We start from the raw sequence: 102,138 nt of genomic DNA on the forward strand, positions 1-102,138 counted from the left end.
TGACACTGCAGCTGGTGTCTTTACCTGCTATGCCACAGGGCTGGCCCCTTTTTTTTTTTTTTTTTTTTTTTTGACAGGCAGAGTGGACAGTGAGAGAGAGAGACAGAGAGAAAGGTCTTCCTTTGTCGTTGGTTCACCCTCCAATGGGCCGCCGCGGCCGGCGCACTGCGGCCGGCGCACCGCACTGATCCGATGGCAGGAGCCAGGTGCTTTTCCTGGTCTCCCATGGGGTGCAGGGCCCAAGCACCTGGGCCATCCTCCACTGCACTCCCTGGCCACAGCAGAGAGCTGGCCTGGAAGAGGGGCAACCGGGACAGAATCCGGCGCCCCAACCGGGACTAGAACCCGGTGTGCTGGCGCCGCAAGGTGGAGGATTAGCCTAGTGAGCCGCGGCGCCGGCCCCCTTGTTGTTTTAGGACAATATCACTCGCGTGTTGTCTGCCCAGCATTGAGATCAGTATTGGTGTCCGTGGAGGGGCAGTGCCTTACTAGACACTCTTCTGCAAAGAAACGTCTCTAGTCATTTCCTTGAAGTTCCTTGCTTCCTGTCCACACTCCTGTCTCCTGCCACCTGTGACGTCATCCAGAGCAGCACTTCTCAAGCACGAGTATCAGGATTCTCCAGAGAAAAAGAACAGGAGTCCACGGCAAGTGTGTATTAGGGAGAAATACGTGTGATTTCCAAATGTTTTCACCAAAATACACTTACCTTTTCATTCCATTTTCCCATAAGCTTAAAAACATTTTAATTCGAGAGACAAAAGCTCCCATTTGCTAGTTTACTCCCTAAATGCTCACCGTGGCTGGGGCCAGATCCACTGAATCCAAGAGCCAGAAACTCCGTCCAGCTCTCCCATGTGGATAGCAGGAACCCAGCTACTTGAGCCATCACCCATTGCCTCCCAGGGTCTGCATTTACAGGAAGCTGGAATCAAGGATCAAACCCAGACGCACTGATGTGGGACATCAGCATCTAAGTTCAAGGCCAGACACACCCCACCCCGCCTGAGCTGCTCGCAGCACAGAGCAGTTTATTATACAGAATTGACTTGGCGCCAGCATTGCACAGCAGGTGGAGACACTGCTTGCGAGCCAGCGTCCCACACTGGAGCGCTCATGAGTCCCAGCTTCTCCACTTCTGATCCAGCTCCCCGCCAATGTGCCTGGGAAAGCAGTAAAATAAATAAAATAATGGCCTAAGTACTTGGGCCTTTATGGCCCACGTGGGAGACCCAGATGGAGTTCCAGGCTGTTGACATTAGTCTGGCCTAGCTCTGGCTGTTAGCCTTTTGGGGAGTGAACCTATGGATGGAGTGTTTCTCTGTCTATGTCACTTTGCCTTTCAGATACATAAAATAAATTTTTTTTTTGACAGAGTGGACAGTGAGAGAGAGAGAGAGACAGAGAGAAAGGTCTTCCTTTTGCCGTTGGTTCACCCTCCAATGGCCGCCGCGGCCGGCGCACCGTGCTGATCCGATGGCAGGAGCCAGGTACTTATCCTGGTCTCCCATGGGGTGCAGGGCCCAAGCACTTGGGCCATCCTCCACTGCACTCCCTGGCCACAGCAGAGAGCTGGCCTGGAAGAGGGGCAACCGGGACAGAATCCGGCGCCCTGACTGGGACTAGAACCCGGTGTGCCGGCACCGCTAGGCGGAGGATTAGCCTAGTGAGCCGCGGCGCCGGCCTATAAAATAAATGTTTCTTAATTAGCTCATACAATTACGGAGGCTGAGAAGTCCCAAGCTCTGTAGTTGGTAAGCTGAGAACCAGGAGTGCTGACAGCCTAAAGTTCCAGTCCCAAAGCTGGCACACTGGAGACCCAGAGAGCGCATGTTTGGGTCTGAGTCCGGTCGGGCAGGAGGAGGTCTCCTTTTCATTCTGTTCAGGCCTTCAGCTGGTTGAGTGAGGGTCACCCACTTCAGGAAGGGGGTTCTGCTATACACTCGTCTGCAGAGTGCAATGTCAATCTTATCCAGACACACCTTCACAGATGCCCCCAAGGAAATGTTTGATTAAATCCCTGGGTGATTTATGGATCAAATCGACACATAAAATTAGCCGTCTCACAGGACTGTCCCCTCACCATGGAGCCGTGTGCAACGCGGGGAGGGATAGCGGCTGGAGGTGCAGCCCGCTGTGGACTATGTGGAGGACAGCCCACGACCAGCAGCGGTCCCGGCTGCCATGCTCTGAAAGCCTAAATAAACAAGACCAAGAGACAATTTGGGGATTTTTTTTAATCCTGGTCATTTTGGGGTGTATATTCTGATAAGGTGATGGAAATATATTAGTTCAGAAGTAAGGTCTATCTTTTACCAAGTTCCTAAAAGAAAAAAAATATTAAAAATCAGTGATAGTTGAGTCAGCAACAACGTTTAAAATTTATTTGTATAATATCCAAATAATCTTGGAATTAAGATTATTATTTAAGTGGAAATGTGAGTGTAGGGTATGATTTGTGTATGTTCTAAGTATGGCCATAAGGTGGCGCCAATGCTCATTTAAAAAAATACATCCTACTCAAATTCGGCATTACTACCTCATTCACTGGTAATGAACTACTTTTGGATATTGCTTCATAGCCAAGGCCAACGGGAAATCTCCCTAAAACTCCATAATGTGTTAGGTATTTAGTTATCTTGACACCCCTCTTTATTCAAGATGCTTCCAAATTACATGTCAGTATATCAGAAAACATGTCCCCCTTACTGTGTTTGTTGCATTGAGCATGTCTGGGGATTTGTGCAAGGCATTAACAGTAAGCCTTTGGGATTTCAGTGCAATCACACTGGCTCTTCTATCTGGCATTAAACAGTCTTGTTTTACTTATTTCAGAGACAGAGATCTCCCATGCCCTGGTTCACTCTGCCAAAGTCAGGGCCAGGCCAGGCCAAAGCTGGGAGATAGGAGCTCAACCCAGTCTCCCACACGGGTAGCAGAGATCCGACCACTTGAGCCATCCCTGCTGACTCCCGTCTACAGGAGCTGGAGACGGGGGCTGGAGCTGGGGCTTGAATGTGGGCATTTTGATGTGGGATATGAGCATCCTAACTGGTGTCTTAACTGCAAGGCTAAATGCCTGCCCCTGAACTTGGTTTTAATTTTTTCTTTTTTAAAGATTTATTTACTGGGGCCAGTGTTGTGACATAGTGGTTAAAGCCACCGCCAACAACATCGGCATCACATATTGGCACTACTTGGAGTCTTGGCTGCTTCACTTCCAATCCAGCTGCTTGCTAATGGCTTGGGAAAGCAGTGGAAGACGGCCCAAATCCTGAGGGCCCTGCACCTGCGTGGAAGACCTGGAGGAAGCTCCTGGCTCCTGGCTTCAGATCAGCGCAGCTCCAGCCATTGCAGCCATCTGGGGAGTGAATAAACGGATGGAAGATCTCTCTCTCTCTCTCTGTCTCTCTCTCTCTCTCTCATTCTCTCTCTGTAATTCTACCTTTCAAATAATAAATTATTTTTTAAAACCAGATTTATTTATGTATGAATTTGGAAGTCAGAGTTACAGAGAGGAGAGACAGATCTTCCATCCACTGTTCACTCCTCCATGGCTGCAGCTGCAGGGCTGAGGCAGGCTGAAGCTGAGAACCAGAAACGTCACCGGGTATGTCTCCCGCTGGGTGGAAGGGCCCAGACACGCGGCCATCTTCCAGTGCTCATCCAGGCCATTACCAGGAAGCTGCATCAGAAGTGGAGCAGCCGGGACTCAAACCAGTGTTGGTGTTGCCGGCAGTGGATTAACCCACTGCGTCACAACGCTGGCCCCAGTGTCAACTTTTGTGTTTCATTTTTTTTTATTCTTTTAGGTGAGAAAGTGAGTATTTACTTTGAATGAGAAAATAATAACAAAACATAAACTTTAGGGGGTGGCGCTGTGGCATAGCGGGTAAAGCCGCCGCCTACAATGCCAGCATCCCATATGGGTGCCGGTTCGAGTCCTGGCGGCTCCACTTTTGATCCAGTTCTTTGCTATGGCCTGGAAAAGCAGTAGAAGGCCCAAGTCCTTGGGCCCCTGCACCCATGTGGGAGACGAGGCAACTCCTGGCTCCTGGCTTCATATCGGCGCAGCTCTGGCCGTTGCAGCCATTTGGGGAGTGAACCAGTGGGTGGAAGACCTCTCTCACTCTCTCTCTCTCTCTGCCTCTCTGTAACTCTGCCTTTCAAATCAATAAATATTTTTATATATAACATTTATTTATTTATTTATAGTATTTATTATATATAATTTTATATATTATATATTATATAATATATAATATTTATATATTATATATAATTATATATATTATACATAAATTATATTATATAAATAAACTTTAAAAAGCTGACATATCCACACACATCATGAATCTATAAATTATAAATCTATAAAACACAGTTTTTGGATTCATTGCCTGAAATGCCTCTATATTTTCTCCTGCTTTTTTTTAAGATCTTATTTTTATTATTTATTTGAAAGGCAGAGTTAGAGAGAGATGGGGGGAGTTAATGAGAGAGAGGTCTTCCATCTGCTGGTTCACTCCCCAAATGGCTGCATCAACCAGGGTTGGGCCAGGCTGAAGCCAGGAGCCAAGAGCTTCTTTGGGGTCTCCCACGTGGGTGCAGGGGCCCAAGTACTTGGGGCATCTTCTGCTGCTTTCCCAACCACATTAGCAGGGAGCTGGATTGGAAATGGAGCAGCCAGGACTTGAACTAGTGCCCATATGGGATGCTGGCACTGCAGGTGCCGGCTTTGCCCACTGCACCACAATGTTGCCCCCCAACTCCTTTTTTTTTTTTTTTTTTTTTTTTTTTTGGACAGGCAGAGTGGAGAGAGAGACAGAGAGAAAGGTCTTCCTTTTCCATTGGTTCACCCCACAATGGCCGCTATGGCCGGCGCACTGCGCCAATCTGAAGCCAGGAGCCAGGTGCCTCTCCTGGTCTCCCATGGGGTGCAGGGCCCAAGCACTTGGGCCATCCTCCACTGCACACCCGGGCCACAGCAGAGAGCTGGCCTGGAAGAGGGGCAACCGGGACAGAATCCGGCGCCCAGACCGGGACTAGAACCCAGGGTGCCGGCACCACAGGCGGAGGATTGACCCAGTGAGCCCTGGTGCCGGCCTGTAACTCCATTTTTAACATTAAATTGAAAGATAGTTGAGTGGCCGGCCCCGCGGCTCACTAGGCTAATCCTCCACCTGCGGCGCTGGCACACTGGGTTCTAGTCCCGGTCGGGGCGCCGGATTCTGTCCCGGTTGCCTCTCTTCCAGGCCAGCCCTCTGCTATGGCCCGGGAGTGCAGTGGAGGATGGCCCAGGTGCTTGGGCCCTGCACCCCATGGGAGACCAGGAGAAGCACCTGGCTCCTGCCATCGGATCAGCGCGGTGCGCCGGCCGCAGCGCACTGGCCGTGGCGGCCATTGGAGGGTGAACCAACGGCAAAAGGAAGACCTTTCTCTCTGTCTCTTTCTCTCACTGTCCACTCTGCCTGAAAGAAAGAAGGAAAGAAGGAAAGAAGGAAAGAAAGAAAGAAAGAGAAAGAAAGACAGTTGAGTAAACACTCCCGTGCTTGCTTCTTGCCTCACTTCATTCTCCACAGCTACAGCCCGTGGAGCTGGCCAGTGGTATTTTCTGCAGTCCACTGGTTTTCACTGTGGTTCAGCAACCTCCTACGATCGTGTTCGTTTTCCCTTTCTCCCCTCACGTCCTTCCCTCCAGTTCCATTCTCTTGGGTTGCTGAGAGTGCTTTTCTTTTTATTTCTTCGTTTTTAAAAAAATTATTTTATTTGAAGAGCAGAGAGAGAAGGATTTCCACTTTACTGGTTCACTACCCCAAGGCCCACAACAGCCGGGACTGGGCCAGGATGAACTCGGGAGCCAGGAGCTCCATCCATGTCTCCCATGAGTGGCAGGAACCCAAGTACTGGAGCCATCATCTGCTGCCTTATCAGGATGCAAATAGCAGGAAGCTGGGGCAGCAGTAGCTGAGACTCAGCTCTCAGATACAGGATTTGGACATCCCAAGCCTTGGCTTAGCCCACTGTTAACCCGCAGCCATATGACTGCCCCCTCCAGACGTTTTATTTGAAAGAGCTATGGGGGGGGGGGGCGGGCAGACGTATCCCCCATCAGCTGGTTCACTCCCACAATGCAAGAGGCATGAAGCTCCATCTGGGACTCCCATGTGGCTAGTGCCTTCCTCTGTTGCTTTCCCAGGTGCATTAACAGGGAGCTGGATCAGAAGTGGAGCAGCCGTACCTGAACCAGCACCCATACAGGATGCCGGCACCACAGGTGGAGGCTTAGCCTACTACACCACAGCACCGACTCTGATCTTATGAATGTATCCCTGCCTCATTTTTCTGTAGTAGAAGCCATGTACTTCTTAGTCCCAGTCATACATAGCTTTTATAAATGTGGGGGGGGGGTCAAGGGAGGGGCCCAACATTCACTCACTATAGCTGCCTTGTAGGGAGGGAAGGCCCTGTGATGTTGGGGAGAAAACACAGGTTACTTTGCCAAGGAGAAAATGAAAGGCAGACCAAAGATTCTCAGGGTGGGAGGCAGGGCCCAAAATATTTTTTGCTGGACCAGTTCCTGGCTCCCACACGGCTGTTTTTTCACACATGTGCAAAGCCTGGAGCTGTGAGCCCAGCAGGCCTGTCCCCTCTCTCCATCACCAGACTTTAACTGTCAGAGAATGGCCTCTGCGCAACGCCTCACTAGGGGGCGCTGCTTCCCCGAGTGTCGGGCTGGACCCAGACAGCTCAGCTTTTCCTTAGCCTGGTTGAAACACCAAGATTAATTAATATTAATCAATCAACACTGATTGATTAATGTTAACCTGCTAGTTAGTTCGTCTTAAATCCCTGGAAGAAGTAAAAATTTTCACTGACAAAGTTCTCATGTGGTGTAGATATCAGAATAAGGCTTTCAATTTCGGGGCCGGCATTGTGGGGTAGCAGGTTAAGTGGCTGTTTGCTACAACAGGTTCTGTTCAAGTCTCGGCTGCTCCACTTCCAAAACAGATCCCTACTAATGCGCCTGGGAAAGCAGCGGAAGATGGCCCAAGGCCATGGGCCCCTGCACTCACACGGGTGACCCAGAAGAAGCTCCTGGCTCCTGGTTCAGCCTGGACCAGTGCCAGCCATTGCGGCCATTTGGGGAGTGAACCAGGAAGATCTCTCTCTCTCTCTCTGTCTCTTCTATCTCTTTCTCTAACTCTGCCTTTCAAATACTTAAAAAATATATGTTTACCCCCCCCCCCAAAGAAATAAGACTCAATTCTACCAGGTGAACCATGTTTGTCAAATTTTGCAGAACCCTGCACTAAAATGGGTGTATTTTACTGTTTGGAAATTACATCCTACAAAGGAAAAAAGACTAGTTCCACCCAGATAAATACAGATAGGTCTTTTTTTTAAAAGATATATTTTATTTATTTGAAATAGGGTTAGAGAGATCTTCCATCTCCTATTTCACTCCCCAAATGGCTGCAATGACCGGGGCTGTGCCAGGCCAAAGCCAGGAGCCAGAAGCTTCCTCCAGGTCTCCCACGTGGGTGCAGGGGCCCAAGGACTTGTGCCATCTTCTACTGCTTTCCCAGGCCATTAGCTGGGCATTGGATGGGAAGTGGAGCAGCTGGGACTCAAACCAGTGCCTACATGGGAAACTGACTCTGACCCCCAGAGAAGTCTTAATGACTGTCTATACATTAGCAATGCTTCAGGAAAGCAATCGGCCAGACATTGGAAATCGGAGATAATTAAGGAAATTCACTCTGAAATCAGGGAACTTACTGGTTAGGCATTTGTAGCACGTTTGTATAAAAGATCAGAAACCCAGTTTGACTCCTTTCAGCTGAACGGAGTCGTGTCCACACAGCAGCCTGACAGTGCACAGGGCCACCCACTCTTGGCCTTTCGGGAGGATGAGGCACTGTTTCTGGCTGCCCTGCCGGAGGAGAAGTGGAATTCTGACCAAAGCTCCTGGGCTGCGAATGGGCCACTGCACGGGGGAGCTCTGCCCTGGACCTGACAGATGAGGCTCACTGAGTGACTGGCACAGGCATGCTGCAGCGGCGTCATTTCCAGCAGGGACGGACCAGAGTCGAGGTCTAGAGACCTACTGATGGCCACACCGGGCATCAGAGTCTGAGAACCGGCAGTTAGGTTTGGTGTTGTTCTGTGCGCTGCATCTCCCAGGAGCGTAAAAGCAGAAGGCTTGGCTTGGTTCTAACTTTTACCTGAGACACAGCGAGCTCTCACCCCGGGTGCACTCACCAAATGCCCACAGAGGACAGGGACAGCCGAAGCCAGGAGCTGGGAACCCCGTCCAGCTCTCCCACTTGGGTGGCAGGGACCCAAAGGCTGCTTCCTCCCACGGTCTGTATTAGCAGGAAGCTGGAGTCAGGAGCTGGAGCTGGGCATTGGACCGAGGTGCTCTGATGCAGGACACAGGCGTTTTACCTTGTGTCCTAACCACTAGGCTAAATGCCCACCCTGAAGGCCTGCACTTTATGGCCATAGAAAAGAAAAAAAAGTTATTCACAAAGGAACCAGGGACTCCAGATTTCAGTATTAAATTCAGCTCTAAGAGGGATCAGCAGAATCACCTATGAAGACAAGCTCTAGAAGGGGTGGTGTATCTTTCTTATTAGACATAAGTGATTTAGGGGCTGGCGCCATGGCTCACTTGGCTAATCCTCCACCTGCAGTGCCGGCACCCCATATGGGCGCAGAGTTCTAGTCTTGGCTGCTCCTCTTCCAGTCCAGCTCTCTGCTGTGACCCAGGAGGGCAGTGGAGGATGGCCCAGGTGATTGGGCCCTGCACCTGCATAGGAGACCAGGAAGAAGCACCTGGCTCCGGATTGGTGGCCATTTGCGGGGGGGACCCAACGGAAGACCTTTCTTTCTCTCTAACTCTACCTGTCAAATTAAAAAAAAAAAAGGAAAAAGGAAGGGAGGGAGGGAGGGAGGGAGGAAGGAAGGAAATAAGTGATTTAATACAACTTTTAAACATTCTGCAAAACATGAGACATTACACACCTGTGATGCTTGTAGATGAGGAAGACATTTTGCTTTGGAACTAGATTTAGCTTTAGGACTTCCTAGATAATACCAACTTTTAAATCTGTTCCAACACTTAAAAACTACGCTTGACTGGGGCTGGCACTGTGGTGTAGCAGGTAAAGCCACTACATGCAATGCCGGCATCCCATATGGGCGCCAGTTCAGGTCCTGGCTGCTCCACTTCCCATCCAGCTCTCTGCTATGGCCTGGGAGAGCAGTAAAGATGGCCCAAGTCCTTGGGCCCCTACACCCACGTGGGAAACCCAGAAGGGATGCCTGGCTTCTGGCTTCAGGTCAGCCCAGCTCCAGCCATTGCGGCCAACTGGGGAGTGAACCAGCAGATGACATAGACCCCCCCACCCCCACCTGCCTGCCTGCCTCTGCCTCTCTCTAACACTCCCTTGCAAATAAATAAAGAAATCTTGAAAGAAAGAAAGAAAGGAAGGAAGGAAGGAAGGAAGGAAGAAAGGAAGGAAGGAAGGAAGGGAAACTACACTTGTCTCTCAGTGTCAGTGGGGTATTAGTTATATGGCCCCATACACAGCAAAATCCACAGATGCTGAAGTCCCTTATATAAAATGGCATAGCATTTGCACATAATATGCATGTCTTCCTGCAAACTTTAAGTCATCTCTAGATAACTTATCATTCTAATACAAATCCCATATATATAGCTGCTAAATCGTATTGCTTAGGGAATAATGACAAGGCAAAGTCTGTACAGTACAGAGGTACAAAGGTAACTTTTTCCTCCAAACATTTCCTCTGTGGTTGGTGCAGCCCATGCACCCATAGGGCTGACAGCGCAGTCTCCTGTGGGGTCCCATTCTCCACACTGGTTGCATGCAAGAAAAAACAGGGTTATTGTACAGGGTGGGCATCGTGGCACAGTGGGTTAAGCTGCCACTTGCAACACTTGTATCCTGTATCAGCGTTCCTGGGATCAAGTCCTGCCTTTGCTTCTGGTCCAGCTTCCTGCTAACGTACACCTGGAAGGCAGCAGATGAGGATCCAAATTCTTGGGTCCCTGCCATCCACGTCGGAGACCAGGATGGAATTTCTGCCTCCTCGCTTCAACCTGGCCCAGTCCTGGCTGTTGCCGGCATTTGGGAGTGAACCAGCGGATGGAAGACCTCTGTCCGCCTGCTTTCCAAATAAGTAAACTTAAAAAACAAAACCAAAAAACGAGATTGTTAACCTTAGCAGAATGCAGTCAGTGCCTCCGTGCACACAGAAAGTTTGGAACACCCAGCTTTAGCAGGTACCATCTGAATGAGCATTTTCGTATCAAGACAGCGGAGTTGTTTGGAAAATGTAAAGATTCTTAGCACTTACAGGCTGGCATAAAGCAGAAAGGACACCTAGTGAGGACAGCGAGCGAGGATCAAACCCGTTCTGTCAAATCCGCAGACGGCAATGGGTCCAGAGGCACCGGGTCGCCTGAATGAGGTCCAAGTTGCAGTGTTCACACGGCCCTGGCGGGAGGTTGCCCCTCGGGTTGCTGACAGCCTGCGGAACTTCTGGCAGTGTTCTCAGGAACCCATCAGTGTTCAGTGTGATCTTTCCAGCCTGGGAACTGAACGTCACCCCCCCGCACTGGAGAGGTCTGGCCAAACAACTTAGCGTTTATTCTTAGCGTTTATCATCAGCACACAGAGAATTCACCTTGAAACCTTTTTTCCACAGAATCTTCTTTCTTTAATAATAGCATCTGAGCCACAGTCATATAATACTAATTCTAATGAGAAATACAAAATGGAATTTTACTTCCATAAGAGCTCATCCACTTAACATTTTTACAGACAAAGGACTACTATAAATATGTAACATTATGCAGGCTTCTTCCTGCACCTAGTCACAAATCAGAGTGAATACACTGTGTAACCGCTCAGGCACTGAGAGCTTGCAGACTGCTGTATTCACACCACACCTGCCCCACGCCAGAACAATCAGCAGCGCTTTCTACTCCCCTACATGGCACTTGAGCGGCAGAATCGTCCAGGGCTCTCAACCTTCACCTCTGCCCTAGTTCCTCTCATCACTGCTCCCTACTGAGCCCTTGGAGGCCAGCAAACCTGTCCCATCATTAAACAGCTTCTGGCTTGTGTTATGCCTAACACATGTGTTAAATCAGATGGAATTTAATCACGACACCCAAGTTTACATCACTTCTTCCTAAAATTTCTTGGTAACTGAATAAGGATTATAAAAAAAATGTTTTTCAAAAAGGTACTAGGATCGAAATTTGGAATTCTGTACAAGAAATTTCGTATTACACAATAAAATATCATAGAAATTTGAACCTAAAGAACTCTCAACCTTGAAGATATTAAAAATGCAGATTGGCAGACAGAAAAGTCAAACTTTGATGTGTAGCTTATCAGAGGAAATTAGAAAGTACACTTCACATCTCAGTAAAGTTGACATTAAAAGGGGAATTCCAAAGTCTAACAATATTTTTTTTAATTCTGCTGTAAACCCCTAAAAAATTCTTAACTGTAAAAAATAAGGCAACTTGAAGTTAGAAATATACACATGAAATTAACCGGATTGCTTGGAGCCAGATGTGGCTGGTCTCTGGTGATTCTGAGCCCAATTTCTGCGAGACGCCCATCCGCATATACTGGTGAAACGACAGCCTCTCTCCGGAGTAAATCAAAGCGTCTCTAAGGCCCTACTAAACAGCAGAACAATTGAGATCTCGCAATCTCATGCTGTCAGGTGCATTACCCTGGAAGATAATCATGCAGACAGCTTCTCTGAAGAACTCCAGTTGTGCCACCTGCTTATTATTCTTTGAGGTGGAGGAGGTGGCAGGGAACATAATTCTGTTTGAAAGCTCTTTTGTTTTCTGCTACTTTTACTTCAATGTTACCAGGAACTATTTTTGTATCCTATAAGGTGGTTTGAAAAAAAATGGCAAGTGCACAGTGCTACGTACAATAAGGGAGACTTTTCATAATCTCTGGGTTGTAAGAAGCAAACTTCTCTTAAAAGAGGGAACACAGAGGCCAGCACCACGGCCTAGCGGGTAAAGCCACTGCCTGCAGTGCCGGCATTCCATATGGGCACCGGTTTGAGTCCGGCTGCTCCATTTCTGATCCAGCTCTCTACTACAACCTCGGAAAGAAGCAGAAGATGGCCCAAGTCCTTGTGCCCCTGCACCCATATGGGAGACCTGGGGGAAGCTCCTGGATCCTGGCTTCAGATTGGCCCAGCTCTGGCCACTGCAGCCATTTAGGGAATAAACCAGAGGAAGGAAGACCTCCATCTTTCTCTCTGCCTCTCTGTAATTCTGCCTCTCAAATAAATAAACCTTAAAAAAATGAGAGGGGATAGAATATGCTGAAAAAAATGAACAAATACTTAATTAGCTCCCCCAATCCTGTAAAATTCCAAGTTCAAAGAGAAACTGAATCCTAGCTAATAAATAAAAGCACTAAAAGCAGCATTTAGATGAAAATTAATGTGGTGTTCTTAAGTTTAAACCTTTTAAATGAACATTTTTATGTTGTCAAACGGATGCATCAGAACCTATTTACACTCAGTGAATGCTTTGCATTTAAGGTCAAATTACTTAAAATAAATACCATTATAATAAAAATATTTTTGAGACTTGTGAGCCATCTGATTCCTGATTATTTCTATGACAATTAAGTTGGGTCACTCTAGAATTCACTGTAAAATGATCTGGCCACATAGCAGACAGAATGAGACTGAGACCAATTAATTTCCAGATTCCTTTTCCAAAGAGATACTCTCAACAGAAAAGACTGAGGGAAAATTGCTTAGGGATGGATGCAGTGAACACACATCTCATCATAAAGACAATAATATATTCTACCCAAAAATATCTATAAGAGCACAGTGAAAAAAAAAACACCTACAACTACTTAAAAAGTTACTTTCTTAACCAAAAAGACCTTGTAACTGCTTTTAAAAATCCCAAATGTCTAAACCTTCCAAAAATATTTTTAATAACTCATAAGTGCTATGATCATTCTTAAGCAATTAGTAAAAGCTTCCAACACAGATATGTTGGCTTGGAGCCATCCTTGTAGAAAATGAAGACCAGAGTCTTCAAACAGGGCTAAATGTACTCATCTTCATCGGGTTTGCCCACTGTTCACTTTTTAATGTGATAGGAGTTTTGCTGGTAGCTGTTCAAGTCCGTTAGCACCACATATAGTGAACTGAAAAGAGTCTTTTCAGAATGACTTAGCGGTTTTTTTCCTTCATGCTTAAGAACTGTAGAATTTAAAGAAATTTATTTCCTGGGTCATGTATGTAGAAAGACCCACTTTCCATCTTGCTGAGCTGAAGGATTTCTCCCAAAGGTTACAAGCATGAAGGGAGGAAAATGTGAAGATACTTTTGCACGTCAACAAATTCAGCAATCACTGATGAGATCAGAAGCTACCCTTTAAATAACTGAGTAAACTGCAAATAAGCCCTTTTCCTCTTGGTAAAGTATTAACTGGACTGAAAAATCACAATGAAAAACTTGATTTTCAATATCCATGAAAAAAGCTTTTTGCTGGTCTCTCAATACCTAGAGACAATGAAAGAATACTGGCAATTAAAATAAAATGTGCTGTAGCAATAACTTTGCTCTTTCTAGTCAACCATGCCAGTGGCTCATTCTTGGCCATGAATCAGTGACGTTTTCACTAAATTACTGTGGCCTCCTAGGACCTTAACTTCCAAGCCTGGATCTGACTTCCTTTACTCTCCCCTCTGGGAAGAGAGGCTGACTAACCAGCTTCTCAGAAGTGATTTTGCAAGGTCAGTGTTATGGTGAGCCGTGGCCATTTGCTACTTGGGAAGTCCACCTCCTTCCTTCTATTGGACAAAAAGTAACCTTCTCTTTGTCTTGCTTTTGTTGTTTTTTTCTTTAGCAGATCAGCCTCTGTAGAAATAGATGTATCCAGGCCTACTGGGGCAGGAGGAAGATGGGGAGGAACGATGCACTCTTTCCACACTTTTGTACGTGCCTGGCTGAAGGAACCAGTGAGTGGCATTTGCAAGGAACAGTGCTCAAGACTAGAAACCACTCACGTTTAATTCCAACATGCGTGTTCTGCACACTCACTGCTGAAACTGACAAAATACATTTCTTGAGGTGAGAGGACTTGCTTTATGAGTGTAATAACTAAAAACCACATGTCACTAAAAGAGCTCACCCTAGTCATCATCTTAAACAAGATAAAAACGCACCGTCAGGAAAAGTTTTTGAAAAAAAATGTTTCAACCGGACTCTATGACATCAGAGGACATGAAAGAGCCTGGGGCATACGGTAAGTGCTCGATAAATACATCCTTTCTCCCCAAAGCTCTCCATTCTCCACACCCCATCTTAGTCACACCCAGCGCTTCACTCGGCATTCCAAGTCTGCACAGACTTCCTCCAATCCGGAAGTGACTGCATCTCAGCGGACTGGAGAGTTTTGTAGGAGTTCTCATTTGGCACTGAATAACAAATAAATAAATGCCATAAATGTGGAAAATAATTCACCAGGAGCTTTCGGCCCTCTCCCAGGATTCAGAAATGAAGTCACTGCAGGGGGCTGTTTATTCTGTTGTCATCAGCGGCCATTTCATTGACCAGCTGTTCTATAGACAACTGGATGGCATTCTTGACGAGCGAAGACGCTGTTTCTATCAAGAGCGTCTCATACTGTTCTGAAGTTCTCCCCTCCACACCACCATCATTGTCCACTGAAACTAAGAACGGCTTGGGGACATTTTTCGACCTCTTCACATCGAATTCACTGATTTCGGTGTCTGTGATAATAATGGCAATGGGCTCCATCCTTTTGCTCTCCTCTGCTTGGGGTTTCTCTGCAGGGACGCCATTTTCTTTCCAGTCTGATTCCTGGCGCAATCCAGAGTCTTCGCATTCGGTCTCCGCCACGGCCACCTCTCTCTCCGAGTCTTTCCGATCCGGCCGGCTCTCGGGGACGCTGTCCTCGGCTTCTGCCTCACTGCGAGGCTCTGCACCTGCAGCCTCGAGCGCACCGGCTGGCTGGGCTTGAACTCCCGGTTCCTCCTCCTCCTCCTGCGCCGTGTCGCTGTCTTTCCCAAGGACGAGCGCTCCTGTCTGCACAGCAGGCCGCCCGCCATCGGAACCCAGCTCCACGGCGATCACTTGCTCCCCGGAGGGCCCACGGCCGCGGCCAGGGGCCTCAGAGGCCTCTGGGGGCGCCGGGGCCGGCGCGGCCTTGGCTGCCCGCTCGGCCGACGGGGTCCGGGCCCGGGTAGTCGACCCTTCCGCCTCTCCCTGGACTCTGCCGCTGCAGTCGGAGTCCTCGAGAATCTGGGAACGCGCGCCCTTCTTGCCCCCTCTTGAGAATTTCACGCAAGGAATCTTCAGTCTGGATCTTGGCCTCTTCTTGGGCAGGGCGGCGTCCTCGGCTCGGACGTCGGACCGCGCTTCCGCCTCCTCACGCCTCTGCGCCTGCGCGGAATCCGCCCGCTTCCGGCGCGTCACGAGGCGCTGGAGGGAGGCCCAGGCGCCTGCGCGCCGCGGGGGCTGATGGGAAGCTCCAGCGCCCGCAGGGCCAGGGCTGGGCCTGGCGGCGGCCGGGCCCTCAGAACCCGCCGCGGGCTTCGGCTTTTGCTTCGGCGCCGGGGCTGCTTTCTTCCTTCGCTTGAAGCACAGCGTGGCCGCCTTGTCCCCCGGCCTCTCACCCTGAGGGCTGGCTTCCGCCGAGCGCCCCTCCTCCTTGTTCTCGACCTGAATTTCGGAGACCGAGGTCTCCATCTTCACGCTGCTCGCCCTCGTTCCTCCACGGAACGCTCTCGCTCAGCAGCCTTCGTGGCCCAGAGGTGGGCAGAACGCACACGGCCCGCGCTCCCTCCAGGTGGGTGCTCTCGGTTGCCCTTACGCCATGCGGTCGCTGCAGGCGGCTGTGGGCACACGGGGCCCGCAGGCTCTACGGCTTGCAGCGTCTCTCTCGGATGTCTTCATGGAAGGTCTTCACTCGATCCATTTTTGCTTTATTTAAAGATGAACCTGGGGAGAGAAGAGACAGCGGTGTTTCATTTCTCCACGAGCCTTTCTAGAGACTGTTGTAGTCGACTGCAGCTGTTACTGCACGTGCTTGCCATACGGTAGCTCTCTGAAGTGACTGGACAACAAAAACTGGGGTTTACTTCTGGCCTATCAAGAAGCTTTCAATGCGAATCTATTTCGTGCTTTTCCCTTCCTTAAAAACTTCGGGGGGGGGGGGTACGGCGCTGTGGCATAGCGGGTCAAACTGCTGCCTGCAGTCCTGACATCCCATATGGGCTCCGGTTCGAGTCCCGGCTCTCCCACTTCCGATCCAGCTCTCTGCTATGGCCTGGGAAAGCAGTGGAAGATGGCCCAAGTCCTTTGGCTTCTGCACCCGCGTGGGAAACCTGGAAGAAGCTCCTGGCTGCGGATCGGCGCAGCTCTGGCCATTGCAGCCAACTGGGGAGTGAACCAGTGGATGGAGGACCTCTCTCTCTCTCTGCTTCTCCTTCTCTGTGTAACTGACTTTCAAATAAATAAATCTTTAAAAAAAAAAAAAAAAACTTCATTACGTCTGCTAGCAGTTCTTTAGTTGTGCTGTCCTTATGAACTGTCCGTGACCCTCCGTTGCAAGTTTAGCAAAGAACAAAGACCAACCACACTGAAGGGCAGGGTGACAAGCAAGCTAATGCCATTTGGATCACGTGTAATAAAGAATTTCCCAACTGCCAAGGACTTTAGAGATTGAGAAGCCACATGTCCAGCCAGATGAGCTAGAAAGGGGGCAGCTGGCTTGCTGAGAGCCAGAGTTAGCACAAGTGCCTGACTCCCGGTGTTCTTTCCATTCTACCAGACGGTTTCTGTTCTAAAAATGTGTTGCATCACGGAGGTGCTACTTCTCAAACATACTCTTTGGAAAATTTAACATCACTGTCATTCGCCACTTTTAAATCAGCTGTATAATTCTGGCATTTTCACTGGAGTGTCTGCTGTTCAAACTTCTCTACCATAATGTACACAGTGGAGAGTCAGTCATTGAGCGACTTTTTTTTTTTTTTTTTTTTTTTTGAAGATTGATTGGTTTACTTGAGAGGCAGAGTTACAGAGAGAACGGTAGAAACAGATCTGCCATCCACTGGGACCAGGCTGAAGCCAGGAGCCAGGAGCTTCCTCCAGATCTCCCATGTGGATGCAGGGGCCCAAGCACTCGGGCCATCTTCCTCCTTCTTAGGCACATCAGCAGGGAGCAGGATCAGAAGTGGAACAGCAGGGACTCAAGCCAGCGCCTGCAGGGGATGCCAGTGTCGTAGTCGGCAGCTTAACCTGCTATGCCACAGTGCCAGCCTTGTAATTGAGCAACTTTTGCATCTTAGGCTGTGCTAAGCATCATAGTTACTTCTCTAATCTCTACTATAATGTAAGAGGGCTTCAAATCAAAAGATTGGTTTAGGAGCTGGGGCTTGGCCTAGTGGTTAGGACACCATTCGGGATAACCATGTGGGCTGGAAGACCAGCTTCGTGGCTCCTGTCTCCAGCTTCCTGCTCATGTGCACCCTGGGAAGCTGCAGTGGTGGTTCAAGTGTTTGCCACCCACACAGGAGACCTGGATTGCATTCCCAAATCTCAGCTTCAATGGACCCAGTCCTGGCCGTTGCAGACTTTTTGGAAGTGAGCCAACAGATGGAAGTTCATGCCTTCTTTCTCTGTGTCTCTGCTTCATAAATCATTTTTTAAAAAAGATAAGTTTGGGGCTGGCGTTGTGGTGCAGTGGATTAAACCTCTGGCTGCAATGCTGGCATTCCATGTGGGTACCAGTTCCAGCCCTGGCTGCTCCACTTCCAATCCAGTTCCCTGCTCATGCACCTGGGAAAGCAGTGGAGAATAACTCAACTCCTTGGGCCTCTGCCACCCACATGGGAGACCCGGAAGCTCCTGGCTCCTGGCTTCAACCTGGCCCAGCCCAGCCATTGCAGTCATTTAGGAAATGAATCAGCAGATGGAAAAAAATCTCTCTCACTCTGCAACTCTGCATTTCAAACACATAACATTTTAAAGAAATAAGTAAAAAATTAAAAGTTTGGTGCAAAAAATTGAAATCCACAAATATAGAAGAGATCTTCACAAACTTCATGGAAATGAAAATGACAAAATGATGCATGAATTTCAAGGTTTTTTTTTTTTTTTTGGTGTACAAATAAACATCTTTTCATTGCATTTTCCATAGTTTCTGAAGTCTCCTCGTACTACAGAGTGGATGGCGTTCTCACCATGCACAGATGAAGCAGTGGCCCCACACTTCCCAGCACAGTGGTAACAGAGCTCAGATTCAGTCCAGATCTGCCTGCTCCTGAAGCCTGGTGCTCTGAGGTGGTGCTCTGTGAGTTTCACCAGAAAACCAACTGTCTGGAGTGGCTAATCTGCAACAGAACCATTCATGTAGATTCTTGAACAGTGTTTAACGGCCATTTTATTAACCGTAACGCAGCCCATCAGCTCAGCCTCGAACCAAGGCTAGACCGAATTCTTGCTATTCTGAAGCCAAACTTTTGAAATCCTTTATATTTTACTGTCTTGGTCAACTAAGTAAAAAAAAAAAAAAAAAAAAAAAAAGCCTAAGATAAACGGACAAGCTATGCAATCAGCAAATAGATTAGTTTCATGTACACATAAAGGTGCATTTGAAAAGGAACCCACAGAATGCTACCCAGGCACCCAAGAAAGAAGGAGTGAGGCCTTGAAAAAAAGTCATATGACCTAAAATAAGCTAAGAGACTCTTTCCTCAGACTGTTTTTATGCAAATCCCTCACGTGTGTCTCATTTAGGAAGCCCTTAATTCTATGAACTTGAGAAAGAACTGGAACGCTGAACATCCGTTTACAACCTAAGCAAATATTCCCTTAGGTTGCATCCTTCATACCTCTAACAGAAAGAATCCTTCTAGAACCACGATGGAATTCAAATCTAAACGTCTCCCGGTGCCCCTCTCACCTAATGCCGCGGTAAGCGCTGGACTCTGAGCTGGTTAGAACTCTAAGCCGTCTCACCTCTGGCGGGTTCTCAGCCCCTGGGCCTTTTTATTAAGGAGACGGTGTTATTCCTGATCGAAATACTGAAGTCAGATCATGTTCAGGAATGTGTCATCTGCAACTAACCTGGATTTCTCAAAGACAATTTCTTCGAGACGCTCGGGTGAATGCATATCACACTGCAGAAATAAAACAGCCACACACACACACTCTGACGGGGTGGGGGGTGGTGGGTGGGGGGGCTCAATCTGCAGACAGGAGACCTCTGCAGGTGACTCGCCCTGGAGCCTCCGGAGACCCTGCTGTCGTCGCCGCAGAAAGCAGAGCACCCACGACCCCGCAGCAGCCAGGGCCCTCGACGCTTCCTCCTGCAGGGAGTCAATCTCTCCTCTGGCACGATACAGAGAGCCCAGGATAAAGTCCTCAAAAAAGGAAAATGCCGGGGGCGTGAACAGAGAACCCAGCTTCGAGCTCGCTGCAAAACGGTAATGGCCAGGAACCCATCACCACATTTTACCTCCCCCCGCCCCACCAAAAAAAAAAAAAAAAAAAAAAAGACGGTAAGGAAGGAAAAAGCTACCGGGCAGCCCCGGCTTCCAGGTCGCGCTGCAACGCCAAGCGGGAGGGTGGGCAGCGTGGGCAGGGGCGGCCCTGGCTGCAGATTCCTGCTGACCAACGAGCGCCCGCCACCTCGGGGCGCTCCGCAGCCCGCGCCCGCCGCCCACCTCCCGCCCACCCCGCCGGCCAGCCCGGCCACCCTCCCGGACACTGCCCCGGAGCCTCCTCCCCGCCCTGCCTCCACTTACCCCGAGCGCAGCGGTCCCCGGCCAGCCTCGTTCCCGGGGTCGGGGGCGCGCCCCGGCAGTCGGCGAGCTACAGTCGCACCCGCAGCCAGCAGCCCTCTGCAGCGCAGGGACCGCGGCCCCGCAGCGCCCCCTCCCCAGCAGCGCGGGGACAGGCAGGCAGCGGCGCCAACGCGCTCGGAGCGGGCGGGGGGCGGCGCCGGGGCGGGGCTCGGGGCCCCGCCTGCGAGCCGTGGGCCCCGCCACGTGCGCCGGCCGCGCAGCGGTCCCCCGCAGCGGGTCCCCCCATTGGACCCCCGCAGCGGATCCCCGCGGGGCGAAGGCGGGAGAACATAGGGGAGAGCGAGCGAGCCCGAAGATGCGGGGGAGACGGGGCAAGCAGCAGTCAAACCCGGTCTTAAAAATTGCTCTTCCCACATTGCAACCCCCCTCCGCCCCAAGCTTGAACGTGAAGGGCAGCTATCACATTTCCAGAAGCAGAACTGAAAACCCTGCGCAGAGCAGTGAGGTGTCTGCTGGAGAGAAAATGACAGTTCCCAGGCCGCTGCGAGAAGTTCGTGGAGGGGCGGCGGTTGTGCCCCTTGGGTTAAGCTGCCCTGGGCCTCGCTGTTGGAATCTGGGCTCCTCCGCTTGCCATGCAGCTTCCCGCCAACGCACACCTGGGAGGCGGCAGGTAATGGCCCAGGGGCTTGGGGCCCTGCCACCCAGGTGGGAGACCCCATGGCGTTCTGGGGTCCTGGCTTGGGCCCTGGCTGTTGTGGGTAGCTGGGGAATGAACAGGTGCATGGAATATCGCCCCCACACCCGCCCCGTCATTCTACTTCCCAAGTAGGTGAAAAATAAACATTAAAAAAAAGTAACGGGAAAAATGGAACTGAAAGAGAAGTGTATTTTGGTGCAAACGCTTTCAAGCCACGCATAATTTTCTCATAACATACGTTTTCCATGAACTCGCTGAAGACCCCCTTGTATGTGTGCGGTTTTTGAAGATTTTGGCACCAAAATAAACATCGTTAAATTCCTTTTGCCTGTGAAGATTCTGAAGCGCCTTCCTATGAAGGGAAACTGGCGTGGGTTTGGGAGGAAGGAGGTTAGCGCGGTCCCTTGCCGAATGGGCGCTCAGACCTCTGCTTCCTGTTTGGAAGCCTGCCGAGGGAGCAGGGAGCACGGTCCGGGTCTCGCGCGGGCGGCAGGGACTCAGGCACTGAGCCGTCCTCTGGGGCCTCACAGGGTGTGCTGTGTCAGAGCGGGAGTCGGAGCAGAGAGCAGAGCGCAGTGCTCCCGTGCGGACACGGACAACTCGACCAGGGGGCGCAGAGGCTGCTCCCTATCTTTTATACATTGCTTATTCCCCCAAATCAGCTGAGATGCTTACACGTTACCCACGTCGCCCTTCACACACCCCTAGATCCTGCTTAACCTTGCCCCTCTGGATCGACAGAGGGTGGGCAACAGGAGAGGACATTGTACAGCACCAGTCCTCATCACGGCCAAGTGCACGGCCGTGCCCTGCAGGTGCTACCGTTGGCATGGGCTAGGCTCTACATTTGCATGGGGTTCCTGAACCTTTAAGCAATGCACTAGTCTGAATGAGAAGTACCCCGAAGATGTATCTGTACACATAAAGCATTTGTGTGGGTGGTGTAGGGAGTTGCACCAGCTGCAACACTAGCATCCCACAGAGATGCCGGTTCGAGTCCTGGCTGATCCACTTCCATTTCAGCTCCCTGCTGATGCACCTGGGAATGTGGTCCAAGTGCTTGGGGCCCTGCACCCATGTGGAGGACCTGGAAGAAGCTCCTGGCTCTTGGATTTCACCTGGCTCAGCTCTGGCCTTATGGCCATCTGGGGAGTGAACCTGCAGGTGGAAGCTCTCTGTCTCTTTCGCCCTCACTCTATAACTAAAGCATTGCTGCATCCACAGTGAAAGGTGTTTCGAGAGCCTGGGACTTGCTTTGGGTCTCACAGGGCCTTGGGGGGCATTCCTGGAAGCGCCAGCTGTGAGGTCCCTAAGTTTTCCAGCGCTCCCTTCAAGAGAATCATGGTCTTTGGGAGGGTAGCTCTCACAGAGCGATTTTTAGATGTGTTTCCGGGAATACTTTCAGATCTTAAACTTATAGATGAAAATGTTAGTGACAAGAAGGGTCAGACAGGACAATCCATAAGCACCACTTCCATTGGGATTAAGAACTGAATTTTGGGGGTCAGCGCTGTGGTGCACGAAGCTGCTGCCTGTGGTGTCAGCATCCCATATGGGCGCTGGTTCTAGTCCTGGCTGTTCCACTTCGATCCAGCTCTCTGCTATGGCCTGGGAAAGCAGTAGATCATGGCCCAAGTTCTTGGGCCCCTGCACCCATGTGGGAGACCTGGAGGGGGCTCTAGGCTCCTGGCTTCAGATCAGCACAGCTCTGGCTGTTGCGGCCAACTGGGGAGTGGACCAGTGGATGGAAGACCTTTCTCTCTCTCTCTCTACCTCTCTTTCTCTCTTTGTAACCGACTTTCAAATAAATAAATAAATCTTAAAAAAAAAAAAAAAAGGAACTGAATTTTGGTTTTGTTCGCTCAGCAAGCACAGGTGTCTGAAAATACCCTGTATGCCCCCATCTGGGTGGCGAACCCTGCACACTGCCAGCTTTGCACTGTGAGCCACAAGGAATCCATGCCACCCATAAGCAATGGAGATGCTATTACTGAGAGCCAATGTTTCTCAAACCTAGCAGATCCAGGAGTTTGCAAGTTTCAGACAAAAAAAAAAAAAAAAAAAAAATGAAGAGGTGCTTGCCTGAAAGAGCGCAGGGTGGGAGAGCTGTCTGGGAAAGCAGTGGGAGGGTGGGCGCTGCGGCATAGCAGGGTGGGCGCCTGCGTAGATCCTGCACCCCACACTGAGTGTCTTCGACGGAGTCTGCCTCCGCCTCTGCTTCCCATGCAGCTTCCCGCTAATGTGCCTGGGGGCGGGGCGGGGTACAGCAGCCCCAAGTACTGGGCCTGCCACCCACATGGGAGATCCAGATGAAGCTCCTGGCTCCTGGCTTTGGCCTGGCCCTGTATATGTGTATGTATGTGTGTGCATGTGTGTGTGTGTGTGACTTTTTTTTTTTTTTAACAAATAGAATAATAAAAACATGGAAAAAACAGAGCCAAGGGAAATGAAGCAAGGTATAATTAAAATAATAAAGGCCACTTTAATGACGTGTAAGTCTTATTCCACTTGCCTCTTTAAAAAAAATTAGTAAGGGACTGGCTAACCTTCCACCTGCAGCACCAGCATCCCATATGGGCGCTGGTTCTAGTCTTGGCTGCTCCACTTCTGATCCAGCTCTCTGCTGTGGCCTAGGAAAGCAGTAGAAGATGGCCCAAGTGCTTGGGTCCCTGTACCCACATGAGAGACCCAGAAGCTCCTGGCTTTGGATTGGCCCAGCTCTAGCCATTGCACCATTTGGGGAGTGAACCAGTGGATAAAGCCCTCTCTCTCTCTCTCTGTAACTCTACCTCTCAACTAAACAAAACCTTTAAAAAATAAAAAAATTTTAAAAAAAGTGAAAGAACTAAAGGGAGGTCGAGGTAGATTCATCTGGGTTTTGAAGGGCAAACTAAGATTATTTCTTTAACATGTACTACAAATAACCCATCCTGACCTCCACTACAGTCACCCACTCACTGAGCACAGCACTATAAATAAAATCCGGCACTGTGGCTTTTCTTCAGGCTGTGACTAGAGCCGCATGCCATGTCTGTTTTAAAAAGAGGTCTCCAGCATCCCATGCGTGAGATCCTGTCATCACCGAACTCACCTATGTGAAGACTTTTTAAGCGATTACCCCTATCATTGTCTACTACTGCATTAGCTTTTCATTATATAATAGGAAACTGGCTATAAATACATCTCCCCAATGTGAGGAGAAAGGATCCTACCTACATCCTGTGTTACATCACCAGCTGCAGCGTGCCAACATAACAGCTCACATACTTATCTCAAGAATGCTCTTCTGATCATACCATTGCTCCCCTCCTGGTCCTTATCACCACAGCCTGGGCCTGTGTCAACCAAACATGGTTTATAACCCCGTGTTCATAATTACTGCATTTCAGAGAGCTTCCAGGAGGCCGCCCTCCAACTCCCTTTCCCCAGCACCCTGGTAAGTGGATGTGTGGCGCCCGCCCTCTGCTGGTTTGAGCTCCCGGGGACACCAGGAGGGTCACACAGAGCCAGCAGTAATTTTTTTTAAATTTATTTGAAAGTCAGAGTTACACAGAGAGAGGAGAGGCAGAGAGCGAGAGAGAGAGGTCTTCCATCTGCTGGTTCACTCCTCAATTGGCTGCAATGGTCGGAGCTGGGCCAATCTGAAGCCAAAAGCCAGGAGCTCTTCCCACATGGGTACAGGGGCCCAAGGACTTGGGCCATCTTCCACTGCTTTCCCAGGCCACAGCAGAGAGCTGGATCAGAAGAGCAGCAGCCGGGTCTTGAACCGGCGCCCATAAGGGATGCCGGCGCTTCAGGCCAGGGCGTTAACCTGCTGAGCCACAGCGCTGGCCCCAACAGTAATTCTGATGGAATCAGCTCTAGACAGCAGCACACACACGCTGCTGTCTCTTGGTGACGGGACTGGCGATGCAACAGTTCCACAGAACCCATCCCCCCAGGCCTGCGCAGCAGCATCCGTGACCTCCCACCGGGTCCTGCGCCTTCCTCACCCCTCCTTCTGGAGTCGAATGGGCAAAGCTTCCTCCGCCTCTCAGCCTCGCAGGAGCTGCTCTGAAGCGTGGGGAGCCTGCAATGGTACGAGGGCCTTCAAAACGTTCACAGAAAAACTGAGTTAGTAACAGGGTTCCTGCCACCTGTGGGGGAGACCTGGACTGAGTTCTTGGCCACAGGGGGGTCCAGGAGACCAACCACTGCAGGCATTTGGGGAGCAAACCAGATGAGAGATCGCTTGCTCTCTCTGCCTCTCAAATAAATAAAAGTGGCCGGCGCCGCAGCTCACGAGGCTAATCCTCCGCCTTGTGGCGCCGGCACACCGGGTTCTAGTCCCGGTCGGGGCGCCGGATTCTGTCCCGGTTGCCCCTCTTCCAGGCCAGCTCTCTGCTGTGGCCCGGGAGTGCAGTGGAGGATGGCCCAAGTGCTTGGGCCCTGCACCCCATGGGAGACCAGGAAAAGCACCTGGCTCCTGCCATCAGATGAGCGCGGTGCGCGGGCCGCAGCGCGCCGGCTGCGGCGGCCATTGGAGGGTGAACCAACGGCAAAGGAAGACCTCTCTCTGTCTCTCTCGCTGTCCACTCTGCCTGTCAAAAAAAAAAAAAAAAAAAAAAAAAAAAAGTCTCTTTGAATGCAAAAAAAAAAAATTCCATGCGTAATTTTTCCATGTTACGCATTCCCCACACACTCTCTGAAGTGTCCTTTGCAAAGGGCAGCTCCCAGTGCGAAGCTAGAGGTCTCCGTTTAAGCAGTACCACTGCTAGGCGCATATACTAAAGATGCTTCCTGGGGCTGGCGCTGTGGCGCAGCAGGCTAAGGCCCTGGCCTGCAGTGCTGGCATCCCATATGGGCACCAGTTTGACCCCTGGCTGCTCCACTTCCGATCCAGCTCTCTGCTATGGCCTGGGAAAGCAGTGGAAAATGGCCCAAGTCCTTGGGCCCCTGCACCCATGTGGGAGACCTGGAAGAAGCTCCTGGCTTCCGATCGACCCAGCTCTGGCCATTGTGACCATTTGGGGAATGAACCAGCAGATGGAAGACCTCTCTTTCTCTGGCTCTGCCTCTCTCTGTAACTCCTTCAAACAAATAAAATAAATCTTAAAAAGAAAAAGAAAAAAAAAAAGACGCTTCCACACACGTTGCAAAGATACATCTGAGATCTGCATATTCTCTGCTATCCACTGCTGCATTAACTGTTACAGCAAAAACCCTGGAAACAGTTGTGAAGTGTCCACCACAGGACATGGCACACGGCCATGGATGGCATCCTGCTGGCTGTAATACGATTTCCAAGATACACTGCTGCAGGTTGCACCCTTTACGCTTTTACTAGACACATGTCTTGCTACTAACTTAGGAAGATCCTTTTTTGTTTTGTTTTGTTTATTTAAAGATTTATTTATTTGAAAGTCAGAGTTACACAGAGAGAGGAGAGGCAGAGATGTCTTCCATCCGCTGGTCCACTCCCCAGATGGCCACAACGGCCAGAGCTGCGCCGATCTGAAGCCAAGAGCCAGACGCTCCTTCTGGGTCTCCCACATGGGTGCAGGGGCCCAAGGACCTGGGCCATCTTCTGCTGCTCTCCCAGGCCACAGCAGAGAGCTGGATTGGAAGTGGAGCAGCCGGGACTAGAACCGGCACCCGTATGGGATGCCGGCACTGCAGGCGGCAGCTTTACCTGCTCTGCCACAGCGCTTGGCCCCAGGAAGATCCTTGTGTCCATGATGGTCTCCTGGGCTATTAATTGCATCGGGGCCTTGTTGATGTGCTTCGGCCAACAAGCCTCTAGCTACTCTCTCCCCACAGCTGTGTTCTCCAAGCCTACCGGTGCTGAGGCTTTAAACCCGCGAGACTACTGGCAATGAGAGGAAGCCTAATCCTTTCAGATCTTAAGTCCCCAGGTCTGACAAGACTGCTTCATTCCCTTGTCTACAAACCAAGTATGTGGCAAGGCACTTTCTGATGAGATTTCACAGGGCATTAAAAATCTCTACCAGAAGCAATGAACTGTGCAACCAGGGCCTGAGAGATCCTACGGAGCAGGAACTGGCGCCGTGGCTGAGTGCCCACAGTGTGCCAGGGACTGCAGAGAGCATGGTAGATGTCCTCTGCTCACCTTCCCCAGCAGGTTCACTGACAGCTCCCGTGTCTCCACGGGTGGGCCAGGACGCAGAGGTAGGGCTGTGCACCCATGACCTCTTGGCCATGTGTCTCCCACTGCACTGCCGTCACTCCCTCGGACTGTAAAACTGTCCTGCAGCACCAATGTGAACCCGGGGAATTCAACAACACCAAAACCAAGGGCACCAGGAGAAACACGGCTCTGCCAGCGAACCCCGGCAGTGGTGGCCAGCACTTCCTCAGGATACAAAGAAAGCAAATCCACAGTACAGGAAGGCACAAGGGAAAGGGGCAAAGAGCTGCTTCACAGCCTACTCCCACCCTAGTAGTGAGTCCTCCCAGAAACACAAGAGCACCAAGTCCCGCCCCCACGCACCAGGAGAGTAAGGCGCAGAGGCTGTGAACACTGAGATAGCAAAATGATTTCCTTTTATTCTGTGAGCGTCACCACCGTAGAGACGTGTGCATGATTTATGTAATTTATACATGAGGACGGGAGCTAAGGCTCAAGGAAGGCGTCCAGGGAAACTGGCGCCGTTTATTCCAGATCTCCGGGGCAGGCAGGGCTGACTTCTCTCCACTTCTCTGCACTGCTGAACTCTCGCGGGCCTGCAGGGCACCGGCCAAACCCTCCCAGCTACGTCTTGCGGCCAGATGTTCTAGAAAGAGAAGCAAACAAGAAATGAATGTCTTGTCGCGGCGCTGAAACGCCTCCTGTTGCCCTGCACACCGCACTGTCGCTGGCTTAACTGCGAAAGCCGTTAACATTTCAAACCCTTTCCACACACAGCCTGTCTGCAAAACGAACTTGAGAACACTGCCCAGCATTTACACGAAAGCAAAACCACAAAGGCAGACCAAGGCTGCACTTGCAGCAGACAAGGCAAGCCCGCCCCGCAGCCAGCTTCTCGCCGTCGTCCCTGCGGCTCGCGTGATCGCTACAGCCCTTCCTCTCTTCTTGGTTTAACTCCTCACTTTCCAGGAGTACGCTGCTAACTACAGTCCTGGGAAGTGTGTGTGTGTGTGTGTGTGTGCGCGCGTGCAGGGGCGGCGGTGTACAACCTTCCCATGTCTGAAAGCTCAGGGTGGATGAGCCGGGGCGTGAACACAGGTGCAAGGTCAGCTTTGCCCATGACCTTGGAGGTCACTCCTCTCGTTTCTAAAAGCCTCCCACTGTGATGAGACAGCTGTCCAAGCTTACTCTCATTTTTTTTTCTTTTTTCATAGCTAAGTCATTTTTTCTTCTTGAGAAAAGCATGTTTAGGATTTTCAGGTTTGATACGTCTCAGATTTCAATAGGATGTGTCCAGGGATGGCTCAGTCATGTGCAGGAGACTCGGGACCCTTTCACCTAAGGCCCCCAAGAACTCCAGAATCCACCCCGCTTCCTCCTCCTCTCTGCTTTCTGGGACAGTCATGCAAGTCTTGCCTTCTACCTGTCCAGAATAAACAGACCTTCCGCGATCCTGAGCCCTCCGCCCTCCAGGGACCCAGCAGAGGGAGCCCAATCCTCTGCAGCCCTCCCCTACATCGTCCACCGGGGACCAGCCGAGCTCTCCTTCCAAAAACCTGCTGAAATACAAACATCCCACTCGCTCCAGTCCTCTCTCTCCTCCGTGCAGTCTGCATTAGGACTGCACGTGTCCTAGCTCTAGTTTGAGCCTTATAAGTCTTAAGGACAAAAGCAAAGCTCTCACCGGGCAGCAACCTACCTGTTTAGAACAGCCCATTCACCTGCTCCGTCTCAGGGTCCAGATCAATGTCGTAAAAACAGGGCCGGGTGGGGAGCCCAGGCATTGTGCTCATCTAGGGTAAAAACAGCAGCAAAAATAAGCTTGCAGGGATCTGTCCTCCTACCTTCCCCTGGGGGAGAAGGCCCCAGGCACAAAGAGAACATCAGCTTGTGGCTCTCAACAAGGCAGGCACCTTCTTATTCTATAGATACTAAAAGTCACACTGCCTTACACATTAAGCGCCAAGTCACCGATCCTGTTACGAACGTGAAGGGACACCCCCACGCTCTCCTGGAAGAGACCGAGCTTCGCCGTGGTCTTCTACACTGAGATGAGACGCAGCAGGGAGGAGCTCCCACCGGCGCCGGCGACGGCAGGGGCTGGGGGGCCGAGGAGTCGCCACTCACCGCTGACGCCTGTACCTCACAAGACAACAGGAGGCGCAGGGCCTGCCCGCACTTAAAGTTAGTTTCAGCAAGGCTTGTTTTAGTGAGGCTACAGCTTCAGTGGCATGTCAGAAATCGGAATCCTTTAACCTGGGCCTCGACTTTCTATAAGCCAGATGGCGTTACCATCACCATTCTTACTGGTCCGACGTGCCTCTCTAAAACTCAGCTGGACTGCGTGTAAGTCTCTTTTCTAGAGACTCGGTTTTGACAAGTATTTGCTTAGAGACAGATTTGCAATGCTTGTTAAGTAAAAATGTAGTGTATTTTTATCTGTTAACAATGTCCTGTATAATGAACGCATACAAGCTCCAAATCAGATTCAGACAGGAAAACGGCTTAGACTGAACTTCTAAAATGTGACTATGAAAAAAAAAGGATGAGTCATCTTCTATAACATGAAACAAGCACCCTTTAGAAAACCGAACTCTGACATCTGAGTGCCAATCAACACTCCCTAAAATAACCCACAGGGATCTGACAACTGGTTTCTTCCTTATTCCGTAAGAGACAAGGAAGTGAGGGGTCTGGGAACAAGAAGTGGGAAGGAAGGGATTGGTTTCTCATGGAGCAGAAACCCTGCAGATGATGTTGTCAAGTGCACGTGCCCATGGGCGCGGGCGCGGACACGGCAGCCGCGAGCGCACGGCAGGAGACACTTGGGCGATTTCTGACACAGCAAGGTTTTGGCACTTTTTCCCAAAGAGAATTTTTCCCCTTCAACATTGGTCAGTGCTGATCAGGAAAGAGAGAGACAGACAGATACCCACGTGTACAAACAAATATGAGGCCTACATATAAAACTCCAAAGCCACCACACTTTGAATTAACGTATAAAATACTCAAATGCCCTGAGCTCCACTGAGCAACCACAGACATCAAAATAGCGGTTAAGCCATCTCGTGACGGGCAGAGACATTTTGGCCCAAGTAGAAGTCCAAGACCTCTGACACACACATTGCATTAGATGATAAAGTCTTCCACCGGGCGGGCTGTGTGTGTCTCTCTGAGCTGCAGACAAAGTTACTGGTCTTTGGCCTGACCACTTCCAGCTCTGTTTTTGTTGCTATAGTTACCCCTCTGCCTGCAAACAGCAAAAGTGACGACACGGAGAGCAGCAACGGCTCTCTCAGTCGGTGGCTGCTGGTAATTTCCCCAGAAGGAACACCGTATTTCTGCAGTACTCAGGGTGCTGGGTAAATGGTTTAACATTCCCACCAAAAGGGAGTGTCTGCAAATCCTGGAGGCTAAGCCTCCCGAGTGGCCAAGAAACCTGGGCACGGGATCAATGCCACCCTTGGGACAAGGCTATCTAGCTATGAGCACGCTCTTGAGTACTCCTCTACTTTTCTTTCAAATAAACAAATCTTAAAAAAAAAAAAAGAAATCCCTGAATTTCAGGCACAAGCTCTAGAGCTGTCAGCAAGACAGACAGCGTGTGTCCCTACCACATAGCACTACTGGTAGAACTGAGCGTAAGCCATCAATAAACTTTAGTTGAGATCATATAAGAGGGCCTCAAAAGGTTTGTAGAAAAATGGAATTAAACATGTTTTATTTTGATGCAAAAATTTTGAAACTGATGCATAGGTTTTTCAATAGATGCATTTTCCCATGAACTCTTCCCAGACCCCTTCTGTATGGTATCATGACCAAAGCCCCTCAACAAGGCCCTTCCTGGATTCAGCCAAGGGTACACTGCCCTGGGAAATCTCTTATTTAGTAGAACAGTCATGGCATCGTACTTGAACTGACACCAAGACGGTGCACAGCAAGAGATGAATCCAGCTTTCTCCTTGGCAGTGAACTCTGCTGGTTTGGCCCCTGCTTGACGGCTGCAGCAGAACTTTAGGACGGGACAGACAGACGGGCTCCTCTCTCACGCCCTCACTTACCGTTCCCACTAAGGGGTACAGAAAGCCAGCCCCGACGCTGGCGCGGATGTCGCGAATGGGCAGAACGAAGCCAGTGGGCACACCTTTCTGCTCTGGGTTGTGAGACAAGGACAAGTGTGTTTTGGCCATGCAGATGGGTAGACTCCCAAAGCCCTGGGGAAAGCAGGGAATAGAGGCAGAAGTGACAAGGTGACCACACAACCAAGAACATCCGGGCATCGTGATTATATGGACTCTTAGTTTCATCTGAAACATCGAACTCTTTACATCTGTCTCTACATCTCTGCCTCACTGTCATCTTTAGTTATTTTAGACAAAAAAGAATCTCTGTTGAGTGACAGAAGTAAGTACTTTCAATCATAATGTACAAGTGACTATTTTAGTTCCATCTATATAATCAATTAAAGATAGCAGTTTAAAGCAAACATGAGAATAAAATTGTAGAGTCTCTAAATATCGTCATAAGACATTCCACATTTCCTCATGAGTCTCCCATACACTCATGGAGCACTGACGGGCAAATGATGAACTCAGGACTGGATCACATAGTCCAAACCCGGAGTTTCAGAGAGAAGGAGAACCCAGGGATTCTGACTTCCAGGGCTGATTCACGAAGAGTTGAAAGAGCAAGCCAACCAAACAGCTACCTGCTTTGTGTAGACTTCAGCTTTGTGCTGGGCTTCTGGGAGCAACTCAACGTCATCGGCCCCGTAGATCTTCCGTGCAATGATCCTGATCTTTTCCTCAATGGGAAGCTAAGGCACAAGAAAGGGACGGGGAGAGCACACTGGATGGACGTGAGGATGCTTAGCCGGCACGCGGCCCCATCCCAGGGCAGTGTCCCCTGAGGGGCCACAAGACATTGTTTATGTACATATATAGACAAGCAAATAGTTTGAGGTTTGCTGGGGTAGAAACACTTTAACACTGAGTCCTAGATTTGATTAGTGGAAACTGTCCCACAGAGGTAAAATGATTATAGCTTTGTGAGCAGGCTTCAAAAAGCTTGTGGCAGGGCGGGGCCTGGCCCAGGGAGTAGACACCTGCATTCCACACTGGAGCGTCTGACTTTGATTTCCAACTCTAGTGTCCTGCTAAGGCGGACCCTGGGAGGCCGCAGGTAATAGCTCCAGTAGTTGGGTTCCTGTCACCCATGTGGAAGACCTGAACTGAGTTCCTGGCTCCCAGGACCTCGGTTCAGCACAGTCCCAGCCACTGCAGGTATCTGGAGAGTAAAAAAGCAGACGGGAGCACTCTGTCTCTCAAATAAAAGCTTATGGAAAATGCTCATTATGAAAAGACTATCCATGGATTTCAAAATTCTTCTGTACTAAAATAAACTTACCTTTTAATTCCATTTTCCATGAACTTAAATTTTTTTTAAACTTATTTGCAAAGAAGAACAAGAAAAAGAGAGGAAAAGAGAGAAAGCTATCTTCTAGCTACCGGTTTGGGTCCCACATGTCCACAACAGGCAGAAGTGGCCAGACTGAAGCCAGGAGCCAGGAGTCCATCTGTGTCTCCCACACGGGCGGCAGGGACCCAAGCACTTGAGCCACCACCTGTGGCTCCTCAGGATGCTGGGCTGGAAGCAGAGGCAAGACCTGACCCCAAGCACTCCAATCTGCGGCGCGGGCATCCCAAGCAGTGGCTGAGTCCACTGTACCACACGCCTGCCCCTCCCACACACTTTCTGAAGTAGCCTATATGTGCAGCTGTATACACACACAGATTATATATACATATACATACATACATATACATGTATATGTGTGTGTGTATATATATATATATAAAGATACTGTACTAAAATTAGGCAATATATCTGACTCTACGTCCTAGCACTAGAGCAGAAGGAACGTTTGGGGCAAGTCTTGTTTTTTGAAAGGAGTGGTAATCTAGCTATAGAAATAAGAATTCCTGGGGTGTGTTGTGGCTCAGTGGGTTAAGCCGCTGCCTGGGATGGTTGTAGCCCATTTTGAAGTGCCTGACTAAGGTTCTGACTACTCCATGCTTCTGATGCAGCTTCCTCTCAATGCGCCTGGGAGACAGCAGACAGTGGTCCAGTCCTTGGGTCCCTGCCACCCCCACGGGAGACCCGGGGGAGCTCCTGGCTTCAGCGTGGCCCATCACTGACTGCTGCGCCCATTTGGGGAGTGAACCAAAAGATGGGAGGTAATTCTGTTGCTCTGCCTTTCAAAGAAAGAAATAAATCTTAAAAAAATTTAAAAATTCCCACTCCCCTTGGAACTAAACACCGATCATTCATGAAGGGGCTTTGCATAACGGACATGAAGAGACTGATGACCAGCTTTGTAAGTACACAACGCATGCGTCACACGCGTCTCGTACCGGAGCCCCACTAGTGCCAGGGCGTGCTGAGATTCCCGGCAGCACCAGCGCTTGGGGGAGGGGTGATTTTAGAGATGGAGTGGCAGCCCGCTGTTCGCCGGAACAGAGAAGAGCTCTGAATAGAAACGGGTTCCACGTTCCTCGAGTCTCCTGAAGGCCTTCCAGCCTGCAGCCCGGATTCAGGCACTACGGATGGGGGCTTGGAAAGGGACCCATATCTGTTCTACACTTGCGTGCAAATTTGTGTTTGGGGCACTTTAGTTTGTTTAGAGATTTATTTATTTATTTATTTATTTATTTGAAAGGCAGAATGACACAGAGAGAGAGAGAGAGCTCCCATCTGCTGATTTACTCCCCAGATGACCATGACAGCCAGGGCTAGTCTGGGCTGAAGCCAGGAGCCAGAAATTCTATTGGGTCTCCTACATGGGTGGCAGGCACTCAAGTACTCGAGCCATCATCTGCTGCTTCCCCAGGTGCATCAGCAGGGAGCTGGAACAGAAGTGGAGCAGCCAGGACTCAAATCAGCATCCATATGGGATGTGGGCCTCCTAAGTGGTAGCAGCACTGTTCCTGACATTTTCTAAAAAGATAACTGGTTGCACAGATTTTCAAACCAGTCCATAACATCAACCCTCAGGAGAAGAATGGCAGTGTCAAGAGGTGAATGTTAATTAATGTTAATTAATTGCCAGCATTTTATCTGCAAGGGACACAGAGGAACCACCCACGTTAAAAGCTAAAACTCAAGGGTTTCCTCCTTTCATATTTTTCAGGTTATTTTTCAAAGTGTATGATTAAAATCTAAGCCAACAAGCATCCTAGGGAATTCAAGCAGAATGAACTACCACATACACCTTGTGTTCCTAGCGCAGCTTCCAGTTGTTGGAGACATACTGCATCATGGCCTATCACATCCTGACATACATGGGACAGGGAAAGGCACCTCCATAGTAGTCACCTTTCTCTGAACTGACTCTGTTGTGTCACAGGAGAAGCAGAGCTCCTGCTGGGGGACATGATGGAAACAGTGACGAAGCTCGCTGGGGGGGCTTTGGTTTTGCACCCGAGGGCGTCTCTATTTGAGGCAGCGCTGTACCAGGAAGTGAGCTTGGGAGCCTGCTTCTTTGCCTCACGGCTAAGAGGTGAGAACATTTTCTCAAGCTTGACGGAGACCCTTGCCAATCTGCTACGCGATGGTTGGTGCCTCGAGTTTAAGGCCATCACGCGTCTTAGAGCAAAAGGACCCGTGTGAGGAGCCGTGTCGAAGGGAGGACGTCAAGTCCACCTCCGTGCTGTCTGAGCCCGGGCGCCTGCTCCGTAAGCAAGCAGCACCGCTAATGAGACAGCTGCCTCCCGCTGAGTCGGGCTGTGGCCGTGTGACTCACCAACGTGGGAGCCCAACCACAAGGCTGAAGCTGCCGAACGTGGGCTCTACAGAGGCGGCCACCCAGAAACCTCCGTCACTTTGTTTGGGGTTTGTTTGGTTGTGTCTTTTTGTACACGACAAGTAACCCACCTTGAGGTCGTAAAGGAGCTGGAAGCTGCTGGGCGCCTGAGCCGCTCTCTGCACGGCCTGCGCCAGCGCCAAGGCGCCCTTGCCCCCTTCCGCCCAGTGAGTGCATTTCACGGCGTCAAAAGCTCCGTGCTCTCTGGCGAGGCGGCCCACGAGGTCCAGCTCGGCCTCTGTATCTGTCCTGGAAAAGCAGTGCTCCGTGTGAAGGCAGGGAAGGCGGCGGGGACAGCATGGGCTCTGCCCTCTTTTGGCCATGAAAACCCCTCTGAGTTACACAGACGGGCTAACACGGCCTGGGTCTCAGTTTCAGCCGCGTGAATGTCCCAGTGGAGGACTCACTAGGTACTCCCTCTCCATGTGCCTGGATCTCCACGTGGGTAAAAGGGGATGAATGATCACAGCACTGACTTTACTGGGACGCTCTGAGGTTTCGAGGGTTAAATACACATAAAGCACTCAGAACATTCTCAGCACGCCACAGGCAATCAACAAATATTAGCTTCCAAGAACAAAAACAAAAATGTCCTCCACTCCACTGTGCTGAAGCCATTATGACAAACCCCACCACCTCAACAACCCACACAAGCTCCTGCAAGAGCTTTCGCTCAATACGCTCACAGCTTCCCACCCGAGGCGGGAACAGCGACGGCAGGCTGCAGGCCCGTGACCTCTGCCAGCACAAAACGCCTCCCAGGATCCAAAAGGAAGACTCCACCAATGGGAGGAGCGACCTCTAGGTGCCCCGTGGGGGAGGTGACGCCTTCTGTCACATCACAGCCCAACCCACAGGCCATCCCCAGGGGCAGTAACAGGAACAAAACGACAAGAGGCGCCTTCTGGCCACTGTCCAGTCTCCCCTTGTCTCTCTCACTGGAAGTCACCTACTTGAATGCATTTATGGCCACCACCACTGGAACCCCAAACATTCTGGCATTTTCTATTTGTTTCCTCAGGTTACAGAAGCCGTCTTCCACCAGCTGCAGGTTCTGGAAAAGCAACAGGGAAAGGGAGACCTGTGAGGTCAGAGGAACTGCCGCCTCCTGCCAGGGGACACTGTGCAGGCCAGGGGCGCCTCCTGCCTGCGGCACGAGCGCAGCTGTGCGTGGTTCCCAGCCATCTTGCAAGCACCAGGGGGGCCTGTTTGCTGCCACTCTGCTGACTGAGGGGATGAGCTGCCCCTACCTATGTTACATTGAGACCCTGTGTGCTGACGTCCGGTGCCACAACACACCATCTCTACAAGTAGCAGGGCACAGAACCCTTCCACCAAGAGACAGAGCCAAGCATGGTGCCTGGCACCAAAGAGCCACGAACACTGTCAGGCAAACAGGAAGCAAACAGCGAGACTGGGGCTGCTTTTGGTGAACCCAACCAGGAGTCTTTGCTGTGACCAAGCGCGGAGACAGATGCGCACACGTTTTTAGGAGCCGCCTGCTGTGAAATCCGAAAGGGAAGTGAATCAAAAACACCTTGAGAGGATCAGGGCCCCGCTGCCCCGCAGCACGGGGACACTGCCGACAGCACAGCCCCTCCTCCAGAGGGAAGTGAATTACTCCATGAATGACGGCATGGACACGCACCGAGTAGTCATTACGCACGTGTTAGGAAAACTGAGGCCGACCTGTGCTAACGTGGACCTGTCCAGAATGTACTGAAGTTACCAAACTCTGGAGAGCTTAATGAATTCCATTTTTGGACAAACACTTGCATAACTCATGAATCTGTTTTACATGTTGAGAACAAGACACCCATTGTCAAGGGGGCTTAAATCATATGGACTGTGTTCTTGTGAGGTTTACCCCCCCCTCAAAGGTATGTCACAATTATAAACTTAAAATATATTAACTACTTGAAGGAATAAAAATGTCTTTGTCTTCTCTGAGGGGACTTCAAAAAGTTCATGGAAACACGGAATCAGAAGATGAGTTTATTTCCGGGCATAAAATGTGGGAAGTCCAGAGGTGCACGGCTCCCACGAACTTCCTGAGGACCCTACACCTAAATGCACACCCAGCAGTAACAGTGCTTGGTTTGTGGACCCCCCCAAAAACAGCAGGAGAAGTGGATCAAGTTAAAGGGTAACCACAAAGATCACTATTAACATGATTCATGCTTTTTTTTTCCGCTTTAATAACTGGAAACTGAGGTCAGGATTTATTGGATGTTCTAAAGAGCACTCCTCATTCTTTAGCTCGAGTCACACGAAAACCAATTAATCTGCAGAGCTGATGGGGAACAGTTTTAACGGAGCAGAATTTCTTAAATGCAGGCACCAGCTGGGCCAGTTTGGGGCAGTCACTGTAATTAGATACAGGAAAGGCGGGGGGTGGGGGAGGGGTGGGCAGGAGGGCCAGAACTGTGAATTCCCCTCCCACGCCTGAATCAGGCAGATGACCATAAAAGGCAAGTCACCACTCAGCAGGCAGGCAGACTGGAAGCACCGGCACATTTTCTGCCCCTGGCTGATTCTGAAATACTTCATTGGGGGCCTGAAGAGTGACGCTGTATGGCTCGATCACTTAAAAGCCCGTCCCCAAAAGGTAGCAAAAACTGAATTAGCAGCGACAGCCGCTGACCCTGCCACCTGACCCCAGGGTCTGCAGCCTTGCGCGCAACCACCCTTAGCTGGCTCTCTGGATTATTATTTTTTTTTTATGATGTGACTACGGAATGGTCTGAGCTCCGTTCTTTGGGCTCCTGACTGTATTTCTACCCCTTCATATGGATTTACACCTGCAGAGGAAAGTGCGTCTCAAGAAAAGACCTCTTCGTTCACTGTCTCTAGAGGCTGCCCACGTCCCCGAGACCCAGCCGCTGGAGGGAGGCACACTTTCCCTGCACACCCACTTAACACAGTCTGTAGCACACACAGCCTTTCTGCATCCTGCACCCCCAGGAGCCAACCCCACCCCACTCAGTTCCCCCAGGGGCCAGGCTGATTCCTGAAAACTGCTGGATTGCGGGTGTTACGGTTTCTACAAGCGATAAGAAATCATCCAAGTTACCTCCTCTGTGTAGTCCTTGGGAAGGGGCAGTCCTGCAGTGACCTGGATGGAGGAAGCAAAGTCAGAGAATGCCCTAAATACAGGGAGACTGCAGCTCAGACTGGGGGACTTGGTGCGTGGTGAAGGCAAGGGGCCACACGCCCGGGGGAATGCGCAGTAGGGTAACGGGCAGAGGACAGATCACTCCACGCAGAACAAGGCTGCTCTGGGCCAGTGTCTGGGTTTGATTCTCAGTTCCAGTTCCCAATTCCAGCTGTCTGCTCGCATGGGCCTAGGGGGCAGGAGGTGATGGCTCAAGTGACTGGGTCCCTGCCACCCATGTGAGAGACCCGATTTGAGTTCTAACTCATGGCTCCAGCCCTGGCCACTGTGGGCATTTGGGGCGTGAACCAGCAGACAGGAACATTCTTGCTCTCTCTCTCCATTGTCTGCTTGCCTCTCTGCCTCTCAAATAAAAATTAAAAACAAAAAAACAAAAAACAGGCTAAAAAGTGCAATTTCTGGGGTGGGTGTTTGGCCTGGCAGTTAGGGTGCCAACATCCCACATCACAGTGCTGGGTTCAATCCCCAGCTGTGGTTCCCAAACCCAGTTTCCTGCTTGCACAGACCCAGACGACAGTGGAGATGGCGCAGGTGACTGGGTCCCTGGCTCCTACACGGAACACCTAGATTGACTTCCTGGCACCTGGCTTTGGCCCTGGCCAAGCCCCAGCCACTACAGACATCTGGGGAGGGAACGAGTCCACAGGAGCTCTCGCTGTCTTTTTTTTTTTTGGACAGGCAGAGTGGACAGTGAGAGAGAGGACAGAGACAAAGGTCTTCCTTTGCCGTTGGTTCACCCTCCAATGGCCGCCGCGGCCGGCGCACCGCGCTGATCCGATGGCAGGAGCCAGGAGCCAGGTGCTTTTCCTGGTCTCCCATGGGCTGCAGGGCCCAAGCACCTGGGCCATCCTCCACTGCACTCCCTGGCCACAGCAGAGAGCTGGCCTGGAAGAGGGGCAACCGGGACAGAATCCGGCGCCCCGACCGGGACTAGAACCCGGTGTGCCGGCGCCGCTAGGCGGAGGATTAGCCTAGTGAGCCACGGCGCCGGCCCTCTCGCTGTCTTTATTCCCTGCCCCCCCCCCCCCCCCCCCAGGAAGAAACACAAGTTCATAAGGCGTGTAAACATGCAGGCAGTAGGACTTCAGGAAAATACAATATTCAGGCTGGAGCTGCAGCTCAGCTGGTCCCCACTGGGCTGGCTGCCAGGGCCTCCATTCAGAGGGAAGAAGTGCAGTGAGCACACAGAGGTTTACGTGTAGGGTCGGGCCTGTGTCCCGGGCGGTGTAGGTACTGTCAGATGTTTTGCTCAGAAAGGTGGACCCGGGAGCTCACTGTAGCCACATCAAAGTGCCAAGGGCAGACGGTGCCTGTGTGTGGCAGGGCAGTTGGCACCAGGGCTGCCCGACCACCCTCGCTTCCGGTACCCTATTAATCATGAGGCTAAGAGGAGCTTAATGCAGCGACAGGGGTAAGGCAGCCAGCTTCCCGTGAGCCTTCAGAACATTCCAGATAATCAGGCTCTTCCACCCTGGACCCTCACCGTGGGGCCACCTCCGTGCATCTTGAGAGCCCGCACAGTGGCGACGAGTACCACCACGTGAGGGCGGAGACCGGAGTACCGGCATTTGATGTTAAAGAACTTCTCCATTCCGATGTCTGCTCCGAATCCTGCTTCGGTCACTGCAAGTAAGGAGAGAAGCCACTGTGAAAATGCCACCAGCCCCTCTCAGGGCAGCAGGCAACCAGGCTCAGGCCACTGGTTCCGAAGGAGGCGCTCACCCACGAAGCCGTCGGGGCCGACCAGCTTGAGTGCGATCCGGTCTGCAATGATGGAGGAGTTCCCATGTGCGATGTTGGCAAACGGCCCAGCGTGGACAAACACAGGGGTGCCCTGGGGGAAACGGGACATTGTGAGCACAGCTGTCAGCCCCACTTCTGGCAGCTCGCGGTCACGGGCACGGGATTTCCCAGGAATAGGAAACAAGACCTCCCAGAGGGAAACTGCTGGGGCTCCCCACAAAGTTCATGGAAATACACATTATGAAAAGACCGCACATTGAGCTTCGCAAGTTTTTGTATGAAAATAAACTTCTCTTCCATTTCTTTCTTTGAGAGGCAGAGAGAGTCAAAGAAATCTCCCATGCACTGGTTCCTGCCCACAACGGCCAGGCCTGGCCAGGCTGAAGCCAGGAGTCAGGAGCTCAATCCAGGTCTCCCACGTGGGTGCCAGGAGCTCAGTTACATGAGCCATTACCTCTGCCTCTCAAGTTCTGCATTAGCAGGGAGCCAGAAACAGACCTGGGACCAAAGCCAGGCACTCCAATATGGATTCAGGGCTCTTTTCTTTTTCTTTCTTTTTTCCTTTTTTTTTTTTTTTTTTTAAGATTTTATTGCTTTCATTTCAAGTTCCCTAACAGTCTTCCCTGCACCCTCCCTCTATCCTTATTTAAAAGGCAGAAAGACATAGAGAAAGAGATACTCCATCTGCTGGTTCACTCCCTAAATGCCCGCAACAGCCAGGGCTGGGCCAGCCAAAGCCAGGAGCCTGGAACTCTATCTGGGTCTCCCATGTGGGTGGCAGGGACCCAAGTACACAAGCCACCACTTGCTGCCTCGCAGAGCGCACATTAGCAGGAAGCTGGATCAGAAGTGGAGGAGCTGGGACTCGAACCCAGGCAATTCCGAGAGGGGAAGTGGGCACACTAAGTGGCATCCTGCTATGCGAAATGCGTACCCCAAACTTCTTTTTTAGCTCTATTTCCCATGCACTTTTGGCAGGACCCGTGTCCAAAGGCACCTTGTTCAGACCCGAGCAGTGCTGCAGTCACAGCTGTGAGGAAGAACAGGAGGAAGAGAAAGGCCTCTGCCCGGGGAGCGCTGACTGTCAACAACTGTTAGCTCCCGGGGGGCAGGAGTCGCTGGGCTCACCTCTAAGGTCTGCATGAGATTGGGCTTGATGGCGTCCTTCATGAGCACCGTCAGGGCTCCGCTCACCCCCTGCAACGCAAATGCACAAAGCATCACCTCCTCGCAGCCAAAGCAGCCTTCTGCAGCCAACCTTCAACGTGCCACTGTGCCCTTTAGCCACCTTGGACCCATTGGTATTTGCACCTGAACTTGACCGTCCCCCCCTCCCCGCCCCCTCCATCCCACCCCACCGCCTTGATACATTAGAAGGTATTAGTGATTTTAGGTATGGAGAACGGACAGGATAAAAATGAGAGTCAAGTGCAATTTCCAGACAAACACAGAATTCTAGAAATAAGCATCTCCAATCTTGGTGGCTGACCGACGCGGAGGGTGTCTCGCAGAGTAGTTTATGGCAGGGAAAAGATAATCACTGGGTTATTTGTATCTAGGCAGAAACGGGTAGAACTCAGCTCCGTGTGTTTTGCAAAGCTGAAACTGAACTTTTTATCAGAAGTTCAATATCAACTTCTCAACGTTAGGTCTCTCTTTTAAGCCACCCAACCACAGCTGCCACAAAGTAAAATAAAGCTTTGCTTCCCATTTATATACAACCTGAATTAGTTTCTAAATGCAAGTTTTGGGTGTTAAAATTTAAAAAGCATATTAACTGAAAACAGGAAGTTAAGATTTCCCCCTGTTTTCTAAATTCACCTGCTGTACCACTAATCATCAGCCAACTATTTTGGTGTCTGTTAACACAAACAGCCTTTGAAAACTTCATTGACAGGAATTCTTATTTCAAACCTCCTGTTACCGTGCAGAGAGTGCAGAAATAGCCCTGAGGTGAAGAACGAGCCCTGAACTGGCTAAAGAACTGTGCCAAGTGCCGTGTGTGTGGTGAGGCCTGTGAGGCGGCTGTGCGTCAGCGGAGGGGCCAGAGTGAGGCCGGGGTGACGCCACGCTCGGCCACTGCGGCCTCACTCTGGGTCTTGAGGCTCTCTGCAAAGCCAAGGCCTGCGCCTGCTCTGGGAGACACAGGCGGAGATGTGACTCCAGTCACCTGGCAGGTGTGGTCCCTTCCTGGCACATACAACCTGGTAGAGGAAGCACTTCTCACCCACTTCCCAACTATCTCGTAATTAGCAAGGCCTGGCCGAGTTAAAGAGCTTACTGCATCATCTTAAGAAAAATAAATAAATAAAAGAAAGAAAACCAGCTTTTTAATCTGAGTGACAGGGAGAGAGCTCCAATTCACTGGTTCACTCCCCAAATGCCCACACAGCCAGGACTAGACTGGGGCCAGAACCAGGAACCAGGAAGTCACTCCAGGTCTCCCACGTGAGTGCCAGAGACCAACGACCTGAGCCCCCACTGCTGACCTCCAGGGTCTACGCCAGTGGAAAGCCGGAGTCAGGAGCTGGTGCTGAGCCAGGTGTGGGGCGTGCAGCTTCGCCGGCCTCCGACCTGCCACGCCAACGACCACCCTCAGTTGCAGCACCTCACCGGGGCATAATTCTTGTTATCAGTGACCACGGAGAGGTGCAGGGACGACGGACACAGACGTGGACTCACCAGGTCTTCGGCACTAATGGGCTCCCCTTTCTTGCTCGATGCTACCACCATTTTGCCCAGTCTCTCTCTCATGTCCTCCAAAGAGCTGGTCAGAGCCAGGACAGCCATGATTTCACTGGCCACCGAGATGTCAAACTGGGCCTGTGGGCAGGAAGCAGACACAACAGCATTAAACCGGAAGCAGGAGTTGTAAAAGCTACCCTGTTAGGCAACCCAGGCTTAACCGAACAGCTTAAAAGGATGCAAACAGCAGAACACTTTGAGCAGCCAATTAAAAAAAAAATTCTAGTAAGAGCAACAAGCTACTAGCTTATAGTGTGGAATCAGGCAACTCTTGTGTCCTGCCCCACTACGGAAGAACTCGGAAGCTCTTATGTCAAAGTGGAAATAAAAAAGCAGGGATCTTTAAGCAGTTTATAGACAAGGATAGTCACTGGGGCGGGGAAAACACGCAGGTGACACATGGGATCCACTGCAAAAGCTGACAGGAGCGCTCAAGCCCCACGCCCACTCACTTCCATTTTAACAGGGAGGAGGCACAGCCGCACCTGGCGGTGCCATCGGAACGGGGTGGGTGGGGGGAGCAGCAGGATCACATTCACATGAAGTTGTGAACAGTTACCGTCCGTGTGTGCCCTTTCTCCGTTGGAGCCTGTCCGATTGTGATCTTCCTCAGGAATCTATCATTGGTATCCAACACTGTGGGAGAAAGGGCACAGGAACACTTGTCAGCCAAAGCACCGCGAAGCCATGGGAAGCAGCAGAGCTTTAAAGCAACAAGGCCAACTGAACGATGGCCCCCTAATGTTTGATTTCAAAATCGACGGCAAAGCTGGAACAGAGGCTCAAGCTAAGAAACAATGCCCACATACCATGAATGTACAGGAATTATTTTTAAAGCATCAAGCTATGGAAGGGTTTGGTTTTATCCCATCTAGAGAATTAAATTAATTAATTCAACACCTGAAATCTCTTTTATAAGAAATTCTTATAATATTAGAAGAATATTATAATATTATAGTTATTATATAATACATTAATATTTAATATATAATATATATTAAGATATATTATATAATATAATTATAATATTCTTCTAATATTATAAGAAAAATAGGCTGGCATTGTGGTGTAAAGTGGGTAGTAAAGTCACCACGTGAGATGCCAGCATCCCATATGGGCATTAGTTTGAGTCCTGGCTGCTCCACTTCTGATCCAGTTCCCTGCCAATGGCCTGGGAAAAGCAGCAGAAGATGGCTCAAGTGTTTGGGCCCCTGTTACCCACACGAGAGAAGTGGATGATGTTCCTGGCTCCTGGCTTCAGCCTGGCCCAGCCCTGGCTATTGTGGCCACCTGGGGAATAACCAGTGGATGGAAGGTCTCTCTTTCCCTTTCTCTCTGTAGTTCTGACTTCAAATAAGTAAATATTAAAAAAAAAAAAAAAGACATTTAAAGAAAAACAAATATTCTGCATGTGGCCCACAGGCCCCGGGGTGCGTTGTTCTTGGGAAAAATCACTGACCTGACACCACCCTGAGAAACACAAAAGCCATGGACTCAGGTCAAGTGCAGGTTACTCAGGTCAAGTGCAGTTGCCTTTTGGACACACACCGAGGAGTAGGCCTTTCCTTAGCGCATTATGAAGAAATCCTTCCTTCCTTCCTTCCTTCCTTCCTTCCTTCCTTCCTTCCTTCCTTCCTTCCTTCCTTCCTTTTTAAGAGCTACAGAGGACAGAGAGACACAGAGAGAAAGAGAGAGGTATCTTCCATCTGCTGGTTCACTCCCTAGTTGGCTGCAACGGCCCAGGCTGGCCCAGGCCAAAGCCAGGAGCCAGGAGCTTCATCTGGGTTTCCCATGTGGGTGCAGGGGCCCAAGCACTTGGGCTGTCCTCCACTGCTTTCCTAGGTATGTTAGCAGGGAGCTGGATTGGAAGTGGAGCAGCTGGGACTCAAACTGATGCCCACAGAGGACGCCAGCAATGCAGGTGGTAGCTTTACCCATTACGCCACAGTATTGGCCCCAGAAATCATTTCTATTCTGCTCTCAGAATAGCCGCCCAATTGTATAACCTTGGCAAAGATCAACCAATTCACCAACCCTAATCCCATCTCCCAGGACTCAGAACTGCTAATATTTTAATGCATTCCTAACTTTATTTATTCTTAAATAAGTTGTTTGCACCCCACTAGGACCAGCTCCATAGGAGGAGTCATTCTATTCTCAAAGGCACAAAACACCGCCCAAGGGTTCTTGCCCACAGTACCAGTGCTCGGGCCGGACCTCAGTGAAGACTGCTCGCTCTTCCAGCAGTGTAACACCATCACAGGCATCATACCACCGCTGGATCAACTCTGGCTTTGGTATGCGTTGTATAACAGGAAATACATTTGAACTTTGTCTCAAATTCCTGACTCAAGACTCCTAGGGCCCTTGGAATTTCAAGGGGGACTGGAGTGTCCTGTTATTCATAACAAATCCCTTTGGATCTCACCTGGGTTCATGCTAATGAGGTGATTCAGAGCGAGTCTCCCGGTCTCAAGAGGGGCCAGGAGGGCCAGGTGATTAAAGGGCCTCATCCACTGATCTCAGAGCTGGGGATTAAACCCTATAAGAACTCCAGGACAGGGGGTGGTCTTGTGGTACTGTGGGTTAAGCCCTGACATGGGCTGCCCCCATCCAAAACTGGAGTGCTTGGATTGAGCCTTGCCTACTCCAACCCAGCTTCCTGCTACCCAGATTGAATTCCTGGCCTCCTGGGGCCAGCATTGTTGTGTACAACACTGGTATTCTGCATGGGCACCAGTTTGTGTCCCAGTTGCTCCACTGCAATCCAGCTCCTTGCTAATGGCCCAGGAAAGCAGCAGAAGATAGCTCAAATGTTTGGGTCCCTGCACCCACATGGGAGACACGGAAGAAGCTCCTGGCTCCTGGCTTCAGATCGGCCCAGCCCGCACTGTTGTGGCCATCTGGGGAATGAACCAGCAGATGGAAGATCTCTCTCTGTGTAACTCTGACTTTCAAAAAATATAAATAAATATTAAAAAAAAAAAAAAGAACCAGGCTCCTGACTCTCGGCTGAAGCCTGGCCTAGCCTGGCCTAGCCTGACCGAGCCTGGCTGGCTGATACAGAGTAAACCAGCAGATGGAAGATCTCTTTCTCCCTTTTCCCTAACTCTACCATTCGTTTAAATAAATCAAACTTTTTAAAAACTCTCTGGAACCACAAGATTTGATGGGCACCCAGGCTGGATGCTGGGAGAGGGATGCACCCTCTGCACCTCCACTGGTGGTTCCTGGGTCGTGTCCTTTAAAACAAAGCAGCAAACCCAGGTAGAGCATTTCCGCAAGTTCTGTGAGCTGTCCCAGCAAACGATGAGCCCGAGGTCGTGAGAACAGCCGGTCAGAGGCACAGGGGACAACCTGGACTTGGGATTGGTATGTGAAGTAGAGGCAGCCTGGGGGACTGAGCCCTGAACCTGTGGGGTCTGCAGTTGGGCTCAACCGTGGGACACTCAAGTCAGGATCCGCCAGAGAACTGGACTGAACCACTGCGGAGGGAAGCCCAGGCCTCTAGTCTCAGAAGGGAAGGCCTGAGGGTCACGTGGTATGGGGAGAAAAGATGAGTTTCTGTTTCCGAACGCGATGCCAAACAGCAACAACGAACACAAAGTGAGAAACAGCAGCAAAGACCTGGGCAAGGAGCAGAAGCATTCTTAGGGCACTGGATTCCACAGCAAATCATTTTCCATAAACACCAATAATTTAAACACCAAAAGCAGTGTCTTACCCAGCAGTTGGACACACACACACACACACACAAGCAGTGAAGGATACAATGTGTTTTTGGAGCTGCCTCTTATTTTTTCAAAAAACACAGTGTTCAGTTCCCTTGTAACTAATTTTTCTGTATAAGAGTCAGTTAACAGGTATGATGCCGTTTTTTCCTTCTACTTTGAAATTTTTCATTTTGTTTGAAAGGTAGAGAGAGAGCTGTCTGCTGGCTCACTCCCCACATGACCGCAGCAGCCAGTCTGGGTTTCTTTCCCAAGTGGGTGTCAGAGACCCAAGCTCTTGTGCCACATTCTGCTGCCTTCCAGGAAGCCGGCCGGGAAGCAGAGAAGCTGAGACGGGAGCCAGGCGCCTGGACGTGGGATGCAGGCTCCTCCAGCAGCCCCCTCTTGCCTGCCCCTGCTAGTACCTCCTCGGAAAGCAGAAATCAGACAGAAAGCAGAAGAAAATGAGACTTACAAATTTTTAAGTGACTCTTTGGTTTATTCTTTATAAAATATAGCACTGTTTAAAGCTACTGAGGCTAAAAGGAGGAACAGCACAGTGATCTTACACATTAAGTGTCATCTTAAAAATGCCATAAACTAAGTTACCCAGGCAATAGAAAAACACAAAACAGTTAATAAGGTAGTCTGTAGCCAAATCCTGCCTGACAGGGTGCAAACTGCTTCCCAGATAGATGAATGCACTGTTGGTACAAAAATAAAATTCCAAGCCATGCTGACTATACAGAGAAAAGCAACAAATGGCAGTGAGGCCAGCTAACTCACTAACCCACAAAGTACTTCAACCTGGAAGGCTGCTTCATTGTCACAAAAGAATTTGATAAATTGTGGTTTTAAAATGATCAGAGGAAGATAGAGAATTATAAGAAAAATCAAGTCACTTATGCCAGACAAGAGATCTGAAGATAAAGGGCATACATGATTCAAAAGGTAATTACACCTAATTGCTCTCTGCTTCATGACACCAAAACTTTCACATAAAATGAAACTTGCAAAATAAGTTATTTTTGGTTTGTACATGAACGTCCTTGAAACCACCCTCATTTCAATCAGCACTGAACAGACAGAAAAGGCTCAATCCGACAGAGAGAGATTTCATCACAGCTAACGGGAGAGAGAATGACAGAGGTGAAAAGAGAACCCGTATCACCATCTTGGTCACGCCTTTACCAGACCAAAACCGACACATCACACTGGCATTCGGGGCTGCACGTGACAGGCGGGGGTGAGCTGTTTAACCAAAACAAACGGTACCTCTTTGCCAAGTTATGGTTTCTGGATCAATATCGAGTCTTGCAAATCTGTTTATCTCTTCGTCTGTCAGTGTGGTGGGGTCTGTCTTTTCAATGCCTAGTCTCTGATGAAGGAGGAAAGATAAAAAGGCAAAATGAGCAAAAACAAATATAATCAATAAGAAAATCATCACCATCGAGGTGGCATGTACCAATGCCATCTCACTGTTCCAGGTGATCAGTTTCAGTTCACAGTTGGTCATGGTGAAGGGACTGGGAGTCAAAGGGAACACATAGACAAGTCTAGTACCTGCTAACGCTAACCGATGGAGTAAATAAAGGGGAGAGTGATCCAACATGGGAAGTGAGATACTCAGCAGACTCATAGAATGGCAGATGTCCTAAATAGCACTCTGGCCTCAGAATCAGCCCTAAAGGCATTCGGAGCTGGCTGAAAAGCTCATGAGAGTATTTCAGGCATGGAAAGCCAAGACACTCTGGCAAAAGATCTCTGCGAGTGAGATCCCAGTGGAAAGAACAGGTCATCAAAGAAGGAGGTACCTTTCTCTGAAGGGAGGAGAGAACCTCCACTTTGACTATGACCTTGTCTAAACAAGATAAGAGTCGGAGAACTCAGAGGGCTTCCATAGCCTTGGAAACTCATGACTGGAGCATAGGGAGATTACTGATGCCATAGACAGGAGTGTCAATTGGTAAAGTCAACAACAGGAGTCACTGTGCACTTACTCCTCATGTAGGATCTCTATCCTTAATGTGCTGTACATTGAGATTTAATGCTATAACGAGTACTCAAACAATATATTTCACTTTGTGTTTCTATGGGGGTGCAAACTGTTGAAATCCTTACTTAATGCATACTAAACTTATCCTCTGTAAAAAAAAAAAGAAAAGAAAAAAAAAAAAAAGAAATTATCAATTCCCAACTTGACTCTCACTGGGATTAAACATGACAATAGGTCTGCTCTGATTTCATCATCATTTAAAAAAATCATCTATTATTTTTCACTTTATGTTTCTGTGTGGGAGCAAACTGTTGAAATCCATACTTAATGTATACTAAGCTGATCTTCTGTATATTAAGATAATCGAAAATGAATCATGATGTGAATGGAAGGGGAGAGGGAGTGGGAAAGGGGAGGGTTGTGGGTGGGAGGGACGGTATGGGGGGGAAGCCATTGTAATCCATAAGTCGTACTTTGGAAAATTATATGCATTAAATAAAAGTTTAAAAAAAAAAAAAAAAAAACTTAAAATAAATGTGTCTTCCGATTGCATCTTCCATGAAGTGTTTGAAATGCCCTCCTCATATATTTGATATGAAGACATTTCAAACACTTCATGCAAACATGCAATCAGAAGACACATTTATTTTGGCACAAAAATGTCTGAAATCCATGCCTACATGGGGGTTTTCAAAAAGAAAAAAAATGCGTTCTATGAAAAAACTATGCATGGGGCTCAAAAATTCCTCTGGCCCAAAATAAACTTCTCTTTTAATTCCATTTTTCTACCAAGTCTTTGAAGTCCCCTGGCAGAGCCCTCCCCAGGGAACGCAACTCATCTTCAACTCAGCCAGGAAAGCTGTGACCCACTGGCTGAAGTGGACTCGGCCTCCCACTCACACATGACCGAAGGTCCCTGTGACCGAGCCCAGGGGCATTTCCCACGCCCGGCCCCGAGGAAGCCTCCCAAGACAGCCACCCACGACTTCCCTGCCGCCACACCCAGGGCCACTGAGGAAGAGTGACCTGCGGAGCTCCCAAAGGTTCAGGAAGGCCTTTCCTCCTCACTGAGTCCGGGGGTCTTACTGAGTCAGGGTGTGGCTCGGCCATGCTCTGCCATGGAAAACGCTGACGAAGCCAGCGCCCCCTTCTGACTCATGCTGGGTCTGCGTGGGCCCCGCAAGCCCCGCTCTTCCCAGAGCTCCTTGCCTGTGCTACGAGGACCTCGTTCCAGAACCTCGGATGTGGTTCCTCGCTGGCTTGTGAAATGGGGCTGTGCACCCCGAACATGACGCTGTTCAGGGACGCCAGGCTGGGGATCTGCTGAGGACAGCTCGCCTGCCCTTGTCCGAGCAATGGGGCTTCCGTGGTGACTTGGCCAAAGGCACCGTTACTCAGTACCACGGGGTACTTACCCGTAACCTTCGGATCTGGATGTCAGAGAACTTTCTCACTCCATTTACGGAGGGTACCAAGCGGTTAAAGAGAGCCTTAGAGAAAAGGAAGAGAAGGCCTTTCAGGTAAGAACGCACTGCATCGCTCCCGCACCATCGGTGCTCAGGCGGCCATCGCTACCCGGGCAGCTTCAGCCCCTGCCAAAGGGCCCGCGGGGTTCCCGGGGCCCAAGCACCCTACCTTGTCTGTCTGGGTCAGTTCATGGAACATCCGAGCATCGATGGCCGCAGCCACGAGGTTGTTGGCTGCGGTGATGGCGTGGATGTCACCGGTGAGGTGGAGATTGAACTACAAAAGAACAGAGGCCCCCTCAGGCTCCCGCCGCCCCCGTGCCTTCCCAGCCTCACGCTGTTACAACCAGAACTCTCTGTGTTAACGGCCAGCGGCGTCCTGATGGCAGAGGGTCCATGACCCCCAACACAGGAAGTCTCGCAGATGGGAGCGAGCGGCCACGCATCCTCGGAGGAAACTCCTCCTACACGCGGAACTTGCAGGTCTCGCGCAAGGCTACGTCCCGCGACCAGAAATGCCTCTCGGGGGCTCCACAACAGCAAGCGTTACTGGGGACAACTCAGCCCTGCCAACGGTGACCTGGAAGGAGCACAGTGTTCCCAGCCCTCGCGTGGGCACTCTGCACTCACTGTGTGGTGGGCTTCCCAGGATCATGCTCCATGTGATCACTTGGTTAAAAGGATCACTCCACTCAATGGCACACTCAGAAGCCAAGCTGTGCCCCAAGACTCAGATGGCCTCCCCTGTGTGCCACTTCTGCTGAGAAACAAGTCGTTTGCCCACCAAAAGCTCTAAGGAAAAGGCAGATCTCTGGAGGGGCAAAGACAGGAGAAAGGGGCTGATTCCACCGAATTCTGGAAAACTTTACCTCTTCCATAGGAATGACCTGGGAGTAGCCACCTCCTGCAGCGCCACCTAGGGGACGGCAAGGGCAGAGACTTGTGTTAAGCTTGCGTCTCCAAGACTCCCAAACCACACAAAAGCAAATCAGTTTTTATAACTACTGGGCATGTTGTTTGTTTACTTTTTACAATCATTTGGAGAGATCTAAGTGTTTTCTAATTTTCTTCTACCACACTAAAACACTTGATCCTGTTCATGTTGAATTGTCTCTCAATTGAAATCTGAGTCTAAATGACAAAACCATGAACACACAGGTACATACCTACTCATTATCTTTAGAAACAGGTTCCCCGTGATGCCTAACACAGTAAAAGACCCAGCTGACAGCTACATAAAGGCAAACCTGTTCAATGTCTTACTCTCATAAACCTACTCTGGCTTTCAAAAAAGGAATACTTAAGATATCGCTAAAATGGAGACTACACTTCTTCCTAAATCGGAGACATACATTAGAAGACAGCTTTAGTTTGTTCTGGCCCATGTCAATTATTAACCAAGGCCAATCAAAAATATGCAAGTTACCGCATTGTCACGGAGATCAATGTCAAGTTGGGGTACAGAGGCTGCTTTTGTGAGGCAGAGACTATGCAGGAGAGGAAAAGGCCCACTTGAAGTTGAGGGGGGTTGTAAGGACACTCTCGAAAGCAGAGCGAGCTCAGCACAGCAGGGTAAGGTGGCCCAGTGTCACCACGGCAGTAATCGCCAGGACACGCAGGAGGGACACCCTGTCACCAAGCCTATGAGAAAGCCAATGCTAAGATCCTACAATAACTCAGAAAATGTTATTAACAGCATGTTTACACCACTGCGGCTGTCAAAACCTGAAGGTAAAGTGTGGGTTCTGATATCGTGTTTTCCTCCTATCAGAAGCAGAGTTGAGGTGAGGGTTGGCCTAGCAGTTAAGACACTGGCTAACATGCTGGCGTTCCACAACACAGCACCTGCGTTTGACGCTGGGCTCTCACTCCTGATTCCAACTTCCTGCTAACACAGCCCTTGAGAGGCAGCAGTTTTGGCTCGAGTAGTTGGGTCCCTGCTACCCACGCGGAAGACCGGGATTGAATTCTTGCTGCCAGTTTCAGCCCAGCCCAATACTGCGCCATTATAGGCATTTGGGAGGTCAGTCAGTGAATGGGGGCTCTGTGCCTCTACATCTCAAAAACACCCCACAACAAACAGCAGCATGGCGTTGACCACAGTGGTTCAGAGTCTGAAACAGACTATGGTACTTAGTAACGGTGCCTTTGGCCAAGTCACCACTGGAGTCCCATTGCTATGATCTGACACTGGAGGGTAGAGCAAAACACACATAAACGGCTTTGTGCAAGTCTGGCACCAGCATGCGCTCAGGAAGAGTAGGCTTTCCTTACTCCTAGCAGGGGGAACGTTTGTGGGATGTGTCTTTGATCAGAGTCAGCATGAAGAACATTCATGCTCCCCCTTCTTGTCACTGTGACAGTGGACTGTTGGAGTCAAAAGTACCCATAGCTACACCCGATCCACCCCAGAGAACCCCTGTGCAGTCTCAAATAGTGACAGCAGGAGCTGGGGTGACAGCCCTGTAGCAGGTGCCAAGAGGACATCGCTGGGAGCTAAAACGTTGGGAGATACCATAAGCATTCAAGGTTCAAGTGGCCTGGGAGCGCTGAAGGACAGGCGGGGGCCCTGCAGCCACCCTGGTACCTTTGATCCCGAAGGTGGGGCCCTGGGAGGGCTGGCGCACACACGCGAAGACGTTCTGGGAGAGGTGGGCGCCCAGGGCTTGCACCAGGCCGATGGTGGTCGTGCTCTTCCCCTCTCCCAGCGGCGTGGGAGTTATTCTTCGGGAAGAAAGCAAAAGGGGACAAGGTTTACTGACTTGCAGAAACAAGTTTATCTGGATCGCGAAGTCAGATCTAGCCTACCTGTGTCCTAATTGCAACAATGAGAGACAAAAAGAGCCCCGAGAGGAATCTTTCCAGAAGTCTTAGCTGTAATCTCTAAAAAACCCTTGAAATTCAAGAAAATGCCTGCTGTATTCTAGCTTTTACCCCTACAAGGAAGAAAAGTACTTTACCCTGTAGACAGACACTGCTATAATTCTAATTTCTGAATCTCTAAAACTAGCTTTGATATATAATTTAGCCTAGGGAAAAAAAGACACTCAGTAGATTTACTGAATGACTGCATTTTTGGTCTTCCATCTGAAGACCAGGTTTTAAAACCATAACCTTGGCTAATTTTCTTATCTCTGAAGGATTATAATCTATTTCCCAGGGTAGCTCTAAGGATCAAATGAGATCAAATACAGCTGCAAATGCTAAAACCAAATTAAAGGCACTTCCACATACACTAGAACATGCTAAGTGCAAATTCAAACTCTGGTAATAATAACGAGGATCTGGGCTGGTGCTGTGGCCTAGCGGGTAAAGCTGCTGCCTACAGTGCTGGCATCCCATATGGGCGCTGGTTCGAGAGCCGGCTGCTCCACTTCCAGTCCAGCTCTCTGCTACGGCCTGGGAAGGCAGTGGAAGATGGCCCAAGTGCTTGGACCCCTGCAACCACATGGGAGACCAGGAAGAAGCTCCTGGCTCCTGGCTTTGGATCGGAGCAGTTCCAGCCGTTGTGGCCAATTGGGGAGTGAACCAGTGGATGAAGACCTCTCTCTCTGTCTCTCCTCTTCCTGTATAACTCTGACTTCCAAATAAATAAATAAATAAATAATAACAAGGATCAATATTCAGATTGAACTGTCAGAGGCAGCAGCGGTCTGGCACAGCAGTTGGGATGCCTGTGTCCCCTATCAGAATGCCCGGATTTGAGTCCTGGCCCTACTCCTAATTCCAGCTTCTTCCTAATGCACACCCTGGGAGGCAGCAGGTGATGACTCGCACCCCTCCCATCTCCCGCTCCCTCTCCCATTCCATTAAAAATATGGAACGCTTCATGAATTTGTGTGTCATTCTTGCGCAGGGGCCATGCTAATCTTCTCTGTATCGTTCCAGTTTTAGTGTATGTGCTGCCAAAGCGAGCACAGATAGTAGTCGGGTCCCTGTCACCCATGTGGGAGACCTGGATTGAGCACTAACTCCTAGCTTCAGCCCCAGACCAGCCCCAGCCATTAACAGGCATTTGGGGAGTGAACCAGCAAATGGGAGCATGCTCGCTCTCTCTCGCTCTCTCTCTCTCTAACAGTAAGAGAAAGATGCTCCTGGCAGAACGAGTGAAAAGCATACCCAGTCACCACTACATATTTTCCATCGGGCTGGTGCTTCAGCCGTTCCAGAGCCGACAGCAGAATCTTGGCCTTGGTTTCACCGTACAACTCCACCTCTTCCGAGCGCAGACCAATTTCTCGAGCCAGGTTCCCAATGGGCTTCGGTTTGCAAGATCGTGATATATCAATGTCACTTTGAAAACAAGAAAGTAACTATCTTTACCCACAGGGTTTAATTCATTAACTCCACACTAGGCACGACCTCCTGCACCCCAGCTCCACCTCTGACCCTGCCTGCAGAGGGAGCACACAGGGACCCAGGGTCACCATCAGCTAGAACCCAGCAATCCACAAGGGTCCCCACTGGGGATAGCTCAGCTCTACCTTGGCACAGGTGTCCTGAGGTTAAGGCTGTTGTACCGAATCCTCCACTTTCCCGGCTGGAGCTTCTCCAGGAAACGCTTAGCACTTTCCACCGTGCTCTAAACACGAAAGACGCCAGGCTGAGAAGAGCGGGTTACTTCAACCTCCCTGCAGTCCAGACCTAGGCCACTTCAGCTCGGTCACAAAATGATCGGCTACACGCCCCACGCACTCCCAGGCTCCAGTGTAGGCACAAGAACACAGGCGCCTAAAGTGCATGGGGGCTGCCTGCCCACCGACCCCACATCAGATCGTGTGCACGAGGTGGGCAGGGCACTTCAGAAAGTTCATGGAAAATGGAATCAGAAGCTCAGTTTATTTGGATGCTAAAGGAGTTGAAAGCCACGCGTACAGTGGTCTTCGGAGTTCATAACAGTATGTATTAAAAAATAACGGTGCATGGACTTCAAGAATTTATGCCAATAAACGTCTTTTAAATCCACTTTTCCATAGTCTTTCTGAAGTCTCCTCATGGTATCAAAAGCAGGCAAACCCAGTCAGAGTCTTCGCATTTCTCTCTTCTGGGAAGTTACTATATTCCAAAGGGAACTGGAACCGGGCCATCCCCGCTTCCTCTACCAATGTGACTCACACCCTCCCTATTCTCCAGTTCCCCTTATCCTTCAACAGGTTCACCTCTTCACTAGCTTAGACCTTACGCCACTTCTACTGGGGGGAAGAGCAGTGAGGGAACACGACTGTTCTCCAGACCCGCGCGTCACAACCCTGGCCTCACAAGCACCTGCATCAGCATGGCCACCGTCATAGGCCCGACGCCACCCGGCACGGGGGTGATGAAGGCCGCCCTCTCTTTGGCCTCGTTGTACGCCACGTCACCCACGACCTTCTTCCCGCTTGGTTTGGTATCATCTGGTCAGGCAGGAAAAAAAATCAAATCAAAGCACAGCAAGGTCTCAGAATCTCAATCCTGGTCTTTAAAATCTCCAAGTTAAGTGGCCACTTACGACAGCCTACTCCAAAAGCTACGGTAGACTCTATTATTATTTTTTTTTTTTTTATTTTTTTGACAGGCAGAGTGGACAGAGAGAGAGAGAGACAGAGAGAAAGGTCTTCCTTTTGCTGTTGCTTCACCCTCCAATGGTCGCCACGGCCGGTGGGCTGCAGCCGGCACACCACGCTGATCCAATGGCAGGAGCCAGGAGCCAGGTGCTTCTCCTGGTCTCCCATGGGGTGCAGGGCCCAAGCACTTGGGCCATCCTCCACTGCACTCCCTGGCCACAGCAGAGAGCTGGCCTGGAAGGGGGGCAACCGGGACAGAATCCGGTGCCCCGACCGGGACTAGAACCCGGTGTGCCGGCGCCGCAAGGCGGAGGATTAGCCTAGTGAGCCGCGGTGCCGGCCTTTACGGTAGCCTCTAAAGCTGAGTTAGTCCGATCAGGTTCAAGTGCCACCTTTACTTAACAGCTGTGGGATGACAGGTGATTTCCTCGGGAAGAAAATCTTCTTTTACCTGCAAAAATTCCTAAGATGCTCAAAACCTGGAGAATCCTTTTGTAGTCATTCAGGTAGCAAATAAAATATCAATTAATTTTTTTCTTAAAACCAGCTACCCAGTATATAATGAGCATCTTTTAAAATGTTAATTTGCTAAGGCATAAAAAGAGATGGGGGCGGGGTGCAGTGACAAAGCTCCAGCTATGTCACAGCTGCCAGATGCCGTTTCTACAGCAACTGTCAGCATTTCGTAAGCTCCAAGCAGGAGCTGGAGGAACAATCCAACAACCCATTCCAAAGATGAGCAGCTACTTAAACGGATGCCGAAGGCAAAGAATGTAATTATACTTCCTTTAAGAGGATACAAGAACAACTACAAATCTTACCAGCAAAGAAGAGCTATTCAACAGAACAAAACCCAGTGATGCATCATCGCTCACTCACACAAAGAACAGCCTACACTTGGCTTCAGTGCACTTCCAGGAGGGGCTGGGCACAGGCCTAGACCTTGAGGCAAAAATGTTATTGACGAGGCCAGCACAGGCATACCACATGGGTGCTGGTTTGAGTCCCAGTCGCTCCACTTCACACCCAGCTCTCTGCTGTGGCCTGGGAAGGCAGTAGAAGATGGCCCAAGTCCTTGGGGCCCTGCACCCATGTGGGAGACCCTGAAGAAGCTCCTGGATCTTGGCTTTGGATCAGCCTGGCTCCAGCCACCAGCCGTTTACAGCCATTTGGGAAGTGAAACAGTAGATGGAAGATATATCTCTCTCTCTGACTCTGTAACTCTTTCAAATAAATAAATCTTTTTTTGTTTTTGAAGTCTGACAGTGGTCAGTGTTGTGGCAAGCAGGTTAAGCTGCTGCTTATGATGCTAGCATCCCTTTTTAAAAATAAAAAAGGCTATTGCAGCAGGATCTGGTAGACTCTTAGCCACAACACCCTGCTTTTGATCAGATCTGTAGGGAGGAAGCTCCCCAGTGTGACCCAAAAAACAGAATTGAGAGACTTAGACTCTAGGACTAACTGGTTCTTGCACTGTCAGCCTTCAGCCGTTGTGGGCTCCATGTTCATCTGAAGTCCAAACACAAGAAAATGAATAAATAAAACCACCAACCTCACAGGCCTGCTGCAAGCCGAGAGAGAAAACACGCACATTCCTGAAACTGAGAAAGCTTTCTCCACACACAGGGCTTCTCTTCCTACCCACGACACCGAAGATCTTTTTTTATATGGACAAAAAGGAGCTGGTGAACACGACTGCTTGGGATAGTTTCAGGTTTCTAGGAGATTACGAAGCAGGAAATGACAGCAAAACATTTCCCTTCATAAGCCCTAAAATCATTTCAAAATGCCAAGGAAACAGTCAGGGGTTTTCCCTTTGCATTAGTCCACTTTCTGTTGCTATATCAAAATGCCCAAGGCGGGTATTTTATAAACAAAAGAGGTTTATTTAGCTCACAGTTTGAGGAGTTGAAAGCCTAAGATCTGGCAGCCAAACTGGTTTAGCTTCTGGTGAGGGACCCCCCCCCCCCCCGGCTGGGCACAGCCTGGCAGGGGTGGCCATGTGCAGAAGGAACCAAGCCTGGCTTTGGAACAACCTGCTTTTGTGCAACTACCTTGGGGTTCCATAAGAACTCCATCAGTCTTTTCTGAGGGTGTGTCCCCAAGACCTCATCACCTTCCACTAAGCCCCACCTCAAAAAGGTTCCACCATCTCCTAACACCGTGGGGCCCAAGCCTCCACCCAGCGCATGAACCTTCAGAAGACAAACTATGTGCAAAGCATGGCACCTTTCGTACAGGTGTGTCAAGTTTAACCCAGAAGTTACCTAAAAACACCTCCTGTTGGCCGGCGCCGCGGCTCACTAGGCTAATCCTCCGCCTAGCGGCGCCGGCACACCGGGTTCTAGTCCCGGTTGGGGCACCGGATTCTGTCCCGGTTGCCCCTCTTCCAGGCCAGCCCTCTGCTGTGGCCAGGGAGTGCAGTGGAGGATGGCCCAGGTGCTTGGGCCCTGCACCCCATGGGAGACCAGGAAAAGCACCTGGCTCCTGGCTCCTGCCATCGGATCAGCGCGGTGCGCCGGCCGCAGCGCGCCAGCCGCGGAGGCCATTGGAGGGTGAATCAACGGCAAAAGGAAGACCTTTCTCTCTGTCTCTCTCTCTCTCACTGTCCACTCTGCCTGTCAAAAAAAAAAAAAACACCTCCTGCATCGCCATCTATGTGTTCACAGCGGTCAGTTTCAGTTCCACCCACACATCCCTCACTGCCCAGGTAAATACTGCCCTGCGAGAGCTCAGGTGTGTTCCTAAACCACACAGCAGCAGGGTGGACTTGAGTGCCTGCTGGTGTGCGTTCAGATGTGGTCCCCGGGAAGAGTGACCACTTCTCAGCCCAAGTAGACGGCTTGGAAAACCAACAAGCACTTTGGTTGCCTACTCCCAGACCTGGAACTTCTCTTGCATTGAGAAATGACAGGTAAAAGATTCAGCGTGGTACCCAGCTGAGCCCCTTCACGCTGAATCTGATGCTGTCTGAGAAAGGAGGCCAGTGCAGAAGCCGCGACACTGAGTAGCTGGAGTCTGGATCAGGGCAGGGAGGGGAAAGTGTTCCCTCTGTGTAATCCTCCCAGATAAAACACTACTAATCCAGCCCTTCTCAAAACACCCTCAGCAAGCCAACCAGGAGGAACGCTGCCACATGTTCCTCTGCCCAACATTTCCTGCTCTCTATTTAAATGTTAAATGCCTTGGGGGGGGGGGCGGCAAAACATCCATCTACCATAATTCACTGTTAATTTGTCAAGTGACTTATTCCTGCTATTCCATGCAAATGATTTCAAATCATCAAAATATGAACCAAGCAGTGGCCCAGTTGTGAAGACATTGTTTCCAGAACTGAAGATTTGCTTGGGACAGGTGTTTAGGGTAATGGTTAGGACAACAGCCGGGACACCTGCCTCGCAGAGGCCCTAGTGCGGAGCCCCATCTCTGTTCCTGGCTCTACCTTCCTGCTAAGGCACATCCTAGGAGCAGCAGGTGCTGGTTCAAGTATTTAGGTCTCCGCCACTCAAGTAAGAGACCTGGAATGAGTTCCCAGTTCCTTGCTTGAGCCTGGGCCAGCCTCAACTCTAGAGACAACTTGGGAAGTGAACCAACAAATAAGAGCTCTTTCTGTCTGTCAATCTCTCTCTCTCTCTCTGTCTTTTAAATACATTTTTAAAAAATTAAAATGAGTGTTTGCAAAGAACAGTCATTAAGTCTTCTGCTCACTCATTGGTCTGTAACTCTGTGACTCCGCCTCATCCAGACTTAGCTGCCTATACACCCAGGATCAGCAGACACTGCCGACAGGTGGGAGGACCCTGCTTTGTTCTACTTCTACTTTAGCATCCCGGCCAGGAAGCAATGTGAACAGGGCAGTGAGTTCCACACCGAAGTCAACTCTTCCGAGCTGTCTGCGGGACTGCAGATAACCCGCCCACGTCCTCCTTCTCCATCTCTCACCTCCAATCCCAAAGGCACCAAAGGCAGAAACCCGATCCAGGAGATGCCAGTTTTTCAGAGGAAGCTTGACTGTCAGATCGCAAGTATCCAAAAGTGAGTTGTAGGAGAGCAATTTTTCTATCACCCAATAGGTAATTATACTACCAGAAAATGAGTGATCAATTATGAGCGACTGTCTTCACAGCACGGCAGGCCGAGTGGGAGGCAGGTTAAAAACAGTGAAGACTTGACAGTGACTAACGCTCCTGGCAGCTCAGCGTCTACACTTTGAGCTTGAGATGAAAAGGGAGACGGAAGACTAGTCTTGCTCTAACTCCTTTCAATAATGCAACAGATCTGAGAGCCGGTGGTCAGAAGGCAAGAAGCTGGACACAGCCCCCTGAGAGCACCGCTGATGGGCTAGCAAGGGGAACGCAGGACACCAAGTGGGAGACAATGCCAGGTTCTACGGGAGGGGGGAGGGAGGTAAGGATTTTCAACAAGAGAGATCCACTTGCATTGAGAGGGATCAGACAGATCTGGGATGAACACCAGCCATCACAGGTGGGGAGGGAATGGTTCCAAGTACACAGCTGAGCCTTACTCAACCAAGGCGCCCAAGGCCGGCCTGGTGCCGGTGCACAGAAGTAGTCGATCAGTTAACAACTGTGCCTTTCTTGCACGAGTCTTTACAGGGTACCTTCAAAAGTTCATGGAAAATGGAATTAGAGGTTAAATTATGGTGTAAAACATATTTTTGAGGGGTTGGCGCTGTGGCGCAGTGGGTTAACGCCCTGGCCTGAAGTGCCGGCATCCCATATGGACGCCGGTTCGAGAGCCGGCTGCTCCACTGCCGACCCAGCTCTCTGCTGTGGCCTGGGAAAGCAGTGGAAGATGGCCCAAGTCCTTGGGCCCCTGCACCCGCATGGGAGACCTGGAAGAAGCTCCTGGCTCCTGGCTTCAGATCGGCGCAGCTCCAGCCGTTGTGGCCATCTGGGGAGTGAACCAGCAGATGGAAGATCTTTCTCTCTCTCTCTCTCTCTGTAACTATGTCTTTCAAATAAATAAAATCAATCTTAAAAAAAAATCATATTTTTGAAATTTAGGCACACAAAAGATCTTCAAAAAGCTCATGAAAAACTGTGTATTATTGAAATATTATGCAGCTTTCAAAATTGCTCTACACCAAAATAAACTCACTTTTTTTTTTTCTCTTTTGATTACTTAAGGGCAGACAGGTAGGTTGAACAAAAGCTCCGATTCACTGGTTCAAATGCCAGCAGTGGCCACAGCTGGGCAGGGCTGACACTGGGAATCAGGAGCTCAACTGAGGTCTCCCACGTCGGGGGCAGGGACCAAGGACGAAGGACCTGAGACATCGCTGTTTTCCAGCGCCCACCCCTAATCTTATGTTAATTCCATTTTCTAGGATCTTTTTGAAGCTCACGCATATTTTCCTTTGAAATTTCAGGGTTGACAGAATAGCCTGCTCTGCCAAGGATGCAAACCTGGGACCTGCCAAAGAGAAACGTGCAGGGGAGGGAAAGTGGTCCAGCTCAGCACAGGTGAAGGCAGGTGTCCACGAAGTGCAAGTCAGACACGAGGTGGCGCTGGTCACCGAAACAGCATGAGCCCAAGGAGCCTGAGCTGGTGAGACACGTGGAGGAAAAGGTCCTGGGGCCATGCCTCAGGGGGGTGGGGCAAGGCAAGAGCAGGAGGTGGGTCTGGGTAGGGTTCAGCTGGGAGCGGGGACACCAGGGAGAGAGATATCCAGGTAAGGGCTAACGCTGAGAACAGGGGGGACAGAAACAAGTTCCTGGTATTTAAAAAACACGACCAGGGGCTGATGTTGTGGTGTAGCGGGTAAAACCGCTGCCTGTAGCACTGGCATCCCATATGGGCGCCGGTTCAAGTCCAGGCTGCTCCACTTCTGATCCAGCTCTCTGCTATGGTCTGGGAAAGCAGTAGAAGATGCCCCAAGTGCTTGGGCCCCTGCACCTGCGTGGGAGACCCAGAAGAAGCTCCTGGCTCCTGGCTTCAGATTGGCCCAGCTCTGGCCACCGTGGCCTTCTGGGGAGTGAACTGGCAGATCAAAGACCTCACTCTCTCTGCCTCTGACTCTCTACCTCTGCCTTCAAGCCTGGGTCAGACAGCTGTAAAACCCTTCTAGGGAACCCTGGGCAGGATGAGCTCCTCCTCTGAACTCTCACAGCATTTCCAACAATGACACCATGTCCTCAAGCCAGCCATCACCTCCCTTAAAATGAAGGGGGAGCTCAAGGTGCAGACAAAGCAGCAGCTTCCTTTCTCTGCCTCCCTCTCTCTCTCTCTCCCTCTCTCTCTCTCTGGACAGAGACACCTTGGGAACCACGGGCTCTGCCACCAGGTGAGTCAGCCTACAAGGTGACCTTTCCACCTGCTACCGCGTGCACCCTCAGGCGAGGACATCTGTCCCGGCCTCTGCACTTCAACCTTGACATGTGACAAGAAGGTCTCACTCGGGACTGCCTGGGTGACCCGCACATCCCCTCTGCTGGGCCTTCTACCAGAGACCACTTCCTCCCCCAGCAACGCTCACCTGAGACATAATTGATGCCACAGTCGATGACAACTGCCCCAGGTTTGATCCACTCCCCTTTCACCATTTCAGGCTGACCAGTTGCGACCACCAAGATGTCACCTTTGTTTACCTGGGGAAAGGAAATGAGAATGAAACACGTGCCAAAAGATCTAGACGTGGAAAGCACCCCTCTACGCTTTGTACTAAATTCTTCATAGGACACTGGATCCAGGCCTCCAGTGTAAGCCACTCAGTTTCCAGAGCCTTGTGCTGGTGTCTCAGCCCTGCTCTCACCACCACACTCATCCTCCCCGGGCACTGTATAGAATGGGGAAGCGACGAGCACCTACAGGGTAGTGGGGAGCACAGGCCTAGGACCCCCTCCCCGGGCAATGGAATGGCCAGAGACGGCTCCACAGAGCCCTGCTCCAGGAGGAATGAGAGACAAGGTGTTGGGCCTCTCTCCAGCTCTCGCCCCACATTTAAGAGTGCCCTGCACTGCCGACGGGAACACGGACATGTGAGCATTCTTGGGCTCAGGAACGTGATGCAGGGATCAAGAGCAAGCAGGTGCAGATGTCACAGGACCACTGCTCTTAGCCTCCTGTGGCACCTCTGCCTCTAATGCCACCAGCTTTAGGCACATGGATCTGGCTGCCAGCGGTCAACTCCCAGGCTTCTACAGCTAACCCCTGTCTACCACGAGGCACACAGGTGCACAAAGTCTACCATTAGAACAAACTCAGCACAAACTTGGGCTGGTTTTTAACTTCAATTAGTTTCTTTGTCTTGTAAAAGGACTCAGAACGGTACAGAGGTGAAATGAGTTAAGGGAGGAAAAGCCCACGCCAGGGCCTGGCACTTCAGCGCTGGCCACTCCCGTGATGTGAACAGAACTTCAGGGGCCAGCGTGGAGGTGCAGCGGGTAAAGCTGCCGCCTGCAACTCCGGCATCCCATATGGGCGCAGGTTCGTGATCCAGCTGCTCTACTTCAGATCCAGCTCCCCGCTGGTGCACCTAGGAAAGCAGTAGAGGATGGCCCAAGGGCTTGGGCCCCTGCAGCCATGAGGGAGACGCAGAGGAAGCTCCAGGATCCTGGCTTCAGGTTGGCCTAGCCCCAGCCATTGTGGCCATTTGGGGAGTGAACCAGCGGATGGAAGATCTCTTTCTGTCTCTCCTTTTCTCTCTGTATAACTCTTTCAAATGAATAAATCTTTAAAAAAGAGAGAACTCCAACACACACACACAGACACACACACAGCAATGAGCAGACACCCACGTGCACACGCACACACGTGGAACACCTTCTACTCCGGAACTCACCTCCTTATCCAGATTGGCAGTCTTGGAGTGGCAGGTGGTCACCGTGGCATTGTTCCACAGGAGCAGGTCATGCATTGGCGCACCGACTATCTTACTGCGCCCGACCACCACAGCGTGCCTGCCGGCAATCTGCACTCCTGAAATGAGAGCCAGCAGGCATCAGGGGTAGGGGAAGGAGGCCGCCCTCCTTCGCAGGCCACCGGCGTGGGAGAACACAGGACAGCAGGTGCACAGGGACAGGTCCTTTACATCAACCAGACGCCTTTCTAAAAAAACTCCTTTTTTGGCAATGACAGTCTCATTCTGGAGTTTCAGCTATAAACTGGGACTTGCACATGTGTCCTTCTTGCCGTGGGTTTTTGAGAGGCGCTTGAAGCCAAGATCCATTCATTGAGTCATAGGGGAGTGGGAAGAAAACCTACACTCAAAAAAGACACACCGCTCACATACCACTAAACAGCCATATGGGAGAAGGCATCAGATGACAGAAAATCTGTTATTACAATAAATAGGGTACATGTAACGGGACAGAGAGAGGTGACGGAAATCAGCTGAGTGTCAGTAATTCTTGTCAACTGCGTTTACGCAATCCCTCACCCGACTTTCTCTCCTGGCTTAGGGCTCAGCCATAGGGTTATTTGCAGTGAAGGCATAAAAGGGAAATTTACTGTAGTGGAGTGCTTTCTTTTTTTGCTTACTCAGCCACCACCCTTCCCACCATACGCCAACATCGTTTTCAGGAAGGACCCGCAGTCCACTCAATGGCGAAGCTTTAGGGAGCACCCAGTGGTGGGCAAGTGACAAGCAGGTGGACAGTGTTTCACTGCTGGTCAAGGAGACCAGGCCCCAGGACTGTTGGGCACAGGGATAAAACGAGGCTCAAGCTGCCTGGGGTCGTGGAGCCCGTGCATGAGCCGGCCACCCAGAGGAAAAAGTCTTGAGAACTCAACCTGAGCCCTTCTAATACAGCAACACTGAAGGCAGTGGGCCCCTGCTTAGGGCAGTGTGGATTTAAATTACGCTTCCTGCATAAAATCAGTTTATCCAAAGATAAGCTCTCATGTGAGGCACACAGCATGAGCACCTAGAAGAAAAGACCTGGGCATGAGAGGGTTTAAACGGCGCCTTCCTGTACTTTTCAGGAATCAGCAGAAGAGGTGAGGCTGCATTCAGACCAACAGTAGCCTCTCCTCCTCAGGAGGCCGTGGAAGCTGACAGCCACTGCAGCTTGGGGATCGGCTTTCATCACGCTGTAACACAGTTTGCTAAACATGCTTCGGAACACAAATGCGGTGTGAAGGCTGTCCCAAGGCCACGGCCTGACCTTTTCTTGCCAACCACAGAAAATGCACGCTGGCCAAAACTTTCCACTTGAAACTTCTGGCCTTCTTCTTTTTAAAGGGGCCCACCTCCTTATAAAATACAACCTCTGCCCAAACTATTCATCATGAAATTAGAATGTCAAGGTGCTAACGAGGTAGCTCCCTGACACGGCCGATTGCTGGAGAGATCCATTTTCGGCCATTTGTCTAGTCTCAGAATTTCCAGGGAGATCTGCTGTCGGTTTCCTGGATGGGGACTTGTCATTAAATTCTTATTGCCTAGAGGTTATTTTTATTTTCACAAAAACAAATCAATTTGAACCCAAGGGACCGGTGCAGGGTTAAAGCCCTGGCCTGCAGTGCAGGCATCTTATATGGGTGCTGGTTCGAGTCCCAGCTGCTCCACTTCCAATCGAACTCCCTGCCAATGGACCTGGAAAAGCAGTGAAAGATGGCCCAAGTGCTTGGGCCCCTGCATCCACGTGGGAGACTTGGAAGAAGCTCTTGGCTCCTGGCTTTGGATCGGCTCAGCTCCAGTCATTGAGGCCATTTGGGGGTGAACCAGTGGATGGAAGACCTCTCTCTGTGACTCTTTCAAATAAATAAAATTTAAAAAAATTTGAACTTAAATAATCCTGAGTTCAAATCTTGGTTCTGCCACTTCTGGACAAGTTACTCAACCTGTGTACGCCTGTTTTCTTGGCTGCTGAACAGCAATGACACCTACCCCATAGGGTTGTGAGAAATTAAATGAGAATGCAGGTAGAGCCCCCAGTAAACAGGCCCTTTGCCACTCAACTCTTTATTTATGGTCCAGGGTGCATCCCTTCTATACCCCTGCTTGTCAAGCCCAGGCTCCAGGAAAATGTCCTCTCGTTTGATTGGCTGGTTTTTACCTGTCTCTTTGATGAGTTCCAAGCATCCTTTAGGCGTACAAGGGATGAAACAGTCATTGAGATCACCTCTAGCAAGTTTCCCTGCACTGATGCTAGTCAGTCTGTAACAACAAAAGTGACAAAAATAAGAGGAAATCGGAGGTCATTAGCTGTCTTCATTCTCCAGAAGCAAATCTACGTTCTTGAATTAGAGACACAAGGGGGGCTCGAAAAGCTTGTGAGAAACGGATTAGCAGATCAGTTTATTTTGGCACCAGGAATTTTGAAATCCACGTACACTTTTTTCATAACAGGCATTTCCATGACCTTTTGAAGGTCCCTGATACACTGTAAGTGCAATCATGAAATGTGCCACACTCACCCATCCACATCCTTTTCAGGGACAATGGCATTGATCACTGCTTCAGTATTGATGGGACTTTCTGAATCTAAAGGTAGCTGCACGATGAACCCGTGGACAGTGGAGTCTTCATTCAAAGACGTAATGCACTTCAACACCTAAGAGCAATGCAGAAATCAAAAGTGAGAGAAGGGGCCGGCGCCGTGGCGTAGCGGGTAAAGCTGCCGCCTGCACTGCCAGCATCCCATATGGGCACCACTTCAAGTCCTGGCTGCTCCACTTCTGATCCACCTCTCTGCTATGGCCTGGGAAAGCAGTGGAAGACAGCCCAAGTCCTTGGGCCCCTGTACCCACATGGTAGACCTGGAAGAAGCTCCTGGCTCTGGTTTCAGATCAGCTCAGCTCCAGCCATTGAGGCCATTTGAGGAGTGAATCAGAGGATGGAAGACTTCTCTCTCTCTTTTATGACCGCCTCTCTGTAACTCTGCCTTTCAAGTAAATAAAATAAATCTTTTTTTTTCTTTTTTTGACAGGCAGAGTGGACAGTCAGAGAGACAGAGAGAAAGGTCTTCCTTTACCGTTGGTCACCCCCCAATGGCCGCTGCGGCCGGTGCATAGTGCTGATCTGAAGCCAGGAGCCAGGTGCTTCTCCTGGTCTCCCATGGGGTGCAGGGCCCAAGCACTTGGGCCATCCTCCACTGCACTCCCTGGCCACAGCAGAGAGCTGGCCTGGAAGAGGGGCAACCGGGACTGAATCTAGCGCCCCGACTGGGACTAGAACCCGGTGTGCTGGCGCTGCAAGGCAGAGGATTAGCCTGTTGAGCTGCGGCGCCAGCCAATAAAATAAATCTTTAAAAAAGAAATGAAATTGAAAGATAAGTTTATTTTTTGTGCAAAAAATACTTTGAAATCTATGCAGTTTTTTCATAATAGACATCTGCATGGACTTTCTCAAAGATCCTTTGTATGTACAGATTTCAACATTTTTTGCATCAAAATAAATTTAATCAGTTTTCCTTGAACTTTTTTTCCAAGAACTTTTAAAAAAATTATTTTTTATTTGAAAGGCAGAGTGACAGAGAAAGAGAGAGACAGATACTTTCCATCCACTGGTTCCCTATCGAAATTGCCCTAATAGCCATGGCTGGGCCAGGCCAAATCTAGGAGCCACCTGGGTCTCCCAGGTAGCGGGGGAACAGGGTCCCATGTAGCTGGGCTATCATCCACTGCCTCCCGAGCTCATTAACAGGAAGCCGGATTGGGAGCTTGGCATAGAGTCAGGGGCTCCAATATGGAAGGAGTTTCCCCAAGCAACACACAGTGCCCACCCTGAACTACCCTGGTATTCAGTTTCTAACTACAGAAAACCACGGAGCAGAAGGTGTGATGAGCACGGCGCCGCGCCCACTTCTGAGCGCCCCTCACGTGGCAGGTACTGTCCAGCATTGTCTGCAGTACAGTCTCAGGCACGTTAAACGCTCCAGTAAACCAACGGCCAGAGAGGAAAGCGAGCTGAGGTACCTTCCCGCCACTCAGTCCCCAGGTGCTCACCTCAGATTCTGTGGTTGTTCTTGGTAACTTGACGTGAGTGGCTCTGATCCCAATCTGCAAAAACAAAACCAGACCAAACCGTGTGACACCGGTGCATGGCAGCGGGACTAGACACTGACCGTTTCTTTCACTGCGAGGACGGCAGATGGGAGTCACCCCTGCACTGAAGCAGCGCCATGTCTGCTAGGAAAACCGAGGGCAGAAAGTGCTCAAGGGCAAAGCAGAGGCCACGGCTGCGGAGTTCCTCGCTGCTGACTTGCAACAACAGATGAACTAACGTCTGCTGTGGGTGACGCAAGTGTGTGGGGGCGGAGGTCAGAGGGCGAGGGGTGGGGAGGATGGGAGTGACAGGCTTACCTCTTCAGCAGCCTTCAACTTCATATTTATATAAAGATTGGAATCATCTCTGTTGCCGACCTAGAACAACAAACACATGCAAATCAGGCAGCTAGGGAGAAGCAATGCGTACAGAAAAGCTTCTAGAATGTTAGCTTCGATAAAAGGAATGTTCAGTCATGTCACCCTTGCTGCAGAGGACTTTTACACAGGACCCGGGGAGGCCTGGGGACAGGGTGGGGATGAGGGCCCAGGTGGTATTACAGGTCCCTCCCCCCCGCAAGGCTCAGCTGATTCCCACAGGAAAGGTAGTGGGGGGCCGGGGGTCTAGTGCTGTGGTGTAGCGGGTAAAGCCGCCACCTGCAGTGCCGGCATCCCATATAGGCACCGGTTTGAGTCCTGTCTGCTCCATTTCCGGTCCAGCTCTCCGCTAATGGCCTGGGGAAAGCAGTAGATGACCCAAGTCCTTGGGCCCCTGCACCCACATGGGAGACCCAGAAGAAGCTTCTGGCTCCTGGCTTCAGATGGGTGCAGGTTTGGCCATTGCAGCCATCTGGGGAGTAAACCAGCAGATGGAAGACTTCTCTCTCTCCGCCCCCACCCCGCTTCTGTCTATTGTAACTCTTTCAAATAAATAAATAAACCTTTAAAGCAAAGATAGCGGATGTGCGTGGCACAGGAGAATCCTGGAGCACGGTGGGCTGAGAAAGAAAACCACCTTAGCTCTCAAGAGCTGGAACACCAGAGGGAGAGCATGCTCTGCACCCTCGCCCCCACCAAGCCACACAGAGGGAACCCAGGAGCTCACGGAGAACAGAGGCCCAGGCGAGAGGCGGCAAGTTCTGTCTTTCACAATAACCATTTATCAGTCAGGTGTTATTTTACAGATCCTTTTCTGCACTCTGGGGGTTCACATTTCTCCTGTGCAAGGTTGCAAATGGCTACAGTATGTCTGGTTTCCCCCAGAACTGCAGAGGGCAACGTGGAAGGTCCCGTGACACCAAAGACAACGGAAGCAACTGTGGATGCTGCTACGGGATGGTCCCCTCGGACAGCAGGGGCGTGGCCTGAACCTTGGCTTCAGCTGTCCCTTATATACAAAGTTCTCGGTTTTGATGCTAATTTAAATTTCAAGAAATTCCTTGGAGGGGAATTTGATGTTTTTATCAGTCATTTGTACCTCAATACATTAGTTGCTTCCTCTAGGGGCTTCCCAAGAATTGTGGCCTATCTTTATGTTTCCTCTTTGGTCACTTTCTATATATAGGGGACTTTAAAAAGTCTGTAGAAAAATGGAATTAAGGGGCCAGCACTGTGGCTCACTTGGTTACTCCGCCTGAGGCGCCAGCATCCCATATGAGTGCCAGGTTCTAGTCCTGTTGCTCCTCTTCTAGTCCAGCTCTCTGCTGTGGCCCGGGAGTGCAGTGGAGGATGGCCCAAGTGCTTGGGCCCTGCACCCTATGGGAGACCAGGAGAAGCACCTGGCTCCTGGCTTCGGATCAGTGCGGTGCACCGGCTGCAGCGGCCACTGGGGGGTGACCAATGGTAAAGGAAGACCTTTCTCTCTGTCTCTCTCTCACTGTCTATAACTACCTGTCAAATAAAAAAAAAAAAAAAAATTCACTGGACCAGGAGCTTCATCCAGGTCTCCTAGATGGGTGCAGGGGCCAAACACTTGGGCCATCTGCTGCTGCTTTTCCCAGGGCATTAGCAGGGAGCTGAATTGGAAATAGAGACGCTGGGACTTGTGCCTGCTATGCCACAAACACTGCCCCCCCTTTATATTTTAAAATAAACTAAAAGAAAGGTTTCTAGGTATTCTTATTACAAAGATACGGTGAAAGTTTGAGGGACTGGATATGCTAAACTCCCCAATTTCAAAACATATATCATTTCAAAACATATATATATTGAAACACCACACTGTACCCAATAAACATATATCATTATTATCTGTCAATTAAAAAAAAAAGATTCACTCTCAGTACAGGCATTTTTATAGGGGAAAACAGTTACACAATCATTAGCAGACCAGAGGCACAAAGAATGATTAGCTAAAGAACATTAGATTCTTGACTGGCATTCAAGGGTGGGTGGAAGGCTGGTTTCTCAGAACAAATCTGAATCCCACTGCAGGTTCTCAGAAAACTCTTAAGCATTTTATCAGGAATGCGAATGCCTTCCCTGAAGGCGGTTCTGCACTTTAGCATCCTGAGGAGGTCCTTTTCCAGAACAGGTTAGGACGGTTTCTTTACACCGGGAGTCTGCAAAGGGCCAGGCAGCGTGCAGTTTGGGCTTTGCGGGACACACACCCTGTTGCAGCCGCCACCACTGCTGCTTTTTAAAAACCCTTTACAATCTGGACAGCGTTGGACAAGGGCCAGCTGGCTAATCCCTGTTTTATACCATAAAATATCTGGGGTATTGTTCTACTCAGTAAATTTTCTTTTTGTTTCAGGAAGCTTTTGTCAATATTCAAGTGAGTCACATTTATTTTTTTAAAGATTTATTTTATTATTTATTTGAAATTCAGAGTTATACAGAGAGACGAGAGGCAGAGAGAGAGAGAGAGAGAGAGAGAGAGAGAGAGAGGTCTTCCACCTGCTGGTTCACTCCCCAGATGGCCGCAACGGCCGGAGATGCACCAATCTGAAGCCAGGAACCAGGAGCTTCCGCCAGGTCTCCCACACAGGTGCAGAGGCCCAAGGACTTGGGCCATCTTCTACTGCTTTCCCAGGCCATAGCAGAGAGCTGGATCGGAATTGGAGCAACCAGGACCTGAACCAACGCCCATATGGGTTGCCGGTTCTGCAGGCAACAGCTTTACCTGCTATGCCACAGCGCCGGCCCCTACAAGTCACATTTATCTATCTCACTGAGGACTGAGTGACCTACTGTACTTGCGCATCAGGTACTCTGAAAAGCTCCTGGTAGGAAACAAGCGGTAGCTACCACATTGTTAATACTTACAGTATATTATGTGCTAGGGTAATGGAAATACATCCACGTTTATATCTCTTGTGGAAAGTCGAGTCTTAATTTCCTGTAAGTATTCAGTTCTTTGGGAAGTTATCCATCCATTTTATTTAAAAAAAAAAAAAAATCCCACTCTAAGTATATACCTGGGCCAGTTGAGTGTCCCTGAACACAATGCTAAGGAAGTAGCAGAGCTAAGAAGAAAAGCAAGTGGGTTTTGGAGACAGACCTGGGTTCATGGCCCAGACTCAGCTGCTTCCTGACTGCGGCTTTGTGCCAACTGCTCAAGCTCTTTGAGCAATACTTGCTGTGGCTGTGAGGGGACAGCTCCCACCCTGAGGAGGAAGTATATAAATCAGAACAATCAGGAGATCTATACATGTCAGCTGAACTGTAGAGCAGACGCAGTATGGAAGCAGCACTGCCACTGCTTCCGTATGGGAGGAGGAGCAGGTGCAGTTAGACTGGGACCAGGTCTGCACTCAGCGGAGCAGCAGCTGTGGTCAAGAGGACCTCTGTCTAGATCAGCAGCCTAGAGGCACAGAGCAGGTGACTCCAGGGTGCCAGGGAGGGAGCAGAGGGAACACATTCCAAGAGCTTTTATGAGTGGGATTTTAAAAACGTTTGTGGATGGGGCGAGCATCACGACGCAGCAGACTAAGCCGTGACTCGAGATGCTGGTATCCCATGTTGGAGTGCCTGGCTTGCTTCCTGGGTGACCCACTCCCAACCCTGTTAATCCACACATGAGAAGCAGCAGGTGATGACGGAGGATCTGGGTCCCTGCTGCCCACATGATACCTGGACAGAGTTCCTGGATCCTGGTTTCAGTCTAGCTCAGCCCCAGCTGTTGCGGGCATTTGGGGAGTGAACCAACAGATGCAAGATCTCTTGCTTTGTGTCACTCTACCTTTCAAATAAATAAATAACCATTTAAAAAAGCCTAGGGAGGGGCCGGCATTGTGGCACAGGCATCCCAAATGTGTGTCGGTTCGAGTCCTGGCTGCTCCACTTCCAATCCAGCTCCCTGCTAATGCATCTGGGAAAGCAGCAGAAGATGGTCCAAGTCCTTGGGCTCCTGCATCCACATCAGAGACCCAGAAGAAGCTCCTGGCTCCTGGCGTCAGATTGGCTCAGCTCCAGCCATTGCAGCCATTTGGGGAGTGAACCAGAGGATAAAAGACCCCCCCCCCCTTTCTCTCTGTCTCTTCCCCTCTCTATAATTATTTCAAATAAATAAAATAAATCTTAAAAATAAATAAGAGTACTGGGGCCAGCACTGTGGTACAGTAGCTTAATTCTCCGCCTGCAGCGCTGGCACCTCATATGGGCACCAGTTCTAGTCCTGGCTGCTCCTCTTCTGATCCAGCTCTCTGCTAATGGCCAGGGACAGCAGTGGAAGATGGCCCAAGTGCTTGGGCCCCTGCACCCACAGAGTTAGCCTGGAGGAGGCTCTTGGCTCCTGGCTTTGGATCGGCCCGGCTCCAGCTGTTGAAGCGATCTGGGGAGTGAACCAACAGGTGGAAGACCTTTCTCTCTGCCTTCCACTCTCACTGTCTGTAACTCGACCTCTCAAATAAATAAATAAAATCTTTTTTTAAAAAACCTATTTTTTAAAAAAGTCTAAGGAAAAAAGTCTGTGGAAAAGAGAATTAAGCATGTTTACTTTAATGCGAAGAAAATTTGAAATCCATGCTTAGTTTTCTATGATATCTGTTTTCCAGAGACTCTTAAAAGATTTATTTACTTATTTATTGGAAAGGCAGAGACACATACGCTGAGTTATCATCCATCTGTTGGTTACTCCCCAGATGGTCTCAACAGCCGGGGCAGCTTCAGGCTGAAACCAGGAGGCAGGAACTGCATCCGGGTCTCTCATGTGAGTGGCTGGGACCCATGTACTTGGGCCACCCTCCACTGTTTTCCCAGTGCTTTCGCAGGAAGCTGGACTGGAAGCAGAGCAGCTGGGACTTGCACCGCACTTGGCCATGGGATGTTCCAGGCGGCCCCTTAACCCTCCAGGCCCCAACACCTGTGGGCCCAGGAACTTTTCGAGGACCTCTCAATTTCAAAACATTTTTGCACCCAACTGAACTTATCTTTCAATTGCCATCTTCCAGGAGGTTTGTGAAGTGCCCTCTTCAGGGACAAAATCAACAGGACGACAGTCCCTACAGGGAGGCGGGAGCGCAGGCCCTGGCTTGGTGCGTGGGAAGTGCTAGCACCAGGTCTGAGGCCCAGAGATGGATGAGAGCGTGTTACGTAAGCCTGCAGCACAGCAAGATGTGGCCTCTGGTGCTGAAGTCGAGAACCAAAGTAGCCTGGCGCTGTTCTCAGGACACAGAGGGCAAGCTCTGGAGCCACGTCTCTGAATAAAGACGCCTGCAATCAGTAGATCTAAAGTCCAGCCCAGAAGTTAATTTTTAAAACAGATAAGGGGGAAAAAAACACCTCCCGAAATTTGCTCAAGAAAAAGATGTCGCTGAAGGACAAAATGACAACAACCTAAAAATCGGAATCGGCTTTTTTTTTTTTTTTTTTTTTTGACAGGCAGAGTGGACAGTGAGAGAGAGAGAGACAGAGAGAAAGGTCTTCCTTTGCCGCTGGTTCACCCTCCAATGGCCGCCGCGGCCGGCGCGCTGCGGCCAGCACACCGCGCTGATCCGATGGCAGGAGCCAGGAGCCAGGTGCTTTTCCTGGTCTCCCATGGGGTGCAGGGCCCAAGCACCTGGGCCATCCTCCACTGCACTCCCTGGCCACAGCAGAGGGCTGGCCTGGAAGAGGGGCAACCGGGACAGAATCCGGCGCCCCGACCGAGACTAGAACCCGGGGTGCCGGCGCCGCAAGGCGGAGGATTAGCCTAGTGAGCCGCGGCGCCGGCCGGCTTTATTTTCGACACTAGAATCGGGCACCGCTAAGCTGCGTAACAGAGTGAGCGTTCCAAGGAGCTGGGCAGAAGAGGCAGGCTTGACAGACAGAAAAAGGCTGCAGAAAACAGAACCAAAGAACAGAAGTGGACTGGTCATTTTTCTCTTCTTCTTTGTTTTTTTTTTCATTAACCCAATGACTTTTCCTGAGACTGGGACTTTTCCCCACAGCAATGGGTTCATGGATTGGTCATTTCCAAACTACTGTGCTTGGACTGGGGAGTCAGGTTACCTTTTGTGTAAGGATTAAGTCCGTTAACATGTCACTGACACTTGCCACTTTGGGACACTGGGCTGCTCGCTCTCTAACCCTGGCTCAGAAGGTCAGATAACAACTGAGCTTCACTTGGGGCTCCATTTTGATCTCTACCGTGGTCTGCTGGGGGCCAGCACGAGTGCTTATCCACAGCAATGGCCTCCTACAGCTTTTAATTAGCAGTCCACGGAAACAGATCTCCCGCCTATGACATCCACTCTTTCTACAACAAACAATTCATTAGAATAAGCCAAGAAATGATCGGTCTCCAAATGTACTGAGTGTACACCCACAATGTACACCCTTGATTCTTAGCAATTTGCCAAAAAAGGAAATCCCGCCACAGGCAGACCTGCTCTGCCGCCTCTGCCGAGGCCTCTGAGACAAGCAGCAGGGTGCAGGGGTGAGTTCAGTCCTGTTCACTCAGATTCCTGAGCGCAGCGCAGAAGAAACCTAGCGAGGGCGAAACGCTCAGCGTGCAGACATCCATTGGGGGGGTGGGGGGAGCGGCGGGGGAGGAAGCTGGTGCTTCTGAACAGAGTTTGAAATGAAATCAACTGAGTTTCCTGCCACCCAAATTAACCCTTCAAACATTCACTTGCAGATCTGTCTGTACAAATATTCATCGCATGTCCCTATCAATTTATTGAATCCTGGGTGAATGTGGAGCTTGGGAAAGAAACCGGGTAGGCCCACACTTGGAAGAAACTCCACGTAGCTCTGGGTCTGGGGAGGCCACTCTGATAGAGATCCCAGGGCTGAGCCCTCAGGCATGGGGGTGGCTTAGAAATCAGGGAGGAAAGCAAGCCATGTCCAGGGGACCCGGAGTTCCAGCTCAGAAGAGATCTGGATTTAGAAGTTACTGCCCGGCCGGCGCCGTGGCTCACTTGGCTAATCCTCCACCTGCAGCGCTGGCACCCTGGGTTCGGGGCGCTGGATTCTGTCCCAGTCGCTCCTCTTCCAGGCCAGCTCTCTGCTGTGGCCCGGGAAGGCAGTGGAGGATGGCCCAAGTGCTTGGGCCCTGCACCTGCATGGGAGACCAAGAGGAAGCACCTGGCTCCTGGTTTCGGATCGGTGCGGCGCACTGGCCAGAGTGCACCAGCTGTAGCGGCCATTTCGGGGGTGAACCAATGGAAAAGGAAGACCTTTCTCTCTGTCTCTCTCTCTCACTGTCTAACTCTGCCTGTCAAAAATAAATAAATAAATAAATAAATAAATAAATAAATAAATAAATAAATAAAGTTACTTCCCTGCCTAGAGCAATGGTTCTCAAAGTGTGGGCCACACACTCTTAGGCCAACCTAAGCACCTTTCCAAGATCTGTGAGGGCCAAAATATCTTCATGATAATGCTGGTCAACCTAAATAACAGAGATCTTCCAAAGGTAAGGAACTTATTCAAGGATAAACACCATGCCGGGAACAGGCGCGACACAGTAAACCCTGGGTACTCAGGTAAGTACAGGAAGCCAAGGGCTTTGAAAGGTAAAACAACAAGGTTACATAAGCTGTTTTGAAACATTTACCCTTGGCTACAAAGACCAGTAACAGGGCAGCGTCGGCCTCCGGCTGGCAGGCAGCTGCAGGACAGATGCCCTTGCAGCCGTGTGTTCTGGGTCCGGCTGCGGCGGCCTTGTGCAGGGCTGTGCCCCGGGCAGTCTCTGGACAGTCCTTGCCATCAGGCAATCCTGTGCAAGGCGCCCTTCCTCTAGGTCTCCCTGCTCCATCTGCCAGGCACTGGCTCAAGCGACTCCAGTTTAATGCTGACAACTTCCACAAACGACTGAGTGTTTGCCTTTCTCACTGTGGCGACTCCTGTACTGAAGATGGTGGGGAAGTAGCGGTGGGGACGCCACTGGTGACTCAGCACAATCGAAGGCAACGTCACCCACCTACACCAGCTGGGGGGTCCGCACACGCTCAGCTTCACTGCAGGACGCTCCTGATAACTCGGTACACAGCAGTGATCCTCCTAAACCTCAGCCTTGGGGACGTGCCTTTTCATAGCCTACTTTGCCTTGACAGCTGAACCAGACACATTTTTACACTGAGCAGCATCTTTACTGGAAAGAACAAGTGACAAACAGAGACATTCAGGCTCGAGTATTTGGAAAATATTTTCTCAAAAACGAAAAACGTGAGGCTGGTACTTCAAGGAAAACACCAATTGTATTTGCTGCCAGTGATAAACTTGAGTTTTCAAGTGAAAATTAGAACTTTTATCCACACTGTGAGCCTGACAGCTCCTCAATACTTACAGACTCTTGAGATCGCTGGCAATATTAATGATTATGTTTTTAATACATCGCATAAGCCAATGCGTTAACATTTGGAAGATCTGCATAATTCACTGAACCCCTGTTTTCCAAATGAGGAATGAAGAACATGACCAAACCACTCGTGAGTAAACACCCATTCCAGCTGTTAACATTTCGATATAACAAAGTACAAAATGTAAAAAGGTGGAACAAAGAGTAAAGTTCACTGATGGGTAGAGGTTCAGATTCTATTTCAACTAACTTCTAATTTTCTTGTTTTTATTTTATTTGAATGGCAGACAGACAGAGACAAATGGAGAGCGAATCTTCCATCTGACGGTTCACTCACCAAATGCCTGCAACAGCCAGGGCTGGGTCAGGCCAAAGCCAGGAGCCCAGAACTCAATCCAGGTCTCCCAAGTTCATGGAAGGAGTCCCCATCCACCTAAGCCATCGTCTGCTGTACCCCAGGGTGCACGATTAGTGAGGACTCAAATGAGTCACCCCAATACAGGACACAGTTATCCCAAGTGCTGATTTAATGCTGCACCAAACACCCACCACAAAGCTCACCTTTAAAAACTGCTTGTGGGGGAAGTGGTTAACTAAGCATGAAGTAGCTTAGATGCTCCTTGGACACCCATTTGCCATATCAGTGTGCCTAGGCTGGAGTTCAGGCTCAGCTCCCAACTCCAGCTTCCTGCAAATGCACATCCTGGGAGGCTTGGAGTAGTTAGGTTTCTATCACCCATGTGAGACCCTGACTGAATGCTGGGCTCCCGGCTTTGGCCTACGCCAGCCCCAGCTATTGCAGGCTTTCAGGCTGTGGGCCACATGAGAGCTCTCGCTTTCTGTCCCTAATTAATTAATTTATTTAAAAAACAAACTTTACTTATTGAGGGGCAGGTATTTTGTCTAGCAACTAAGACATGCACATCCCACATTGCAGTGCCTGGGTTGCATGCCTGGCTCTAGCTCCTGACCCCAGCTTCCTGCAAACGCAGACCCTGGAGGCAGCACTGACGGTTCAAGTCATGGAGTTAGATTTGTTTGCAAAAAGTTAATTTTCCATAAAAATATTATTTATGATAATATAACAAACTTACTACTCCATTTTTAAATGAATAAATATCTTTCAAACATCTTAGCTTTAATTTTTTTTCAAAAATTTATTTATTTTGGCTGGCACCACAGCTCACTAGGCTAATCCTCCGCCTGTGGTGCCGGCACCCCAGGTTCTAGTCCCGGTCGGGGCGCCAGATTCTGTCCTGGTTGTTCTTCTTCCAGTCCAGCTCTCTGCTGTGACCCGGGAGTGCAGTGGAGGATGGCTCAAGTGCTTGGGCCCTGCACCCGCATGGGAGACCAGGAGAAGCACCTGACTCCTGGCTTCGGATTAGCGCGGTGCGCCAGCCGCAGCAGCCACTTGGGGGGTGAACCAACGGAAAAAGGAAGACCTTTCTCTCTGTCTCTCTCTCACTGTCTAACTCTGCCTATCAAAAAAAAATTAAAATTAAAAAAATTTATTTATTTTATTTGAAAAGCAGAGTTACACATAGAGAGGAGAGGCAGAGAGAAAGAAGTCCTCCATCCACTGGTTCACTTCCCAGTTGGCTGCAACAGCCAAAGCTGTGCCAATCCAAAGCCAGGAGCCAGGAGCTTCCTCCTGGTCTCCCACGCGGGTGCAGGGGCCCAAGCACTTGGGCCATCTTCTACTGCTTTTCCAGGCCACAGCAGAGAGCTGGATTAGAAGAGGAAAGGCCGGGACTCGAACCAGCACCCATATGGGATGTCAGCACTGCAGGTGGCGGCTTCATCTGCTACGCCATGGCGCCAGCCCCAGCTTTAATTTTTTTTTTTTCTATTTTTGACAGGTAGAGTTATCAACAGTGAGAGAGAGAAAAGAGAGAAAGGTCCTCCTTCCATTGGTTCACTCCCCAAATGGCCACCACGACTGGTGCTGTGCCGATCTGAAGCCAGGAGCCAGGTGCTTTCTCCTGGTCTCCTATGCAGGTGCAGGTGCCCAAACACTTGGGCCATCCTCCACTGCCCTCCCGCGTCACAGCAGAGAGCTGGACTGGAAGAGGAGCAACCGGGACTAGAACCCGGCACCCACATGGGATGCTGGCGCTGCAGGCAGAGGATTAACCAAGTGAGCCACGGCGCCAGCCTCGAGCTTTAATTTTTAATACAGTCAATATATCTAGATAAGTCCGTGTGTGGGTACTTCAAAACATTCATGGAAAATACATATCATAGGGTAGGGAAGGTGGCACAGTGGTTAAGGTACTGCTTGGGACACCTGCTTCCCAATAGGAATTCCTCAGTAAGAGTCCCACCTCCACTTAGGAATTCCTCAGTAAGAGTCCCAGCTCCACTCTGGATTCCAGTTTCCTGTTGATGTGTACCCTTGAGAGGCAGCATGTGATAACGCAAGTGCTTGGGTCCTTGACATACACATGGGAGACCCAAAGTGAGTTCCAGGCTCCTGGCCTTGGTCTGGTCTAGGCCCCACTGTTGTAGACATCTGGAGAGTGAACCAGTAGATCTCTCTGTGTTTCTTTCAAAGAAATAAAAATAAATTTTTAAATAAAATTTTAAAGTACATATGATGAATAAATTATGCATGAATTTCATAATTTGTTTATGCCAAAATAAATTTATCTTTGATTTCATTTTCCCATGAATGTTTTGAAATCCTCTTTTAAGAGTGTAAATGGGGCCGGGAGACCAGAAGGAAGTACCTGGCTTCTGGCTTCGGATCGGCGCAGCACCGACCATAGCGGCCATTTGGGGAGTGAACCAATGGAAGGAAGACCTTTCTCTCTTTCTCTCTCACTGTCTAACTCTATCTGTCAAATAAATTAAAAAAAGAAAAAGAAAAAAAGTGTAAATGGATTCTACAAAGACCAAAGTTTAAGAGACGCTGGCCTAGGGTAAGGGTGTCCAGACAGAGCAGGGTCATGATGAGCCAACACTGGGAAACTGAGATGAAGAGAGGGCATTGCAAAGAGAAACTGAAAAGTAGGCAGTTTCACAAAAGCAAAATAACTCTAGGAGGGGGAGAAGGAGGAGGAGGAGGAAGACGAGGAGGGGGAGGAGGGGGAGGAGGAAGAGGAGGCCGGAAGTGCTCAAGAGCCTGAGTAAGGACGGAGTTAATGGAAACACACTAGGTTCATACCTGTAAAATAGCCAGGCCTGGGGTGAACCCAGGGATCCGCTCCTTCATTTGACTGACTTCATTCTTCAGTTTCTCCCTTATTTGCCTAGAAAAAAAACAAAGGCTGCATGAACACTTAATGCTTAAAACACAAAAACCTGATGCAGACGGGTAGATGTTCTGTTTCAATGAGTTACATCTTCGGAGTGGAGATTACCTTCTGTAATATGTACCAAGAACTCTCCAAGTCTCAAACAGATGCAGAGCTTTTTAAAGCCTTCTGACACCAACTGGGTCACGTGGGGATAGTTTAAAATGGATTCCCTGATGGCATTCAAAATCATATAGTGGGGGACCAGTGCTCTGGCGTAGCGGGTAAATCCACCGCCTGCAGTGCCAGCATCCCATATGGGCACCGGTTCAGGTCCCGGCTGCTCCACTTCCGATCCAGCTCCCTGCTATTGCTTGGGAAAGCAACAGAAGATGGCCTAAGTCCTTGGGCGCCTGCACGCATGTAAGAGACCCAGAAGAACCTTCAGACCGGCCCAGCTCTGGCTGTTGTAGCCCTTAGGGGAGTGAACCAGCAGATGGAAGATAACTCTCTGCCTCTGCCTCGCTGTAACTCTGCCTCTCAAATCAATAAAATAAATCTTAAAAAAAATAAAATTATACAGTGGGAGCCAGCAGTGGTACAACAGGTTAAGCCACAGCCAGTGATACCAGTATTCAACATGAGAGTTTGGTCCAATCCCATCTGCTCCGCTTCCTATCCAGCTTCCTGCTAATGAGGCTGGGAAAGCAGTGGAAGATGGCCCGAGTATTTGAGTCCCTGTCACCAATGTGGGAGACCTGGATGGAGTTCAAGGCTCCTGGCTTTGCCATTTGGGGAATGAACCAGTGACTGAAGCTGCCTCTCTGTCACTCTGCCTTCCAAAAAAATAAAATAAATCTTTTAAAAAATCATATAGTGGGGGTTGGTTTGAGTCCCAGCTGCTCTACCTCCTATCTAGCTCCCTGCAAATGCACCTGGGAGAACAACAGAAGATGGCCCAACTCCTTGGGCCCCTGCACCCATGTGGGAGACCTGGATGAAGCTCTTGGCTCCTTTCTTCAGCCTGGCACAGCCCTGACCATTGCAGCCATTCGGGGAGTGAACCTGTGAACGGGAAATATCTCTCTCTCTGCCTCTCCTTCCTTGTAACTCTTTCAAGCTCACATCTTTTGTTCAACCTACCCTAGTAAGATGTCCACAGTGTATCCACATAAGGCTAAATCATAAATCAATGAATCCCACCCCAAATCTGATATAAATGTACAAATTATCATATTCTAATTCACAAAAGAATTTTCCTAACAAGAGGATATAACACAAGTATAACCTCTTGTGAAAATAAGATAATTACTTTACTAACATACTTCTCATCCATGCAGGACATCAAGAAACTATATTCATAAATAAACATTCAAATAACTCCACTGTGACTGGATATATGATTTAGCCTTCAACATGAACATGATCTGTCTCTGCTGGAAAAGTCGCTTTATCATGTACCTTTTTCCGTCTTATTTACTTGACCCACACTTGGCATACAAATGCACAGGGACACTGGCACAGCTCCTCCCTCACTCTAATTCAGTTACTGCCATCTGCACCCCACACCTTACAAACACTGACATAAAGCAGCCCAGGAGTCACAAGAAGCACGTGATCTGGGCTAGTCTAGTGAACACCAAGATGCTGAGTGGCACAAGACTCACACTCGAGTGTGCAACCTTATTTCCAGGCAGTGACCTTGTTTTTGTTTGTTTGTTTGTTTGTTTTGACAGGCAGAGTGGACAGTGAGAGAGAGAGAGAGAGAGAGAGAGAAAGGTCTTCCTTTGCCGTTGGTTCACCCTCCAATGGCCGCCGTGGCCGGCGCGCTGCGGCCGGCGCACCGCGCTGATCCGATGGCAGGAGCCAGGAGCCAGGTGCTTTTCCTGGTCTCCCATGGGGTGCAGGGCCCAAGCACCTGGGCCATCCTCCACTGCACTCCCTGGCCACAGCAGAGAGCTGGCCTGGAAGAGGGGCAACTGGGACAGAATCCGGCGCCCCGACCGGGACTAGAACCCGGTGTGCCGGCGCCGCGAGGCGGAGGATTAGCCTAGTGAGCCGCGGCGCCGGCCCGTGACCTTGTTTTTTCAAACCAACATTCTGTACACTATAACTTGGAAGGGTTAATAGACGGTTGGGGTTTCCACATTGAGATGGGACCTGCACAAAGGCCACAGTTCTGCTCTGAGACGAGAGAACAGGAAACCCCGGAGCTGTCCGCAGTTTTCACTCCCCAGCAGTCGCAGCCTCCGCAGCTCCCCGGGACGACAATCAGATGCGCTTCCAACAGCTGCAGAAGGCCCCTGGGAGAGCCAAGGTCCAGGCTCACCTCTCTCCTTCCGCCCCCTGCTTCCCTCCAAGCATGCTATTCACACGAAGGACTTAGATCACTTTAGGACAGAGCATACCACAAGGACAAAAAGCGGCTGACGTGTGTCTATCAGTGCACGAGAGCAAAGGAAACGCAAAGGCTTCTCCTGCTCTCTTTCACCCTCCCCAGCCCAAACAAAACTCATGAAGTAGCAGGACTAACACATCACTCCACTGACTCTCAGAGCGCAAAGACAATACTGAGAATAGTTAACAAGAACTGAGAGAAGGGGGCGGGCCCTTGGCCCAGTGGTTAGACACCTTTTGGAGTGCCACATCCCATACTGGAGCGCCTGTTCTGAGTGCCAGCTTCCAGCCAACGCACACCCTGCGAGGCAGCAGGTGTTGGCTCAACTACTTGGAAACCTGGATTGAGATCCAAGCTCCTGACTTTAGCCTGGGCCAGCCCAGACTACGGCAGGCATATTAGGAGTAAACTAGCAAGGGAGCCCTCCGTCTGCCTCTCTGCCACTCAAATAAATAAATAAGAATTAAAAAAAAAAAAAAAAACCATGAGATGAACACAGCAGACCTCAGCAAGCTTGTGAGGCAGGCAGGGCGGGAGAGGCTCTCATTTATGTCCATTCATAGAGAGGCTCTCGGCAGCCATGTGACTTTCCGAGAGCCAATCAGCAGAAAACAGAGCAAGTGCAAGGCCCCTGAGGGACACTGAGGTCCAATCAGGAACTGGAAGCAGTAAGATCAGGCAGAGTCTTTTATTCTGAATGAAACAAGTTTAACTAGAAAGTTATCCCAACCAACACAACTTCAAAAATCAACCCTGCTTTTAGGGCAGTGTTGAAGAGAGTCAGTGAAACTGATCAAGCTGTAATTTTTTTTTTTTTAATTTACTTATTATTTAATGAGGGGCCAGCGCTATGGCACAGTGGGTTAAAGCCCCGGTCTGTAGCACCAGCATACCATATGAGCGCCGGTCCAAGTCCCAGCTGCTCCACTTCCCATCCAGCTCTCTGCTGTGGTCTGGGAAAGCAGAAGATGGCCCAAGCACTTGGGTCCCTGCACCTTGTGGGAGACCTGGAAGAAGCTCCTGGCTCCTGGCTTTGGATCAGCGTAGCTCTGGCCGTTGTAGCCATCTCGGAAGTGAACCAGCAAATGGAAGACCTCTCTCTCTGCCTCTCTGTAATTTTGCCTTTCAAATAAATTAATAAATATTTTTAAAAGATTTACTAATTTATTTGAAAGGCAGAGTTACAGAGAGGCAGAGGCAGAGGCATATATATAGAGAGAGAGTCTTCCATCTGCTGGTTCACTCCCCAAATGGCCGCAATGACCAAACTGAGCCAATCCAAAGCCAGGAGCCAGGAGCTTCCTCTGGGTCTCCTAGACCACTGCAGGGGCCCAAGCACTTGGGCCATCCTCTACTGCTTTCCCAGGCCACAGCAGAAAGCTGGATCAGAAGTGAAGCAGCCAAGACTTGAACCAACGCCTATATGGGATACCAGCACTGTAGGCAGCGGCTTTTACCTGCTACGCCACAGTGCCAGCCCCTCTTTTTCATTTTTTTAGAAAAAGAAATGGCAAACTTAGGCTCATTTAAATGATAGCATAGAAAATATAGAACATTTTGTTCTTTCTTAACCTACTGGGCTAAAACAACACTTTCTATCTATACTACCTTCTGGTACTGGCTCCCAGCAGCTTGCAACCTGCTGAGTGTAAGTGTTGTTTTTATTTGCCCCTTCGTCAGCACAAGTGTTCTTATTCCAGAACCCTTGCAGGATTTGGTAAATAAACCCATTGTATCAGTATGAAATGCATCCTGTGCCTTAACATATCTGTACTTCTCAATCTTTGCAGCTCCCTTTCACAACCCGCACAAGTTCAGTCATTCATGGCCGGGCAGTTTCTCTGTACTCCATGTGAACACATCTAGAACGGCCGCTGTGTCCTGGCTTCCCACCAATGCTGTGACCTAGGGCACAGTCATCTCTGGCCTGGACTGCGCAATTGCAGTGGCTTCTCACTGTGGTCCCTGGATTGTTCACCCTCCCCCGCACAACCACTTCCCAATTCAGCAACCTGAACAATCGTTTAAAAATGTTAAGTTGATCATATCTGCCCGCCTCCAAACTCTTCAATGGCTTCCTGTTCATGACCTTTTCTCCAACGCATCTAGAATAGCAGTAAGAAACACGTTTTCATCATTATTATTTATTAGAGTTACAGAGAGAGGTCTTCTATCCACTGGTTCACTACCCAAATGGCCACAACAGCCGGAGCTGAGCTGATCTGAAGCCAGGAGCCAGGAGATTCTTGCGGGTCTCCCACGCAAGTGCAGGGGCCCAAGGACCTGGGCCATCTTCCACGGCTCTCCCAGATGCATTAGCAGGGAGCTGGATCAGAAGTCAAGCAGTCGGGACTCAACTAGCACCCATGTGGGATGCCGGCGTTGCCAGGCCAGGACTTTAAACCTCTGTGCCACAGCGCCAGCCCCAAGAAACATTTTTTTCTATAGTTTGTTTGTTTGTTTGTTTGTTTATTTGAAAGTCAGAGTTACACAGAGAGAGAAGGAGAAGCAGAGAGGAGAGAAGGTCGTCCATCCACTGGTTCACTCCCCAGATGGCCACAACGGCCAAAGCTGCGCCGATCTGAAGCCAGGAGCTTCTTCCAGGTCTCCCACATGGGCACAGGGACCTAAGGACTTGGGCCATCCTTCACTGCCTTCCCAGGACATTGCAGAGAGCTGGATCAAAAGAGGAGCAGCCAGGACTAGAACCGGCATCCATATGGGATGCTGGTGCTTCAGGCCAGGGTGTTAACCTGCTCCACCACAGTGCCGACCCCCCACGAAACATTTTAAAGTGTGCATTAACTACGACCAGCAGGGACTAGGCAGCCCAGAGAGCTGCAGCCAACACCTGGAGAACTGTCTGGTCTAGTGGGGGCGGGAGGGAATTACCAAGACAGTTGTAATCAGCCCTGAGTAAGTTCCTTTAAGAATGGGCCCTATTAACTGAACAAGCCTAACGTGAAAAGTACAATATGAAAGCCAGGCGTCAGCTGTGTCTGATGTTAAGAAACCCTAAAAGAGGAACAAGGGGAGAAAAAGGTAATCCCTTGTCCGTATTTGAGTCATAAAGTTGTGATTAATTAAATGGTGGGAAGCCCTTCAGTTCTTACAGCCCGTAATTTCCAGAAAGTTTAATTGCTATAGAACAACCTGGTGAAGATTCCAGAGCGAAGTGAGGCCAAAACAGGAGCCGCAGCAACACCGATGAGCCATCTCTGCATGGCAGAACCACCCAGGGTCACCCCAACCTCCACCAACCCTCACTGAAATCTGCAGAATAGAAAGAAGTGGGGAAAAAGGAGAAAAAACCGTGCAAGTCTCTCTGGCCCTGATGGGTGGATGAGTAAAATCATCACAGCCAATTCAATACAATGTGGAAAGCGGGAACACGAACAGACAGATGCAGTTTTAAATAAGTTGTTGCCGGCACCTAGTGGGTAGCAGGTGTGCTGCAACCAAGCACCTGGAACCCACAGCACAGCACAGCACAAAGAACTACCCAGCACAAATGTGAACAGTGCCCGAAGTTGAGAAACCCTGTTGCAGACCAATAAAATGTAATGTTTGGGGTTATCTTTAATTCCCAAAAATCAGGAGGAAATAATATCTATTTCTGCCTCTCAATGTTTGTTTGAATCTCTAGAGACTCATTGGGATTACTGTCAGTTTTCTCCAAGGTAACTGCTTCCACATTCAGTTATAATAGAAAGCCAGAGTGCAGTGGTGCGTAGAAATGGTATCACCTCCAGCCCCCTGTACAGTCACTTGTCAGCTCTTTGGCCCCGAATTTTACGCCAGATATTCACAGAGTTCACGATGCGATTCACTCTGCTAGATGCGATGGCTCAGTTTCAAATCTTTGACATTTGATGACAGAGAAAGAAGCACTGCTCAAACAGGAGCTAATGAGGTAGCCCAAGGAGGCAGCACAGTATTTAAGCTGCAGAGCTCAGAAATTACACAATGAAGATGAGCAGCCGGCAGACAACAGAAACGCTGAAATGCTGCACAAGCTTAGAGCAATTCCCAAAAGGCACATCAAAAAAAAAAACAAAACAAAAACCACACACAACGACATCAGACAGAAAGTGAGAACATCCACCTTTAAAACCCAAGGGTTTTTCTAAACAAGGACCAAATTACCCTCCCCTCAGGAAGAGATGACTGTAATGACTCTAAGAATACAGGACAATGGGGCCACACTGTGGCACAGTGGGTTAAAGCCCCGGCCTGTAGCACCAGCATCCCATATGGGTGCCGGTTTGGATCCCGGCCGCTCCACATCCAATCCAACTCTCTGCTGTTGCCTGGGAAAGCAGTAGAAGATGGCCCAAGTCCTTGGGTTCCTACACCCATGTAAGAGACCCAGAAGAAGCTCTTGGCTCCTGGCTTTGGACTGGCTCAACTCCGACCATTGCAGCCATTTGGGGAGTGACCCAGCAGATGGAAGATCTCTCTCTTTGTCTCTCTCTGTGTCTACCTCTCTGTAACTCTGTCAAATAAATAAATCTTTTTTTTAAGATTTTATTTATTTGAAAGACAGAGTTACAGAGAGAGGTAGAGACAGAGACAGAGGTCTTCTATCCGCTGGTTCACTCCCCAGATGGCCACAACAGCCGGAGTTGCGCCAATCCGAAGCCAGGAGCCAGAAGCTTCTTCTGGGTCTCCCACGTGGGTTCAGGGGCCCAAGTACTTGGGCCATCGTCTACGCTTTCCCAGGCCATAGAAGAGAGCTGGATCAGAAGAGAAGCAGCTGGGACTAGAACCAGCACCCATATGGGATGCCAGCACTTCAGGCCAGGGCTTTAACCCACTGTGCCACAGCACCGGCCCCAATAAAATAAATCTTTAAAAGAAAAAAAAAGAATACAATACAAAACATTTAATTATTCAATTTGCTTTAGTTCATCTGTCAATTTGCTCATCATAACTTTTATATTACTAAACAATAGTTCCAGGGGCCTGTGCTGTGGCACAGTAGGTTAATCCTCTGCCTGCAGCGCTGGCATCCCACAAGGGCACCAGTTCGAGTCCCATCTGCTCCACTTCCAATCCATCTCTCTGCTATGGCCTGGGAAAGCAGTAGAAGATGACCCAAGTCCTTGGGCCCCTGCACCCATGTGGGAGACCTGGAAGAAGCTCCTGACTCCTGGCTTCCGCCTGGCCCAGATTTGGCTGTTGCAGCCATTTGAGGAGTGAACCAACAGATGGAAGATCTTTCTCTGCCTGTCCTCTCTGTGTCACTCTGCCTTTCGAATAAATAAACAGATCATTTTAAAAAAAGAAATTTATAATGTAAGTTCTTCCATTCAATTTGATCTCAAAGACCTAAGACAGGAAAAGCGAACTGCCTGATGTTTTGACATGAACAAAGGTCATATTTTTAAGGAACCCTCTAATTCCCAGGGAGGATAAAGGCCATTAATAACTCACATCAGTGACGCACTGGCTACTCACTTTAAGGTTCCAGATCAGAGTTCTTTGATCTTGGCACTACTGACATTTGGGCCAGATAATTCTTAGTTGCGGGGAGTGGGGGGGGTAGCTGGGGGACACACATATCCTGTAAAACACTTAGCAGCATCCCTGGCTTCTATCGCTAGCTGCCAGTATTGCTCAACCCCCCTTCCCCACTATGATACCCAGAAAGTCTCCAGACACACATAAATGCCCAAGGGTGGGGAGGTCAGGAAAAACCACCCGTTTGGGAAATACAGAACAAAAGGGGAGCTGGGGAACTAGACTGAGCTGGCGGAGAAAGACTTCACATAATTCAGGACTTTAAAAGTGGATTACAGGGACTGGTGCTGTGGAGTAGCGGATTAAGCTGCCACCTGCAGCACCGGTATCCTGTGCTGGCTCCAGTTCAAGTCCTGGCTGTGCCTCTTCCGATCCAGCTCTCTGCTAATGCACCTGGGAAAGCAGGTGCATTGGGCCCCTGTACCCACATGGGAGACCTGGATGGAGTTCCTGGTTCCTGGCATCAGTCTAGCCCAGCCCTTAACGGTTGTAGCCACTTGGGGAGTGACCAGCGGATGGAAGACTTCTCCCTGTCTCCCCTTCTCTCTTTTTAACTCTATGTTTCAAATAAAATAAACCTTTTTTTTTAAGTGGATTACAAACTCATCAGAGAAAGATCACCAAGAGCAGAGTACCTTCAGAGTCCTGGACACCTGACCAAGTGTGGTTGGATTCCTGAACAATGTGCTCCCCCTCCCCCACTCTGCCACCTATAGAGGCCAGGGGTAGGGGGCAGCACCACTCAGGACCAGCAAACATTTAAGAATAGAGGGTACCATTAATAAACTTCCCTTCTCCTTTCAGAAGTTAGGCACCTAGATTTTTATGTGTAATAATGGATGTAAATGGGAAGTAATCCAATTTTTAGAAAATAATCCTGCAACTCAAACAAAACATTTGGCCTCTAGGCCACTGTTGTTACCTTCTGCCTGTAACAAGAGTTATGGGACAAGAGGGGCCGGCCCTGTGGCATAGCAGGTAAAGTCATCACCTGCAGTGCTGGCATCCCACATGGGCATTGATTTGAGTCCTGGCTGGCTGCTCCACTTCCGATCCAGCTCTCTGCTGTGGCCTGGGAGAGCAGTAGAAGATGGCCCAGGTTATTGGGTTCCTGCACCTGCATGGGAGACCCAGAAGAAGCTCCTGGCTCCTGGCTTCGGATCAGCTCAGCTCAGTTCCAGCCATTATAGCTATTTGGGAAGTGAACCAGCGAATGGAAGAACTCTCTCTCTCTCTTTCTCTCTGCAGCTCTGCCTTTCAAATAAACAAATAAATCTTAAAAAAAAAAAAAAAAAAAAAAAGACACCACATGGGATGCCTGCACCCTGTATTGGAGTACCTGTGGTTACATCCCATTTCCACTCCTGATTCCAGCTTCCTGCTGATGTGCGCCCTGGGAGGCAGCAGGTGACGGCTCAAGTACTCGGGTCCCTGCCACCCATGTGGGAGATCCAGACTGAGTTCCTGGCTCCTAACTTCAGCTTGGTCCAGCCCCAGCTGTTGTGGGCATTTGTGGGATGAAGAAGGATATGGGAGATCTGTCCGCCTCTCTCTGCTTTCCAAATAAACAAACAAATCTTTAATACATTTGTATTTATTTCTATTTATTTGCGACAGACCGAGATATCCCATCTGCTGGTTCACTTCCCAAATGCCCAGAGAGGCCAAGGCAAGAACTCAATGCAGGTTTCCCACGTGGGTGGCAGGGACACAACCACTTAGCCATCACCACTGCTTCCCAGGAAGTGGGCTAGCAGAAAGCCGGAAGTGGGAAGGGAGCTGAGACGTTCCGATGTGGGGTGCAGGCAACCCGAGATCCACGTCCCAGTGGCACCTTTACCGCTATGCCAACTGCCCAGCCCGCCTCCTGCTCTGGGAGGAGACTAAAGGAAATGTTTAGATGGGAAGGACTCACATCTAAGCCTGCTTACTAAGCAAGCAGAGACTAGTACTGGCACCAAAGCCGGAGGAAAGATCGTTTATCACACGAAGCCACACAAGGCAGTGCAGACACAGCCCCTGACCGGCTCTGGCACACCCTTCACAGAAATGCTTACCTCCCCAGGCTCAGCGAGCACCAGGACCCAAAGCTGGGCCCTCCTGCCCAGGCTTGCGGCAAAGAACAAAATGCTTAGGCAACAACGTATGGTTCAGCGGTCTCTCACCAGTCCAGTGGGACTAGAATGACTTTCTGAAGGCAACCCATTTGGGTGCTTTCCAGATGGATCGGATAATCCATCGCCTAGAACCCAAGCTGGGAGCTCTCTTCATGGGGGAACCGAAGTTGCTAACTCTTTAGCAAGCAAGTGACAAGCCCACAGAAAGCAGGGGAAAATGTACTGTTGAACCTGTCACTAGCCTTGGAACTCTTGGCCAAGACACACCTGGCTGAAGTTTCATAAACTGCCTGTGGCACTGCTGACCACACTCCTTAAAGCTGCAGGAGTTACAGCATGCCGGGAGTCACTGCCAAGGCGAGCAGGGTGCAGGCGACGGGGCCTTCTGCACGGAGCATCGGACCCCAGAGGCCTGCACTGCAACCACACAGGCTTGTTCTGAGAGCCACACGCGTTCTCTTCACCCTCAGGCAGACAGCATCATGCCCTCTGTACCAAGTGCAAGTGAGGCTCACTTGCCTCCCCAAGACCACGCATGCCGATCTTGCCCCTAACCTCTACGCCAGTCCATCGAGGAGAGGGGAGCCCCTTCCCTCGGCCCCAGGGACCTTCTTTTTGTTTTATGAGAGGCAGAAAGACAGACACAGAACTCCCAGCTACTGGTTTACTACTACCCAAATGCCTGCAACAGCCAAGGCCGGACCAAGCTGAAACTGGGAGCCAGGAGCTCAATCTGGGTCTCCCACGTGGGTGGCAGGGACCCGAGTACTTAAGCCGTTACTGCTGCCTCCCAGGGTGCACATGAGCAGGAAGCCAGAATTGGGAGAAGCACCAGGAAACAAAACCAGGCATTCTGATACGGGATGTGGCATCTTAACCACTTCACCAAGTGTCTGTCCCCAGAAGATTTTTTATGCAAACGGGAGCATAGTAGGGGACCCACACACTACTGTTCTAGGTCCCACTGTCCAAACTCCAAACTGCCTGATCCCAACCCTACTGATGGACAGGGACAAACATTTATTTGTAGACCATGTCCCCAGTCAGGACTCTCACATGAGCACAGATGGCTGCCAGCACTGGACTCTGCCCTGCTCCAGTTTGCCCAGTGGCCTGGCCAGTGGCCTCCTGAAGTCTGACAAGGAGGTCCCACGCACACCTGCTCTCCCGCACAGGCTCCCTCTCAAGCCAGCCACTGAATTCAAGCTTCCATGGAACTTTTGAGCAACTTGCATTTATTAAAATCAAATCTTTGGGGGCTAGCGTTGTGGCGTAGTGGGTAAGGCTGCCCAAGGCACCACTGGCATCCCATATGGGTACCAGTTTGTGTCTCGGCTGTTGAACCTGCAATCCAGCTCACTGCTGGTGGCCTGGGAAAGCCACGGAAGATGGCCTAAGTGCTTAGGTCCCCGCCACCTAAGGGGAACCCGGGAGGAAGCTGCTGGATCCTGGCTTCAGCCTGGTTGCAGCCACCTGGGGAGTGAACCATAGGAAGGAAGGTCTCTCTTTGTCACTCCCCCACCCCGTAACTCTTTCAAATAGATAAATCTAAAGAATAACAATAAATAATAAAATAAAGCAAATCCTTGGAAACACAAAAGAGCCTCCTGGTATTTCATCTACAGGGTAGAGCTCAGTGTTCACTCAGTAATCAGGAAGACCTGCCTCTCACTATGGTGGGCGGATTCTTTTTACACAAATGGTTCTTCCGGCCCTGTGGCTAAATGTGCAGCCAAGGTTCCAAATTCCCATTTTAAGGCTCAGGATTATAAACTAGCTCCCACAGATACAGCCTGGATAAACACAGACATCACTTGTTTACCGCACAAGTAGCTTCTAAGTAGCTACGGACTGAGTTCACAGTGTACCTGCCAGGGGCTGCATTAAATGCTTGACAATGCTCTAATTCTAACAATTTTACGAGTTAGGTCTCATTACTACCCTGTCGCTCCCCATCTTCGCGGAGGAACGACACAGGACCCTGCGCTGTTCTTTTGTCTGCTCGGCCCTTCCCGGGTTTGCTGCTGGTTCTTCCCGGGTTGGTTACCGACCCTTCCACATCTGTGGAAGGGCGGTTCCCCCTAGCCACTTTCCCCACTTCCGCGGGGGAGCGGCACACCGCCGGCCGGCTCTCTCGGGGGCTGCACAGGTGTTCCTCTTAGGTGTTCCTGGTGCATGTTGTCTCTCTCCTCCTTTATAGTCCTCTTCCACCAATCCCAACTCTGCTACCCACACGCCGAGTACGCTGCTCTCCTCCAATCAGGAGCGGGATCAGCTCCTGCAGGTTACTGGTTGAACTGGAGGCAGCTGTGTAGAAGCTGTTTACTCCTCTCCCAGCGCCATATTGTGGGAGAGCAGATGCAGAGAATAAGTCTTAATTCCAGTAACTTAGTCTAATCCGAGTTGCTCCCCACACTACCCTAATACACAGATCAGGAAGCCAAGGCACAGAGAGGTAAACTACATTACCCAGTGACCCACAGAGCGGGGAGCGACACTGTGTCTAAGCTCTGGGGATACCACCTACAGGGAGCCTAGAACAGATCCAGAAGCAGGGAAGGTATTTGGCCCAGTAGTTCAGATGCCTGCGCCCCACCCCAGAGTTCCTGGGTTCAGTCTCAGCTCCAGCTCCTGACGTCAGCGTCCTGCCAATGCAGACCCAGGAAGGCAGCAGGGATGACTCAAGCAGTTGGTTCTCTACCCCCCACCCCGTGGGAGACAAGGGTTGAGTTCCTGACTCCTGGCTCTGGCCTGGCCCAGCCGCAGCCACCGTGGGCAGCTGGGGAGATCTCTCAATCTGTGTCTCTGCCTCTTGGACAAATAAGTAAAAATTTCAAAATTCATAGCACCTATTGTCAGGGACCCACTAAGGGGCAAACCATCTGTCTTCTCAATTAGTCTTTTTAAAAAGGAGATTTGGTAGCCCAAGTCCCTGGGCCCTGCACCAGCATGGGAGACCAGGAGGAAGTACCAGGCTCCTGGCTTTGGATCAGCACAGCGCACCGACCATAGCAGCCATTTGGGGGGTGAACCAACGGAAGGAAGACCTTTCTCTCTGTCTCTCTCTGTCTCTCTCTAACTCTGCCTGTCAAAAAAAAAAAAAAAAAAAAAGAAGAAGAAGAAGAAGATTTGGTTGTGACAGCGGGTAAAGCAACCACCTGCAGCACCAGCATCCCAAATGGGTGCTAGTTCAAGTCTTGGCTACTCTAATTCCAATCTAGTTTCCTGCTAATGGCCTGGGGAAAGCAAGCAAAGATAGCCCCAAGTGTTTGGCCCCAGCCTCACCCACGTGGGAGACCTAGAAGAAGCTCCTAGCTCCTGGCTTCATCTTGGTCCAGCCCAGGCCATTGTGGCCATTTGGGGAGTAAACCAGCAGATGGAAGATATCACTCTCTCTCTCCTTCCCTCTGTCTCTGTAACTCTGCCTTTCAAATAAATAAATAAACAAAATCTTTAAAGAGAGAGACTTAATCAAGAAAAATGCCCCCAGGTAGAGAGAACAAAGGGAGACCCATCAGACAGAATGTGGTAGGCCGCACTTTGAAAGGCATATGTATAGAAACTTTATGCTTTCCAGTCTGAAAACCCGAGCAAGAAGGTTCTTCTACTGCTAAGTAAGGCACACTGCTCTCTCTGTATAATCCCTTATGAAAGATACCCTATGCCCAGGGCTGATTTCATCACCAATGTCAGGTGTCTTCCACCCAACATGCATTCAGCTAACCACAGGGCCATCACTGTTGGCCCCAAAGCAGTTATTTACCAACAGGTGAGGTCCAAGGTTCATGGCACAGGCCTTGCTTCTGGTCAGGGCCCTTTTCTTCGTAAGACTGGCAGGCTCAGGCCCCACCTCCTCAAATCTTTGCCCGTAACTCAGTTCTACAAAAGTGATCGCCTGAACCCAACTGCAACTCCCATGCTGCAACAAACCCTGTTTGTCTTCCCTTTCAAATACATAATAAATCTTAAAAAAAAAAAAAAAAAGAGTTTTAAGGCTTTAGAAATTGTGCTTGCCTTAAAGGAAATACAGATACCTATCAAGTAAATGACCCAAAAAAGACAGACTTGTTCCTAACGCACAGACCTCCCTCCAGTTGTAAAAATCAGGTTACAACCTCTCGACTCCCTATAAGGGAGAAATAGGGGTGTCACTCCCAAAGGGAGAGAACTGGGCAACCAGGTCCATCAGGTAAGTATCTGTATTACCCCAGGCACAGCAGGCAGAGAGGGAATCTGAAATGCTGAGCTCCGCCAACGTCTGGGCTCACAGGAAGGTCTCTTTTCTGGCTTCAACTGTCCCCTCATCTGCAAGAAGGGACTGAATTTTGGAGAAATGCTGATTATGGAACTCATGTCTGCCCTACCACTCCTCCCTCCAAAGGTGAGACTTTACAATTCAAACAGTGCATTTTAGTAGCTTAATTAATCCAAAGGGAGAAACTGCCCAGACGCTTAAGGCTTGCCAATGTGTCCCAACAGAGACTCAGTGGAGAGGCCCAACTGTCAGAGGCAACCAAGGAAACTGACTGCAAACCTGGGAGAAGGAGACATCTTTCCCCATAGGCCAGAATCCCTGACTGCAATGTAAGAAACTCGCTGATCCTTTTTCTCAACACCCTTGGTCTAGAAAGAGAAAAGGATGTAAAGCTGCCACCTGTGGTACCGGCATCCCATATGGGTGCCGCTTTGAGTCCTGGCTGCTCCACTTCCAATCCAGCTCTCTGCTGTGGCCTGGGAAAGCAGTGGAAGATGCACCCACATGGGAGACCTGGAAGAAACCCCTGGCTCCTGGCTTTGGGTGGACACAGCTCCAACCATTGCAGCCAATTGGGGGTGAACCAGAGGATGGAAGACCTCTCTCTCTGCCTCTCCTTCTCTCTGTGTGTAACTCTTTCAAATAGACAAATAGGAAAGGACAGGACAGGACAGGACAGGACAGGACAGGAAAGAAAAGAAAAGAAAAGAAAAGAAAAGAAAAGAAAAGAAAAGAAAAGGAGGGACATGCCGCTCAAAGTTTCCACCTGCAGCCCAAAGCGCTCAAGCTATGAGGCCCACCTTCTTGTTCAGGATCCGCCCAGGGCCACAGCCCCAGGGTTAGAGTGCCTACTGCGGCCTCTGCACACGGGAGCTAGGAGCAGTGCACCGACCCAGGGGCCAGGCAGGCTGTCTCCCCGGCCAGGGCTCCCGCTCTCGGAGCAACTGTGAACACCTAGCACAAGTTCCCGCAGTCAAAGTCTTCAGGAAGATCCAAGTGCCAAGGTGGGCTGTCTCTGAGAGCCACCTACTGAGCACAGGACAGGAAAACCTTCCGTAAGCACAAAGGGGCTTCGTCTGAACGCATTTTTGTCCTTTAAGTAACTGAAGAGAAACAGAGAATTCCCATCCACAAATGCCCACGATGGCCCACGCTGAGCCACAGGTGAAGCCGACACTCAGTTAAGGTCTGCCACGTAGGCAGCAGGGACTCAATCGCTTGAGCCATCTCTGCTGTCCCCCACGGTGCACATGAGCAGGAAGCCAGGCTGGACTCGAACCCAGACACTCCAATATGGAATGTGGGCGCCTCAACTGGTATCTAAACCATTAGGCCAAATCCACTGCTTAACACTCAGGTAGGAACCAACATGGCAACGTGAAAGGTCGGCTGTGTTCATTCTGAGCAGCTGGGGTGAGAGGCCCTTCTAGCACCTGGAGCGTCTCTCCAGAAAATGCTTTCCCAGCCTGTGACTCAGGCATTGCACCTCGCTCTCCACTGATGGGAAGCAGACCGAGATTTAAGGCTTCAGGCAAGTGGTCAAACTTCAGAATGCACTAGAAACCCAGAATGAGCTTTAAGAAAAAAAGAAAACCTTTTAAAATAAGGCTCATTGTTATCAAATCTAATTGAATCAGTATGTTATGGGGACTGGCACTGCTGTGTTTCAAAACCTCCCTGTAAGCATAACCTGCTCTAAGCAACCCTGGAAAGACTGGCAGTATCTGCCAAAAGTGAGATCCTACCACCTGCAGCTCTGCTCTCAGGTTTATACCCAAACAGAAATGTGTATAGAACGTTCTACCAAAAGACATACAGGGGCCAGCACTGTAATCCAGCGGCTTAGGTTAAGCTGCTGCCAGTGACGCCAGCATCTCATATAAGTGCCCGTTCAAATCCTGGCTGCTCCACTTCCAATCCAGCTCCCTGCTAACGGTCTAGGAAAGCAGCGGAGGATGGCCCAACTCTTTCGGCCCCTGCATCCACATGGGAGGACGCTCCTGGCTCCTGATTTTGGTCTGGCCCAGCCCCACCCATTGCAGCCATTTGGGGAGTGAACCAGCAGATGGAAGATCTCTTTCTCTGCCTTTCAAAGAAATCTTTTTTAAAAATAACAATAAATCATTAATTCATAAATATATTAAAATAATTGATCATTAATAACAGTTAACAGATATTGAACACTTATTATGTGTCAGGAACAATTCTGAATGCTTCTTCTTCTTTTTTTTTTTTTCAAAGATCTATCTTACTTACCTGAAAGACAGAGCTACAGAAAGAGGTAAAGACAAACAGAGAGAGAGAGAGGTCTTCCATTCCCTGGTTCACTCCCTAACTGGCCACAACAGCCAGAACTGAGCCAATCTGAAGCCAGGAGCCAGCAGCTTCTTCCAGGTCTCCCACATGGTTGTAGGGGCCCAAGCACTTGGGACATCTTTTACTGGTTTCCCAGGCAATTAGCAAGGAGCTGGACTAGAAGTGGAACAGCCAGGATTCGAACCAGCACCCACATAGAACGCCAGCATCACAGATAGCCAAGTTAACCTGCTATACCACAACACCTGCCCCCATATATTTATTTTAAATTTGAGGAAATTCTGGGATAGAGAGGTTAAGTAATTTACTTGAAGCTATACAAAGAGTAAAAGTGACAGAATTTCTACGAATTTGGGGTATAAACAAGACAATGCATTTACGTGCCCTTGTGGAGCTTACAAACTTGCTCTTCACTCAACCAAAACATATCCAATGAGCACCGTTCTCAGTAGCTTGCCAGGAAAAAAACCTAAATGATCTCTTCTTTATTTTTAATAATTTTTTTAAAGATTGATTTATTTTATTTGAAAGGCAGAGTTGCAGAGAAAGAGGTCTTCCATCCGCTGAGCCCCAGGTGCTGGCACTGCAGGTGGAGAGGCCCTACTGCAGCTCTAGCCGTTGCAGCCTTTTGGGGAGTGAACCAGCAGATGGAAGATCTCTGTCTCTCCCTCTCAGTCTGTAACTTTACCTCTCAAATACATAAACAAAATCTTAAAAAAAAAAAAAAAAAAAAAAGATGGTATAAGTGCTTGGGCCCCTGCACCCGTGCGGGAGACCAAGATGAAGCTCCTGGCTCCTGGCTTAGGCCTGGCCCAGCCCTGGCTGTTGTGGCCATTTGGGGAGTGAACCAGCAGATGGAAGACCTCTCCATGTCTCTCTTCTCTCTGTGTAACTGTGACTTTCAAACAAATAAATAAATCTTTTTTCAAAATAAGAAAAAAGCCATGGATAAAAGCAGTAGGTTTGAATATAAGCAAGAAGCAAACAAAAGTGGAGGGGGCCAGCCCTGTGGAGTAGCGGGTAAAACTGCCGCCCGCAGTGCTGCTATCCCATATGGGTGCCGGTTCAAGTCCCAGCTGCTCCATTTCCAATCCAGCTCTCTGCTATGGTCTGGGAAAGCAGTGGAAGATGGCCCAAGTCCTTGGGCCCCTGCACCTGCATGGAGAACTGGGAGAAGCTCCTGGCTCCTGGCTTCGGATCAGTGCAGCTTGGACCAATGTGGCCGTTTGAAGTGTGAACCAGCGGATGGAAGATCTCTATTTCTGCGTTTCAATTAAAATAGATCTTTAAAAAGAAATAAAGAACACTCAGACACACACACTGTATTTGTAATCCAAACATCTGAGCCTCCTTCTCACCAATGTACAAGACACACCACACCTGGTTCTATCCCACCATCTTGTCCATCATCTCCACCTTCCAGGAAAAGCCGTTTTTACTCCAGGGCAGGGTTGGCCACCAACGAGTGTCTAATTCAAAAGCCTCTGCCCACAAAGTTAGGGGTTATAGGACAATTACTGTTGCCAGCCACAGCAGTTACTAAATAACTGGTCCTGTCAAAGATCCCAAGAGCAAAATGGGTAAGGTCACACAGGAGTGCCCTTCAGAAAGTTCATGGAAAATGGAATTGAAAGATAAGCTTATGCTGGTGCAGAAACATTTGAAATCTACGTGTTTTTCTGTAATACGCATTTTCGGTGAACTTTCTGCAGACCTCGCGAATACCCCTTCTCTTGCTTCTACCTTGACCTCTCCCCTACCAGTCACCTCCCAGGGCAAAAGCAGGGGTGTTGCTCCCCGGCGTCACCGCAGGCACTAGCAGGGCAGAACCGGCCGAGGGAACGCGGAATCGTGGCCTGTGAGAGGGGGCACGAGGAGACGCGCAGCGAGTGCCCCCGCCAGCACGAGTGGCCCCTGTCACTCAGCAGCCTCGCACGCCTGTCCAGCCTCGCCACGGCCCCGTCACCAGGAAAAGGCTGGACCCCGAATGCTGCCGGGGCGCCCCTGTCAGAGGTGCGGGAGCCAGCCTGCAAACGCGCCCTGCGCCCGGGACCCCCTCCCTCGGCTGCGGACAGCCGAACTCCAGGCGTCACGGGACCCTCTCTCCCGCCGCTTGCCGGGCAGAGTGAGTCCGCGCGGACCCCCGCACCCTCCAGGGAGCCCTAACCACCATGACAGGTGCTTACGCGGAGACCACCTTCCCGTTCAGGACTTCTGCCGGCGCCATCGCCTTTACTAGTACGCTTCCCACAGTGGACACCAGCAAAATCGAGTTTCCACTGGCGCCGCAGCCGCGCGGGACAGCCTAACCCACGTGTTCAGCGACGGGCCAGCGCGATCACGCCACTGCGCCTGCGCTCCCGGGACGTAGATGCGCGTGCGCCGTCAGGAAGGCCGCGGTTCTTTAGCCGACAGGTGGGTAGAGGGGCTGAGGAAGGGAAGAGGGCGGGGACGATGAAGAAACTCAGTGATGATTGGCTGCCAGAAATGATTGGCTGAGCGAAAAGCCAGTCCGGAGCGCGCTTTCGAATGGGGCCGGGTCCAGCGCAGGGAGCTGGAACTGACTCCCGAACCCGCCTCTATTCCAGCCAATCAGAGCGCGGGGCTGGGGGGCGGAGCCGGGGGCGCCTCGCGGGAGCCCTGTTTCGCGGGCGCGGGAGGTGTGCGGACCCGCCGGGGCTCCGGGAACTTGACGCTGTAGGCGAAGGGCCGGAGCGTCTCGGGAGATTTCGGGCTGGGCCCGCGGGTCCAGGCGCTGCCCTGGGCTGCAGTTAGTGAACCCGGAGCGTGTGGGGCAGCCGCTGGCCTGGTCACACGCCGGCGCCCGCGGCCTGGCGCTCGGATTCGGAGGGTCCGGGATGGCGCCTGCATCCAGAATCCCGGGCGAGGCCGACGCCCGGCCCGCTGTTGGGGGGCCCCTGAGCGGCAGCGCGCGGGCTGCCTTGGTGCCGGGTCACCCCGGGGCAGCTCTGGGGCTGCGAACGCGCGCGGGCGGCCCCCCGCTCGGTGCAGGTGGAGGTCAGGGCCGGTCACCGCCCCGCGGGCGTCCGCCTGGAGAACGGAGCCGCGGCGGGGCCCTCGCAGCCTGTCGCGGGCAGGGGAGCTGCTAGGGTGCCTGCCCCCCGCACTCGGGTCGCAAGCATCGCCCTGGGGTTCGGACGGGGAGCGATTCGGGTCCCTGGGACTTGACCGATAACTGGGTTACTTATAAAGCGGTTTTTCCAGCGGGCTGCGGCCACCAAGGGCAGGGCTCCGCTCTTGCACTGGGTTTCTGTGGGGTTCTGTTTTCGGTAAATTCGGAGGATTTTCCATAATATCCCAAAATACTGAGTTAGCCGGCTCTTTGTTTCATTACGGTTTTATTGTGATATATATGCCGTAAAATTTGCCATTTTAAGCTTACCAATCAATGGTCTTTAGTATACTTAGAGTTGTGCAACCATTGCCACAATAGAATTAGGAAATACTTGGCAGGTATTTTTTAATATTTTATTTATTTGAGAGGTAGAGTTACAAAGGGAGAGACAGAGAGAAAGGTCTTCCATTGGCTAGTTCACTCCCCAAATGGCTGCAATGCCCAGAGCGGGGCAGATCGGAGCCAGGAGTGTCTTGCGGGTCTCCTACATGGGTGCAGGGGCTCATGGACTTGGGCCATCTTCCACTGGTTTCCCAGGCGCATTAGCGGGAATCTGGATCCGAAGTGGAGCAGCTGGGACTCAAACTGGCACCCGTATGGGATACTGGCTCTGCAGGCGGTGGCTTTACCCACTGTGCCACAGCACCAGCCAGTGCTTTACCATTCTTAAAGTCTGCACAGATTGAGTCATGAAGACGAGTGCAATAATGAAGCAATAACAATGGTAATAAACCTGAATATACCCTCACATTGTGTCGTACCTGAGCCAGTGAAATCAGTAGGAAAGTTGAGATAAATGTTTTTGGCCAGCATGTCTTCTAATACCAAATAGTTATCTATTTCATGTCTTGTTCATTGAAGAAGACTCAAACACCACTTTCAGATAAATAAGTTTTGAATAATAACTTAACCGAAACTTCCTGGGATAGGCCCTAAACCAGTGTGCTGCATCTCCAAGTCTGTTGGCTTGGCCACTGCAACCAACTGATTTTCAGCTGTGCAAGGGTGCTATTTGTGTAAAATGGAATTAAAAGTTGCTGATTTTGTTGCATAAATGTTTGAAATCCATGCATACAAGCAGGTATTTGCCCTAGACTTAACATACTGGTTAAGGGGTCAGTGCTGTGGCACAGTGGGTTAAAGCCCTGCCTGCAGCACTGGCATCCCATATGGGCTCAGGTTTGAGTCCCGGCTGCTCCTGTTTACAAAATGGAGGATGGCCCAAGTGTCTGGGCCCCTGCACCCACGTGGAAGACCTGGAAGAAGCTCCTGGCTCCTGGCTTCAGTTCAGCCTAAAAGGCCCACATCCCACACTGAAGTTGCTGGGTTCAATTCCTGGCTCCAACTCTATAGCCCAGCTTCCTGCTAATGCAGTTCCTGGGAGGCAGTGGTGCTGACTCAAGTAATTGGGTTCCTGTCACCCTCATGGGAGACCTGGACTTGTGTTCCCAGCTTCACCAGGGTATTGCAGGCATTCGGGGAATGAACCAGTGGATGGAAGCTCTGTCTGTAAAACACATAGTTTTTTTAAGGTTTTGCAGAATGTGTTATGAAAAAATTACTCAGGGATGTCAAAAATTTTTGCACCAAAACCTGTCTTTTTTTTTTTTTTTAAGATTTATTTATTTGAAAGTGAAAGTTACACAGAGAGAGAGGCAAAGAGAGAGGTCTTCCACCTGCTGGTTCACTCCCCAGTTGGCCGCAACGGCCAGAGCTGCACAGATCCGGAGCCAGGAGCCAGGAGCTTCCTTGGGTCGTCCTGATATTGGAATATGGGGTGCCATAGGATATCACTGTGCGCTCAATAAATCCCCAATATTAATGAGCCTGTGTTGGTTCTTGCCTAATATTCAGAGAAGAATTCTGAATACTGGCACAAATGACCGAGGCAGCATGATAAGTTTTTAAGCTTTTTCTTCAGTGGGAGAAATGCATAGGAGAGTGAGGGCGTCAGTCTAATCTAAGGAGAGGAGGAAATCGGGAAATTAGGTTGGAGTCCATGCCAAACAGAAAGCAGGCCAAAAGCCATGTGCAGCAAGCGTCTTGAGCAACTATGCACAGCTTATCACGGGCAACAAAGCAGAGGCAGAGAGCGATTTGGGGGTTCTCCTTTTATATGTTTCAAAGGGGAGTTGTTAACATGGTTTGGTGGGCAGGTGGGTGCCCAGGTGTGGTGTCAGGTAGGGATGTGAGATCACACAGCAGGTGAAGGCGTGGTCTTTCAGTTCACAAACCTGATCAATTCTATCCTATATGCCTGCCTACAACATTCCCATGAGGGTGCAGGAGCCCAAGGACTTGGGCCATCTACTGCTTTCCCAGGCCCCAGCAGAGAGCTGGATTGGAAGTGGAGCAGCCGGGACTCGAACTGGTGCCCATATGGGATGCTGGCACTGCTGGCAGCGGCTTTACCTGCTCCACCACAGCGCCCGCGCCGTCTTTTCTATCCTTTAATTCCATTTTTCCACAAGCATTTTGAAGTTTGCACATGGTATCTATATTTCCGGAGATGGCTGGATCAGAGGTTCTTGTCTTTGCACAAGAAAAGAGCTTAGATGTGAGAGTAGCGTGAACTTGCTAGCCAGCCAGCAAGGCGGGCACCTCTGGAAAGCCTGAGAGCAGAATCCCTTCAGAGTGGCGGTTCCATAGGTGTGGGTGTGGCCTGCCATTTCTCCTCCCCCTGCCTCTTCTGGGCGTGGAATTCGTGAAATTCCTTCCAGGATTTTTATCAGCCAGTGTTATTGGGCCTGATAGCCCCTACCATCTGGCAGGGAAGATTCCCCTAAGCCGCTCCCTCCCACCCCCCGGGGAGGGCTGGGGCCCACCTAACAAGGTTATGTGACTGGCAAGATGCTTCTCTGCATCTTCTCTACTTTGCAAAATTCCCGTTTTTGTCCTTCAGCGGCTCTCTCGCACAGAGGCTAACCTCTAATTTCGTACTTAACATCTGTGTAGGAGCTGTGTGCTTCACTCATGCTTTGAGCGAGTCATTGTTGCGTGGCCACGGAGTGCCGGCAGCACTGCCCTTCACGGAGGAGAGACCCTCATAAACAGACACTAGTGAACTGTTCTGCTCTCGGATCAGATTACAGTGGATGAGACAATGAGCCAATAATGAAATACGAAATCTACTATTAGAGATTAAACAGGCAAGTTAAGAGGTTAGGGAGCCATGATGGGAGGCAGGAGATAGCTGCTTTGAAAGTGTGGTAGCAGAGGCCGGCACACTGTGGCGCAGTAGGTTAATCCTCTACCTGAGGTGCTGGCATCTCATATGGGCACCAGTGCTAGTGCCGGCTGCTCCTCTTCCAATCCAGCTCTCTGCTATAGCCTGGGAAAGCAGTGGAAGATGGCCCAAGTCCTTGGACCCCTGCACCCATGTGGAAGACCCAGAAGAAGCTCCTGGCTCCTGGATTCGGATCAGCACAGCTCCTGCCATTGCAGCCATCTGGGAAGTAAACCAACAGATGGATGATCTCTCTCTCTCTCTCTGTAACTTTCAGATAAATAAATCTTTAAAAAATATTTTATTTATT

General features: G+C 50.2%; 2 protein-coding genes and 2 non-coding genes across 8 annotated transcripts; all 4 read right to left on the minus strand.

The window, feature by feature from the left end:
• Positions 1–8,968: 8,968 nt before the first annotated feature.
• On the minus strand, positions 8,969–20,067 carry AKAP5 (A-kinase anchoring protein 5). Of its 2 annotated transcripts, XM_008271886.4 has the most exons (3): positions 19,882–20,067; positions 18,316–18,465; positions 10,729–16,069 (listed from the first exon to the last, which is right to left on the minus strand). In XM_008271886.4, exon 3 carries the CDS (start codon positions 15,815–15,817, stop codon positions 14,609–14,611), a length of 1,209 nt encoding a protein of 402 aa, XP_008270108.3. In that variant the 5' UTR covers positions 15,818–16,069; positions 18,316–18,465; positions 19,882–20,067; the 3' UTR covers positions 10,729–14,608. The 2 variants fall into 2 exon arrangements, with proteins under 2 accessions (XP_069921152.1, XP_008270108.3); XM_070065051.1 differs by lacking the exon at positions 18,316–18,465 and having other exon boundaries at positions 8,969–16,069.
• A 7,037-nt stretch (positions 20,068–27,104) lies between these two features.
• MTHFD1 (methylenetetrahydrofolate dehydrogenase, cyclohydrolase and formyltetrahydrofolate synthetase 1) lies at positions 27,105–97,888 on the minus strand. Of its 4 annotated transcripts, none has more exons than XM_008271884.4 (28): positions 97,653–97,888; positions 78,788–78,872; positions 67,215–67,274; positions 66,858–66,911; positions 65,328–65,464; positions 64,967–65,067; positions 62,749–62,885; positions 61,444–61,555; positions 54,667–54,794; positions 53,886–53,983; positions 53,521–53,694; positions 51,989–52,125; positions 50,271–50,317; positions 49,571–49,678; positions 49,351–49,425; positions 47,215–47,317; positions 42,789–42,865; positions 42,167–42,307; positions 40,613–40,681; positions 39,464–39,575; positions 39,225–39,364; positions 37,640–37,681; positions 35,520–35,620; positions 34,638–34,815; positions 31,414–31,521; positions 30,767–30,919; positions 28,405–28,498; positions 27,105–27,351 (listed from the first exon to the last, which is right to left on the minus strand). In XM_008271884.4, exons 1-27 carry the CDS (start codon positions 97,691–97,693, stop codon positions 28,409–28,411), a joined length of 2,808 nt encoding a protein of 935 aa, XP_008270106.2. In that variant the 5' UTR covers positions 97,694–97,888; the 3' UTR covers positions 27,105–27,351; positions 28,405–28,408. The 4 variants fall into 4 exon arrangements, with proteins under 4 accessions (XP_008270106.2, XP_069921142.1, XP_069921143.1 ...); XM_070065041.1 differs by lacking the exon at positions 97,653–97,888 and adding an exon at positions 84,409–84,523; XM_070065042.1 differs by lacking the exon at positions 97,653–97,888 and adding an exon at positions 80,936–81,732 and having other exon boundaries at positions 78,788–80,558.
• Positions 44,337–44,511, minus strand: LOC127484684 (small nucleolar RNA SNORA74). The gene has a single exon (XR_007911849.2). It is a non-coding gene; the product is annotated as a small nucleolar RNA SNORA74 (small nucleolar RNA).
• LOC138847351 (U6 spliceosomal RNA) lies at positions 53,213–53,319 on the minus strand. The gene has a single exon (XR_011385090.1). It is a non-coding gene; the product is annotated as a U6 spliceosomal RNA (small nuclear RNA).
• Positions 97,889–102,138: the final 4,250 nt, after the last annotated feature.

Source organism: Oryctolagus cuniculus, chromosome 20 (assembly GCF_964237555.1).
Source record: "Oryctolagus cuniculus chromosome 20, mOryCun1.1, whole genome shotgun sequence".
NCBI lineage: Eukaryota > Metazoa > Chordata > Mammalia > Lagomorpha > Leporidae > Oryctolagus > Oryctolagus cuniculus.

Bases quoted from the DNA above. Each gene is read 5' to 3' on its own strand.
- AKAP5 (XM_070065051.1), bottom strand. From the start codon at position 15,817: ATGGAGACCTCGGTCTCCGAAATTCAGGTCGAGAACAAGGAGGAGGGG.
- MTHFD1 (XM_070065041.1), bottom strand. From the start codon at position 84,479: ATGCAGAGATGGCTCATCGGTGTTGCTGCGGCTCCTGTTTTGGCCTCA. The intron at 67,275-78,787 runs GTATGAACCTAG...TTGTTGTTCTAG, and splicing joins CAGGCCTGGCTATTTTACAG to GTCGGCAACAGAGATGATTC. The intron at 49,426-49,570 runs GTAGGGTGCTTG...CTTTTCTCTAAG, and splicing joins AACTGACCCAGACAGACAAG to GCTCTCTTTAACCGCTTGGT.